This window comes from Uloborus diversus, chromosome 3 (genome assembly GCF_026930045.1).
Source record: "Uloborus diversus isolate 005 chromosome 3, Udiv.v.3.1, whole genome shotgun sequence".
Classification (NCBI taxonomy): Eukaryota; Metazoa; Arthropoda; class Arachnida; order Araneae; family Uloboridae; genus Uloborus; species Uloborus diversus.
Window position 1 is genome coordinate 44,908,365 of NC_072733.1, and position 144,179 is coordinate 45,052,543.

The window sequence follows — 144,179 nt, forward strand, 5'->3', positions numbered from 1 at the left end:
TTATATTTCTTGTGTGACGGAATTGAAACAAAAAAAGCGGGACTTTTTCGGCAAAGAGGGACACTTTGGCGGGACAGTAAGAGAAAAAGCGGGACTGTCCCGCCAAAAGCGGGACGTCTGGTCACATTAGGAAAGAGTGGAGTTAAAGAACTCATCTCTGAAAATTTCTGACATTGAAGTTCGAAAAACATATTTTTACACTATCTGTGATGATGTTCAGAGGCTGTCCCTCGAAAAATTTTAAGATTTCTTTTCTGTCTCCAAAAATGTGGTTTTCGAGTCTTAAATTTGAAGCTATTTTTGGTAAGACTTTCGCCTCCTCTCCCTCATCTAGCATAACAAAACATAGTTTTCTAATGTTTTTAGCAGGGACACGGCTCCCAAATACTTTATTCTTTCTCCGAACATCACCAAAGATGGCTTGAAATTGCATTTTTTGCCACGAGAACCACGGAACCCTTCTCTTCTTTTGAGGTCACGAAACATTAGTTTCAAAGTCCCTTGCCGATAAGAGGCCATGTCTACCTAGTCGGAAATTAGGGGTCTGACCAGTGGGCCCAGCTCGAAGTCAGACTGATATAAATTTTATCAGTTTTATGGGAGGAAAGGGGCCCAGAAAGCAAACCAACAACCAGCAAGGGACCCACCCGCCTTGGCTCTCGGTGGCCCTGCTTTCAAGCCTCCTATTTCGAACAATTCCCTCATCCCCTTTCATCTCCACACATAACCTAAAACTTCTGTTCTGAAACTTTAAAATCAAAGATTTTCTTGAGACATCCTCCAGGACTTATATTTTCCCAAACATCATCAAAATGAGCCGTTTTAGGATTTCAATTAAAAAAAAAATCCAGTTGAGAGTTCCCGAGCCACATGCTTTCCCAAACGTCAAAGATAGCCTGAAATTGCTCAAAATTTTGCCTAGCTAAATTCTGAAACACCCCCTCTCACCTAATGTCTGCAAAGATTGTCTAAAATTGCGGTTTGGTAACTTCCAAATCCGGAAATTTTCCTGGAGAAACTCGTCACCCTCTAATATCAGCAGAGATAATCCTAAAACTGACTTCAATTTTACAAGTATTCCGAGAGGTACTCCAAATCCTCTTTCCACATTACCAAATGTAGCCTAAAATTACAATTTTTACTTCAATTTCCCAAATAACCGCATTTTGCTCTTTTTACAAGCCCCCTAGCATTTATGGCAGCAACTGAAAGTACAATTTCGACATTTAATGAGTGAGGATCAATTTAAAGAACAGTATTGATGATTAAGAGCGTCAAAATGGTCTAACTCTGTCTGATGTCAGTACACAGTGAAATCAAAGTCTTATTTATAACTAACTTAAAAAAAGAAAGATGAGAGCTATTTAAACTTTTAATGTTTAAAAATATTTTCTGAGCATGCTTAAGTGAATTATTAACATTATTGTAGATGAAAACATTTCAGTATTTCTGTCTCCTAGTTAAGTTTTAATCATATTACTCATGCATAGATTTTGCGGCTTTTTATATCTTTTTTAAAATACCCAGATTCACAAATACCAGTGTATTGGAATTTTAAATTATTAATTAATAATTAAAGGCCACCAATTATTAGCATAATTTGTAATGAAGCCTATTTAGCGATTCAATGAAAAATAATCCTCATATAAATAATAGTCGATGATCGAGTAACCTGCGTGTTTCAGCAATAAAACTCGCGCCACGGCATGATAATTTGATATTATATATATTGGTAGTGTTTAACATGCAGGGAAAGGCTCATTCGTGACAAGGCTGAACTGGATCTGGTAACTTAACTGATTTACAGTCTGTTCAGGAGAATGAAGAAATGAAAAAGCGGTTAACTATGAACACAATCTACTGGAGTTTAGGGTTAATCCACTGGAGTTAGGGTTAAAATTTCAACTATCGAAATATCACCAAACAGGCAATTGCTTCGTTGAAATGTGAAAGAAGAGAAGCAATTTTCACTCGTTATACCTTGATGGGCGACTTTCTAGTTAATGTGGCCTAGTTAATCTGGGACCTCTCCGAAACAGAATATTGGCTACGCCACTGGGTTTAAAAAAGGGGGATCGTAATTTTCCCCCAGAAAATTTTCGAATCGTAGTTCTTAACATATGGTTTCAAACGTGAAACGATCATAAGTGATGTTAGGAAAAGATATATATCAGCTGATTTCTCTCGAAATGTTTTGAAAATTGAGGTCTTAATGAGATGGTAGGCCATCTTTGGTTAACGAGGTTCAAAATTCAGAGACTCTCCCCCGAACACTTTTTGAAAGTGAATACCAAAAATCGAAGTTTCAGACAACGTATTTTGCAGTGATAGCTTAGATAACTTTTGCCCTTAAAAATCAGGATTCCTGAATGCCTGTATCCATCGATAACTTTTATTTAACTTTACTTTTTTACCGTTAGAGCGACTGTGTGACTTTTCATTACTAAATTTTGAATATTTTTCTCTATTCGAAACATATTTTGGCAGTTTTCTCTTTTCTCCACTTTACTCTGATTTTCGTGATGATATCGTGGTTTATAAAAAATAGAAGTTTAGATATGAGGGTTGCCCCTCGGAAACTCTTTTTGTTTATTTATCCACTTTTTTAAACTGAAGCTTGTCATGCGTTTCAATACCGCACTCACTACTTTTTTTTCGACTTTATTGGTTAAAAAAGTGTTTGAACTAAAATAAATAACTAAAAAAAAGAACAGTAACGTATTTCAGCTGCCTTTAGTCTGGTAATTCTAATGATGTACATTTTTGAATGTTCCTAAATAATATTTTAAGACTGCATTTTCTTAAATTTTACAGCAAAAAAAAAAAAAAAAAAAAAAAAACAACAACATTCATTTGTTTTCTTTTTCTATCTTTCTTTAATTTTCTCTTTTCTTTTTTTTTAAACTTTCAACACTGCGAATCTGTAACAGGGGCCAATAGACATCCATTTTTCCATCCGGGCCAGGGGCCTTACAATGATTATATCTAGAAGGGAGTCGTTAACGAGAAACTGGTCAGAAAACCAGTTTTTCGTCGTGCGTGACGTCACTTTTCGTGACTCACCATTTCTCCCTACCATGAAGCTATCCTAAACGTCTTGCTGCCGACTTTAACTGCCGAGAAGGACCATTCTCGTTTTCACCCGGGTGGCAGGTGGTGAGTTCGCTTTCTCGGGAGGTGAGAAGTGCTTCCTAGTCAAGATGGCGATGGCGGTTTACACTTGCGTAGTGATGGAAATTTTGCAATTGTGGGATTTCTAATCAATGCTTGTAATTTTGCCAGAGGAGGAGTCTAGGAAATATTGCAGCCAAGTTACTTTTAATAATAATAACATTATTATAGGAACATGGTTTTCATTAAACACTGACGCATTGTTTAAATCGGTTAGTAATTTAAATTAAATATCTTCGGTTTCAAAATATTATGAACATGTTTTTCGTTATAAAGTGGTACGAACATATTTTTCTTAGGCTCATTCTCCGAATATGGATGTTTTTAAATGAACATTAATTATGATGAGGGAAATTGACACGCTTTTAACAATTTCAATCGCGAGAAATGTCTCATTTCTTGGTTTACATATTGGTGTTTCAGCCTTTAAATTACATATTTTGATAGTTTTGACTTGCATATTGCTGGATTCAATTTTGCGACGTTAAGCAATTTTGCTCTACAGATAGACGTTTTCTAATAACTGAGAATATTTTTACAGTCCCCCCCCCCTTTATTTTTTTGTAAATATGATTTTGTCTTAAAAAATAGTCAGGTATGACATTTGATCATTTTAATAGAACCTCAAGATCCTTAGAAATTTTTCACTAACCAAATATTTTTTAATTTACATTTCATAAAATATCAAACTTTATTTTTCGAATCAAATTGCATTCAGTTTTTTTTTTCCCGCAGTATGTTTACGCATTGTTTTGTTGTAACCTCAGTACCAAATCAACACGAAACACTTTCCATGTAATTAATTAAAAAAAAATAAAGTTAAAACCCCACAGCACTTTTCATGTTAAGTTATAAGTTATACACTATTCTAGCCAAATTGATTTGCTGGACCACTGTTTTTTCATTAGAAGTAATGAGAAAGGGCACTGTAGTCAATTCAAAGCGATCGTTTTTGAATTCCCCAGCTTTATTATTAATCCATTATTCTTCAAATTTGCATTAAATAAAAAAAGTTTTTTTTTCTTTTTTTTTTAAATATATTTCACCCTGTCCATTTGAAAATCCCTGATTGAGTAGATGGGAGTAAAGGCTATAACAGTAGCCTGACTAGCTCCCACCACTCAGAAAAGAACTTAATTTAGGGCCAGTTTATATTATAAGATAGAATAAACAATAAATAAATGCATAATCATACAAAGAACACATAAACACAACACAAGTAATGCAATAAAGTACGTCTATTTTTATAACGGAACCCAGGTATACTATTACAAATATGCTACTTCATCCTAAACTGACTGCAATAGAATTGAGTATAATTTTTTTTTTTTTGCCTTTTCTTAAACAAATTTAGATTATTAATGGTTTTTTAAAAAATTGGGTAAGGTGTCCACAATCTTGGTCGGTAAGAGTTAATGCCATTAAACAATAGATGTGTTTTTGCGTTAATAGGTATAATGTTTTCACGGTTTCTAGTGGGGTAATTATGAACCAAAAAAATTCTGTCAAATGGTTCTTAAAGGCCGTTTGTTTTGCTTTTGAAAGATGATAATCAAGAGCGAGTCCATCGTTTATTTATTCAAAAAGTATAACAATTGCTTACAGTTTTTTTTTTTTAAATTTATAAAGATTCCACCTTTCTCAAGGCTTTGTACAGAATCATGAAATCAAAACAAATACGTGGCGCATGAAAGTTTATTAAGGAAGAGAATTCTTTGGTGTAAACGAAGATTAACAGTCACTAGTTTCAAACTAAATCAACCGTGCTTCCCAAATCGGCATTTCTAATTATACGAAACATATAATCGCAAGGATGAGACTACATGGTCGACAATTTAGGGGGGGGGGGTAATCTTAAAACTATACCATTGTCAAATTTTATTCGCTTACTTACCGTGAAAAGGTGTTGAAAGCCGATGTATATTAAACAAAAGGCAAACAAAAAGATACTTTGCATTTTAAAGTATTCTTCCGAAAGAATATTTTTAAAAGAAAAAAAATAAGCCAAAAATAAAATTAATAAAATGCGTAAACACAAAAGGAAAAAAAAAGTTGGTTATGACATATCAAGAAATGTATCTGCCAATTTGTTTGGCCATGAGATAACTCCTCGGATCCCGAAACGCCGTGGAATTAGAAGTTGCGGATCCCCGTTGCTGTGGACGAAAAAACTCAATAAGTACGGGAAACCGCAAATGCCGTGGGAAACGGAGTTGCAAGCCTCTTTTGCCGTAGGAAAAAAGAACTCCAGTCCGACTGAAGAGATTACTTTCCCGCGTCACGAGTAGTTCTCGGAACGCTGGAAACAGAGACAAAATACTCATTCGATACAATGGTGGTAAGAGTAAATGGGAGGAACCGACTATTTTCTCGGTTGTTCTCGCTTCTCGTGAGGGAGAAAACGTCGTCACCAGAATAGGCCGTTACTTACGTTGTAGGGCCCCAGCAACCAATTTACAACTATTATTTTTAAATATTTTAATGGAAGATATATAAAAAAGATAAGCTCAAAATAAAGCTTTGAAAAATTACATTAAAATAATCATACCTCTTCTGCTGCATTTCAATAAGTTTTTTTTCCTCAAACTAAAATCAAATGCTTTCAGATTTTTGCAATAATCCTTGCCACAAGAATTATTGCTCGTTCACTTGCAAAGTGAAGATCAAAATTTCAACTAAACTTTTTTTGTGCAGTGCTGAATAAACAAAATAACTCTATGTAGGATAGTCATTCAAGTCGTCTGCTCTACTCCTTGATGCAGTGAGCAATGAAAATTAAACTCAATGCAACTTTTCAACAATGCATCAAGGGTCCACAGCGCCAATAACTATTTTCTTCTTTTGGCGGAAGAAAGGTCACACAGCATAGCTTCAGACCAGGGTTTAAGCTGAGTTCAAAACTTCTTTAGCAAAAATGCTAAAGTTAGAAAAAAAAGTTTAGCAAAATGCTAAAACATCGACATTTAATGAAGCCCAAAAATTCATTTATTAGGTGGTCAGATTGCAAATAAAGACTCAGTACTGGCTGTTGAACTTAAAAATAATTGAAATATTTTCTGAACTAAGAATTGTAATATAATTAAGTTGAGTATCGCTGTTCTTGTTTAATAATCTCTCGGATCATGCTTCATGCATAGTTTTGTTTTTTTAAATTCTTTATTTCTGTACTTTTTTATTTGAGCAAAAAAGCGAAAACACCTTGTTTTATTTTCGCAATTTAAATAGGTTTTTCGCATTTTGCGAAAAATTCGACCGTAGCGGAAACCCTGCTTCGGACAGACCGTTCAAAGCTAAACGCACAAAAGAGCAGTTGATGTAGGATTTCTCGAATTTTCCCTGAAGGTCCGACATTTGTTTCCAGTGTCAAACGTGTCTTTCTTATGTACCCCCCCCCCCCAAACCCAGCCGTAGGTGGGGTCTGGTCTTTAGGGGCCAGGCCCGTCCCTATGCCGGTCCCACGCCCGGGTAAATGGGGAGGGTTTTACGATGGTGTAGCATCCACGTATGTAAAACGACCACTCTTTACTTGCGTGTGAGCAGATTTGTATCTGCCCAACGGCTATCGAGTGGGACAGTGAGTAGGCAATGGGCACCACCGGAGTCAGGTCCGTACCTGGGTCCACGGTGTCTAGAGTCGTAAGTGGTTTAGATCTCGTTCCCTTACGGGTAAGGGGGCCCCGGCCGAAAGGTCAGTTCTCTGGAAGCCACAGATGGCATAGCAGAGCGGGGTTCCCTGTTTCGTACCCCCCCCCCAACACGACTGCCTCGTCTCAACGGCAACATTTCTGAGTACTACAATTGACGACCAAATGTCCTGACACTTGTGTGGTCGACAAATAGGTATACAGTCGAGTCCCGACTTACATGAGGGATGCGTTCCAAGACTCCTTGCTGAAGTTGAAATTTCGCGTTGTGGAAAAATGTATGCATACAATTTTTTTTAAAGCATACCAAATACTTTTTAGCACTCATAAACACCCCTCAAACTGCTTTAAAGCATTCCTTAGCCATTACAGTTTCTTCCATAAAGAACTGAACTTTTACTGTATTTAAAAAATAAAAAACTGTTATTCAACATGGAATACTTAAGATGCACAAAATGAATGACCAATGGGGATAAAAGATATAAAATAAAACAACACGGTACGCACTGCATGCCGTAAAATTAAAATGATGCACAAAATAGTGCTGTACAGTAGATAGAGGAGCAATATTTACGAGTTAAAAAATGAGGATACTAGTGATGATTTATGCTCCAAAATCAGATCGTTATTCTTATCTAATACATTTTTAAATACGCTTCACCTTTTATTTAAAACATTTCAATTTGTGGCTACATCTCCTGTACCTGATCTTTTTATTAATCCACAATGCAAGAGCGCTTAGCTTCCATTTTCATAATTTTTACTTTGCCAGACTGCTCTGCAAGCTTCAATATTGAAACTAAGTTCTAAACTTTTATGGACATCTTTTTGTTTTGACTTTTAATTGTACATATGGAATATTCCCTCATACTTATTGTCGCGCTACCTTCGAAGTTTAGTAATTGTTCAAGCATATTGAGAATCTTAGTCTTTTTTAATTTTTTTATCAGAAACTTTCTTTTTCTTCACATTTTCAAACTTTAGATGAAGGTAACACTAAGGTGCCATTATGGTTATTTGATGCACTAGACTAGTTTGGTGTGAGAACTTTGGCTGTCTGTGATGCTCAAAGGGACATAACATTCACGAAATCAATATTTAGTAGCTAATAACGAAGCTGATACTTCCCTCTAAAAAAATCATGTTGTGGGAGAAAAATTCGCGTTATAGCCTTTTCACGTAAGTTGGATCACGTTGTAGCGGGAGTCGACTGTAACCCCAGCTAGTAAAATACTACATATTTCGATTTTTACTTGTTAGGCGTAGAAAAAGTGGATATGGTGCTCAATGTGCGTTCAGAAGTTCATTTCAAAAACAAACACTTATGAGTAGTACAAATGTGACTATGTGACTTTGTATTGCAATATTTTCACTATCTCTATTTTAATTTGCTTTATTTTCGGCATCCCATGTATTTTTTCCACTTTGATATGGTTTTTATTGATGATACAATTTCATAAATGTGTCGACGGCCAGAAGGTTAGGTATTGTATTTTTAAACTGAGAATTTCCATGGATTTTTCAATGTAATGTTCTAAATAATTATTTAAAAAGAAAAATGTTTGAAATGTGCATCTTGACTGCTCATAGTTTGGTAATCTTAATGTGCAATACAGATTCCTGGGTAATTTCTAAATAATATATTGAGGTTTCTTTTTCTTTTTAGGTTTTACAGAGTAAACACTCGATTAGAATTTACGAATGTCGGACTTAACCTTCAAATCCAAAACGGCCATGACATTCATAATTAACTCTAAAAATAAAAATAGCAAATTGAGAACTTCTCCCAAATTGAGAATTTTCCAAAAATTTAAGTTTGGGGCGTCCCTGGATCAGTATCGGCAAAATCAAATTTTGTTCATATGAATGTCGGTGATTTGGGAATATGGTGCAGTTGGCGAGTTGATTATGTCTTTCAGAAGAACAGTCGTCAGTATGATCAGAGGATACACCCCTGAGGCAGAATTTTATTTTGCTTTCTGCAACAAATTTTCTGGACCTTATTTCTTTCTGCATGAATGTTCCGTGAAGTGAAAAATTAACTCATGGACAAACTTAAGTGCAGTTTATTTCAAAAGTGAAAAATGTATTTATTTATTAACAAATTTCGCACAACTTCTTGTTTAAGTAAATTCATTTGTACAAAAACGAAAAGAATTAAAGCTCAGTATCAGGGCTTCCAACAGGTTTCCGTTTTCGCTAGAGAAAAAAAAGGGGACCTTGAGCTAAATCTATATGGTTAAAAATATTAACACCATAGTAACAGCAGTTGGTAAGTGGAGAAAAAATATCAAATCTGACCAAAAGCAATGTAAATTATTATGTTATTGAAGGGGGTGATCGCTTAAACAGTGATACCACTCTCACATTGAAGTTTTCAGGCTTAATATCATGGTACTTATCAGTAGTTCTTAATACCAGAAAAATACAGACGCGACATCTATTTAATATTCCAAGTAATAAAATCGGAAGAAAAAATTTTTTAGTTAATATGTATTACAGTTTGGGAGGAAAAAACCCTTTCCTAAAGAAAAAAAAATAACATGTATGTGATTTGAAAAAAATAAATTATGATCACCCCTCCTCCTCCCATAAAAAAACTAAATTAAAATATGCATTGCACAATTATAACGCAGTTCCCCCCCAAATGAATTTAATTAAAATATGGATTACAGTTTGAAAAAAAAAAAAAATGCATGTGATTTGGGAGGAAAATGAACAAATAAAGATCACCCTCCCATAAAAAAAACTCAGTATATGCAATAAACAATATTACAAACAAAGTATCCCCCTCCCCCCAAAAGGAAAATAAATTTAACAAAAAACACATTTTAGTTAGAACAAATCGAAAATTCAACAACTGCCCAGGAAAAAAAGGATTCCATTAAAATACTCTATGCATGAAAAGCAAAAAAGAAATCCCACCCTGCCCCCTCCCTCATGTGAAAAAAAGATTTTAAATCAAGTACTGTCGAGCAAACAAAAGTACCCTTTCCACACGATGAAAAAATAATTTAATTAGAATATGAATTTCGAAAAAAAATCTATAACTCCTCCAAAGCGAAAGGATTTTCATTGGTAAACCCTATAATTGTAAGCACCCCTATCTGAATAACGATTGGTCAGCCCAAAATACCACGATTTATCAAGTATTCCATCTGCTTCTGCAACCTACGAACACCGCAAATAAGCCTTTTTTTAAGGGCTTAAATGAATCTTTCAACAGAGGTGAAAAAAAGCTTGAAAATAAGTCAGCACAAGACTTTCAAACAATCAAACATAAACATGTGTGTTGAGAAGCGAATGCGAAACCGCTGTTCTTTGATCAACACAAGGGTTGCGTTCGTTGATTGACCGGTAGATTACCGGTCAGTTGATCACATGACAAATAATTACATCAGCTCCAATGCTGATGTAAGCTACATCAGCTGACGTCATTAGCTGTCACATGACAGGGGTCTGGCCACAGGATATTTGGGTCTGTTAACAGACCCTGGACAAAAATCCCATCAACCAAAATGGACCATTCACAAAATCCCGATCAAACAAAACGGACCTTTCACAAAATCCCGATCAACCAAAACGGACCCTTCACAAAATTCTGATAAACAAGAACGGATCTTTCACGAGTAGTTTATTGAAAGAGTAAATCTGAAAGCAAAATAGCGCATATTTTTGTGGATAAAACCGATAATTTTCGAACCTTTTTTGAAGTCAAATTAGAAGGATCAGCTTATACAAAATCTGCTAATTTTGCAAAAAAAAAAGTCACTTTTGCAATGCTCCTCCTTTAAGTGATAAATAATTGCTACTGCCAATAAATATAATATTCAGTAAATTACCGCCCATTAGCCAGGGCTAAAGCAGAAATACGTGAAATACACCGCCAGCTCAGTCATTTCCAGCCGAGGACTGCAGTTTCGTGCTTATTAGCACTCATCAGCCCGGCATAGGAAAGTGACTGAGCTGGAGATGGAGAACCTCTTAAGGAAACCAAGAGTGCGAAACCGCCCATTAGCCAGGGCTACTGAATAATTTACTGAATATACCTTGCCTCGCATTCAATCTTCGAGTTGAACCAAACCATTGCTTCGGTCACTCGTCTGGTCTGCTAATTCTATATTAGCTACCAGTTTGTTTCGCACTGTTGGCTTCTTTAAGAGGTTCTCCATCTCCAGCTCAGTCACCAGGGTTCGTACGGGTCATGGAAATCCTGGAAAGTCATGGAAAAAAAATAACAGAATTTCAGACCTGGAAAAGTCATGGAAAATTGAAATTTTCATTGAAAGTCATGGAAATTTATTTCAAGTCATGGAAAAATGTTCTGGACTAAGAGTAAGGAACAGTAGCTAAAGAAGCATTAGAAATCTTGAGTAATTTAACAGTATAGCACATAAAAGCTATTGAAAGTGGAAAATTGCACGATCACAAAATCAAATCTGAATTTTGAAATCTCATTGCATCCACTTCTGTCGCAGCCGCTTGCCATGTTTTGCGATGTGATTTTACTGCCTGGACATCACTTATTTTGAATTTTCTGTTATTTTCAACACTTCTTACGTTTCATACTCTGTAGTAGCAAAATTTCATGTTCTTATTTTTGCCACGCCCACTCAAAAAAAAAAAAAGCAATTCAATTGCATGCGAGTTCGATTCCACCATTCGTAAGGACTTTATTGTTAAATTAATCAGAGTTTATCTTGATTTGTTGAATGTTTTAGAAAATCAAGATCTTATTCAGGCCATAGAATACAGAAAAAGAGGAATTCTAATGCTCTAAAACAGTAGTGCCCAACATACGGCACACAAAACTAATCCATGCGACCCACTGCTACTTTCAATGTCAGGAATTAAACGTGTTCTGGAATTTCTGAACCTATTAATTTATATGCATTTGAAAATATGCAAATTCGTAAACAAAACAAATATACTTTTGAATCAGAAGATTGATTCATAACTGAATGATTTTTTCAAAAAAGATCTGGTTTAGAAACATAAAGAACTAAATTATGTGGCTTTACTTTAAAGAACCAAAATACTGTCAAGTTACATGGAGGATTAAAGGCACTGTTGACACCAAAAAGTAACTTTTGTAGCAAATTTATTGAAACTTAGTGATGACTCATTCAACCTTTGTCCAATTCAATATCATTCTGCCTGCTTTTTTTTTAAAAATATCAGACATTTAAGCATCATCATATTCGCTTCACTGCATTTTTACTTTACTTAAATTAAAATGATGAAGAGAAATAAGAATAGTTTAGTTTTTTAAGTGTGCACTTATATTTTTTTCATTACAAATAAGTGCTTCAATGAGGCTGTGGCATTCATATAGACGTTTTGTTAATGTTCATTTCCAAATATTACCAAGTTTGAGATTGAATAGTGCTATTCTCTTCGTGTATCGAGGTCATGAAAAGTTTCATTGAAGTCATGAAAAAGTCTTGGAAAAGTCATGGAATTTTCTTATCCAAATAGAGTATGAACCCTGAGTCACTTTCCTATGCCGGGCTGATGAGTGCTAATAAGCACGAAACTGCAGTCCTCGGCTGGAAATGACTGGGCTGGCGGTGTATTTCACATATTTCTGCTTTAGCCCTGACTAATGAGCGGTAATTTACTGAATATACCTTGCCTCGCTTTCAATCTTCGAGTTGAACCGAACCATTGCTTCGGTCACTCGTTAGGTCTGCTAATTCTATACTAGCTACCTGTTTGTTTCGCACTCTTGGCTTCCTTAAGAGGTTCTCCATCTCCAGCTCAGTCACTTTCCTATGCCGGGCTCGGCTGGAAATGACTGAGCTGGCGGTGTATTTCAGGAATAAATATAATGCTTGTTTGTTTCTTGGAAAGAAATTAACAGCTGAAAATAAGGTTAGTCTTAAATAATTTTGTTTGTTTGTTTTATCACAGCTAATTAAAGCTTGACCGCGAAGAGAAGGCGGCTGACTTTGAAGCAAACACATCATTTGTATTGTTCGTGATAGGTTGACTGCTGTTATTTTGTGATGGATAGGATCAGTGAAAACGACTCTCACTTTTAGATGCTTTCCGGTTGATTCTACCTATTACAAATGATACAAAATGAGGTTTCGCTTCAAGGTCATCCGCCTTCTCTTCGCGGTCAAGCTATAGCAGCGGTATCGTAAACTTCTATGAAAATGCGTTGGTCAGCACTTTTCTCCCCCCCCCCGCTCATGATTTAATGAACAATAATAATAATAATATATATCTGCGAAATGAACTTAGAACTGCAAAGGGATAGTAAGGGTTGGGAAAAAATATGATCGCTTCAGATAGGGTTACCAACTTCCAGTGGCGGATTGGTTGAAAAAATCGGCCCTGACATTAGGTGTAGCGGCCCCATAGCTCTTATAGATATTAAATTTTACCTAACGATTGGGATGTCACTTAAATATAAGGAAATTATTCTTAACAACTAAATATGTTTTATTTAAACAAAATTTAACAGATAGGAACACTTCTGCGCTTTAATGGTGAACAAATTGATACAGTATTAGCTAAACCTTATTTTGGGAGAAAATTGTAATTGTAATTGTCAATTATTTTTATAATGCTCGGAACTTGATTGAATATTTCCGTAATGATAACACTGCTTGGCTAGTATGTCCATTTCTGCAGTCATAACAAGTAATTTAATTGCCCTGTTATATGAAACTGATTTAGCGATGTTCGTGGGTGAAAGACTAGGGCCATCTTAGAATGTGATGGGTCCCTCGACACAAACATACTTATAAGACCTGTAATAAACATTCCCTTTTTTTATGCATCTATATCCTGACGACCCCCAGACTCGATGCGAGGTCAACCCCTTAATATTTTTTCAAACGCATGTGTCAATACAAAGAGAGAGAGAGTGCGTGTGGACTTTGATTTCTGGCTTCTGGGAGTCATTAAAGTATTAGCAATATAAACTTAATGGAAAGATTAACATTGAGTCTGAAATAGGGGGGTCCAGGGGGCCTCCCCCCCCCGGAAAATTTTCGAAATTTTAGTTGTAAAAACTCAATTTTAGATTATATTTGGTAATGTTAGGGGAGTGTAGGTTCAGAGGGTTTCTCTTGCTGCAATTTTTCAGAAGTGGAAATCCAAAAACAGAATTTTAAAGTATCTTCGAGTATAGGGTATGAAGAGCGGTTCGGGGGGCTCTCCTCTGAAATTTTAAAAAATATATTAGCTCTGAAAATGCAGTTTTAGAAGATCTTTGGTGATTTTTAGTCGAGATAGATTCCAAGGCCATCCAGCAGAAAATTTTCAAATTAATGTCTTTAAAGCTTTTTTTGGTAGAGACTAGGACACTGGCATTTACTTGAAAATTAAGTTCCAAAAACGAAATTTTTGCTGACCTTCAGTGATGTTAGAAAAGGAGCTTTCAGGAGGCTCACCCAGGAAAATTTTCGAAATTGAAGCACTAAAAACGAGATTTAAAACGTTCTTCATTGATGATGCCGAGAGAGAGGAGGGGACAGGGCACTTTCCCAGAAAACTTTTGTTACTGTTAATTTAAAAACAGTTTTAGACCATCTTTGGAAATGTTAAAAAATGTGAGAGGTCCTCCAGCAAATTTTCGAAACTGGATACGTCGTAATGGTATTTTAAGATTGCATATTTTTAAATAATTTTACGGAAATATGTATTTTATCACTCTTATTCCAATTGTTATAAACAGGGGGGAGAACCAATTGTTATAAACGAGAGCAAAAGCAGATCCAGGAAAAAAATGACAAAGGTTATTTTTTCACAAGCCTCCTTCTACACCTTTCACGATTAGGTTATTTTATACTCTGCACGAGTTCAATTCCGAACTGGTCCCCTATTCTCCAACTAAGCTGACATGACCTCATGTCGGCCCTTGTTGTAAGTTGCATTTTAAAGCAATTGTGAATTGTCATCTGTAAATAAAAGTGTTAAAGAGACCAAAAGTATTTTAACATTTTACGACCGCTAAGGTTTCCCTGTTTTTTTTTTCTTTTCTTTTTTTAAATTTATTCATTTATGTTTTTTATTATACCACTAAAAATATATTGGCAGCTCCAGAGCCCGACTAACGAAAAGTGAGGCCCTAGGCCCACATTAATTTGGAGGCCCCCTGAAGACTATGCAGTGTTTGATTTACATTTTTAAAGCACGAACGCACTTTCGGAAGCCTCTTTGTCTAATCATACAACTATGTATAAATTACTTATGTGCATTTGTGAATCCCCTTTGGGCGCCCTCATAATCGTGACCAAGTAAATTTGTTACTAGCAGGATGTTTAAAAATACCTCTTTAAAAAAGTTTTTTTCCAATTAATAAGTCATAATTTTTTATTTTTTAAAAAATACATGTATTTTTTATATTGTTGCAATGCTATGAATAATTCTTTTAAAAATGCGGGGCCCCTTAGGAACATGGGGCCCCGGGCCTAGTCCTAGTCAGCCTATGTGGTAATCAGGCCCTGGGCAGCCCCATTTCAGAAATCCCCCCCTCTTGTGGTGAGGGTCCTACCTGCCTCCACCCGCAAACTTTAGCTCATGTGTAAAGAGGAGCTGAGGCTGTGTTTTGCGAATTTGCCTTATTCTAAACACATGCGCGCAACATTTACATTTTGCTGTTAGTAGACAGGTCCGAAAGACTTTGCTGTTGATCGGCCCTCCGGGCAAATGCCCGGTTGCCCGCTGGCTGTATCCGCCACTGCCAAATTCAAAATTATCGCCATTTAGCGTCTGGCGTTAAACCTTTATAATTACTTGATTAGAAAATATTCTCATCATTTTACCAGCTTGTCAATATTAGCGTTTTTATGTTGCTGTGCTATGTTTAACTGTTATTTTGGGAGAAAATTATATGGGTTTGATTTTTCGATGCTCACAAGGATGATTAACTTTAAATAAACTGTTTTACTTGCCGTTTTTTTTCTTTAAATGTCTACATTTTGAAAAATACGATCTTTTAACATCCGATATAAGAATCATATTTTGTTCTTTTTTCAAGCTAACTTCGCTTTATTAGGATGCAAATAAATGAAAAGTCTCTATTTTTGTTAGAACACGCATTTCAAGTTTTTAAAGCAAAATTCCATTTTCTTTATGAGTCAAAAATTAAAATGCTGACTCGATGGTTTAATTTTATTTTTGCTTCAACTGTGTCCACAGATATTAATGATATGTTTATCATAGGACTCTAAAATGCAATTTAAAAATAATTTTATCAAAAATACTTCTTTTACAAGCCGTTTTTATACCTTTAATGCCTTCACTTTGAGAATTGCGATCTCTTTGCATCCGCTATGGGAATCCGATTTTTTGAATTTTTGGTGTTTAATACGCTTTGTTAAGAAGTAAACAATTAAAACCTCTTTTTATTTTTGTTAAAATTACGGAATTTATAAGTTTTAAACGAAATTCTGTACTTTTTAAGAGTGTCTTGGGTCAAAAAGTTGCTGAACCCCCCCCCCTCGTCTGAATTTTATTTATTTATTTATTTTGTTACAATTATTTTAAATGCTGTACAGAAATATTATTAGTATAATCTGACATAATTTCTCCTACAGCGAAAGCCGTCTCCAGGTTACATCCATGTCCTACACACACGTGCATACATACACAACTAACTACACACACACACACAACCACATACACACACACATGGTATACATACCGGCACAAACTCTTCATGTTTTCTTTCACCCCGTAAATGCTTTGTATTAATTATAAATCTGTGTACATGTGTATTATACATAGTTTTAAAAACTAAACACTTCATGTCCTGAATGCTAAAACTAATGAGAAAACTAATGAGTCAAAAATGCCGACTCTGGTGAATTTGATGATTAGGCACTGGGCAGTGCTGTATTTATGCACTCGGTAAAAGAAGTGCCTTGAAGATACACCCTGAGGGAACAGTCTGCAAAAGAATGCTGATGCTGTACCTAGTGTGATGAAAATGAATATAAATAAAGATCCTATTCATTATTTTCTCTTATGCAAAGTACCAAAAAGTTTAGATTTGCAACTTAGAAATATGAAAATGCTAACTTTTTTTTAAAAAAATTCAATCAATAAAAGTTTTGAAAATCCGAAACATTGAAAATGCCGATTTAAACTGATTTTGCTGATTGGATGAAATCCCTGGGAGGGTGAGACACCCCCCTCACCCCCCTATGGCGACGGCCCTGGGTATTGTAGTGATTTTATTTTCAAAAATGTATGTTTCTTTTGTTTGTAACAGTTAGAAATATGGCTTGATATTGTGTGTTTTTTTTAAAATTCCATCTGATATATTTTTTTCATTTGTCTGCATTTTTATCAAAGGAAATCAATACTACTGTAAATCATTCGTGTTAAAAATGCAAAATATTTATTACTTTATGAATAAGAAATATACGCTTCCCGTTTATCTTAAATCATTTTACAATTTACAGTAAGCAAAATTTATTTTGAACTTTCTTTTGCATTAGAATTTAAAGTTGAAGTAGTGTTCACTCTAGAAAAAAAAAGGGCAGGGTGCTAGCCTTTGAAAGGGGCACTTTTAAAAAAAAGGGTACTGTTTTAACGCAGTGTCAGCCCCCCCCCCCCCCCAAGGCCAATGATGCACAACTCAAAAAGTACTGAGCACCCCTCCCCCCCCCAAAAAAAAAATTAAGAGGAGACATAACACTTAAAACACCTTGCAAAAATTCAAACAGTCTAGTCTGCACCATGACCCCCCCCCCCCCCGTTGATCGCCATCACCACTAACTTTAGTATTAAAAATGATTTCATCCAGAAAATGTACTTGTCTTCAGAATAGAGTTAACTCACCCCCTCCCCCCCCCCCCCCCCACCACACACACACACACAAATGCCAACTAAGCTAAGTACGTTTTCCACACTCCATAGGAACATTTAGTTAATGCTGAAACTTGGCTTTGTGTGTTTTTCAACACTTTTCAAGCCATAATTTTAACTACCCATAAGAGTAAAAAAAAAATTCTAGGCATTTCAAAACCCTTTGAATTTCAATTTAAGAACAATATCTAATTACTGATCTCCCCTTCCTACCAAAGAAACTGCTTAGTAATGTGCATTGTGTCATTAAGTATTTTAGTAGACATCAAAATTGTGATGCGTGTAAATTCTCCTTCTTTAAATATATTACACTTCAAATAGAATAATTAACTTAAATTGCTGTGTGCAGTGCTTCAAGAATGCAGTGGTGTTGCAAAACTAAAAATACTTTATTTGAGCTCTATTTCTTAGTCTTGGAGTTCAAATTCATAACACAAATGTGTTGGCAGATATATGCGCTCCTAAATGCAATGCATAAGCAGCTTGGGCCAAGCTAAGATTTTTATCTCAGACAATTTTTGTGAAAATTTAATATTTCGCCATTTTAATTTTGTGATTTTTTTAAAAATCAATTGTATAATATTTATAAAAGAAAAAGAAACAGTGCAAGATTATTTTAATTAGAAAAAAGCACAAGTATGTCAAAAGTATGCTTTTTATTATGTCAATAAGTGTTTTAAATAATCTGCTATATGAATCACACACATACACACACACATATACAAAGATAATAAAAATATTTAGCAAAAAGGAAAGAATTGATGAAAGCTCTTTCAATGCGATGTTTCCATTTCAGACGGTTTTTTTGGGGGAGGGGGGATTTAAAATCCAAGATATTAAAAAAATACTCTTGCATTTTAGCCTAGTAAGCTTTGTACTATGTTCTTCTTAGGAAACAATCAGAAAGTTAACTTTCCAGAAACAGATGTGAAAAGATTACTACACAATCACTAGCAATGCGCTAAAATGAGCTAAGCCTAATTTCCACGTGCAGATGAAAAACGGACACAAAAGGCTAAAATGTTAGGAAATGTACTATTCCCTCTCTCATTGTTGATTCTCAGAAGATCAAGGATGGGAAGGAATGAAACAAAGATCACTCCCTTCCCAGAAGACCCTACTCCTTCCCACAACCTTTCAAAAACCCACCCTCAGTAGAAGGGAAGAAAGAACATGCCTTTGTTTCCGACAGATAAACCTGTTTGAATTCTGAGAATCTCATCCTCTCTTAGCCTAGGTATTTGCTTCCCCTTTTGTTTATTGGGCCGTTTTCAGGGTGAAATTCTGGGAACTAGGATAAGACATTTGCGTTTTTGCAGACGATCGCTGGACAAATAAAATTGTCCGATATCGCGGCAGGTTGAAACGATGGTTGGGGCATCTTTTTAAAAACACAGGGTGCAATTTCCTATTTTTGAAAAGGGCGGGGCGCATTTCACGATCTAAAAGAAGGGCAGGGCGCATTCTGCTGATATGGAAAAGGGCAGGGCGCTGCGCCCTTCAAAAATGGCCTAGCGGGAACACTAGTTGAAGTGTATTTTCTTTTTACACATTGAAATAAATTTTCATTTTAATTCATTATCTATATTTATTGCGAATATATTTTTCAATGTGTCATGCATGAATTTTAATTTAGTTTACTATTTAAGAACTATTTGTGTTGATATTAAAACTCGAATGATAAAAATTTTTAATTGAGAGATGTATCGGAGTATTTCATGTAAAAACCAACTGCTTTTTTTAATGGATTATAAAAAAATCTAAATTTTTATTCACGGTAGAGCTATTATGAGATGTAAACAAACTGCCTTCACGGGCGGCCATGTTGAATGAGCGTGCAAGCCTTATGTTAAGATGGCTGTGATGCAGCCAACGCTGCAGCAGATGTCTCCAAATTGATGAAGCATACAATGAAACACCTGTAGCTGTTGACCACTGTGCTGCCAATTGTCTAGAAGAAGCTGTGCGGTCCATCAGCACCATACACACCAGGTATCTGTCATCGCGAGCTGACGTCACATTTCGGGGTCCACTCCCGGATTTCCGAGCTGTACGACCCTCATCCGTCCACTGCTTCCAAACACGCATGATTGTGCTGCTGTTACGCTTCACACCAGAGGCTACTGCACGATAAGACAATCCAGCTTCACAAAAACGACGATTCTGCCTCGTTCTAACTCTGAAATTCGCTCAAATTTCGCTTTCTTTCGTCGAAGAGGCATAGTAAAGATTCAGCTAACGTTTACTTTAGCATATAACCACCTATAATCATACACGCCTCGCTGCAGCCGTCAATTTATATTCGGTTCGATCCGCCGTTCAGAGGGCGCTGCTCAGCATACACATGTGCTACTGGTCTGCAATTCTTATCATCTACATATCATGCCCTACTTAACATTTCCTGCAATTTTCAGCTCACTCGCGTTATTGCAATTTTCACAAACAGGAGTATATTTTAATTTTATTATTATTTTTTTTTTATGTGTAGTCGTAGTGGACTTCCATGTTCTAGATTTTGCCACGCCCACTCAAAAAGTATAATTCAATTACGTCCGATTTCGTTTCAACCACTCATTAAAAAATTCTTCTTGAAATGATGAGACTTAATCTTAATTTGTTGAAGGATTTAGAAAATAAACGTTTAGTCAGGCAAGAAAACAAAGAAATAGGGAATTCTAACACTAAAACAGTGGTGCGTAACATATAGTTCGCTAAATCGATCAATGTCACGATCTGAAATATTTGGGTTGAAAAATGGATTTACTGAAAAACGTGGCCTTACTTCAATGAACGAAAATGCTGTCAAGTTATATAGGTTAGATGCACTGTTGACACAAACAAGCACGATTTTTTAGGGCTCGACCGATGGCATTTTTTGGCCGATGAGCCGATGCCTATAGTTGGCCGATTGTTCAAAGATGGCCGATGGCCGATTGTTTTCCTCCAAATGGCCGATGGCCGATGTTGTTGGCCGATGGCAAAAAAAAAAAAAAAAAAACAGAAATAAATTGATAAGATTGTCAGGTTTAAAGAATCATTGATTCATTTCATTTTACTTTCTTTCGACGAATAAGGAATTGTAATCACAAAATATATATATCAGATTTTGACCTAAATTTATATTTTACGATCACCCAATTTAAACTTCACAAGTTTTTTCGGCACATCTGTACATGCATATGTACCTAAGAACATATAGATGACCGAAATTTCCATTTTGAACTCATCCTTAGTTAATTATCGCAAACTCACTTGTGATGTGATGTCTTCATCCGCGTAAACTTGCGTCACTCAAAAACGTTATGAAATAGTAAGTTGAAAACTCATACGTACGTAGTATGATCTAAAAGTTTGAGGCAAGCTGTATAAAACCTTACCCTGAATAGTTCACATTACCGAAGCACATCTATCAACAAAATTGTCACTTTGAACGACTATGCACTTCTGCCAACGTTCGTATAGCTTTTAGAAGTACTGGCAGCCTGTTTCGCAACTTCCTGTAAGGCTTTAACTTCATCGTGAGGAAGAAGGCGACTTTCATGCTGAGGATGCACGGTTTGGTTTGTCAATACTCTGATATGACAAACAAATAACATAACGTTTCGTCGGACTTAGCTCCGTATGACTTTTACCTGTTCTGTAAGATTTGCATGGACGCCGCTTTCTTCCGTCAGGAGAAGATAAAGCTTCATCACAGAAGGTAGCGAGAAATGGCTTCCATGAGTGTTTCCAAAAGTTATATGAACGCTGGAAGAAGTATCATAGTCCCTCATGGCGACCTTTTGAAGGTGGATGTGCTTTGGTTTTGTGAATTATTCTTGGTAAGGTTTTATACAGCTTGTCCCCTGAACTTTTGGATCGTAGTACGTACAATCTGTATAGGGTGTAGTTATGTTTTTCCTTTTTTGACTGCTGTATGATGGAAGACAAAGAACAACCAAAAAAAAAAAAAAAGACAAGAATAAAATAAAGAAAGAAAGAAAAAAAAGGAAGAAAAACAAAGAGACTGTTTAATAACCAATTGATTTTTTTAAATTGAACATATAACTAAGATTTCAGTAATACTGTCAAAATGTATGGATTTAGGTACATTAAACATAGTTAAAAAACATTAAATTATGTTTTATCATTAAAATGAAAATTAAGAATAAAACTATAATACCGTCAACAAATAACGCAATTAAAGTGGAAAAATTGCACGTAGACATTTTTTAGTCATCAAATTAAACAAAAAAAGGTAACGGATAAATTTCAATATTAAATCATATTAGGAATATTTTTATATTTATTTAAAATTTATGAATAGAAAAGTTTGCATTTTTCATAAAAGCTATAAGAGTGACATAAATTTTGCTGAAAAAAGAAATAGCCATGAAAAGAGCAAGGTTCTTAAAACGCAACTACAATAAACAAACTCAATATTTTCACCAAGTTAATAACTGAATACATATACTACTTGATCTGATGTTTGCACATGTAATATTGAATAATTTGATTGTTTAATCTTTTATGAAGCACTACGAACAAGTTCAAATTAAATTTATCAATTTAACAATAATTTTCTGAAATTTAAAAAATTGCATAATAGAAAATCCTTTAAACTTTTCTATAACATATTGTAAAAAATATGATGAAAACGAAAATAACTTATTCATTGATTTTATATAAATACATAAAAATAGTTACTTATAACAGGAAAAAAAATCGATCGCTATTCATGATGCAAAAAAGAATTCGCATTACGAAATATAGGTGAAACAAATATAAGAAATACGCAAAATGACATTTCATGACCAAAATAAATAATCGGTAAATATGTAAGAAATGCTTGACACGACGAGGGTGGGTTAGGAGGGTCCACCCTTTGATTTTGGGGTAACTCACAACATTAAACTTTTTGGCCTCATTTTTTTAGTACAGAACCGCTACCACCAACGCCTCGGAAGAGTTTCTGAATCTACTTCAGCACTTACGAAGAAAAAATTCAAAAGTCCCTTTGATTTCCGAATTATGTCACTATTCAAAACGTCTTTAATCAATTTTGTTAGATTAATTCTCTAAATTTTTCCTAAACAAAAAATAAAGCTTGAAAAAAAAAAAAAACTCTAATTTTATGAACGGTGTTACTTTTAAACAACTCAAAAGTACAACTACAGTTTAATTTCAGAAATTGAGGGGGTGGGAGGAGGGGCACGCAAGTGTTCTCGGAAATACAAAAAATAGTCGTAAAAAAGAGTTCAAAGTAATCATAAACATTGAGCAGAAAAACTCTTTTAAAACTTGCACCCGAGTTTGTTTTGACGCACAGGCGCGATTTAAAATATAGCAAATATTGCAATTGCATGAGAGGCTCCATAACCGTAGGGGCCCGAGTTACAAAAATGCTTATGATAAATGTTTTACATTTTCTATGATACAGAAATAGGGCCCCAAAATGTATTTCGACGGGCCCCAAACTTGTAGCTCCGCAGAAGCGATACAAAAAAGACTGCATTACTGTGATTCATATTACAAATATCGAAAAATTAAAAATTACCGTCGGTTCAACGAGAATCTAACAAAATGAAACAAAACCGGTTTCGCCATCTCATATTTCTTTCCATAGTCTCCAATTCGGCAATATATCACCAAATGATCGCCAGTCTGAGGCGCTGTATTAGTTTTGCCTTGAAATAAGTAATTAATAGCCACAAAAAATGAGTAAATAGGCTTTTTAGAACATTCGATTGAAAACAAGAAGGGAATTGCACAACTGGAACGTATGCACATCCCACACGCGAAAATTTAGCCTTCTACAGCTTACCATTTTTGAGTTATGACTTATGAGAGGTACTTACGTACATCCAACCGCAAGAAACAACGCAATAATTAACTTGTTTGGTACCTGAATGCAGTATTAAAAACTCTCTCAGGGGTGATTAAAAGAAAAATTCATACTGAAATTTAAGTAAACAATTTTATGTGAAAACAATAACTCACTTTACTTTGTACTTTAAAAAGTAAAACAACAAAGGTCCTTTTTTTTTTACAAAAAACATCGGCCAATTCCATCGGCTTTTCGATGTTTTTTTAAGGCCGATGGGCCGATGTTTCCTGCAAGTTAGCATCGGATGCCGATGCCGATGGAATTGTTGAACGATTTGTGCGCCGATGGAATTGTTGAACCATCGGCGCCGATGCATCGGCCAGGCCGATGCATCGGTCGAGTCCTACTATTTTTATAAAGTAAATTTATTTTTGAAAACTTATTAATAACTCATTGAACTTTTGTCCCATTTATTACTATTTTGCCCTATTGATTACTGTTGTGCTCTATTTATTAAATATTTATTTATTTGAACGTCTATATATGTTACCAAGTTTTGCGGTTAATATTTTTAAGGTAGTGTGCGACCGATATTCACACTACAGTTGACTCTCTGTTCAACGACTTTCAAGGGACCACAAAAAATTGTCCTTGAATAGAGTGCATTTAAAACTATAGTAGGGCATCCGGGGACCGTGAAAAGCTGTCTTTAAACAGAAAATCGTTAATCAGAGCATCGTTAAACAGAGCCAACTATTCTTGAATATATGTACCACAACCCTCTGAAACAAAATTTTGATTCTCTATTTATTTATTTTATCATTATTTTTTATTTTTCAAATTCTTGAAAAGGACCTTCTTTTTAATGACCTTGATAGATATGTAATTCACGTTTTGGTGTTGTTTCTGTACGTGACAGGTAAGGTTTTGAGGCCTTTTAAATTTTCCAATCACTAAGAGCAGGAGTTTTTCAATATCAGACATTTTTGAGCATAAAAGAACTGTTTGTCTTTATTTGGCTATTTTCCTTACACTTGCAGTTTTGTTCAAAAATGAAAGAGTTCATCATTAAAAAACTCCAATCTTTTTTGCATTAAAAATATCTTCTGAGGCATAATTTTTGATAATCTCTTTCTGCCTCTTTCCATTTCTTGCTACTTTATTCACTGTACCACTTTTGCCACAAAGCTTCCAGAATGAAGGACCATGTCTGTCTGTAACCATTCCAAGTGTTGAATGCAGTTTGTCTATGTCCATTTTTTGAGCAAAGTTAAGAGGCTTTTGATTTGATTTTAACAAATTTCCATCTAATAGAACATTTTTTGATCTCATTAGTTTTAGCCATTCATATAAATGAATCTCAAGCTTCTGAAATTTCTTTTCACAAGATCAATTTCTAGATCATTTGTCCCCTATTTCTCTCCTTTTCCAAAATTAAATTCCAGCTGTTAATGATGCCAAATAGGACGTTTTTGGAAACTTCAAAAGCTCTCGCTATGTTACATTTTTTAAATCTTTAAGCATATTGCATTTTGTTTATTTGAAACTGCCATCTCGTTAAATTGCAATGATGTAATGTTTGCATTTCACTTAAAAAGCCTTATTCTTTTTTTGCTCTTTCTCCCAAAGGATAACTAAACCATTGCATGTATGACTTAGAATCTCTCAATGTTCAAGTTAAAGGGCAGGTTACTTTTCTTCAAATCTTTTTGTTCACATTTCTGGAAGCAGGACTTCTGAGCTGACATGCCATCTGGACAGTCATTTCAGAGAATTGACCTTGGAAACCATGTGATGTAACCAAAATACAAAAATATCTATCAACCCCTTTTCTTAACAAAACTAAAAGTTTCACATTTCGTCTCCCTCTATTCTTTCTGTACTGTGGTGAGTCAGGGTTTAAGCTGAGTTCAAAAATATTTTAGCAAAAAAACTAAAGTTAAGAAAAATGTTTCAGCAATATGTTTACATTTCGAAGGTTAATGATTACCATCTTTCAAACTGAAAACTTAACTCAACGTTTAGTTATGGTGTTTTTGAAGAAATAAATAGGTATACAGGTTAATATTTTTTCTTAATTTTTATTTGAACTGAATTGTACTCATGGGTGCAAGACCTTTCGCCTCGGGACGGATTTCCATCTTCGAGAAAATTTCCGAGACGGAGGTCGGGACGAAAAGCAATTCAATGACTTTTCTTTCAGTTTTTTTTCTTAAAAAAAAAAAAAAAATTGAGTGTTTGAAAAATATGCTTTAATTACAGGACTTTTCCATAACCACAAATTGAATTTACATCGAATTGAGTTTACATCTACATTCTCTCCATTTTCCTTTACATCGAATTTACATGGACATTCTCTCCATTTTCCTTTACATCGACATTCTCTCCATTTTCGGCCATGAACCAGTGAGTTTCTATAGCAAACAAAAACGCTTTTGTTCAAAATATGGTGTGTTTGTATTGTATTACATGCACTATTTATATAACTGTAAAAAAAATATGTTGTAGAGAAGTAAATTAAAAATAATAAATGAAATAGTTCAATTAATTTATCCTCTTAGGGCGGAGGAGGGGGGGGGGGGGGCGCCTAAAATCCACCACTGGGTTATCGCTTTCTACATCTTTTTTTTAAAATCTTAATTTGGGAAATCATTACTCAGCTGATTGGTCAATAAATTAGTATTGTCTTCCATCCAATCAAAAATGACTCAGCTGCTCTTAAGAAAATTTTTTCGGACTACCTAAAGCGGTTGCAATGCAACGAAAGATGCGACGCGAAACGACGACTCAAGATATTTTTCGCGCTGGTCAAAACCCTTCCCCACGGAAGAACAGGTCGAACTTCCTTGGTATCCACTCCACTGTTACTCGAGCACACCTCTGGTAGAGAAGAAAACCACTCCTTGAATATTGGTTGTCAGAAAAAATGGGGAATAATCACTTCTCTACTCCATTAGACAAGCACAGGGGAGATGGACTTGTTTAGCTTGCATCGTGCTTTTGTATGAGTGGCTTTCAGACTTGTGCCGTTTGACTTTTTTTTTTGGTTTCTGTCTTTTCCAACTCACTGCATTGCAGACGGAGGGAGGTGTTGCTCGGTGTTGCCCGCTAAATCTCCCTGATTTTTCGAAATAATCATCTCTATTGCTAGTCCTTTTTCTCTTTCTATTTTCAATCATCCTTTCATTTTTTTTTCATTTGCAGTTTTTTTTTCTTTTTTTGAAAACTTTACACACAGAAATGAAAATTATGTGCCCTCTTAAAATGTCTTCGAGTTGTATCTGAATCCCTGATTGAGAGTGATTGCTGACGAGAGGAAATAATTACGCCACAGCAAACAGCGTCCACATACCATGTAAAACGGGAACTATCAGGGGGTTTGATGATTTTATTGAAAATGGGAATTTTAGAAAGAATTGGGGGGGGGGGGGGGATTTTAAGCTGGTTTGAAACATCAATGGGCAACCGTTCCTGCATTTTTAAGAAAGACTTGAGGAACCATTAAATTCCAATGTCATTCTATATAACTCGCTAAAATAAATGGGGGGAGAGAGAGAGAAAGGAAAGGAGAAAAATGACAGCAGCACGAGTTTGTAAAAAAATGCTGCTCTTGCAGAGAGGGTAAGTCCAGAAATACTGAGGTCTTAAAACGTTTATATCTTGGACAATCTAAGGGGGGGGGACTACTCAACGGCTGCAGGATAAAATATTGAAAAACTGAATTGAAAGCAATTTTTGAAGCTAGGAGTGGTTCGGGATTTCTCCTCTGCAAACTCTTTAAAGTCAAAAATGTTTAGGCTGTCTTTAATTATGTAAAAGTGGGGGAGGGAGGTTTTAAAAAAATAGAAAACTGGAGTCTTAAAAACACTAATTTAGGCAATCTTTGGTGAATTTATGAGAGATGGTTTTAATGTTCTAACTTGAAAATGTTTTGTAGCTGACATATTAAAAACTGTTTGAGACTATACTTAAATCACCTAAGAGAAAGTAAATTTGGGATCCTCTCCCGAAAAGTGTTTTTAATTGAAGTCTTAAAACTTTTAGGCTGTCTTTAGCAATGTCAAGAGGGGGGGGGGAGGGGACTCTCTTTAGGTGAAATTCCGAAACTGAAGTCTGAAAAGCGCAACTTTAGACCGTCTTTGAGCCCCCCCCCCCTCCTCCCGGAAAAATATTCAAAGCTGAAGTATTCAGAACTCATCTTAAGGTCGTCTTTGGAGGACTTAGAAGAGGGAATTCAGAGACTTTCTCTCAATAAGTTTGGAACTTAAAACTTCGGTGATGAAAAGGGGGAACCCCAAATTTAAGTCAAATTTAGTGAACTTAGGGGAAGGAGTTCGGGTGCTCTCTTCCCCAAAATTTTCTCTGTGCTGAAGTATTAAAATGCTATTTTGGCTATTTTTGAGTGAGTTAAGAGATAGGGAATTCAGGGGGTGGGGGTGGGGGGGTCTTTCTCGAAACATTTTAGAAATTGAAGTTTTAAAACTTTGGGTTGTCTTTGGCGATGTGTGGAGGGGAGTTGCTCTTTCAATGGGAAAATAAATCTTAAACACAAACTTGCAGTCTTTTAGTAAACACAATGGGGCAGGGGGGGGGGGGGTATTCCGCCGCCCAGCCCAAAATATTTCCGTTTCTGAGCTTTGTTTTGGGCATCTTTGGATGACTTAAAAGTTAGGGTATAGGAAGCTTCTTTCAAAAAGTTTCAGAAATTAAAGTATTAAAACTTTTAGACGGTCATAAGTCATGTTAATAAATAAGGAGGGCACTATTCCTAGAAAAAAATTTCGAAACTGAAACCTTAAAAATTCAAATTTAGGACATTTATGGTGAACTCAGAGGAATGGGGTTCGGGAGTTCTCTTCCGAAAATTTTTTGATGCTGAAATATTTAAAACACCACTTTAGGCTATATTTGAGTGCCTTAAGAAAGATGTGATTCGGGGGCCCTGCCTGCGGTAAGGATTCAGTTTTATTTCTTTTTTTAATTAATGAATATTAGAAAGTGTACCTGGTTTAAAAATTATACCTACTTCAGCAGTTTTTTTTATTGCTAATTTCACCACGTGCTATCTTATAAAAGAATTCTTTTTCAAATGAAGACTGTAAGGTGCTAGTCCATTATCATTAGTCGCCCATACATTCCCCAACCTTTTCTTCTTTTCTGGTTTGTTGGCACTACCTTAGGTAGACTTTCCTATCAGAACTGATTTATGTTGCAAAAATGAAAATCTTATGTCCCAAGCGATTTTATTGCTGCAATAAAAATGTTTACGATCGGCAAAAAACTAATGGCGTGGAGCTGGGAACGCTTTTACCCCTAACAATATCCAACATCGAATGCTTTAACCCCTAACATTATCCAGCATCGTCTAAAACTGGAACTTCAATTTCGAAATATTGCCAAAGGAGGGTTCCTAAACTCCATCCCTTCGATAATGCAGTCAAAAAGCGTAAAAATGTGTGAAAGATGGAGTACAATTTCGTTTTTAAATCTTCAATTTCGGGGCGAGCCCAGAGTGCACCCCCCCCCCTCTTCTAATATTTTTGAAGGAAGGTCACAAAATATTGTGATTTTGGGATTATCAGTTTGAAATAATTGTAAGAGTCCCTGAACCCCTCCTTTCCCTGAACTTCACCAAAATGGCCTACCATTGCATTTTTCGGACTTCAATTAAAAAAAAAATCTGGGGGAGAGCACCCAGACACCCCCCCCTTCATTGGTGGTTTTTAGGTTTTTTTGGAATTAATATACCAAAATGCTTAAATATTAGTTTAAAGGCTTAAAATTCAAATAAAACACAGCTTCAAAAACTGGCATTGTTAAACACTACAACATTTATACACATAAATTTTTCCTTAAGCACGCATGTCGGAGGGGGGGGGGGGGGCTGAAAATCAGGGCTGTCGGATTTTAGCCGGGCCAAAAAAAGCCGGCCGGCTTTTTTTGGTTTAAACCACTTTAAAAAGGCCGGCTTTTATTAAAAAAGCCGGCTTTTTTAGAAAAAATACTTTTTGGTATTTTTAGTGTGATTTAATCAAAATGAAAATTATATATCATTAATGCAATTACTACTCTTTTAATAAAATGGTTAAAAATTAGACAGTTAGATAACAATGTGCAGTACAAAAAAAAAAAAAACATAACAAAACAAACTATTGCTCTATATTATGAAATTATTGAATGGAATTTAAATGATTAGAAATTATTTTCAGTTCAAGTATTCAAAAAATCACAAAACACTGCTGCTTTTAGTACCAGTCATTTGGTTCAGTTTTTAAATAACAGTATACTCTTACCTTTTTTTCTGCTTTTGTTTAATCACCCAAACAGTAAACCACCAACACATTAAAATTTTGCTACATCACAAAAATAGAGAAAAAAAACTTATTTATTAGGGACATGATCCTTTTTGATACAATTTAAATTATTATAAAGGAATGTTTCACTATGTATATAAAAGATCACATACGACTGCTGCTGTATTAAATAAATTACCAATCATTTGGTTGAGCCTTTAAATATCGGTACACTTTCACTAATTTTTCGGCTTTTTCTGCACCTAAGCTGTTTCTGACTTTGCTCCAAATAAAGCCATAATTTGAGAAAATCCTCTCAATGGATGCAGAAGATGGAGGACAACTATGTAATTTTATAAAAAAATCACAAAAATCATCAGATATTGAACTCTTGGTTTTTGAAGCCTTGATTTTTACTAAATTCCACCATTTTCTTGCTGGAAATTGTTCGATAACGTTTTCAGAAAAAAGTAATGGTGAATAGGTTTCGGAATCTTTTATCTTGAATTTTAGTACACCGGGTAGAAATTGAGGGTACTTTTCTGCAAGCCACATTTCCGCTTCATTTTCCTGTAGATTTGTCAATCGCTTGCCAAAGTATTTGGGATCTGTCATGTGAGCTAGCAGATGAAACGGCTCAATGTGTTGATTAAATCTTTTTCTAATTTTTGCTTCATGGCTTTCTAAAGATGAGTCTCCTATAACATTCAACCATGTCTCCACTGCTTTCGACAAAGTAGCGTTGTCGCTTTGAAGTTCATTGATTGCTTTTGAAATAATTTCAAGCTGCTTACGTAGGTAAACAACTTGAGTATAGATACCAACATTTGTCAGTATACTTCCAATCTGCTGATCAAACTCATCCAAGTGCTCTAATCTGATTTCATTATACTTGTGAAAATTAATGATGAAAGTTCTTAGACATTCATCTTGTGAATTCCATCTAGTGTCATTGGGTATCTGAGGCATTAAGCCATTTTTCTCCTTTAGCCACCCATGAGCATTGTGCTTATTCCTGAAATATTTTTGCACTTCTAAAACATGTTTAATTAAACTATTTGGTATGATGTCTTTAACACAAAGATTTAGCATGTGTGCTGAGCATCCATAAATCAAAAGTGACTGGTGAGTTTCCTGAATTTGATTTCCCATAGCAGTCATCTTATTTTCATTATCTGTACAAATAGCGAACACTTTCTTATTATACTTGATCTCGACTTCCTCTAGTGTTTCCTTGGCAAAATTAGCACAAAACTCTGCTGTTTTCTTTTCCGAACCACAGTCCATAGCCTTGAAAAGGTAAGATTTAACTCCGGTATGAATACTGCAGGCAAAAATTGGGTCATTTTTTACACTTGACCATCCATCAAGGATTAAAGTTAGAGCTGCTTCATCGACAAGTTCTTTCTTTAAGCAGTTTTCAATATCATCGCAAGCTTCATCAAGTAATTTCCCCGAAAGTTGATGCCTGTTAGGAGGAACGTAACCAGGTCTTAAATCTTCAACCATTTTTTTAAATTCTACATTGCTTGAAACATTGAAAGCTATGTTGTTTGCATAAAAAAATCTAGCAACAGATTTATCCAAATTTTGTTTCTGAGATGCTGTTGTAACTACACCGTAAGAAAATATGGATTTCTGCTTTTGTTCTTTGCTTGAAGAAGGAACTTCTGCACAGTCATTATTGCACTCTTCAACTCTGGGCACTTTAGTAGGAGGCTCAATCTCTGCAATATCAGTTTCTTCAATAGTCCTAGAGGCAATATTCCTTTTGCACTTTTTTAAATGTTCTTTTATTCTTACAGCTCTTTTGCTAACAACAGTTTCGCAATGTTTGCACTTCACTTTTGTGCCAAATTCAGTAAACTCATTCCATTCTGAAGCTTGTTTTCTCCCACATCCTGAAGCCATTATAACTTTGGGAAAATAATAGTGATCACTAAAAATTTGAACTGAGCTACTCAAAGGTTCAAAATGGTTTTAAAGCAGAAAAGAATTGTGATACCATTTTCAATCTGCAATTCCATTCTTTTAAGAGGTGCTATTTTATTGGTTATTGGAACTAGATCAGTAACCAATAGTTGTCAGATAAATTTTTTATTCCCCCAGACTTGGATGGGAGGGTGACCTGTCTGCCCTTCCATTCCTGAAAGGTACCCTTCTTCCCCTTTTATTTGTGAAATGGTTCTGTTCTTGCCTGTTTGATGAGAAACCAGAACCCTGTTGATTTTGAACACAAAAGTGAATAAAATGCAGCAGTACCTTCCTCACTCTATTTCTGCAATCTTTCTCTCCTCCCCTCCCCCCCTCCCACTCAACTAGGATTGTCATTGACTATTGCTCATTCACCAGCTCCCCAATTCTGGAACAAGGAAGGAACATTCTTTCAGGATAATAATACTCTGCCACCTGTTTTTATCTTTAGTTGCACCTTTAATACTTTTGTATGTCACTGCTCCTGTCACTCAAACTAGAGAATCATTCCCATTGATATCCACTCTTTCTTTCTGACTAGCCTCTGCTGAATTCTGAGTAATTGTAAGTTTCTAGAATTGCCTTGAAACCACTAAAGAATACTGGTCATGACCCTCCTTATCACCTTACAAATAGTGCAGAATGGGTTTCTTTGTCCAATTGACATACCTCTGAATGCAATTCCTATGTTTATCTTTTCAGCAGAGTTTAAGTAAAGGGAAGGTGTCTTTTTCCATTTTATAACATTTCATTCAAATTCAAAGCAAGTAATTCAGCAATGATGTATTTTATTTACTATTTATCTACTTGGAAATAAAATAATTAAATTCATTTGAAATAAATTATTTTTTAAACTTTAGAATATAAAAAAGTAAGAGTTCTGCATTTTAGCAGTGACCTGTTTTTAAGATCAGCTGACCTGTATCTGCTCCCTTCCCCCAGGCGCGCTTTTGATATGAAGTCCTGGAATTATTCAGCTAATATATGATAGCACTTAATTTTGAAGCTAATAAATTAGTAATATTTCAAGCATCAGTTCTTTTCTTCTACTAATCTTGGTTTTTTGCTAAATTCAGAAGGGTGCCATTTGATTATTTTGTAGTATATGTTTTTTTTAAAACATAGAATAGTCTTTAAAAAAATAAATACTGTACACACAAAAAATACTATGCAGATGTTGTTTTAAGCTGTAACACAATCATTCAAAAGAAACAATTTGACAAAAAATGAGAAATTTTTATCACATTTCAATGAAGCATTTTTTTTTTTTTTTTCACTGTCTTCCTAAGAAAACTGATTTTTTTTAAGTTTAAATTTTCCCAGTTTGTTCTGAGTCACTATACTACATACTTTCTTGTATTGTAATCAAAGATAAACATGTTTAAAGTCATATTGTCGTCTCTGAGCAACAGTAGGATATCATATTGTTATTTCTGGGATTAGATGTCTTACTGTTGCTCTGAGGCGACAATATGGAAGCACTTTTCCATGCTGAAGGTGGAAGAGTAAGCAACAAAAGCGTAAGGATTCTCTCAGACATTTGAAATCATTTGCAGTTTTTGTTTGTATATTCTTTTTATCACCATATTTTCAGCATAAGCATTGCTTTATTACTTGAATTAACATTGGTTATCCTATTAAAATGTAAGGAGGGCATTAGTATAAGTAGTAAAGTATGTAATGCAAAAAAGCCGGCTTTTTTACAGCCCTGCTGAAAATATTTTCTGTCTTGAATACATCACCAAACTTGCACTCATGATTGTACTTATCATTGAGAAAACACAAGTTTGATTTTAAAAACACTACAAGTCTCCCTCCCCAATAATGCATCAATTAAGGGGGTGGGGGTAACATAATGCATATTAAAACTAAGTAACACCATTGATAGTAATTTAAACATCTTTGCTGAGATTTATAATGAGATTAAATTAAATATTGCAATTCTAAGATCCTCTATCTCTATCTCTCTCCCTCCCTCTTTTTTTTTTGGAGCAAAAAAGCGAAAATGCATTTTTTCATTTTCGTAATATAGACAGCATTTTGTGAAAAATCCGTCCGTAGCCGAAACCCTGTGGCCGAGTGGTGAATCCCCTCCAAGTTGAACTGACCACTGAGATTCCATGCAGCTTGTCTGAAATATTAATGAAGGTCATTTCAAGTTGCAAATTGTTTCAATTAGGGAAATAATATGCAAGAAAAAGTGTTAATACTGTCTGCTGTATTTGGTCTCTCTTTATTGAATTAGAGAATTGCGAATGGTCGTTATACCGAAAGCAAATTACCATTGGGTTCATTGGAAGAAAGTTGGTTCTTTTACCATAGGTCGTTATAAATGGGATGATTTTATTATGTGCAGTTTTCATAATGAGCATGGACTTAACTAATGGGCAATACCATGTCAGATCAATCACTTTTTGACCTCACCATCTCCGATTTTAACAAAAATTGGTGTGAGGGACACATATGTGAAGATAAGTTATCCTACCAATTTTTAGAATTCTTCTTCAAAAATATTACGAAATACAGGACTGTTAAAAAACTGAAAAAGTAAGAAAATAACGAAAAGTTGTGACATTCAAAAGACTAACTTTTCTCCTAATTATAGTAGAATAAAAATTAAAAAACCATTGTAAAGCTAAAGAATAGAACTTTATATTGATATAAAACATGGCTTTCTTACGACAGGTTTAAGTTTCAAGGTCATTCACCGTGACTTTTGACTTTGAATATTTCAAAACATGCCTTGTTAGAATTCCTTCGAAAAAAAAAATATTTTATAGCTCTAACACTATTCTTTCACTACACCAAAACTTAGACTGAGATCGCAATGGCAAGGTACTGGGGAAAAAATCAAGAATGTTCACATGTTTTACATTGTATAATTCCATATGTCAGGTCAGTCACCTTCTTGACATCCTCTTTATTTCCGATTTTAATGAAATTTTGCGTGAAGGACACATACAACACGATAAATAATCCTGCCAAATTTCAGAATTCTACTTCAAAAATGTCACGAAATACAGGGCTGATAAAAACTTTAAAAGTGCAAAATAAACGTAAAGTTGTGACATGTAACTTGTGATTGTAACTTCTATCGTTCTATTCTAATTACAGTAGAATAAAAATTTGAAAACCATTCTAAAGTTAAAGGCTAGAGCTTTCTATTAGGATAAAACTCTCTTCCTTTTTTGGATAGCAAGTCAGCCAGAGTTTTAATTCTTGAGCAAGCATTAGTTTTACTTAATACATTTATTTCTTTTCCTTCTTTCAGTTTTAGGAGACCAGTCGAAGCAACCAACCTCTATGTATGGCCAGCTGGTGACGCAAGATCAATTAGCTGTGATTACCACTAGCACTCAGGGTTCTCAAAATGATATAGCGCTTCATTCACCTGCTCCATATAAGTGCCGTGATCCATGTCAGGCTCCTTTGCGAAAACTAAGCATAGATCTCATAAAAACATACAAGCACATAAATGAGGTATGTACTTTTAAGCTGTATAAAAATATTTTTGTTCTGGAATAAAATGTAACTTAACATATCTAGAATTCCATTATCTACATCACAAACTCTTAGGCAACTCCTAAATGATGACAAATTTAGCTGTTCTGCAAGGATCATTAAGTTCAGGGTTAAATAATAGTCAGGCTGGCAACTATTAATTTGTAATTTTTTTATGTGGCATGAAAATGGGCTGAGTAGTTGACTATCCTCACCATAGCAATAGGGTGGGTCGACTTTAACTTTTCTTTTAAATCAGAAATGCCTGTGGTGGAAAAGCTGTGTCCTGGCATCAAATATTCATGCAAAATTTTTTTTGGAAATCAAAATTTATTTAGATCTCCTGCCAGCCTTTTAAAGTTCCGCCAAATATATAAAAATTGACATTTTAAAAAATTAAAAAAAAATTCTTATGTGTGTTTTTTGAAATGGCCTGGTGGTGGGGAAAGTTGTGTATTGACATCTAATGCCCGTTAAAAAAATTTTTTTTGGTAATTAAAATACATTAAGACCCCCACCTGGTCCCTGAAATTTGGTCAAATATGTAAAAATTGACATTTTTTTAAAAAATTTTTAAATGTCTTACATATAATTTTTTAAAATCACCTGCAATTAAAAAAAAATGGAACTGTAATACCATTTGTTTGTGAACAAAATTATTATTATATCATATAATACTTAAAGCTTCCGCCAGGCCTTCAAAAGTTGGATAATTTGCTTTTTTCTTTGCTCTTTCTGTTAAGTTTTAACTATCGGTGACAGATGGTGCGATTGCACAGAATATATTTATTTTTCTTATTCTGTAATCTTAGAAGATTAGTCAGAATTCAGGAGCTATTTCAGAAATTTCTTGATATCGAAGTCTCAAAAACACAATTTTAAGCCATATACTCGAATGTTAGAATATTCGAGAAGGGGTTGGTGTCTATTCCCAGAAACCGTTTGGATTTCCGCCTGAAATTTTTTTAAAATTGAGGTTCCAGAAATGCAATTTAAAACTATCTTTGGTGATTTTAGGGTGGAAAGTGAAATTTGAAAATTCCACTCAAAGTAAGGACAGTTAACTCTCACTGTCCCATTTCCCTCTGGCTACGCTCATGCTCAGTAGAGGTTTCCGAACTTTTCCTTCAGTAGAAATTTCTATAGAACAGTTTTATAAATTAGCTATTTAATCTACACTGGTGTGCAAAAATTAAGGACTAGACGGTTTTTTCAATATAACTTTGTACAAAAGCTTTCCAAATCAACACATTTAATACCGTAAGATCCCCAATACGTAAGGACATGTGTAATGTAAGCAACTTACTAAAAGAGAAATTAGAGGGATAAAAAGAAGCTTCATTGAAAAAGTAGCATGGAGCACAATGCGACTGAAGGCCGAAACATCCCTGTGATGGGTGTCCAGCAAGAAACATCCGGTCTTTAGTAGGAGATATGATCTCCACCGACTGCTATGCAGGTTTCACAGCGTCTGCCCATGCTGAGAATGAGGGTGTCAATGAGTTGTTGAGACATTGCTGCCCATTCGTCTTGCAGCATCAATCGAAGCTCCCGAATCGTTACTGGTGGTAAGGCAGGGTTCGTACTTCCTTAAAAAACCCTTAAGAAACCCTTAATTTCATCAATCAAAATTAAGGTCCCTAAAAAACCCTTAAAAAGTCCTTAATTTTCTGAAAATTTCCTTAATTTTTTCAAAACTATATTAAGTTTGGTCCCCTTTTCTTAGTTTTTCTATTTTCTCCCTTCAAATCTTCATCCTCCGCGTTTTCTGCCGAAAACGTATGTTTGGGAAACATGCCAACGATGTCAAACACGTGTTTCGCCGAAAATTACATGTGTTGTTTAAGATTTCAATCTTTTTGCATCTTGCAAATATTTCAATCATTTTTAATGTTGGAAGGTTTTTCACTATAGGTTAATTTATATTTACATATTTTATTCATTATTTCAATAATAATTTTTTCTTAAATTTATTTTAGAAAAAATACAAAACTCAGTCAAAAAAAAAATGTGTGCTAACCCCCACAAGCTCAGATTATATTGAAACTTGGCATGGTTATTTAGTGATACAGCTAAGATTAAACTCTAGCTCCCTCAACCCTTTATTTCAGGACTTGGGGGGGGGGGGGGAGGCTAGAAATTGCTGCCTCTCTTTCAAAATTTAAGTTTATATTGAAATGTAATTCACTGAAAATGGGGCATCACAGTCAATTGCTCCTTTTCCTGCAGTTTGGGAACAATGTTATGCATTTGTGTATGTATCAAGTACTTTACCCCCCTGGGAAACTTTGAAATGGTATGCCTAAAATTATCTTATTATTTCCAATGAGTCCTTAAAAAGTCCTTAATTTTCACTTTTGAAACTAAGTATGAACCCTGTAAGGTACGAGCAGCCAAGCGTCTGCCTAGAAAATCCCATACATGCTCGATGGGATTGAGATCTGGAGATCGTGCCGGCCAATCCATACGTTCAATATCCTCACTCTCTAAGAGCTGTTCGGCAGCTACTGTGCGATGACATGGTGCATTGTCGTCCATGAGAAGGAACTGCGGACCCATAGCGCCTCTAAAAAGATGCACATATGGAAGAAGAATCTCGTTACAATAACGGGTCCCGTTGACTGAACCTGCGTCGAAGATGTGAAGGTCTACGACTAGCAAGCATGATGCCTCCCCAAACGAGAACACCACGACCTCCATACCTGTCCCTTTCAATGATGTTCGAGGGATGATTGCGGCTTCCCCGCTCTCTCCAGATGAGTATGTGATGAGAATCGCTACTCAGACTTACACCGACAACAGGCTTTATACTACTCAGACACTCCCCCATTACTTCTGCCTGCATATCTGCGCATGTGCTACCGTACATCACCTTACTTAATCTCCTGATTGGTCTTTCTGACCGCTCTGCCTCTTCGTTCAGCTGATATGCTAATTTTTCGACTTTGTCCTTAATTTTTGCACACCAGTGTATGCTGATTAATAAGTAACTTTTTTTGTTCTGTCCTTTTTAGGTCTATTATGCGAAGAAAAAACGCAGAGCTCAGCAAACTCAAGGGGAAGACACAAGTCACAAGAAGGAGAGAAAACTGTATAATGATGGTTATGATGATGATAATCATGACTACATTATTCGGACGGGGGAGAAATTTTTAGATAGATATGAAATCGATTCATTAATTGGAAAAGGATCATTTGGCCAGGTAGTATCTATTTTCTGTGTTGAATTTAGTTTGAAAAAATGTGTACTTATTCTGAATAATAACTTATTTTCTTGTAGACTTCATTGTTTGAATATATTTTCTGTTTCTCTGTTTGAATATATTAACAAGAAAAAATGTATTGAAAGAATATATTTTATGCTCCTATTTGTTTTGTGTTAATTATTAATAATAAGTGAATTTTTTTGTAGGTTGTTAAAGCGTATGACCATGAAGACAAATGCTATGTTGCAATTAAAATAATAAAAAATAAAAAGCCCTTTCTTAATCAAGCTCAAATTGAAGTGAGATTACTAGAAATAATGAATACAAGAGAAAGTGAAAATAGTTTTGAGCTTTTAGGTCAAGATAAAATAGGTAAGTAATACTTATTGGGTAATTCTTCAAAAAGTGTAACTTTTCTGTCAGATGCCTTTTACAGTAAGAACCTTAAGGAACAATTCATTTGACAATGATTCTTAATTTCATCAAAAATGTATTTATTTAAACCTGCCAACAATTTTTTAATAATAATTTTTATTTTAGTATATTTTTAGTTCACAACATGCGAATTTTCACCTCTGTGGCATGTCACACACCTTGTGTGGCTGTTTATGTTGCTTAATAACTTGTTTAATTAAAAGTATATGCTTATTTATTGATTATTCCTTTCACAAGTGTCTCAAATACTAATTGGTTAAGCATATTTTTAGTTTGTTTTAGCAGGACAAGAAGTCATGTCACACAATCAATTCTCACCTCCGTTACCTAAACTTAAAATGCCATTCCCTGTTAACACGTGGCAGTAATGACATCAAATTTTATTTTCCATGATACAAGGGAGCCCTCCTCTCCTTGTTTATTTTCAGCCATAGTTGAAGTTGTGAGATTTTTGTCGAAAAACAAAAAGATTTTGCTTTAAAAACTTAGTGTGGTTATTCTGACTTCTCACCTTCGTGAACTTGAGTTTCCGGGATGTAAATTAATGTAAAAAAAGAAGTGAACATGTTTTCATATGCTTAACCCGCCCACAAGAACAGGAAATTCCAAAAAATGCTTTTTTTAGCACAGGACTTCCCAGTCCACAATGTCATTCTGGTGGCCACGTACTTTCATCTGTGGAATCCCTTACCCCAAACTAAATGGAACAAGGTTGAGTCTGAAAGAAATAATCCCTTTTGTAGCATGTCAAGTGAAGTTTCAGTTCCGCCCACATTCCTTTCCCTTCTATGCTTCATTGGACCTATTTGGTGCTGTGGAGATTCATCTATAGCTGTATTTTCTTGCAATGAAGAAAAGGTCTTTTGGATTTCTTAAATTTTCTCCAAAATAAATTATTTTAGATCAGAAAAGATAGCCAATTTTGAAAAGTATTAACAATTATAGTTATAATTTTTTTGTTGAACCTTATTTTTGTAAATTACAGTATATTTTTCCGTTGAGAAACTATTAATTTTCACCGTCTATACGAATAAAGCTTTTCTGAATCAAATATTTCCCCATAGACGCAATGTTAAGGATCTCCACTTAATCGAATAATTTCCCCATATAATGAAATAATATATTGGTAAATTTTCGCAATTTTTTTTCTGTGAAAAATTTTGAATAGTTAAAACAAAATTAAAAGCAAGCACAATTATTTACTTTAAAATATAAAGTAATATATTTTTCGTCAACAACGGCCGAGAAAAACATCTTCAACATTTTCACATTCCATAAAATATTTCCACTATTCTGTCTAATTTGTTTTGTTATTACAATTACACACACACACAAAAAAGAAAGAGAGAGAGAAACTCTGTGGATAGCGCTGACGATATTAAATTAATGCAAAGAAATATAAACATTACAGATGATAATAAGTTGATAAATATTTGATGTAAAACATGGCAGATGGGGAGGAGTTGGGAGTTAAAAAAAATTCCCAAAAAAAAGACATTGAGCAGTTCTACTATTATGTATTTTTTCAAAAAAATAATTTTGTGAAATTGTTTTCTAAAATCAAGATTTTATAGTTAAAGTTGTAGGGGTTTTTTTTTTTCATAATTCTGATACTGACTTGTAATATATACTTAAGGACCGTAATCAGGCATTTATTTCGGGGAGAATTTTGCCTAACCGATTTCTCGTGAAATTTATATGGTCAATGAAGTTTGATTTTGTTTGTTTCTTTATTGATTTTTGCTATAATAGGTTATTTAAAGCAGAGATGCTGCCTTAAGGACATTAACATACTAATGTAAAAAATGACGTATCTCGTGAATAAAGGAAAGAGATCCTATTGGTTCACTGTACTTCTTTTCTGATAAACTATTCGATGTCTTTATAAAAATTCAAAAGAATAGATTAGATGCATGCACTTATATACGCGCATTCAAAGTGATGCTTCTTGAAGTCATATTTTTTGAGGAATAAGATACGTTAAATAATAGAAATGCACTTTCAAATGTAAAGAATTTCAATGTTTTTGTTAACGTGAGTCAGGTTTTTAAAATTTGAAGGAAAATTTGCTTCGCTGTACCGTTTCGTAAAAAAGAAGGTTTGCAATAATTACAATATCTTAATATATAAAAATCTTCTGTGCGGACGTTTGTCACCATAAGACTTTTAAACGGCTGGACCAATTTTGATCAAATTTTTTGTGTGTAATTAAGTTGTGGCAAGCATGGTTTTGAAGCGCGATGGATCGAATCGGAAACGTTTTTGGTCATTATTTAATTAATTTAAACATTGTATGGTTATATCTCCCAAATGATTAATATTTATTTTAACCTATTATTGAGCAAGAACTGAAATAAATATTTAACCCATTGCCAAAGGACAATAAGAAAGACAGCTCTGCTTTTGTAATGAAGTTAATTGAGAATAGATAAAACAGAGAGAGAGAGAGAGTGAAGACTTCATTTTTTGAAAGCAACGATTTTAGTTCCCGGGATATATTTTAAAAGTAAAGTACTGGAAGGTTCACGTCGTCGTAGTTGTACTATGTGAGCGGATGCTTTAGGTTTTCCTAACCAAATAATCAGAAAGTACTGTGCCTAGCAACATTTGTTTTGTGGCTGAAATCCAAAAGCTTTTTTTGAAGTGCCACATTTCACACTTGACTATGAAATTTATGAATTGTTGTGGTTTTCACCCTTAACTGATCTGGATCCTTAACTCTAAAGGATTAAAATCCTAAGCATGTAAGGTACAATAGAAAGGAAACAGATTGAAAATCTTAAGCTAAACATAGTACTCCTTTCCACAGGGAAACCAATCAATTGTACAAAACTTTTTCTGTTACCACTTCAATTACTTTCTCAACTTGTCTCTCTTAATCCTTTCTGATAAATCACATAGTGATGTAAAAACATCACAACAAGGGCTTGTTTTGTCACTCTTGACACCCCCTCCAGGAAAACCTCTATGACAAGAACCCTTCAAAACACTTGACGCTTTCGACTTGAATGACATTTGTAACTCAGGTTAGCGAGTCCACTCACCAACAATAAAATACAGCGAAAAAACCAACATTAGTCCTAAATAGTACAAGACAATTTTTGCCATTCGGATATTTCGCTCTTTCTCTCATGATGATTGATTGATCAGGGTGGATCAAGTATTGAATTATAATAGGTGCAGATAAGATAATAATGACAATGGATGTAGTCTTGGTTTTCTAAAGGAACAGTTGTATGCCAGGCAGGGCAAAACTATGACTTTCGAAAGCACTTAACACGATCTATATTTGGAGCCTCCCCCCCCCCTCCTTCACATCTTGTAATAAAATATTTTTTATTTTTCTAATTATTCTTGTTTTAGTGCCATATCAAATTATACTTATTTTTTTTAAATCTTCAGGTATAGGTTTGGTGCTTTCCCAATTTTGTGGCTTTCGGTTTGTGCCCCATGTGCCTATGCCTTAATCTGCCCCTGTAAGGATATTTTTCAAGACAACTTTCCTCTGACTAGGTAGAAAGAGGTTCCTATGCCGCATTGCTGCACTATTTGATTCCATTACTCGGTCGCTGGAATTTTATATAATTTTATTCATACTAATTTTATAATTTTCTATATGGTTCGGAAAAAGATATACAAAAATAGGGGTGGCTCTAGGTAATGCCGGACGGTGGGGAAGCTCCCCCTACAGGGGAGCAAAGACATAATTTTGAAATTTAGGCCCCCCCCCCCCTGCACACACAATTTTTTTTTATTAAGCATAAACAGCAGTCATTCCTACCTCAAACAAAACCAATCTAGATTTAGCATTTGCAGCCTATTTTCCTGTAAAAGTAAAAGACAAAAATTTAAACTACATAAAATGATAAAGTACCCACAAGAGATTTGTTTTCTCTAAGATTGTCAGACATACACAAGACAAAAATATTAAATAAGTCAAATGTAAAATTTGAAAAATAAACTTTTGTAATGAAGGTAGGAAATTCCAAGGTCATTAGACTGGGAGAAATAGATTGTGGAGGGGTGTATGAGTTTGTTAGAACCTATCATGGCATTTTTCAAAGAAAAAAAAAGAAGTGTTGCCAAAACAAAACAAAAAAATCAAGTTTTAGTTACTTGCATTAAAAAAACATTTCACACGTACTTTTTTTTAGTGTGGAAATTCAACTATCATATTATTAGAGCATCACTCCCCCATTGTATGAAAGGTGCAGACTGCTTCTTTATTTCTAGTAAATATTTTCTCGTAAAATCTAACGTGCTCAAATAAATATATTTATGAAAAAGGAGTGTTTAACAAATTGATCCCAAAAAAAAAAAAAAAAAAAACATGTTTCACAACAGGATAAACATTTTTTAAAGCATTTCGTTAAGATAGTTCTTTATTTGGTTATATTTTGATGACTGAGATTGATAAGAAATGTGGTAACCATAATAATTTCAATAACAATACCATAAATACCACAATGGTATATGCTGCAAATATAATCTTAAATTGGCCATAACAACTATATCTACACTACAGCAGCAATTACCATTATTTGTTATGGATGTACCTCATATTACCTAATATAGAAAATCTCCAATAATAATTTGACAGGTGCGAATTTCTCCTTTTTTTTCCTACGAAGTCGCATGGCTGTTTTTATGTGTCAAGTGCTAGTTAGATTGAGTAGTTAGCATGTGTTAGGTAATTAATTTGAAACTTATGGGTGCAAAATTAGGTATCTCAAAAAAAAAAAAAAAAAAAAAGAAAAGAAAAAGAACCAAAAACCCTAGAAAACATATCTGTAGCTACAAAAAGATTTGAGTTACATTAACGTTTTCTATTTTATTTAAACCACTGGTAACCAACCTTTTTTAACCCAAGGGCCGCATCTCTTACAAAGATAAATCTTTCTGGCCGGAACACATACAAAAGCTAAAAATTCTCAATTTTGTTTTCTAGATAGCATTGGAAAACCCTCAAAAGGAAAGAAATTGAATTGTTTCTATCAACTACTTCAGGCTTTTTTAGTTGATATGAAGTTTCCACCTACTTTTTAGAGTGCCAAATAAATAGAATATGTTGTTTTGGAAGCTAACAAAATATAATTTTATATTTGAGCAAAATTGATCAGCTTTGAGGGCCACATGTGGTTCGAGGGCAGTAAGTTTGGTGCTACTTTTTTAAAAAATTTAGAGGGCCACTTTGAAATTCTAATTATCTCATGACATTGTTGCAATGAGAAAAAAAAAGCTGCATTAACAAAAAAATTGGAAATGGAGATACGTATTTTTGCAGTTACACTTCATTTTTATTCAGTGATATCCCATTACAATGAATAGCAATGCAACAAAATATCCGTTTCAGAGAAGGAAATGTTTATTCCTGATTTAATTGCCATTACAAGCTTGAATTCCATTACAATGAAATTCCCGTTATAACGAAGGAATTCCTGGGTCCTTTGAAGTTCCTTATAACTTGATTTCACTGTAGTATAAATTGACTTTTTACAAAATGCTCAGCAAAATAAAACATGCGTCTTGTTTCGCCTAATGGCTTAAGCTGTAAACGGACAACCAAGTTACCTCTTCTGAATTTTTTACGAATTCACTTATTGGATTTTAAATAGTAAAACCTTGTCAAAATAGAGTAATGCATATATGATAATATATATAGAATATATATATAGGATGTATAGGTATAATGTATATAGGATAATGTATATATATATATATAAATTCAAATGATTACATATTCAAATATGATTTCGTCAACGCTCCAACAAATTAATAAAATAATCTAAAATAAGATGTTAGTTAGAATGTCTATATCGCGGTGTCTATTACAACTACAATAGTAAGGTGCAAATGAAAAGTTTTACAAGTGTCCTTTCGGAGGTAACAGTGTGTGTAGAGGGGAAAGATAAAGCAACGCCTCTCTCCCCGGGATATCAGAGGGAAAACAAAGAAGGAATTTCACGGCCTGGGACTTTTGGAGGTAGCTTTTTCTCTGACAGTTTTCTACGTGCAAGTCCGTCTTGCAGATGTTTTACCAAAACGTGATATTACGTGCAAATACGCGAGTCGGTTAACATGTCCAGATTGTAGCCATGAAGAAAAAAAAGTTTTCCATGAAAAATGTGTCTATTAGGCCTATATTAAGGGAAAGATCCTCATCACAGGCCTTATCAATGTCATTATTTCTGTGGTGGAAATAACAATGGGGGTTGGGGGAATGCATCAATAATAGGCATTCTACCAAAATTACAAATTGCCAGTATATCCTCAAATTTACTAAATACTACTTTTTAACATATATTTGAAACTACTAATTAAGCCATACTTTAATTAAGAGGGCTCAATATTATATTCCCACTAATCATTAAAATAGCTGATTGTTTGCACAATCAACAAAATTACTACTTTGATATTAAATTGGCCTCGATTTTTAAATATTTGAAGTTTATTGTTTTTTATTTTTGTGAACAAGGCATTTTTTATTTTTTAAATTTATGAGTAAAATAGTTGGAACCTAGCTGGGCCACTGTTTATGTTTACTTCTAGTAGGTACCACTTTCATCTAAGAATTTTAAAAAAAGAAAACAAAAGGTTTCAAAATTGAAAAATATTTGCGTTCAAAAGCTACGTTTTCTGGAGACACACACACAGCCTGAGTAAAAACTTTTAAGGTCAGTAAAATTTTTTTGAGAAAGCGGAAAAATGAAATTGAAAGGATTTTAATATTATTGAATTATTAATTATTAATGTTCATTTGTAAGAAATAACGAAATATACAGGTTTTGTGAAGCATGAAGCTACCAGAAAAACAGTGATACATTCAAAGTTAGTATTTCAGCCTGAGTAAAAACTTTAAGGACGCTAGTATTTTTTAAAAGCTACAAGTACATTTACTGTAATAAATATCACAGCAGTTAATAAGAATGTGGAAACCTTTCAACTTGTAAGTTTTTCATTAATTTCTTCGAAGTTTTGGTGCTCTTTGTGAAGATGTCGAATGGTAAGAAGTTATCTGGTCATGAATGAGGACAGACTGAAGCTTTTTCTTCAACGGAAATTAATCAAAGACTGCAGTCAATAATTTTTTAAGATTGAAAGACAATTATTGTACAAGGAACACTGGTGGAAGACCTAGAGCTTTGTCCTCAAGTTATGAAAGAAGAGTTTGCAAACTTTCATCAACTGGAAAGTACTCAACCGGGAAACTTATTCAGACGACAGGCTTAAATGTTTATCAAAAGACAATACATAACACAAATAGAAGGTGTGAAAGTTTTATTCATGCAGTAAAATTGGCTAAGCCTCAGTTATTGAAGCAGCACAAAATAGAGCGTTTGAACTTTAGCCAGAAAGTCATGACCTAGGATAATCAATGGATAAAAATAATTTTTTGTAATGAAAAGAAGTGTAATTTGAAAGTACCTGAAGGTTTTGCCTTTCAGGCATTCAATCAGATTCTAATGAGAAAATGCATATCATGGAAACTCTTGAGTTGAGGGATACTGTATGACCAAAGCTGTTAGCACAACAAACTCTAACGGAAATAGATAATCTTATCTTGCACTCAGATTGCACTAACGATGAGGATCTTAGTAATTTATTTTTACAGCTGAAAGCTAAACTATAAACTAAACTTGTTTCAGGAAAAAAGAATCTAAAGCAGACAAATCTCTTCACATATTTTAAAGCTAATATAGTGAAGCACCGTTTATATACGTTTTTAAAGGGACCGTATGAAAGAAGCGTATAAATGAAGAAACGTAAAATAGGTCTACGTTAATGTGCATTAGACTGCAGGGACCAATTTAAAAAACTTGTAATTGATAAAAACATATAAAAGAGAAACATATAAACAGTGCTTCACTGTAAATAATTTTTAATGGAAAAATCATGTAAAAAGTATATTTTATATTAAAAATTAAAAAAAATTCTTTATTTAAATACATTCTTATCATACTGTTCTTGATTAATACACTGCTGGAAGAACATAAATAATGGGTATGGATGCTATATTTGATTTTTGCACATTCGAAATGACCACTAAGAGCGACCAACCTTCATTAACAACCACTATTTTCAGGAATGGTAAGTAGTCGCTTCAGAGAAGTTTCACTGCAATAACAAATTGCAGTTTTTTAAAAGTTCTTATTGTTAAAGTAGTTGTTTTAATTGTTTGTAACTTTTAATAACCTGTATTTCTGTTGCAATAAATCCTCCTTATTTTCTTGCAGTGAAACTAAAAGGTCATTTTATGTGGAGAAATCATTTGTGCTTGGTTTTTGAACTCTTGTCATACAACTTATATGATCTTCTTAGGAACACTAGTTTTCGAGGAGTGTCTTTGAACTTGACTCGAAAATTTGCCCAGCAAATGTGTACAGCATTAATGTTTTTAAATAGTCCTGATCTCAACATCATACATTGTGACTTAAAGCCTGAAAATATACTTCTTTGTAATCCCAAAAGAAGTGCAATTAAAATAGTTGATTTTGGTAGTTCCTGTCAACTTGGGCAAAGAGTAAGTGTTATACTTTTTCCAATGATACCATATTGGTGTCAATAACCTTTCATTTTCACATATGCCTATCAAAGTGAATTTGTTCAAAAATTGAAGCATTGTTCCTGGCTAAAATTTAGGAGCTCTTTCATGAAAAATTATACAGTACGTATACCCATTTAACCTGCTAGACCTCTATTTTAGCAACCATTAGTTCCAGATGCATACTTCCAATAGCAAAATGGTAAAAAAAAGTGCAGAGTTACGATATTAAGAAATCTAACTTTTTAAATGGACCCTTGGTCCCTTAATTTATAGATAGGGAAACAATCTCCATTAAAAAATAATTCCAACTCGAAAAATTTGAAAACATTTGCGACCAAAACTCAAGAAGATATTGGAGTTCAAAATTTTAAGGGACTGTACAGAACATGAGATTAGAACTTATTACTCTTTTAGGAGAACGACAGGTTGTGGAAGTTTTCAAAAAAATAACTAAATATTTATATTTTTCATTGCTATTTTAAAACAAATGCAAACTTTATGCTGTGATGTATAAAAGCACACTACAAAGCCTCGAACAATTTGAAAAAACACACTAGGCTCACATATAATTTTTAACTCTTGTTAACCACTACATTGCCCCCCCCCCAAAAAAAAAAGATGTTATTGACTGCAAGGGTAAAGTGGTGTAAATCACAAAATGCTGAGTTTTTATCTCTGTGAATATTGTACTAATATAAAACTTTTTGTGTTGGAATTATTTTTCAATTTTGATTATTTCCCTAAATATAATTTAAGAGACCTAGGATCCATGTAAAAAGTTTGATTTCATATTTGTTCTCTGATTTTCATTTTCTCATAAAATTTTAAATAAGTTAACTCTGCTTTTTTCCATTTTTACATTAGAAGTATGTATTTAGGACTAATGATTGAGAAACTGGAGATCCTGCAGGTTAAACAAGGACATGCTGTATATTTTTCAATGAACATACATTTGGTTCTCTGTTTAAGGATGCTCTATTTAATGATTTTCTCTGTTTAAAGATGACTATTCACGGCCCGGGATGCTCCATTTTAGTGTTAGAAGCATTCTATTTGAAGATGCATTCTACTTAAAGACAATTTTTTTTGTGATCCTTTGAAAGTCATTTAACCAAGAGCCAACTTATATCTTTTCTCAATGTTCAAGTTGTTGGACTTTCTTTTTAAAATATTCCCTATTGCATGCAATGTATTTATCCCACTATTTTTTTAGTCTTTCTTTTGATAATTTCTGTTTTTTAAAGGAACTACTGGCTTTACTGCTTTTAGCACTGCATCTAATTCTGAAAAATATTTTCTACTTAATCCACTAAGAAGTTGTTTTCCCATTGAAAAAAATTAACAAGTTCATGGTAGGGGAATGTGGGATAAATTGAAAGAGTGGGGCAAAGTGAAATGGTGAAATTTTTACTCTACTTTTAGCGCCATCTACAAAGTAGTAGTTTAAGTATGTAGTAACACATGAATAGATTATTTCAGAAAGGACATAGGTCCAAGGAAAATAGAAACTTTTCAGGATTCAATAAAAAGTTTATTTCATTCATAAATGAACTAAATTCTACAAGAACTTTTATGACTAATCAAACCATATGTAGGAACATTATTGTCCGTTTTTCACAAGAAGGAACTTGACTCCTCCCTCGTCACGTGGTATCCAATGATTCTATTTTGCTGTTTTCGGCAGGTGTATTTGGATCATAGCATTTTGTTGTAAAAGCAGCAGTTTTTAAAATGTAAGAATAACTAAAATGACAACAGAAAAATGAAGCAAGTGATGTAATGGACACTTAGACTTTTTTGCACATTAAAACGCATGCCCAAGTTAAAGGTTGTCTGGTTGTCTCCTTTAGATGGACATGGATTGGATTGTGTTCCATACCCCCTCGTAAAATGGAATTCTGCATTCAAGGGCGCCTATGGACCTTCTCCTGTAAAACGAACAATACCTCATCTTGAATTATGCTTCATTTCATCACTGAAATTAATTAAATTTTTTTTGAAAATTTGGACTTAGCCCTTTAGCAATCAACAACCTGAAAGTCTAGTCTAGAGTGATGAAAATGTAAATGAAGTGAAACAGATTTAGTTTAAAAATTTTTAAAATAATTAAAAATAATATGAAAAAGTGACAAAAATAATTCGTGAAGTTCCTATGCATAGAATCATTATCTTAAGAAAATATATCTTGTATTTTCCACCTTCTCTCGTCTTGTTTTTGTGAAATAGTCTAGTGTAAAAAACTTAATAAAGATTAAAAACTATCAAATTGAGAAAAAAGTAAAAGACTTTGCAGTATGCTCTTGAAAACAGTCTATAAAATAGCTTGCCTGAAACCGTTTCTTTGGTGTTCTACCTTATATTTCAACATCATGAATATTGAGAATTGAAAATACAGTCGACTCTTGCTAACTCGAAATTGAAGGGAAGATATAAAAAATTCGAGTTACCGAAAATTCGAGTTATCAAAAATCTTACAAAAAATTATTTTATTTAAGGTATAAGTATTCTTATATGCCTCATTAACAAAAGCGAACACAAAATAAGAACATACCTTACTTTATTTAAAATATCTGTCCAGAAGAGTTTGACGGGTACTCTTTTTTCTCTCCACGTCAATTATATTTTCCAAATGGGAAATAGCATTGAATGTCTTTAAGTCCATATCAGGTCTCGATTCAATAAACAACCGCATCACATGCATGGCACTTTTTGCTTCATTAAAGGTTATCTTTTTTGGATGGATAAGTTCTTCACTCTCATCATCTTTCTCTTCTGAGAGTGGTCGAAATTCGTCAACTATGTCTTTGTCCGATAAATTTCCACACACTTGAACATCATCATCTATGTTGACAAAGTCTCGAAATGTTGTTACAGGATCTAGCTGCAGAGCTTTTGACACTAAACTCCATTCCTCATCAACTACTCCCTCGATTTCCTTTTCTTTTTCTTCCTCTTCTAGATGGATATCCTCAGCAGATGCTTTATGGAAACCTGCCTTTCTAAAGCAGTTTGCTATTGTCTTTTGTTCAACGCAATTCCAGGCTTTATCAACCATTCTCATTGCTTGCAACACATTTACAGAAGGGTTGCTTCCTTCATCAATTTCAGCAATGCATTTTTTTACGACTTGATGACGATATTTTAGTTTGAAATTTTTGATGATTTCGTGATCTAACGACTGTAGTTTTGAAGTGGTATTGGGAGGGAGGAACTCCAGTTTTACAGATTTTTAATTTTGTTGTAATTGAGCTTGGATGGGCTGTACAGTTGTCAACAAATAAGACAATCTTGCGGTTTTGACTAGACATTTTACGGTCTAAATTTTTCAGCCATTTTTCAAACAATTCGGCTGTCATCCATGATTTTGTGTTAGCTTCATAATCCACAGGAAATGATTTAACTCCAGCGAAACATCTTGGCTTTTTTGATTTTCCTATCATTACTGGCTTCATTTTTTCTGATCCATCCATGTTGGTGCACAGTAACAAAGTTACTCGTTCCTTGCTTCTCTTTCCACCCTGGCAAGCTTCCCCTTTCACAGCCATTGTTTCGTCAGGAAGACATTTAAAAAATAGACCTGTTTCATCGGCATTGAATACATCTTTGTCGTCATACTCTTTTAGAATTGAAGGCAGTGATCCCTTCCATTCTTCGCAGACTTCTTGACTTACACTTCCACTTTCTCCACAAATTTTGTAAAAAGTGATGTTTTTTCTTTTCTTGAAATTTTCAAACCAACCACTGCTTGCTTTGAAATATGTAAAGCCGAGTTGCTTCCCAAAATTCTCCGTTTTTTCTCTCAATATGTTTCCACCGAGTGGAATGTTCTGGGTACGGCACTGGGTAATCCATTTTATCAAACACTTTTCTACTTCCGGGTATTCCGCTATCTTCATTTTTTTCCGATCCCCTTGATTGTCATCAAAGTTTTTCAGAATAGTCTCTTTATTTTTGAGAATGGTTGAGAGTGTGCTGTTAGGAATGCCAAATTCCTTCGCAATATCTATCTTTTTCTTTCCCCCTTTTTCAACCGCATCAATCACCTTTTTTTTCTCTGCAATATAAAGTGTAGTGCATTTTCGTTTTGTAGCCATATTTCGATGACAAATAAACCTGAGCTTTTTCACAGCACTAATAAGTAAAGTAAGAAGACGATGGATGACTAGAACGAGAAAGGGTTTGTGTTCCGAGGAACTGGTCATTCAAGTTCAGAGAACACTTATTCTAGAAACTCGACCATTGTCCACAGAAAACAGCAGCCAAAACATGTCTCCCCTCCCACATACCTGTGGTGAACACGACTGTGAAAATCACTAACAAAAGAGCCCGAGGACACGTTTTTCTTCTCTAGAGCGCGTAAGTGGGGGAGAAAAGGGATAGCTGTTTGAAAATTCAAGTTTTAAGGGATTGAAAATTGTTTAAGTGAATGGGAAAAAAATTCGAGTTACCGAAAAGAAAGGGAATTTAATTCGAGTTAAAGAGATAAAATTTCATTAAAACGCAATAAAATAAAAATAGGTGCAGGGAAATACTTTTTTTTTCGAGATATCGAAAATTTCGAGTTATCGAAGTTTGAGTTATCGCGAGTCGACTGTATTTGTCATCCCGTAGAATTATTTTTCCAAAATCTCAATTTGGAGAGACATAAGTCTTCTTAAAAAATAAAAGGCACTCTTTTAGCTACAGATTTCACATGGGAATAATCTCTCATACATGCTTAACATTCATTTTACTACCCCAATTCCCAGTCGCAAACGAATGTCCTCTCAGAGGAAAGTTATGAGCAATCTTGTTAAATTTCTTTGGTGATTTTTTTAGGAAAAGCCTTCTACAGTGTTGTTCTTATTTTCACCAGCATATACATCACTGAGTGAGTGATCACTTTTTTTGCAGTTCCTAGAGTGATGTTGATAAAATTTCTGAAAAATCAGCAAATTTTGATACTTTTTTACCTTATCTCTACTCAGGCTCATAATTTTGAATTTTTTACAGGGGGGGGGGGGATTGTTTAAGAGTGTATACTCAAAGCAAAAATTTTATAATGAAAAACATGCCCACTTAATGAAAAAAAATTAGCTTTTAATAAGTGTGAGGAAAGGGCAACCCCTTGACCAGACTTAGATAAAATGAAAAACTTTCTGCGAACACAAATCCTAAATGGGAAAATTTTCTGCAAATAATTATTTTGCCTAAATCACTCTTGAATAAAAAATTAAATTTATATTCAAATATGAAAGAGGCAAAAAAAAAAGTGCTTTAAATCATTTAATTTTTTTTTTACAATAACATATATTGTTTGCTTATTTTTCACCAACTGAAGAAAACTGCCAAAAACCATTATTTTTTTTACACATGTGCTTTAAAAGGCTTTTGGAGTAGGGCTTTAACAGAAATAAACTGTGGGATTTTCTTAATTCCCTTAAAAAATTTTTTTTTTAAAATTAACGTTAGCGGTTTGAAAAAAATTTCTGCAGAGCCAAAAATTTTCTGCGAACGCCGTTTGCGCGTTCGTCTATATTATGCAAGACTGCCCTTGACCCCCTCAATAATGGGCCTACTGCTACCATAATAATGTTAGAATAAAGTTATTATTTGTGTTTACTTCATTACGTGAAAAAAATCTAGCTCTTCTATGATTGTGCCACATTTACATTGCGTCTTACTTGCACATTTAGAACAGAAATGGCATAAGCCGGGACTTATGTCCTTTTCAGCACAAAATGATAACTGTGGCCCTTAAATAAAGTGCTTTGTTGTTCCAGGATTCACTTTAACTGTACACTGCACTACTTATGCAGTCAATTTCTCTTCATAAAAATATGGTAAATCCACAGCTAACTCAATTTTGCAAAAAATGGGGCTTATGCCCTTTCTGCAATAATCAATTCACATTTGGTCGATTCCAGTCAAGAAAAAATTACCTCTGAAAATCAAAGAATATGACAATACAAGCAATTTTTTAAAAATAGTACTCATATTGTAATATTTTGTTGTAAGTCAAAAGTTATTTTTGTCAATATTAGGACCTAATAATATTTGGTGCAGTATTAATTTGTTTATTATTAAGCTTATTTGTATTTTAAATGCTTTGTACAGTTAGTCAAGTGTATGCAGGTCAAACCGGATGAGGCATTTCATTCAGGCAGTTCATGTCACAGGGTTTGTACAGGTCATGGAAATCTTGGAAAGTCATGGAAAAAAAGTAAGTGAATTTCAGACCTGGAAAAGTCATGGAAAATTGAAATTTCCAAAGTCATGGAAATTTATTTTCAATCATTGAAAAAGGTCTTGGGCAACAAGAAAGCAACAGTAGCTAAAAGAGTATTAGAAATCTAGAGTGATTTTACAGTATTTCTCATTTAAAAGCCATTAAAACTAGGAATTTGAACGATCCCAAAAACAAATCTGAATTTTGAAATCTCATTGCATCCACTTCTGTGGCAGCCGCTCGTCTTTTTCTGCAATGCGATTTTACTGCTTGGACATCATTCATTTTCAATTTACTATTATTTTCAACACTTCTTTTATTTTATATTCAGTAGTAACGAACTTGTACGTTCTAGATTTTTCCACGCCCTCTCAAAAAAATGCAAATCAATTGCTTCCGGGTTCGTTTCCATCACTTGTAAAAAATTTTTTGTTGAAGATTTTAGAAAATAAAGATATCTTTAGTCAGGCAATAGAATACAGAAGTAGGGGAATTCTAATACTCTAAAACAGTAGTGCCCAACATGCAGCCCACAAAACTAATCCATGCGACCCATTGCTCTGCTCAATGTCAGGAATCAAACACTATGTTCTGGAATTTCTGAATCCCTTAAGGATTTGAAAATGTGCAAATAAGTAAACAAGTACATTTGAATCCGAAGATTTATTCGCTACTGAATGCTTTTTTTAAATAAATATCTGTTTTAGAAACATGAATAAACGAAAGAATTTGGCTTTTTACTTTAAACAACAAAAATACTGTCAAGTTACATGGATGATTAAATGTGCTGTTGATAATAAAAAAACAACCTTTGAAGGAAATTTATTGAAACTTAATGACTCATTCAACCTGTGTCCCATTCATTATCATTCTGCCGGTTTATAAAAAAATTATTAGACAATTAGCATCATTTATATTCCATTCACTGTGTTTTTACTTTTTAAAAATTTATTTGATGAAGACAAAGAGGAATAGTTTAGTTTTTTTTGGTATACACAGCTGTCAAGTGCTCCTTTTTCCTGGAGTATCTTCGATTTTTATTGCATACTCCAAAAATCCGATTTATTCCAAAAAACTCCGATTTTTTGACTCGCTTGTTCACTTTTCTATTTAAGAAGAAAATTTCCCTATCCTCGAAGGCAGGAATTATGCACAAACTCATTAAAAGGTGAGACAATTTGATGCTTTGCAAGCATTAGCGTCAGGATAAACACTCCTCCTCAGCACCCCCCCCCCCCGGATTGGAGAACATCGGTTTTTGTTTGAGCATTTCAAACATAGCCACCATGTTTGGTCATTCACACGATGCTTTAATGCCTAGATTTTCAGAGACAAAGCAGAATTGAGTGTTTTTTTTAAACTGGAAACTAATGGAAAAAAAGCAAAATGTGCTGTTTTTCTTTAATGAATTATTTTAAATAATTTTCTTGCGAAACAAAAAAGGAAAATTATACATTTTTTTAAATATTGTCCTCATTGTTTTGGACACTAATGTGCTAAAAAGACTTTCAATTTAATAGTATTTTCATCAGGATTTTTTATTTTGTAATTATTTTCGTGCAACATATTCAAAAATTTATAAAAATGGAATTAGATATTCATTACAATGCAAACTATTGAAAATAATGCAAAATGGACTTCTTTTTTTTCTTAAAATTCTGAACTATTTTCTTGAAAAATGCAAAATTTTTTCTTCAGAATATTATTTTATCCACATTAGTTTGGATGTTAATGTGCTAAAATTTTAGTTTTTTAAGGATTATTAATTATTTATAATTACTATTATGCAACAAACTCAAAAATCTAGTATCTTAATTTTTTCACTTAGTCGCCATGTTTGGTCGTCTGCAAGATGTAAGTAGACGAGACTATTAATTGCCTAAGTTTCCGAAAACAGAATTGGATGTTTATCTTCATGCAAACTATTGAAAATAACTTAAAATATAAAAAAAAAATATTATTTTTTCTCTTGAAAAGGGAAATTTTATCTGTATTTGATCCTCATTGCCATGTAGGCTTTGCTATAAACTAAAACTATTTCATCTGAAATGCAGTTTCCTGCCAACTTGTCATTTATTTCTTTATTCTTTTCTTTTTTTGAAAAAAAAAATCATAAACCTATTTTATCTTAAACATTCTATGTGTAAAAAAAAAATTGTCTCTTTTAGAATGTGCAAAATCTTATTAATTTTTTTTATAAAAGTTGTAAAAAGTCCCCTCCCCCCCTCTGAAGTTTGTATTTCAAAACTTGCCGACCGCGGTGGCCACTAAGTTTTTGAGGGCTTGTGGCCACTTAGAAAATTTCTGAGTCTTGACCTTTACTATGAAGTTGCATAAGTTTTACTTCCGAGCATAAGAAGTGATCATGTTTTTTATTCTTCAATATGTTCTTATGCAGTGCATTTATAATATATGTAGTATTAAAATTATTTTAAAGTAGTTGCAGTTTTATTAAATCAAACAGTAATCACATTTTTTTTAACTTTTCAATATGTACCTACATAATGATGCTTTTTTAATGTAAAATGATTTCATTTTTAACTTGTTTGTATTTTTGTTGAAAATCAAACATGAAGATTCAGAAAAGCATTGTAATGGTGCTTAGAACTTATAGAAGTTTACGGTACAGAAGGAATGTTTAGCACAGGCCACAATTTTGTGCCCCTATTTTTTCCCTTAAGTACTCCTATTTTTTTATCTTAAGGTTGGCAGCTATGTGTACACTGATATTTTTTCAATCACAAATAAGTGCTTTGATGAGATAGTAACATTCCGTAGAAGTTTTGCTAATGCTCATTTCCAAAAATAGACAAGTCTGAAATTAAATAGTGCTATTCTCAAAATGCAACACGGTCATGAAATTTTTTTATGGGGTCATGAAAAAGTCTGGGAAAAGTCATGGAATTGTTTTCATCTGAATGGAGTATGAACCTTGATGTCATTTACTTATTCAATCCTTTATCAATTCAGTCACATAATCATTTATTAATTTCATTTACATTCCTTCATTTAAGAATTCCCTTATTTATTTGTTCCTTTGCTTATTTTCTTATTAATTCACCATTTCATTCATTCACTTTTTTTTTCACATATTAACTTATTTATTTAATTTTTATTCTTTTCTTGTTTCATTTCCTTTTCATTCATTCATTTGTTCTTTTGTTTACTCTTTTATTTGATCAAAAATATCTTTAACAATCAAATAGAAAATATTTCATTTTGAAAAAAGTTTTATTTTTCCCTTTGCCCCAATGAAAGAATAAGTGAAAAATTTTCATCTTTTTTTAAAGTTATAAATTTACTGCAAAAAATAAAAAAATAATGTTTCAATGTAAGTTTTATTATAAGATATATTTTTCTTTCTTTATGTACTTTAATTTTCAGAGCAAATTTCCAACTTGTTCATTTTGAAAAAAGTCATCTTAACTATTTCACTTTGCCCCGCATTCCCCTTCTTGGGCCATATGGGGATTGAAAAAACATGACATTCCAATTTTTGCAAGATTGACAAGACTCAGTTTTATACTACCACACAATGTTTCATATTTTTCTATCATCAAAACATGAACCCAATTAAATGTTTGAACATTCTGAAATCAAGCGTCTCTATAGCTTTGCCTTCACATTCTCAATGTTTTTTTTTTTTTTTGTTAAAAGAAAAAAAAAATAGCTTAATCATTCCTTGACTTTTCCTAATAAGTGTGCTGTTTAATAATACAAAGTTTTCAAGAATATTGAATTTTTTTTCAAAGCCTAAAGGGTGTGATTTTGACCCTTTTAAGAAAAAAATTCAAATACATTTACAAACTGAAGCAGATCAGAACCTAAAAAAATGCCTCTTAAAATATAGCATTGCAAGTACGAAGTATTTATTACTGGTTATTTTAAGGGTTTAGTTAAAAAAAAATTTTTTTAAATTTTTCATTATACACCCTTAAAATCTTTTAAAACAAACCATAAGTATTCTAAATATGTTTATTTTGACTAATTTTTACAAATATACTACGTTATGTTGGGAACTATGTAAATTTCTTCTTGGGGGTCATTTTGACCCCCGCTGTATTTCTTAAAGAATGAAGACCGTCGTAGTTCTAATGATAAACAACTTTATACCATACAAAAACAGAAAATTTTCTTTTTTTCATCCTCACACTCATAAGTAAATTACTCTATTATCTTCCTACTGTAAAATGTATGGAGAAACAACTTCAAATTTACCTCTTTACTTCAAGCTTCCTTTAAACTTAATATTTTAATGAAATTATCTATTTTAAATGACATATAGGATGTTTTTATCATTGTTTACTTTTGACTTATATCACTTTCATAGATTGTTGTCTCAGAGCAACAGTAAGATATCTTGGTGTTATTTCTCAGATTAGATATCTTACTGTTCTCTGAGGTGACGATGTATTAAGGTGCTCATTTACAACAGCATAAATCTAAATTATGATTTTTAATGAATGCAGAATTTGGTTCATTTTTACCCAAATAACTCCAAGATTGATAAAAACAGCAATAATAAGTTATAGAAAATTGCACATTATTGCATACACATGTTTTAGGGTTACAAGGAAACCTTTTTCAATGCTAAAGATGTCAGCTTAGGTTTATGATCACCTAACTAAAACATCAGGATTTTGTCGATGTCAGAAACGATTTGTAGTTTTTGTGTATACAGTGAAGCATCATTTATACGTTTCTCTTTTATACCTTTTTATCAATTATACGTTTTTTGAATTGGTCTCTGCAGAGTCTAATACACATTAACGTTAACCTATTAAATGTTTCTTCATTTATACACTTTTTCATGCAGTCCCTTCAAAGACGTATAAACGGTGCTTCACTGTATATTCCTTTTACCATTTTATTTTCTACAAGGATATTGTTTTTTTACTTCAATTGATTTTGGTTACCTCATTAAAATGTATAGAGGGCATATTAAGGAATAGCAATGCAAATAATTAAAAAGGCTAGAAAGACTGGCTTTTACTAACAAAACCAGTTACACCCCTGCTGTGAGTTGAGTTTCATTTTTCATTTTAATAGTTAATAGTAAGAAATAATACTAGCTTTACTGCACACAATTGTTCACTTGGTTTCAAGTCCACTAAAATAGAATTGAATCTTAACTTGTTGATAAAAACCAACTTTTTTTGACTTTGAAGTTAAATAACTAAATTGTTATGAGTATTTTAGCAGAAGTGTTATTAGGACCTCTCTTTAACTACATGAGTTATAATAAAAATTATTTGCTACTTTTTTGTTTTGCATATTGAAGAAAGTTTTGTCTAATACTGAAAATAGTCAAGCTAATGATTAAACTCTTTTTGAACATCACTTCCACAACTAATCCATCAATGGAGTACAAAATTCTTTTTGCTCTTTTGCTACTTTACTACAGGCACTTTTGCCTTCCTAAATTTAGGTTAATTCTTAACTTTCTTCTATGTACCTGAGTTGTCAGCATTGCATGCCATCCAAAGAAGAGAAAACTTTCGTCCTTGAAACTGAAATTGTTGTGTCTTGCATTCTTCCCCCTTTTAATCCATCATTATTTTTGTATTTCTGAACATTGCAAAGAGATGGCACACAAATGGATTGTTTTTCGCCATTTATGTTGTGGTTTCCTGCTTTGAGTGGAAATAGAAATCATTTTGTATGTTCTATTATTTTGTTTTTTCTAAAACCTTTTTCACCAATTTTATTATTATTTTTTAGACATTTATTTTAAACACCTCAGAGCAATTGAGTTAATAAATATCGTATCACATTGTATTTTTAACTTTAAAGTTTAATGCATTGCATGAAAAATTGCTGATCAGTGGAAGGCAAGATATCACATACTTACCACCTTTAATCCAAAAAAAAAAAAAAAAAAAAAAAAAAATGCTTAATATAAAATGTTTTCAATTTTAAAATTTGAATTAAGGATCTGAAATTAGAATTAAAATCTGACACAGAACAGGTTAAGACATGCTATTAGTCGAAGCATTGACATAAAATTTGTTACTTTAGTTTAACTTTTGTTCAAAAGATGTTGAATTTGAGAAATATGTTTTTATTTTAAAAAAGTTTTTTTTTAAATACACATGCAACACATTTAGTACTTATGATGCCAATTAGTTCAGATTTTTGACGTTCCACTGTATATAGCAGGAAGATATTCTAACCAGTCTTGCACCATTGTTGAACTGAGCTGTGTTTTGGTTATACAGTAAAAGACCATTATAACGCCGACCTATGTAACGCAATTCTCTATAAACCGCACAACTTTTCAGAAGTAAACAATAGGTTTTGGAAGTTTAAAAATCCTTCTATTTTGCTTTGAAAACATAAAAATTGTTAGGCAAATTAAATTTTGAAAGTGTTTCATCTTTCCATCTTAATTCAAAGCTTTTAAATTTTCAAAATTTGTGAAATGATCTATATAACGCAAAAACCTGTATAATGCAAAAGCTTTGGTCCCAAGGTATGCGTTATAATGGTCTTCTACTGTAGTGAGCTTAAAATACCTCATTCACAACAGTGAGTGACTGGCTTTTTAGCTGTTACGTAAAAGCTACTATTAAGTTAACATATTTGGATCCTTTTGAACCTTTTTCAAATCAAGAAATCTATTCTTGAACACTTGTTGGAGGAAAACTCTTCACATCCTTTTAATATCTTCAAGTGTGTCCTTAGCTAACCAAGCTGTTCTCGCCTCTACCTATCCTATTGTATGAAGCTATTATGTGAAAATTTTCTTTTTTCTTTTTTTGTGTGTGTATACATATTTTGTCCTTATGCATGTATTACTCCCCCCCCTCCCACCCACTGATTGAGAACAGTGAAAATCGGTTAGTCTAACTATAATTTAACATGTTTAAAAATACTTAAGTAGATGTAATATATTAATTGATCATGTAAAATAGAATTGATTCGGAAATAGCAATTTTGACGTGGTTGAAGTAGTCCATCAATTTCATTTTTCTCTTGCAAAACTCCTTCATTTTTATTACTAAAATTGAGTATGAACACTAACCTTATAATTTTTTTTTGGTGCTATGTGCCATTAATGGTATAAATTTTGTTCAATTTTTATGATTCCATTGTGCTGTTGCAATGATTTTAGACATCAATTTGTTATTTCAGTTTTATGTGTTAGTTTAACTGAATAAGGAATGGTTTTTATGCAAAATATTAAATTCTGAATTATTTTTTTTACTGAATTTCATTTTAAAGCATATATTATATTTTGGTGTTTTATTTACAGATTTATCAATACATCCAAAGTAGATTTTACCGATCTCCAGAAGTTCTTTTGGGCATAGGGTATGACATGGCTATTGATATGTGGAGTTTAGGTTGCATATTAATGGAGATGCATGCTGGTGAGCCATTGTTCAGTGGTGCGAATGAGGTAAATAGCTGAGATTTCTTTTGCCTTCCGCACTGTTTCAGACGAACGAAGTCAGCAATTTGTTTTTTGTTTCTAAAAAAAATATATATATATTTTTTTATGCAACTTTTATAACATATTCTTAGAGTAGCAACTAGATTAGGTTAAAATTGTTCTAAAGCTAATGAATATAGGAGATTAAATACCTGCCTCCAGCAGGTTGGTGTACACCTCCATTCCCCCCCCCCCCCAAATATACTGTATTCTATGGCAGTAGTATTTAGGGGCAGAAGATTTTAGGATCTTGGAAGGCCGTGACAAAATGATGTTTTGTCTGGGACATTTTTCCACAGGTTTTTACAACTGTTTGTTTTCTGGGGTGGTAAAAGCTGGGTAACCCTGTGCATAACTGATTCTTTAAAATGTCTTTAGCATCTCTTTTAGTTGATTTTGGTCAAAGTTTTACTTGACCTCTATTTTTAATCTTTTATTTAACAGTGATTACAAGTACAGTAAAATTCTGTTACAACACACTTCAAGGAACTACAAATTTTTTGCATTGTTATAGCAGGACTGCCACGGGTGACTAAAAAGGTAACTAAAGCTACTATTTTGAAGCAATGACCACTATGGTGACTATTTAAGCTATAATATGGGGGGAAATGACTGTTTTACAATCAGTTGTAAAAAGCAGCACCTATTTTAGTGAGAAAATGACTAAAATGCGTAAAAGCTCCAGTTTGTATTATTTTTTTTTTGTTCAAAAAAGAAAATTGTTTAAAACAAAATTGAAAATTTAGTTTAAAAATATTTAGAATGTTTTATTGCATTTTTTTCTTTTTGTTTTAAAAATAAGCATTTGGAAAAATAAGAAAATAAATTGCAATAATCATACTCACGATCACAATTGTGTGGTGCTCATATTTTGTACAAAAAGTTTTGTATTTGCAATCAAGATTTTTGTAAAGTTAGTTTTTGTTCTCACAATTTTTGCAAAAAGTTCATTTCCACACCACCACTTTTTTTGTTAATTGTTGTTAGGATTCTAAATTAATGTCAGTAAAGTTTGTTTTTTCATTTTTGGGGTACTTATTGCATTTAAAAACTAGCTGTTTTCTATATGATCGAAAATATTGAAGATGTGGCGTTTCTGGCTTATTTTTTTATGCAGTCAGCCTTTTTTTTTGTCTTTTATTAACAGTCAAAAAATAGGAAATTATACCAGAATATTTCAGTACTTGTTTCTTTAGTGTTCATTTAAAAGGGTTGAAATAAAGTGTGGAAAGTTTTTTTTTTAGTTTATTCAAAGGTTGTTCAGGGATAATTTTCTAAAAATTTGATTGTCGTATAGGTCTAGCCCCCTGTTTTGAATGGTCCAGCTTATACAGCTAAGACTAGAAGAAGCCTAGATACTAAATTTATCTTTAGTATGCCAGTTTATCGAAGTATCATTGCATTATTATGGCACAAATGCAAGACTATTTAGACACTATTTTGTGCTCCTGGTGACTATTTCGAGACTTTTTTTGTAGCACAGGCTGCTAAAGCAACTTTTTAGTAGCGGAACTCAGTGGCAAGCTTGCAATGAAATTGGGGCTATATAATCACAGTTAAAATGGAACTAAACATTTATTTTGTGGAATTGGTGTTCACTGAAATGAGATTTTATGGTGTTATAATTTTACAATTGTATTTTTGTTCTGTTTCTAATTGAATAAACTGACTGGAGGAGAGTAGTCCCAATGCAGTCCATGCCTGTCGTAAAATGTGACTAAAATCAACATCCAATATAAGGTGTGAGGCTTTGTGCCGATGAATGGATGGCATCTGGGTTGTATGATGTCCCAAGTGGTCCCCTTGAGAAATCGGGCGAAAAATCTCATAGTAATTTGCCTTGCACTCGTACAGGGTGGTTGTACGGGTATCTTTTACTACCTACCAGTTCCTAGCTCCTACAGAACTGGATACTGGCATGAAGAAGAAAATGGTCTTCACCCATTTTGCATGAATGAACTCTCCCCTCTTTATTTTTTCCTGTTGAAGCCACAACCCCCTTTGTATTTTGTCATTGTAAAAACTTTTGTTGTTCAAGGTAAAGAGCAGGTGCTTTTATCAAAACAAGCATTCCCCAAGCATGACATTCCATTCGCTTAGAAGTAAGTTCTGGAAAATCAGGGCTGCCAATCCTCCCTAAGGAGGATACGCATCTCTGAATTTCTATAGAGTACGGAAGAGATTCCCTAAAATGAGATCAGAGATTGCTTTAAAATTATCCCCCCCCCCTAAAAATGTCAGTAGCTCTGTCTATCAATCAGCGCTATGCGCCCCTCTCCCGTGAGGGCACCCTGAAATAAATACAATAAAAGAATCTGGTCTTCATCACTTGGACTCTGCAATCTAATACACGATGTTTGTGTAGTCGGAAGACTTCACTCTTTTCCCCTCACAATGAGATTCTGTTAGAAGTTAGTTTTACAGAGTTAGTCGATTTAATAATAGGAAAACAGTTATTACCGGTGATATTCTTTTTTCCGGCAACTGATATTAATAGTGCAAAAGTTTTTTAAAGCTTTTAACTTCGGATTAAATTGGTCATCATAGAAATATTTATTTAAAATGATTATTGTTTTATTTTAAGTGTTGATTGCAAATAAAGCTATTCCTTCTTTTTAAAAGTTTAAAGTCATTTATTATACTCTGCTGATTTACAAAATTATTAGAAATGGGTTTCATCCCATCATCAGGCTTTCAGTAAAGGAGGTTGGATTTCAATAGAGAAATTTTAATAGAAAATTTTACTGTTTTTTGCATTTTTGACTTGGCCACAAGCACAAACAAAATGGAAATAATATATTTTAGCAAATTACAAGAAGATGACTGTAGTATCGCTTGTTTTTGAATCGCCAGATTCTGTTCGGATAGTTGAGAAGAAAAGAAATTAATCGAAATTGCTTAGATCACAAATAATGCGATAACTCTCAATTTGCATTTTTAAAATTTATTGCAATTTGTCGGATAAAATCGTTGAAGCTAGAACCATTGCTAATTCCTCAACTTGAAGCATGCAGTCCATTCATCTCTGAAACCATTATGATGATGTAAATCATTTCATCAAACATGTTGTGAAGCAACTGAAACGTAGACTGAAAAAACTCTCGCTTATTATGAAACAAATACACAGTTAGGCAGCCCAAACAAACCTTAATTCCGTTTTATTGTGAGTCTAGTGCTTTGGGTCATTGTCATTTACCGTTGCTCGATCCTCAACATGGTTACTTGAAGAGACCTACTACTCTTCTTGTATATGGAAAGCTTGAGGCTTTTCGCTGAAAAATATTAAATTGTGTAAGAAAAGTTCCATTTTTTGTACATAAATGTATAAGGAAAAGGAATGAAAACCAGGCACAAATCAGCGTGCCCGCAGAGCTGGCGGGGGGGGGGGGGGGGAGGTTACGTTCCTACAGGTCCCAATGGCTCAAGAATTTGAAAAAAAGAAAATGACTAGCACGAACTCTTATTGGCGTTGCAAATATACACTGCTGGCTTCCACATATTTTGTTACAAAGGGGCCCAAAATTTATAGATCCGAGCCTCATTAAAACATACAAGTTCTATATTTTAAAGCTTGAATATGTTGAATATGTACTTAAAGTACCAATAACTAACTTTATTAATTACATAAAGATGATTTTAGGGTTTTCTAACTGGATTTAGTCAGATATTATTCAAGTTTCAAAATAGTGGCAAGGATATGTATGTTATCGTTATCCCCATTAAAGGCCAAGTTTCCCATTTTGGGACCATATCATATGTCCAAACCTAATAAATATTTTTGCAAAATTTCAGTTACATATGATTAGAGATGTGTATTGAACATCAAAACGTATGAAAACTTAAGTATTTTCAATGTGGTTCATGTATCGGCATTTAATGGGATAAGACCACTGTTTGGGTACTAGTACAATAGACCTCTGGTTGCAGTTCTTGGTTCAGTTGAGCCCCCTTTCTTTCATTTCATTTCATTTTTCAATTTAATAAATACTAATGTGATTCAAAATATTAATAATTCACAAATTTTATTTTTATGCTAGGCTTTTTAAATTCTGATATTAATTTATATTTGTGAATTTGCATAGTTAACAATAAATTCGTTTTTTTTTTTTTGTCTTAAGGTATGCAATTAAAAATAAGGTAAGGGTCATTCTTCAAAAATTGCTACTTTTCTGCCGCACGCCTTTTACAGTAAAAACTTTAAGGAACAATTAATTTGACAATGATTCTTAATTTCATCAAATGTATCTATTTAAAACTGCAAACAATTTTTTAATATTTTTTTTAGTATATTTTTGGTTTACAACATCTGAATTCTCACCTCTGTGGCATGTCACACACCTTGTGTGGCTGTTTATATTGCTTAATAACTTGTTTAATTAAAAGGATAGATATACTTATTTATTGATTATTGCTTTCACAAGTGTCTCAAATACTAATTGTTTAAGTATATTAAATTTTTTAATATTGTGTTTCAGTTCGTTTTAGTAGGAGAAGAAGTCATGTCACACAATAAATTTTCACCTCCGTTACCTAAACTTAAAATGCCATTTCTCGTTAACACGTGGCAGTAATGACGTCAAATTTTATTTTCCATGATACAAGGGAGCCCCCTTGTTTATTTTCAGCTATAGTTGAAGTTGTGAGATTTTTGTCGAAAAAGAAAAAGATTTTGCTTCAAAAACTTAGTATGGTTATCTGACTTCTCACCTCCGTGAACTTCAATTTCAGGGATGTTTTCATTTGCTTAACATGTGCAGATTGTAGCAACGAAGGAAAAAAAAATTTCCCTTAAATGTGTATCTATTAGGCCTATATTAATCGAAAATTCCTCACCTCCATTAATCTCATCTCCATGACAGACCTTATCAATGTCATTATTTCTGAGGTAAAAATAAATGATGGAGGAGAAATACATCAATAATAGGCATTCAACCAAAATTATAAATTGCCGGTATATCCTCAAATTTACTAAATACTATTTTTAACATACATTTGAAACTACTAATTAAGCCATACTTTAATTAAGAGAGCTTAATATTATATTCCCACTAATCATTAAAATAGCTGATTGTTTGCACAATTAACGAAATTACTACTTTGACATTAAATTGGTCCTAATTTTTAAATATTAAAAGTTTTTTCTTTTTTTTAAATTTCTGTGAACAAAGCATTTTTAATTTTTTTTTATTTATGAGTAAAATAATTAAAACTTCATTACTTCTAGTAGATAATACTTTCATGTAAGAACGGAAAAAAAATTAAAACAAAAGTTTTCGTAATGAAAAAATATTTGCGTTCAAAAGTTACGTTTTCTGGAGAATGACCCATAAACAAGTCGAACCACACCATGTTGCCGACACTCGCTGGTGAGATAAATTTATTTTATCTGCCACTTTGTTGACACTCTGAACTTCAATGACATGACATCTGCCTCCAGCTCAGTTATTCATTAATTCAGACTGATAAGCTCTAATAAGAATGAAGCTGCAGTGTCTGGATGTGATAACTAGGCTACCTGGTGTGTTGCCTGCAATTGGGAGGGTGATTTTACATTTGTTACATCAGATTAGCTTGTTTTATTTTTCATTTAAGTAACTAAAAAAATAACTTTCGTTTTGTTTAATTAAAAACTTATTTAATTTTACAAACTTAATTTTACTTATTAGCTTATTTTTGGTTATTACTGTTTTTTTTTGGGGGGGGGGGATATTTAATTGAAACAATTGAGGACATAACATTTTAATGTAGCATTTGTATTTGAAACATAAAGTTGAATTATGTAATTTTATAATGCTGAATTTATGTATATCATTTCATTGTTATGATGCTTGCTAAAGGGGGTATTTTACTTTTTCCCTCAAAGAAGTTTAAAACACTCTTTTCCCTGCAGTCATGGAGTTTGTATTAAATCTAAGCTAGTTGATTCTTGATAATACAGTTAGCTCTCTGCTTAACGGCGCTCTATTTAACGTTTTGTTTTTAGAAAAGCTTTGAGTACAGTAGTTCTTTAATCAAAATATCTCTTGTAGAAAATGGCATTTGTTTTCCTGTTCTTTTTATATTACTGCCTATTATTTAGATGTTTGCATTAAATGAAATCTGCAGGCGATATTTATAGTATGAATTTAGGGTAGTTCCTTGAAAAATGTTTTGATTCTTGAAAAGTGCTTGAATTTTTTTTCTTTGTCGAGGGTATTAATCCTGGGCTCAACAGGCTCTTTACCCTTACTCTTGTAATATGACCCCTTGCTACTTCTTATTTTCTTGTGAGGCAGCAGAAAAGAGCAATATTTCAGACAAGAGAGAGTACTATTGCTACAATGACAACCCAGCTAAACTGCATTCTGAAAAAAGCCTTCCCTGAATGCGTTCAAATATGGCAGCACTGCTGGGAAAAGTGGGATCACAAAGAAACTATTTTGAGGTCGATTAGGTTTCAAATCTGCCTGATATGCGAGTGTTTTTCTTAGACAAATGGTCTGATACTTTTCTAACAGACCTTGAATGTCTGTATTATTAGTATGAAATTCAATTTCTCTGTTTTCACAACATTTCTAACATTTTTTCTATGATGTTTATTGAAAGTTTTTGTTTTGTCAATGGTTGTGATGTTATGTTTTTGTATACATATCTATACATGTATAATTTGAATGTTTTTTAATTGCCATTATAGGTTGATCAAATGAATAAAATAGTTGAAATGCTGGGAATGCCTCCTAAATGCCTTCTTGATCATGCTCAAAAGGCAAGAAAATATTTTGATAGATTGCCTGATGGTACTTACGTTTTGAAAAAAACCAAAGATGGGAAAAAGGTATTTCAATATTGCTTTTAGATCTTAAATATTCAAACATAAATTAATTTTGCATCATAAAAATAATTCTAGTTTTAAAAATTTTGTAGACTAGAAAGTTTTTTGAAGACTTACAATATAGTGTATGCAATTAAATTTTGTACATTTACAAAAAATTACATACATACATTTTAAATATAATTTAATTTTCATTATTATTGCTCAAGTTTGAAGACTTTTTTTAGGGGGGGAGGGGAGTATTTTACAATTAACTTTTTTCAATGTTTTTAATGATTGAAAGATTATTGTTTATTATATTACAGTTTTTGGAGGGGAAAAAAAATTATTTGCATGTAATTTTTTACTGATATACAAAGTAGGTTCCAAAAGTAATGAGCCTCACCTTATACTCACACATGCACACCATGCAGCTTGCTCCGCTTGACAGTGATGGTGGAGGGGGTTGTTGGCTTTACAGCACAACGCAGGTCAGTTATATCCTGGTTTTTGGAGTGGTACCATTGGTTTTAAGCTGCTAGAAACGCTGACATGGAAAGTTCATCAGAACAACACAAAATGATCAAATTTTGCTTCTGGTTTCCTTCCCAAACATTTGCAGTGCTTCAACAGGCATTTGTGACGGAGTATCTGTCCTATTCGCAAGTGGAAATGTGGCAGGAGGCCTTTAATAAGACCGGGAAGTGGCAACTGACGAATCCCAGGACGCATGTCGTTGGCCTGTACTTACGTGAGCAGCAACGAGTGACTTTTTGAACAGGGACTGCCGTTTCAGTCTCTACCAAGTAGCAGAAGCCCGGGACATCAGAGACAACAGTGTATTGTTATGGAGGGGTTGCACATATGCGGAAAGTTTGCACGAAACTTGTAACATTAGTTCTGACTGAAGAAGGTCTGAGTCAACATTCCTGTGGTGCCCCAGCCTCCTTACAGTCTGGGCTTGTCACCTCCTCTGACTTCTTGTTTCTACTATTAAAGTCAGTGCTAAAAAGATAATGTTTCAACGCCAACAAGAACATCCAAGCACAAGTGAAGACAGGCCTTTGCAGATATAGTGGAACAGGACTTCAGGGATGTCTTTGATTCCTGGAAAAGCCGCTTATGGAAGTGCATTGTTGCAGGAAGAGCCTATTTTCAAAACTATAAGTCAGTTTTACAGATCAACTCAATAAATCTGTTTTTTTAAATGAAGGTTTACTTTTGAATCCTACCATGTATGTATGATGATTTGCCGGAGGCTATAAAAATAAATTGAAAATTTTAGATTTGTAATTGTATGCCATTTGTAGCAAAATGTTAAGTTTAAAACTTGGTAATTTTTTATTTTGTATAACTGGTCATTGTTGCATTAATTGTTTTTAGCTATAATAGTAGCTCAGCTGGTTATATTTCACTTAAATTTGTAATTTTAGGAACATATATGCAAAGCATAGATCATATGTTTGCAATTTTATTTTCATAAAATGCTAGTTTAGATGATCTTGTGAAAAATACAAGCTTTTTTCTGTGAAATTTGTATCCCGTAAGTCATGGAAAGTTACCAGCAGAAGTCATGGAAAGTCATGGGCTTCGAAACTCTAAATGTAGCAGATACCTTGTATATTGTTTTTCCCCCCTTTTTACATTGGAATACCATTTGGAACATTAAAAAAATGTTATAATTAAAATGTACAGAATTTTTAAGATGTTATCAATTTGAAAATATGATGGAAATGCTTGGTTATAGCACTAAGTTTACTTTTAATATGGATTAAAATTTAGGAGCTCTACTCTGTCCTTCAGCTTAGCTTAGATAAGCATGTTCAAGCATGAATTTTCTTCCTAGCAGTCTATTTCATGTTGACTTGTGATACTTAATCGTATCTATAAAACTCGCATTTTGCAAATTTAATCTGAAAGTTTTTTTTTTTTTTGTTAAATTTATCATTGTTAAGACATAAAAACAAAATTTTTGCAGTACAAGCCACCTGGATCAAGAAAACTGCATGATGTTCTCGGTGTTGAAACTGGTGGCCCTGGTGGTCGAAGATTAGGTGAACCAGGACATTCAGTGTCCGACTACCTCAAATTTAAAGACCTCATTATTCGAATGCTAGAATATGATCCTAAAACAAGAATTAGTCCGTATCATGCCTTACAGCACAGTTTTTTTAAACGGACAACAGATGAAAGCACTAATACATCTCACAGTGCTAGCACAAGTCCAGCCATGGAACAGGGTTCTATGTCAAATACTGGAGGTGGATCAGGTACAAGCTCAGGCAGCTCTTGTAAGTATGGTGCTTTGAACTGTTTTCAATTTCATAAGTCTCTTCTAATAATGTGTGCAAAAGAGCATGACATTATAAGATAACAATTAATGTAGGCCTAATATTTTGAGTGGAGTGCATTATTTGCATCAAAATATTTTAATGTTTTTATGAATGTTTAAGTTTACTTCTCTAAGACCCCACAATTTTATATGTGATTGGCCTTGTGAAAACCAGATATTATAATGTATAAGGGACAGTGTTGGTTTTGAAAGCTTGTTAATCTGTTAATGCATGCAATATTTGTTCAGCTCATCTGAAGACCGACTTTCTTTGCCATTTCACCTGATGTCATATGATTACTGAGCCACTGCATAGTGTTTGAAAGTGGTTAGTGTTTTCCACATTTGGAATTTAGTCAGGTTTTAGGAAGATTTCTACTTATTAGAGAGAGTGGGACATTCTGTATTTTTTAAAGACCTACTGTAAAGATTTCATGATTGTAGTACATAAAATATATCCTATAAAACAATACAAACAATCCATCTAATAATAATTAATACAAAAATATAGTTGAAATTAATTTAGGTATTATGAAAAAAACTTTACATTTCCTTAGTGGGTACTCTTAGCGAAACTGCGGTATATCTTTGCATACGTTAAAGAAGCTTGTTATTCTTTAGTTGTTTTCTGATTGAAATATTCAATGTTAGTATTCTAGTTAGTGGCAGTTTTAAAAACTTGCATTTTTATTTAGTCAGTAATTAGTGAACCACTTTCATGTTTATTTTGTTAAGAATTTGTTAATCATCTGCTGTAAGTTAAATCTTTTTTTCACAATACTGAGAATTTTTGTTCCTGTTATCGGCTAGACTTTACAAGAGTTTGAGAGAAATTTCGATGCTATTTTTAAATATCATTTGATTATTATTATTATTTTCTGTATAGGGTGCATTACTTTCATTTTTATTTTTGTGACGTTTAACATTTCATCTGGCATTTTCTTGCTGGCAGTACTACAATATACTTATTTTTCCATTTTAAGATCTGCTCTACCTAATGTTTGCTTTCACAGTGAATTTCTTTGTATTTCTAATTATCCTTTTGCTTTGTTTGTCTCTGCTGCCTGTTACATGACAAACATAGGCTTTTCACTTCATGCTGAATATTTTAGTGAGTAGGATGTTTTGAGGTATTTCTAATAATCACTTTCTGATCAATGATTACTTCAAATCATTGATAATTTCTTTGGACCTTATGTCGGCATTTTTGTCCAAAAAAAAAAAAAAATATTTTCATTGATTTATGTTTAAATTAAAAGGTGATAGTTGTTTCACATTTTAGTCTTACATTGGTTCATTGTTTCTTTAAAACAAAATTTTCAAAATTCTGTGACAATCATTGATTATAATTGCAAGAAAGGCAAAATGAAAGAACGGAACTAGCCTTTGATCTAGTGAAGTTAGGTCCTTAATTTAGTTCAATTGGAATCATTAGTGTAATTGTGTACAAAAATTTTCAAAAATATTTTTACCAGTTATAAAATTGCTTAAAATTGTGATACATTTTCATTATTTTATTTCTGGCATTTTTGAACAAAATAGCAGTAATAAACTCAAACAATTATGTCGTGCATTTTCTCCCTAATTTTGATGCAACTTCCTCCTGTAAAAGTTTTCCTATCCAGTTCTGCTTACAGCTCAGAAATTGATGACTTTATATAAACATATCAAGTAGAAGCAGACAATTATAGTAGTAGTTAAATAGGAAACAAGAACATTTTAATTTTAATACACTTCATCCTTTGATGTCTTTTTTTCTTAAAATAAAAAAAAGTAAATGATATATACTGACTATAAATTTTTATAAGTTCCCAAAATACCTTGAAGAGTTGAAAGGCTTGATGACAATTTTGTTTTCGTTGTGTAAACTGTGTTTTGAAATTCCTGAAGATTAATTTCTTTAAACTATAATTAATTGCATTAACTCCTCTGTCGAACCATTTTCATTTTAGTGTTTCTTAATATAATTTTGATAGTGAGATGTTGGTTTTTTCTCTGTTTATGATGCAGAAGAAAACATTTTATCCATTCCTCATGTGTACTTAAAAAATCATTTGTCCCATTTTTGTTTTCTTTTCTATACAAATTGAATAATGTGATGCAGTTTAGATTAGGTGACACTCTCCCTTTTTATTTAGGACTCCCGAACTCCATTAATCCCATCATTTGTGGATTGCAAAGTGTTGAAGAAATCAATGATGATCAGGTATAAAATACGTCAGATTCCAATATGAAAATTGAGAAAAATTTGTTCTATCAATTAATTAATGCTATGTTAGATGTAGTGAAAATTTACATAACATTTGATTTGATTGATCAATTAATGTGGTGCTAATTTAAAGATTTCTTTTTTAGACATTATTCTTAAAAAAAAAGCTTGACATTCATAAGCAGAAGACTTAATATAAGTTATAAGAACATGGTTCATAGAAATAAGAAATGTGTTGAACACTGATTTATGTACATCAATGTAATTTAATAAAACTAAATAATACCGATTTTTTGGTTAATTATTAGCATCTTGACACTGTTCTGATATTGACAATAGTTTAATGTTAGTACTTTAAAAGTTTGTGAAACACTAACCTTGACTGGCATGTGCACTTATTTACACGAGTAACATAATTTTTTTAAAACCTTTTTCATTTTGTCTTTCTTTCTTCGTTATGTTAATTATCCAGTTTATTTTGTTTTTATTAATCGATGTTCAGGTTTTGCTTATACAAGCATTTCAATTGGTTTGCTGATTAAGTACTTGGTTTATCACTTCACACATTTAATCGTTTCCTTACTAGATAATGTTTTCTGTTTCTGTATGGTGCAATTGGATATCTGAAGAAAAAAGTTACTCTTTTTAAATATTTTTGATGGGTTGATAATTTGAAGTTAGGTTCTTAATATAGCAATAAAAAAACTGATGAATGACAAAAAAAAAAGTGTTCTTAGCCATAAAAGAAATGCAGGATACTTTGCAAGGGTTTGATATTGAATTTACATCTCCAGTACTTATTTAGTGCATATTTTTTTTTTTCCTTTTTAATTTTATAAAAGAGCTTACCTCACTTAAATTTATTCAGTTATTGGTCTGTGTGTAAAAATGTTAGAAAGGGCAATCTGTATAGAAGAATCTAAAAAAGTAATAAAAGCCAAAATAAAAATTGAAAATTCATTAATAGTTGATCATGTAGAATAGGAGTTCAAACATTATATTTTATACAGTGAATTCTCCATTATTCGCAATGCAGATTATCTGTGGCCTTCAAAAAAAAAAAAAAAACAGCAATGATTATCTGAATGAAAAAATAAATGCATACATTCCAACTCAACAAGTGCAAAATCTATGTTTAAGCATTCCTATTTCATTCTTCTCCATCCCTAACAATGATATCAAACTTTCCAAGATTGCTTAAGTCTGACTTGTTGAATCCTGATTTTTAAATCTGTACGACTTACTGATTTAGACTTACACTACTTACTGGTCTTTAGATCTACCCCCACTTACTGAATCATAGATCAGCACTATTTATGTGCATAAACGAGGGACTAGACCAGTCTTGGGAAAAACTCTTCTGCTTGTGTATAATCGGTTGTCAAAATTGAGCAATCCTATAAAACTTTTTCATGCTTTTTTTACATATACGGTTATTTTTAGCTATATTTTGAATATATTCAAGTGTTAGTGATATCTTTAAGCTATTGCATACACTGGCATAATTTGCTTATCCGTAGTTCCACCCTATTCAGCAGATAATTGGGAGTGTACTGTAAATGTTTTGAATTTATTATTATAAAGCATAGTGTAAAAAATATTATGTAATAAAATTCACAAAAGAATTCATGTTGCTTTTAAACTAAATTTCACCATATTGAATTCAAAAAATGCTTTATTGCCTCTTATGATAAAATCAATTGATTTATTTTTATAAGTCTTTTTATAAGTCTTTTTTTCTTGCAATGCAAATAGATTTTTTACTGCAATAGATCTTCCTTGTGGTCAAACAAATTGCTTTATGCATGTAACACTTTAAATTACTTATCATTTACGGTGCTTGTTTTGCTTTTGAAAGGAATCTTAGCAATGCGAATGAAGAACAGGATATTATTTTTTTGTACGGTAGAGTCTCAAAAGTCTGAGGTGCTTTGGGGACATTTTAAGGAAAATATTTAATAGTATTTAATAGCTAAAAATATGATTTGTATAAAATTCTCGAACTTTTTTTCGCTATTTTAGAACTTTTTTTAATTGCATGCAATAAAATAAAAAAAAAAGGTGTTGAGAGGTTGATATCAGCAACAGTTGCTAGGTGGTGTGAAATTATTCATATCCTAGAGATGAATTCAGATACACTTTGGAGATAATAATTTGATATGAGGATGACTTGAAATTAAAATTGTTTTACCACAAAGAAAAAGTAAACAGCCGTTTTGGAACATTAATTGAAAAGGGGGATGCTCAACTTCATGGGGTTCTAGTGGTACCGTAAAATCCTGAAAGTAACCCCCCTATCGATTATAGCCCCCCCCCCCCCTTTTTGCGAAAAGTGAAATCACTTTAAAATCCTGAATATACTCTCCCCCCCCCCCCTTCACCTGAAAATTTTCCGATAATCTTCATTTGCCACTCCCTCCAAAAAAATGATAACATTTTCTGCTTTACTTGGAAAGCATTTACAAAGGTTTAGTTTCCCCCTCCATGCAGTTTTGCTTTTCTAAAAAAAAAAAAAGAAAGAAAGAAAACAATGATTTAAACAAAAAAGAAAAAAAAAATGGTCTCGATGGTTTATTCCTCCCAAAATGTCTAGACTCCTTTTGATGTAAGGGTGCCTTTTTTTGTTCATAAGTATTACAAAAGAAGTTAATACGATTGTACTGCTTTTTATTCATTTTGGAAGGAGCATTTTTGTTCTGATTTGTGAAACTGAACGATCTTCAACACAGCACCATTTTGAAAACATGACGCCATTTTGGAAACGTGTTGCTTAAAAAGTAGCGCGAAACTTAAAAATAACCTTTTTTAAAGGAGAAATAATGTAATTGAACGAATTTAGGATCATCAGAAATGTAAATTTTACTAAATTGAGTAAGAGTTCGCGAACTTTGTAAAGCTCAGTTTTTGGAATTACGATCTTCGTAACGAATTTGCCGCCGTGATTGCAATTTTTGCTTCTTTTACTGTAACCTTATTACATTCAGTGCATAATGAATTTTCAAGCGATAAATTATAGGAGTTTTGCCAACTGAAGGTGCAAAATCCTTTCTTTCGAAAAAAAAATGGCGCCCTCATGCAATTTATTACTGCTAGAAAATTATGACAGGTTGTTATTAATTAATTTTTCTTTCTTCATTAATATTAACTCTTATTTACTTATTATTTCTTTTCTGTACTCTAAAATTAATACTACTAAAAACAATTATTTTGGCCAATTTTTCAGAAAAATCTCTCTTATAACCCCCCTTTCAGAAATCAACAAGTTTTGTTTTGAAAATAGGGGGGATTACTTTGGGATTTCATGCTATATATAAAAATTAAACCTTCTACAGCTAACCCTTTTTATTATCTGCAAGATACATACATATTAGAGATAAGACAAACTCAGCCAAGGCCCGAGAACCCGAAACAGGCTCGGGCTTAAGAACCCTAAACAGGTTTCGGGCTTGGGCTCATCGTAAAATATTTAATTGTCAATTTCCATAAAATCATGTCATGAACGTCATCAACTCTTATTTCTAACAGGTTTTTTTCGGAGAGGGGGAGGGAGAAGCTAAAAACCTAAGAGGTACGAAAAATACCAATGTATTTCAGCTCAAGATTCTTTGTACAGTTCAAGAAGTTATCAGAAAATGGCACTTCAAAACAGATGCTAGAAGATTGCAATGACATTGAGTAAGTGCACTTTGGTGGCTAAAATGGCTAAAAATGAGATACTCCAAAAAAAAAGTGGTTATTAAGCGATTGTTCATATAAACCAGCTAGCATTTTATGAGTAAATTTTGTATTCAACAGAAAAACCATTTTTCTATTTTAAAATTCGAACCTTTGTGAAACTTCTAATTTTTTAATGCTATTATGACTGCCAATTTTCAAAATTAGTTTTGTGATGCTACTAATTTTATTACTTGATTTTTGTAAAGGTATCGATTTTAAAATGCAATTTTTGTGAAGGTATCGAGGAATGGCACAAAATCGGCATTTGGTGCTGACGATGCTTCCTTTTCTTTCGACAAAGATAGGAAAAGGGCATTTTCTTATGTCGTCCAAAAAGTGAAAATTTTCAATTGCTAAGAACTTTCTGAATGATCAGAGTTTTCAGTAATTCAAGGTAGCATAAACCCCAATTGCCTCGGATTTTCAGGAATCTACTGTATTTCAAGACTTTTTATTCTTGAGTTCTGTTACTTAGATGTAGGTAAAATATGTTTGCTAAGACAGGTATATTCCCATAAAACTAAAAAAAAATTTGTCAGCCGAATTATCAAAAAAAAATTCTGATTATAAATAATAGGCAAAAGTGGCCAATTATAGCAAATTAATCTGTTAGTCCCTACTTTCTATTAGTAAAACAGATGTTATCCAACTAAAGTGTTATTTTTACTTTAAAAAGCCCCAATAATTTGTGACTTTACTCAGGACTTGCTCCAGGCTCCTCACATTTCAATGTTACCTAACATTAAAAATGAACCAGTCTACCCGTTCACTTAGGCGGCTGGTGCACCAAAAAGGTGTGGGTGTGGGAGGGGTAAGAAGTGTAGGGGTTAAGGGGCGTACCACTGAAGCTGACTTTTAAAAATAAAATTAGTCTTTATTACTTGCTTTTAATATTACTGATTTAATAACTTCTTAAAATGTGGCATGGCAGACTGTGCCACCAAGAGTTTTCGAATAGAAGACTTTGATCAGACATTAATGTAACTTTCCTTGGACTAACATTGACGTCAGCCCCATCAAGACTGTTATGTTAATTCTTTTCAAAAAAGGAATGTTTTAATTTTTGGAAATACCTATTATTATTGTTCATTGTTGCTGTAGCTCTTACTAACTGCAATATACAAATGTGACAGCAAGTTTTGTGCTTCAAATATTGATCTGTTTTAAAATTTAATATAAATTCAGAGATTGTTAGGGAAAAACTTTTAATCTTCTGTGTTTATTTGACATGGAACTTCAGTAGCTCCTATGGGCTCTTTCATTCTTCATGTCATTTCAATGTAAGTTATCTCATGCAATCATAAAATATTTCATGTATTTTATACAAATACAAAAGTGACGACCAGCAACAGGCTCTGGGCCCAGCTAGACTGGTCCTAGACAATTTACAATCGCCAGTGAAGATCAATGGCCCTCTTAAAACTATCTATTCCCTTGCTCATTACCACCTCTTCCGGTGAACTGTTCCAAGGTTCCACTACCCTGCTAAAATAATAATTTTTCCTAACATCCATATTAGCCTGAGATTTAAATAGCTTAAAACAATGACCCCTTGTCCTGTTTTCAGTGCTAAACTTCAGCCCCGTAACATCTTTCATTTTATATAATACAAATACAAATGTGACGACTAGCAACAGGCTCTGGGCCCAGCTAGGCTGGTCCTAGTCAATTAATTAGTCCCCAATGAAGATCAATGGCCCTCTTAAAGCTATCCACTCCTTTGCTCATTACCGCCTCTTCCGGTAAGCTATTCCAAGTGCCCAGGACCCTGCTAAAGTAGTAGTTTTTCCTGATTTCCAAGTTAGCCTGAGATTTAAATAGCTTAAAACAATGACCCCTTGTCCTGCTTTCCCCGCAAAAATTTAATCCATTTACATCTTTCATTTTGATAAATTTAAATAACTGAATCATGTCCCCTCTGACTCTCCTTTGCTCCAGGCTATACATGTTAAGCCTATTAAGTCTGGTATCATAATCTAAATCTGAGAGTCCCCTTACTAATTTAGTTACCCTTCTTTGAACCCTTTCCAATATAAAAATATCTTTCTTCAGATAAGGCGACCAAAACTGAACAGCATACTCCAAATGAGGTCTTACTAAACTCCTATATAAAGGCAGAAGAACTTTCTTAGATTTGTTTGAAATAGATCTATTGATGAACCCAAGCATTTTGTTGGCTTTGTTACTAGCAATACTGCACTGTTGACTAAACTTGAAGTCCTGATTTATAAAGATACCCAGATCCATAACATTTTCTGCCTGATTTATGACTGAACCCTGTAAACGATATCTCATACACTTATTTCCATGACCTAAGTGTAGCACTTGACATTTCCCTACATTAACTGCCATACCCCATTTATCTGCCCACTTAGTAATATGATCTAAATCCTCTTGCAGCTGTTTTACTTGTTCTTCATTTTCGACAATCCCCATAACTTTTACATCGTCAGCAAAACAATTCATGCTTCCCGAAATATTTTCATTGATGTCATTCATAAATATAATAAACAAAAGAGGCCCTAAAACTGATCCCTGAGGAACCCCACTTAAAACATCACTCCAATTAGAATGATTTCCTCTCACAACTACTCTTTGCTTCCTACCAGTAAGCCAATTTCTAACCCAAAGTAAAGTTTTTCCTCCTATTCCAATGTCAGCTAACTTGCTGAGAAGAGCAACATGCGGTACCTTGTCAAAAGCTTTTTGAAAATCAATATAAACAACATCCACACATTTTTTGTTATCTAAAACTGAGGTAACCTTGTCGTAGAAATGCAATAAATTAGTAGTACAGGATTTACCTTTCCAGAAACCATGCTGCAAACTAGTCAACAGACCGTTAGTCTCTAAGAATTTCATGATCTTAATTTTGATCAAAGTTTCGAAAATCTTACAAATCACCGAAGTCAAACTCACAGGTCTATAATTCCCAGCAATACCTTTAGACCCCTTCTTGAAGAGTGGCGTTATGTTAGCCAGCTTCCAGTCCTCTGGCACCGTCCCCGAGTTATAAGAAGCATTGAAAATGTTCAAAATAACATCCACTAATTCCTCTGCACATTCAACTAAAATTTTTGGATAAATATTATCTGGTCCCGGAGCTTTAGTTGCTTTAATCTTTTTCAAATGAAATAAAACCTCCTCTCTGGAAAATACAAAATCCTCAAGCTGTATAATAGCTTGTGTCTTGTTAGTGTCAACTGTTGAGATACAGTTATTGTTAAACACACTGGAAAAAAAGTTATTTAGAACATTTGCAATATCCCTATCGTTTTGGATTAAATTTCCATACTCATCAACCAAAGGCCCAATTTGACTGTTTCGAGCTTTCCCAGAATTAGCGTAAGCAAAAAACCTCTTAGGGTTCCCATCAATGTCATCTGCCAGCCTTTGCTCCAATTCCCTTTTCTGAATCCGTACCAAATACTTAAAATTTCGCCTTGCCTTACCATACTGGAGCCTCTCCGCACTCTGACCAGTTTCTTTAAACTTACGAAAAGTGGCTTGCTTATAATTAAGAGCTTCTTTAGTCTCCCTGGAGAACCACATGCGCCAAATTTTGGTACTAACACCTTTTCTCCGAAATGGAACATAGTCCCCAACCGTTTTAGCAAGTTTATCCTTAAATTCCGTCCACTGCTGATCTACGTCGCTATTTTCCAATCCTGACGAAAAAACCTCTTTCAAGCTCTGCCTAAGTGCAACAAAATCAGTGTTTCTGAAATTGGGCACAAACCTAAAATTATCATCTTTGCACACTTCAAATTTAACACGGAACCTAATGCTGTTATGATCACTATCTCCAATATGCGCCCCTACACACAACCCCTGAACAAAACTACCTATGTCACAAAAAACTAGATCCAAAATCGCCTCCTCTCGAGTTCCCTGAATTACAACTTGATCTAAGAAACAGTCACCAATTACTTTTAAAAATTCCTCTTCTTTGCCATTACCAGGATAAAAATTATTCCAATCAATACCCGGAAAATTGAAATCCCCCATTATGATAACGGATCCCTTACTGGACATTTCACTAATAATACGGTACATCTGTTCATCTTGTCCCTGGTTTGAATTAGGTGGCCTATAAATGTTTCCAAAGCGTAGCTTTTTGCCCTTACTACTCATCAACTCCAGCCAAACCATATCAATATCAGTAGGCTTATCAGTTATGACCAATTCATTGCAAATAAAATTGTCTCTAACATAAAATAAAACCCCACCACCTCTTTTACCTACTCTATCCTGTCTGAACAAATTATACCCAGCAATATGTAATAACTCTACATCAGATTCGGTAGCCCATGTCTCTGTAATTCCAATAACATCCAACTTCTCATCCATAACTATGCTTTTCAATTCATCCATCTTGTTCCTAATACTGCGAGCATTGGTATAGAAAACTTTAAGCATGCCTAAGTTGCTTTTATTTAACACCCTGAAATTTCCTAAACTACAATTGTTAACATTACTACTCTTGTTCGTCACTTTATTTCCATTTCTAGCAATACCCAAAAAAATTTCATTCTCTCGATATCTGATGCTTGAACCATGCCCCCCATTCCAACTTAGTTTTTTGACTCCGAAGCCCTTAAAATTAATCCACTAACCATTTTGACCCCTGTAGAGCTCAGATGCAGGCCATCCCTAGCAATCCAATCCCGTTTACAATGACTCCATACATCAATGAACCTGATACTGTGCTTTTCGCAAATTGACTTCAGTAGCAAGTTCATACACCTTGCACGTTGATTTAGCCAGCTCCTATGCACCCCATACCTGGGAAGCAAACCAACCACTTGGACATTCGTCGAAAAGCTGGTTGCTTTATCCAACAGGGATTCCCATTCCCTAGAAAACTCCTCATTTTTACTGTGGCCTACATCATTTGTTCCCACCCACAAAGTAACCATGTCCTCCTTATTCAATACTCCCTTCTTTTCAGCAACCATATTAACGTCTTTTACCCGAGCCCCTGGTAAACAACACCTAGCCACCTTACGCTTTACTCTCCCAACTGTGTTACCCACCTCCCTTACCATAGAGTCCCCCAAAATTACACCCTTAGTTTCCCAATCTAAATCCTCATTTGAAACTTCCCCCTTAATCTCTGGAACATTTATACCCTCTACAACTGGCCTACACCCTAATGCTAACTGGGCTTCCAAAACTAGCATCTTAAGTCTTAAGTCTGAGAGTTCAGCACATTTAGTGCAAATATAATCCTCCTCAAAAACAGACTCATTTTCCCCCTTATACAGGCAGAACATATGACATAAATCACAAGAGGTCCACCTGTCCCCCTTCCCACTCTTTACCTCTTTCATAATGCATATAACACCCATTTCTACTCAGTGAATATGTTCCAAAAGGCAAAACAGAAAGATAAAAATGCAAAAAAAACACAGAATAAATACTAAAAACAGCAGTAAATAAACAGTTGTTACACCCAATAAAGCAAATTTGCTAAGTAGAGCAACATGCGGTACCTTATCGAAAGCTTTTTTAAAATCAATGTAAACAACATCTACAGGCTTCTTATTGTCCAAAGCCATGGTAACTTTGTCATGGAAATGTAATAAATTAGTTGCGCAAGATTTTTACCTTTCCTGAAACCGTACTGAAAACTAGTCAATAGATTATTAGCCTTTAGAAAATTTACTATCTTAATTTTTATCAATGTTTCAAAAATTTTGCAAACCACCGAAGTTAGACTCACAGGTCTATAATTTCCCGCACTCCCTTTAGACCCTTTCTTGAAGAGCGGTGTAATGTTAGCCAGCTTCCAGTCCTCTGGCACTGTCCCCGAGTTATAAGAAGCATTGAAAATATTTACGATTACATCTGCTAATTCCTCCGCACATTCAACTGAAATTTTTGGATAAATATTATCAGGTCCTGGAGCCTTAGTCTCTTTGATTTTTTTCAAATGAAGTAAAACGTCATCCCTGGAAAATACTAAGTCCTCAAGCTGTACTATAGCTTGTGTCTTGTTGGTGTCAACTGTTGAGATACAGTTATCGTTAAAAACACTCAAAAAAAAGTTATTAAGAACATTAGCAATATCACTATCGTCCTAAATTAAAATTCGGTGCTCATCAACCAGTGACCCAATATGACTATTTCAAACTTTCCCCGAATTAGCGTATGCAAAAAACTTCTTGGGATTCCTGTTTATGTTATCTGCTAGTCTTTGCTCCAACTCTCTTATCTGAATCCGTACCAAATACTTAAATTTACGCCTTGCCTTACAATATTGGAGCCTATCTGCACTGTGACCAATTTCTCTAAACCTATGAAAAGCAGCTTGCTTATAATTTAGAGCATCTTTAGTTTCCCTGGAGAACCACATTGGCCAAATTTTAGTGTTGACACCCTTTCTCCTAAAAGAAACATGATCCCCAACCGTTTTCGCTAGCTTTTCCTTAAACTCTGCCCACTGAAGATTCACATCGCTATTGTCCAATCCAGAAGAAAAAACTGCTTTCAAACTCTGCCTAAGTGCCACGAAATCAGTATTTCTGAAATTGGGCACAGACCTAAAATTCTCTACTTTGTGTGTATCAAATTTAACCCCAAACCTAATACTGTTGTGGTCACTGTCTCCACTGTGTTTCCCTACACATAACCCCTGAACAGAACCTTCCATATCACTGAAAACTAGATCCAAAATCACGTCCTGTCGAGTACCCTGAGTTACAATTTGATCTAAAAAAGAGTCACCAATTACTTTCAAAAATTCCTCTTCTCTGCTATTACTATGGTAAAAATTATTCCAATCAATTCCTGGAAAATTAAAATCTCCCATTATAATGACTGACCCCTTGCTTGAAATGTCACTAATAATACTAAACATCTGTTCATCTTGACCCTGGCTTAAATTGGGTGGCCTATGAATGTTCCCTAAACGTAGTTTATTGCCCTTATTGCTCATCAACTCCAGCCAAATCAGATCAATCTCATTAGGTTTATCATCAATTACCAATTCATTGCAAGTTAAAGTGTCTCTGATATAAAATAAAACCCCACCACCTCTTTTACCTACTCTATCTTGTCTAAACAAATTATACCCAGCAATCTATACATATAATAAAATAAGATGTTTGTGTGTGTGTGTGTGTGGCGCGCATCCCGGGAAAACGGTAAGGCCTAGACAGATGAAATTTGGTATACAGGTGTAGTTTTTGCTGAAGTTGTGCACCTCGGGCTTCGATTTTTGATATTTTAATTAGAAAAAAGTTATTTAATGTTTTATGTAATTTTTAGCACTTTTTATCACTTTTAACCTCACAGACCCCGAACCAATCACGCCAGACGAATATTTTTTGCACTATAGTGTAGGAAATTTAATTTCAAATATGATAAATGAAAAAATTTTGAAGATAGAGCAATTTTTGTATTTTTTATAGATTTTTGAAAAAACCTTTATTTTGCATTTTTTTCTGGGTTTTATATTTTTCTAATATCATCCTGCGAGAAGTATCAAAGCCTCATTTCTAAAATTTAAGTTGGTAATAGTAAAAACATTTCGCCCTCTTCAGAAGAAAAAAGTTCTTAAAAATATGCAATAGTTTTTTTTTTTTTTTACAATTTTTTTAATGCTGAACACATCATGTCTTTCCACGCATCAGTCGAAAAAAGCGTTCTTCAATCTTCTATGGCTCTGACGTCACTACTTGGATTTCGATTCGATATTTACGACGGAATCTTAATTGCAAACAATGTTAATTTTTTTTTTTACTATATAGCTTACTTCTAATTTTATGACATGATGACCACGTGTTTTTCCAGCAGCGGATGCTTCTTTTCTTTCCTTTTTTTGTTTTATTTAGGGATTGCATTTATTTCTTTTTTCATTCTCCCCCCCCCCCCCAAGCTGGACCGTTTTGTTGTATCTATATTACGTTACATTTCATAGTTGTTCGCATTTAAGTCACTAAAAACAGCAAGATTTTTTTTTTGTCACTTACTTTACTTTGTTACTTTTGGCACACTACGGGGAATTTTGGAGATAACTTTTTTTTTTTTGCTCTACTTAAATTAAAAAGCTGTTTTTTGAGTGATCTTTGTTTTTATTAGGAAATGAACTGGGAGGTTAAAATAAATAGAGATGGGTAAGAAATTTTAAAGATAGTCGTAAAGGTAGATAGCCGCCGAAGGCGTCAATCTTGGCGTAAAAATGTGAACGGCACCAAAAAAAAGATAGAGATGGATTGATTAATATTGCTGCCAAATTTATTTAAACAGCCGCCAAAGGCGGCAAACTTGAATTAAAATGGTAAATGACAAGTTAGCCAAACAGCCGCCGTATGTGGCTGCTTGCATAGAAAGGTGAATGGCGTAAGAAGGCGAACCAGCTGGTCGCCGCAGGCGGCTAGTAGATAATAAATCATCATCACTTTCGGTAGCCCATGTCTCGGTAACTCCAATAATATCCAACCTCTCGTCTATTGTTATGCTTTTCAATTCTTCCATCTTGTTCCTAATACTACGAGCATTTGTATAAAAAACCTTCCATCTTACCTTTATTTAATGCTGCGTGATTATTTGAATCCCAACTGTTAAAATCTTTTCTCTTACTAGCCACCCTATTTCCATTTCTACTAAAATCCCAATAGTTAGTACCAATTCGAATTCTGCTCCTTAAACTATGCCACCCATTCCAACTTAGTTTTTTGATTCTGAATCCTCTAAAACCAAACCACTAACCATTTTGACCCCTGTAGAGCTCAGATGCAGGCCATCCCTAGCAATCCAATCGCGTTTACATTTACTCCACACATCAATAAACCTGATACTACGCTTAACGCAAATTTCCTTGAGTACCAGGTTCATACACGTAGCCCGTTGGTTGAACCAACTCCTATGCACTCCATATCTGGGAAGCAAACCAACCACTTGGACATTTGCCGAACAGTTGGTTGCTTTGTCCAACAGGGAATCCCATTCCTTAGTAAACTCATTGTTGTTACTATGGCCAACATCGTTAGTTCCCACCCACAAAGTAACTACATCCTCTTTATTAAATACCCCCTTCTTTTCAGCAACCCTATTTACATCTCTTACCCAAGCCCCTGACAAACAACATCTATCCACCTTACATCTAACTCTGCCTATTGAGTTTCCCACCTCACGCACCATTGAATCTCCCAAAATTATATCCTTTGTTTCCCTGTCTGTTGCCTCAGCAACAACTTTCCCTTTTCCCTCTGGAATATTCCCACTATCTAACACACAGCTGATGCCCACCTCCTTTTTACTAACTTCCCCCTTTCCCTCTGGAGTGTTTACCCCATCTATACTCCTACAGCCTAATGCTAACTCACCCTCCAAAGTAAGCATCCTAACTCTGATTTCTGAGAGTTCAACACAGTTAGTGCAAATGAAATCCTTCTCAGACTCATCCTTCCCCTTAAACAAGCAGAACATCTGACATAGGTCACAAGAAATCCACTTGTCCCCTTTACCACTTTTAACCTCCTTCATTGTGCATATAACCCCCATTCTAGCTCAAAATGATACACTTAAAAGTGAACACAAAAATGCAAAATTGAAGAAATAAAACTAATTATTAGAATTAGAAAGCATTGGAAGTAAAAGGTACAAAAATTACAAAATCCTAAGACAAGCAGTAAATTAAAATAAACAAGTTACACACTTAACAGAGCACTCAGGCTTAACAACAAGAAATCAGCACATTTTAGGCTTAGCTACAAAGAATAGAAAAACACTTTAAGAAAGCAAGTAAATCAAAAATAAGACTTAAAAGCACAAAAATACTTAATTATATAATAAAATACAATAAAAATACTGAAATTAAAGCAGTAAAATAAACAATTACAGTAAAAAATCACTTATCTCAGGAGCAGCAAAATATCCCCCCAGCAACACTAGCGCCCTCTATCGGCGAAATGATTGGCTACACTAGTTTCAATAAAGTCACCTCATTGCAAGTTACGTAATACTCAACTAAATAAGGTAATTAGTAAAAGTTAAATATTAGGAAGACAATTACAAAAATGATACTTTGCATACCATTATTTTTTAATGCAATTATTGGTATACATTTAATGTGAATTAATAAACTGAAAGAAAAAAGTTATTCATAAAATTTGTCTTTTGTTATTTTTAGCTGGCCTCACTTTTCACACTTCAACTTCAAAACTTCACACTTCAAAAATCAATCACCCTATTGATTTTTGATGGTTTTCTACAGTTTAAACCAGCTTTTAACTTCAACGAGCCAACCCTGAATAAAATGTTGCTGTTAAATATAGCTTGATACAAACTCAATTACTCTAAAGATTTTAAATATAGAAAGTATGTTTAGAAACTAGTAGTTATTGAATAATAAACCAGTTAGTGTATGCGTTAAGAATCTTGAGTCTGTATTTTTTTAAAGGTATTCAATAAATCCGTTTTTATTCCTGATATATTACTCGAACATAGTGTATTTGCAACACATTGTGAAGAAATTTACAAAAAACATGTGCAGCAGTTACAACCAAAGTTAAAGCAATGCTTAGGATATTTGGGGTTAGTTTTTAAAATTTCATTTGTGATGCATTCTGTTTTTTCTATGACCTCTTTGGTCAGAGATTGAGAAACTATTTTGTGGATTAATAGTTTCAGAAATTTACTCATGTTTTATTTTTTAATTATTTTTTCCATAACATTAGCATCTCTTAGGTCCAGGGTATGAATAGTTTAAAAAGACTTATCTCCTCCTTGTAGAAAAATATAAGGGGTGGCATTCCCCTAAAATTCCGAAATTTCCTAAAAAATGTTTCATTTACTGAAATTGTACTAGAATTTTGTTGGCGTTCCTAAAAAATTGTAAAATTTTACATTGGCCTCCTTAGAAGAGAAGGAGACCCTTAAAAAAGTATTTTATCGCAAAACAAACTTTTCACTACATCTTTAAGGAGGAAACCAATTTAGAAGGCTGAAATATTAGTGTTTTCATGAATATTTTTAACAGGAAGAAAATAATCATTTCTTTAAACTTGGAGAATATTTTATTCATCTTTTGAAGTACACCTTGTAATTATTTTAAGTCACTTCCACAAGAATAAGTGGAGTTAGAAGCTGCTGTTCATTGGTGGTTGCCATCAGAGCTTGTTGCTGGTGGACATTGCTGAAGCTACAATTTTTGTCTGTAATCATTAAAATTTTTCTTTCTCATATACAACATGTTTTCTAAGAATATGAGCCTATTAGTGATCAAAAATGTTGAAAATTACACTCTTTTGAGGTGTTTGATTACAATGTTATGTTTTTCTACCGATTTTTTCACATTTCTTACATTAAAAAAATCTTTTTATTAATAATATCATCAAAGAGTTAGGTTCATATAGAGTATAATTAAACAAAAAATTATTCACACAAATTTTCAGAAGGATTGGTTTATAACTCTTTGAGCTAGAATGCCCACCAGTTGAAACAAGTTGTTTCGAGGAAAACACATTTGAAAGAAAATGCTGTGAAAGTTTTCCACAGTCACTGTAAGTGCTCATAGCATTGGAAGTAATCGGAGTTTTTCACCCAAATTCTGGTAACATATTCTTTAATAGTTTTACTAACGTTCTATGACATTAAAAAGTGCATTTTTTTACCCTTCTAAACTGGTCCCTCCTCCCCCCCCTCCCCGAACTTTTCACAAAATATTTCGTTAAAAATCAGACCCTTCGCAATATTTTTCATTTTAGAGCAGACCTTTCACAAAATTTTTCCTCTGAAAAAATGAATCGTTTAATGTTTGAAATAGATGTTTTTCAACTCTACCTGAAATAAACATCTAATGCAAGTGAAATTTTATGCATTTTAACTTTTTTACTTGCCTATCCTGAATATTTATGAATTTCAAAATGCATTTGCATCTTCTTCTGTAAAAATTGCTCATTTTAATTTGTTCTGTAATTTCACCATTTGGACATTGATTATTTTATTCTTACCACTAGTTGCTGCCTTGTTTGTCAGGGCTAAAATCAGGGAAAGATTATCATAAATCAAACGAGAAATACATTTATTCTATAGCGCTGAATTTTCTTTTTATCTGAGGCCTACATCTTATATTAAGGCGAATCTCACTGACCTGACCATATATATAATTTTTAATTTTCTAAATAACTAGAAGCAATGAAAAGGAAGAAAAATACTAACTAAAAATTGTTGGTGCTGCTAAGATAATTATTTTTATTTGTAACATTGAACACAAGACACACAGGTCAACTTTTGAAACCATAATTTGTGCACCACTGTATTAATTAATAAATGAAAATATCAATGACAAAGAATAAATTTGAAATTGAATCATCCAGAGAAAGAAAAATTTTTCTAGATTTGCAGAATTATTGAAATAGCAAAAATATAAATGAGTTTTAAAAGAATGGAAGGTTTGTTCTAGGGCAATTAAAAGAGGGTACAAAAAACTGTAGAAGGCCGCTGTACACAAGCAGGGTTGGCAAGTTTCTGCCATGGTGGTTAAAACCACTGGTAGAAACCGGTTAAAACCGGCATGGCAAAAACCACTTTCTGCCATATTTGCGGCAGAAACTGACAAAAACTCACAAAATGAAAAATTGATTACTGATACACAACAGAAAATACAGTGGTGGACAAAATTATAGACTCAATTTTTTTTTCTTTTGTTTTAATTACAACATGACTCAGTTTAAATTATTTTCATTGAAGTAAAGATGAATAGTTGAAGAAATAGTTCTAAAATTAGTACATCTTATCAATTAAAATAAAAAATTCATAAAATTAGAAAATTTGCGACTTTAATATTTTATCATTACGTGAAACCTGGACAAAAGTATAAACTCAAGGGTAAAAAATCCAGGATTACGAGAAAGTTTCATTCCAAAATGTTAATTTAACGCCATAGAATGAATAAATGTTGCCATCAGTGATTGCTAAAAATTTTGTTTTTGGAAATTAATGAGAAACATATAAATGCACCGCTGGACAAAATTATAAACTCATTTTTTTTTCTTTTTTTTCAATCATAATTTAACTCAGTTAAAAAACTTTTTGTTCCAGTAAAGATAAATAACTGACTAAATAGTCCTAAATTCAGTATAACTCATAAACTTTATAAAATAAATAATTTAATTAAAACAATCTCAACTTTAATATCTTTATAATACATGAAACCTGGACAAAAGTATCAACTCAAAAGTAAGAAACTCTAAAGTTAGGTAGATTTTCATTCATGTACGTAATTATTTAATATCCAAAAATGAACCAATGCTGAATTACAAAATTACAAACTTACAATACTACATAAACACAATTATAAGCTGACAAAATTTAATTTTTTTTTTTTGAGTTTAATTAAGTTACATTTGCAATTACTTCAGTAAAACAAAAGCATAGATTTAGGAAAATGTAATTTTGCTATTAACATGGATAAAGTGGAAAAAAAAAATCCATATTTGAAATGTTTTAAAAATTAACACTGCATTAAATCTGGCCATTAGTGTAAACTACAAACTTTTAAAAACGAGTTGCCCCCCCCCCCCCTTTTCTGAATTACCTCGAATATGCGGCTGGGCATGTAGGTTCCACAAGAGTTTCTAACAGCTGCAGTGACATAAGGTTCCATGCTGAAAGTATTGCCGTTTTTAATTCCTCTGTGGTTTGGTACTGATGCCGATCATGATAAACTTTGCGAACCGTGGTCCCCCAAAGATTTTCAATCGGATTAAGATCCGGACTACGAGCTGGCCATTTGATAACTTTGATACCCCAGCGCTTGAACCATTCTTTTGTACTTTTTGCTGTGTGTACACTCGCGTTATCTTGCTGAAATAACCAGTTACCTCCAGGAATTAGATAAGCAAAAGGTAAGAGATGATCTTCCAGTATTAATTGGTAATCTTCAGCGTTCTATCTTCCATTTAGAAATGCCAATCCTGCTTTATCATGCTGAGAGAGTTATTTATCTTTACTGGAACAAAAATTTTTTAACTGAGTTAAATTATGATTGAAAAAATGAAAAAAAAAATGAGTTTATAATTTTGTCCAGCGGTGCATTTATATGTTTCTCATAAATTTCCAAAAACAAAACTTTTAGCAATCACTGGTGACAGCATTTATTCATTCTATGGCGTAAAATTAACATTTTTGATGGAAACTTTCTCGTAATCCTGGATTTTTTACCTTTAAGTTTATACTTTTGTCCAGATTTCATGTAGTGATAAAATATTAAATTTGCAAATTTTCTAATTTTATGAATTTTTTAATTTAATTGATAAGATGTACTGATTTTAGAACTATTTCTTCAACTATTCATCTTTACTTCAATGAAAATAATTTAAACTGAGTCATGTTGTAATTAAAACAAAATAAAAAGAATTTGAGTCTATAATTTTGTCCACCACTGTACATGGAAAAAATAATTAATTGTTAACCAAAGCACTGTAATTTTATTACAAAATTATCATAATTCAAAATCAAATATTACATTGTTGGGACTCTGCAATTGCCTCTTCGAAAAGGTGGTTTCAAAAATCTAAACAGGTTCTCAATTTAATATGCACAAATGAGAAACTGAAATAGAAGAGCTGGCAGACAATGCATCAAGGAGCAAGCAATGCTCGTGAAATTTTCATCTATTATATAACTGGTCCCCCATGTAGTAACTGGAGTTGTGGTTAAAATTTGACTAGAAAAATAAATTTTGAGAAATGGGGCCAATTTGTTTTGCAAAGCTGTGACATTAGGTACGAAATTCTAGGCAAGTAAAATTCTGGGCCTTTCTTCTTGAAGCACGTAACACGATAATTTCAATCACAATCAATTTAGAGGAAGCATAGAAGTGAGCAAATTACAATCAGTAATCCCCGTTTAATTCTGTATGTCACTCCACTTTCCTAAACATCCCTGTTTGATTTTTTATCCTTTGTTAAATCAATCCATAGTACGAGCCTCTGCAATTGAAAAGTTCTCTTTCTGAACTAAATCAAGGGCACTAGCATTGGATTTTATTTTTCAAAATGATGAAATGATGTTTAATTTTTTAGTTTACTTAAACAAATATCATTTACTTATTACTTGATTTATTAAAGACACTTTTAAGTTCTTGCCAGTTTCTGCCGGTTTTTACCGGTTATAACCACTTTCTGCCACTGGCACGGCAAAAACTAGTTTCTGCCGGCAGAAAGCCAACCCTGTATACAAGACATTATAAAAATGACTTAGCACAGAATTTAATATCTGTAAGGTAAGATATAAGGGAAGAAACTTGCAGAATGGGCAATATTCGTGTCGTTATTTCTGATAGGGGAATTGTCAAAGAAATTTTTGTTTTTGTCTTGGAGGATACATGTAACATGAGAGAATGCCAGGCCGATGTCAACAAAGGCACTTCCAGCAGATAGACGATTTTACTAGGGGTATGGTGATCGGACTGAGAAGGGGAGTTTGATCCGTACGTCAAATCACAGCTGATATCCACATGGATGCGAGCATGGTGCATCGGCTGTGCCGAAGATGGTTGGAACAACGAAATGTGGTAAGATTGAGGAGTGCAGGGGCAGCCAGAGTGACGTCGGAACGCGTAGATCGACGCATCACCGACAAGCTGTAGCAGACCCACAAGTCACTTGTTCCTCGATTCTGCAGCAGGTGTAAGATACCCTGAATGTTCCTGTGTCAACCAGAACAATTTCCCGTCGTTTGGTCGCACGTGGTCTGAAATCACGGCGTCTGCTAAGAAGACTGCCATTGACCCCACAACATAGACAGCAACGATTAGTATGGTGCCGGACTAGAGCAACGTGGATGACAGAGTGGCAAAATGTCGTGTTCTCAGATGAATCCTGCTTCTGTTTATCCAGTAATAGTCCGCATACGTGTGTGACGTCGACGTGGAGACATATCTAATCCGGCAGTAACTGTGAAGCTTCCCACCGCAGGACAGGGTGGCATAATGGTTTGGGGCGCAATTGCGTACAATTCCATATCACCTCTAGTTTGTATTCAGGGCACTATGACAGCCCAACAATACTTGGATAATGTGCTGCAGCCGGTGGCAATCCCTTACCTTCAAGGGCTACCTAATGCAATTTTTCAGCAGGATAACGACCTTCCCTGGTCACCATACTCTTCTGACCTGTCACCAATCGAACATGTGTGGGATGTGATTGGACGCAGTTTGCAGACTCTGTTCCTGCCACGTTCAGAAGATGAACTGTGGCAAATGGTTGAAAGGGAATGGTGAGCCATCCCTCTGGACACCATCCGCACCCTTATTGACTCTATGCCTAGACGTGTTTCTTCGTGTATCGCTGTCCGCGGTGGTCCTACATCCTACTAAGCCGACGCCGTTCTCGCTTTGTATTCTGCCTATCAATTTGAAATTAAGATCATTTGTTATTCCTTGCTCTCTCTGTGTTTTTTCCAAGTATCTTCACTTTCGGACCACTCCTTCTTGGTGTTGCATTTTCAATGTTGAGCAGTGTGTGTGTGTGTATATATATATACAGTAAAACCCCTCCTAACTGACACCCCTCAAAGGGGGACATCCCTCTAATGCGGACAATTTTTAATTCCCCAGTTCCAATGCAAATAACATTTAACTTCTGTCCTGCGGACACCTCTTTATTGCGGACAAAAAAATTTGTCCCATTAGTGTCCGCATTAGAGGGATTTTACTGTATATATATCTATATGTCATATATAGTTATATAATATTTGTGTGTGTACTTTTGTTCAATGTTTTTAAAGTCTTCAAATTTGGACTGGATTTGTGGGAGGACAGTTAAATTTTTATCAAACATGCGTTATTTTTCCCTCAATGACTAGCAGGTCTTAGCAAATAAATTAATTAATTAAATAAAGTAAAAACAAAATGACTCATCATAAAGTTTTCTGTACATATTGGTGCTGCTTGGCTGTTTGTTTCTGAGCTTTTTATTATGTTGCTTTCTGATTATCATTAATGTAAAGCTTCTATTTTTGTTATATCGAGTTAAGTTAAAACTTTCATAGTTATTTATTTCATCCTTATTTTATTATGGGAAGAAAATATTGAAAATTCGTTTTTATACAATATTTTTGAAGTGTCTTAAAAATCTTTTATGATGATATTTCTGAAGGAAAGTTTAGATTATACATGAAAAAAACACACATTAAGAAGTGCATAAATATATGGGTTCATAGACCACAGTGAAAGATCAAAATTGAGCTGTATGTGAAATATTACATTGTTCATAAGTGCATTTAGTTTTGTGTTATAAATTAGGCTTTCTTTCTTCAGCAAAACTTTAAAAAAAGAGAAAAAAAAATCTTCTAAAAATGACTACATTGCTAACATTCAACTGCATTGTAAAATTCTTGCAGAACTTTCATTTTGTAATATAGGATTTATGACATTAAATATAGAATCTTGCATGTAAAAATCTTTATCTTAAATGCATTTCTTTTTTTCAGCTTCTTCAGCCCCTACACAGTCCACTGGGCGGGCAAGATCTGATCCTACTCATCAACATCCATATGGACAATTGCAACACAGTTATACTCAAACTGGAACTTATAGTGTGCAATTTGGTGCTTATCCAGTATCAACTGTAGCCTTGTCAGCTATGGAATGTGAAAGTCCAATTACAAGTATTGCTGGTGCTGGTATATTTCGATCCTCTCAGAAGGTACATGCTTGGAGTTCATTAGGAGTTGTATCTGCTTCCACAACTATTTCACCTAGCATACCAAATGCTGCCGGAACTATTACTGTTGGACAGCATAATCATTCTAGTGCTCCAGCCAGCCGTGCTGGGTATTCTCATCTTCATAGCCACAATCATTCCTATCGAAGGCACCTTCATCCAACGCAGTCAACTGCTCCCAGTCATGCAAATGTACCTTCATCTCATGTTTTAGGGGCTGTTGGTTTTGATCCCCTCCAGTCTTTCCAGCCATCTTTAACATTTAGTGTTGTACCTAGCAGTCGAAGCCAAGCATGTTCTTCCTTGTCAGTTGCGTCTTCCCAGCTAATGCCAATGGACATAAATTCAAGCAATAACCTTTTCGCATCTATAGATTGTACGCAAACGTCAATTAATATGCAGCTTGGTGGCTATCAGCCCGTACTTTATACTGGAACAGTTTATAGTGGACAGACTACAGTTCCCTCATATCTTGGCACAAACTTTTCACAACTTGACCTGCATTCGTCAGCAACTCCCACCTCGCAGCCTTCCACTGTCATATTGCCCGATATGGTGTCACAAAAGCAGTCAGCCGATAGAGACGAATCCCCTATGGTGGGTGTATGTGTAGAGTAGAGTCCTGTTGCCAGCCATTGATTAAAACAAAAAAAATCACTTGTAGTATGTTAGGTTTGTGACAAATTGCTGCTCTGTTGCCATTTATATCTTTCATGCCTTAACATGCATGGTATGCAGAAACACTTAAACTTCTTCAGACACGTATTTATTAAAAAATCTCTAATTACGATTTGCTAAGTATATTTTTAAAATTTACTTCGGGAAAAGTCTTGTGTGACTTGGCAACGGGGCAGTAAGTTTAATTTGCATGAGTGAAGGAACTTTGAGGTTGAGTAGTAACTCGCTGGGCCATTTTTGTACATAACATTGCAATATAATTTATTGCCTGGACCGGTGGGAACATTAATACAGTGAAAATTTTACTGTGCTGTATTCTTGCAATTGTCATGAAATAGGCATGACAAGCATTTTTGGTGATAATTTTCTTCCAATTAACTTCTGTTAAAGATTAAGAAGTTAATTTAATCATGCTAATTTGTGATGTATCATGCATATATGTGTGTGCACAGTAAATTATTATTTTAGGGCAAACAGTTGTCTTTTAAGTTTCTCGCAATGCAATATTGTAAAATTTTCTGACCATTCCCCACAGATATAGAACATACAGTAGTTTTGTCATCAAAGCCTATTTTTGCGACTTCTCTCATTACTTTAGAGTTGTACATGAAAAAGACAAAATTCAGTATTTTTAACTTGTTGACTACCAACTGCAAAATATTAATAATTAAAGGGTTTGCAGCAACAAAGAGTTAACTCCATTTTTTGATTGTTGGGAAATCTGGAGTTAACTGCATGTTGCCTCAAGCAAATGAAGCAGCTAACTCATTCTAGCGAATAACTTGAGCACTATCAGCTGGAGATAACTCCTTGTTGAACCAAACGACCAAAAAATGGAGTTAACTCTTTGTTGCTGCAAACCCTTCAATTGATATATTGGCTGATAGGGCTCGTAGTTGCTGAACTTCCATTTGCATATAGATTTGTATATATTAGTTTTTGTTTATTGTTGTTATATATTAGTTTTAGATATAGAGATATTTGACTTCTGGGAAAGTCACAAGAAATCAAAGCTGGCTTATAGACACAAGTTCATTTTTTTAAAGCTTTTATTGTTTTTTTTAAAAATTATTTTCCATTATTTAGTAATAATTTTTATGCAAGTTTTTCATTTAGGCAATAAGATTTTTTAAACAGTATTATGGGATTAAATTATGAACCAAATTCTAGGATCCAAAAACTAAGTAGCATTGACAGTCAATGTGTTGAGAGAAACCTTTTTCTTTTTTTTTTGCTATTGTGTATTAACACACATACACATAACAAACAAACACAGACACACATAAACAAGTATAACAACAGTGCAAAAAGTATAATATGCATGTAGGCCATCTTATTAATGAGCAAGTGTAGATGTTTGTAGTGCATAAGCCTCTTTGGAAAATTTAGATTTTTTTTTTTAAAGTGTGGTTGTGTACAAAAGAAGTTTGAAAGATATTAGAGTAAATGTGTTGAGCAACATATTAACCAGTTTGTTTTTCCTCCTATCTGATGCAAATAAATTACATGTGCGTAATATCTTGACATCAGACTGCAGTATGTGTTAGGAATGAAAATGCAATTTTACTCTCACCCAAGTATAACGAGGTGGAGAAAAAAAGGATTGAAGTTTCCAGAAGTAATTTGAAATTTCAAGTAAGCTCCCCTACCCCCAAATTAATATATATATACAGTTGTACCTCCATATATCAAAGTAGCAAATTCCTGGAAAAAATTCGATATATAGAACTTTCGATATATAGAAACAATTTTATTTTATCTTAGTCCTAAAACACTAAAATTAAAGCTAATTTTTGAGTATAAAACCCAATTTCTAATTTATACGAGCATCAGATTAAATGAAAGTTGAAAATTAAAAAACTAACAGAAATTACATTTTTTTGCCGTCATACATCTTTATACTTGATTCGCAACATTAGGGGTGTTTCGTTTTGACAGTGTAATTGAAAGAAAAGTAAAAAATCAATCTACTTAACTTGAATGATTTTTACTGAAGCTAAAAAGACTAGGAATGATAATCAACAGACAAAAAGGATAACTTGAAACTGATTTTAGTGTTACTGGTTACAACTTAGATTTGAAATAAACTTGAGGGAATTTAACAACTCCAGAACAGAACAACGACCTACCTACACAGCCCTCAACACCAGATTCCTTATGAGTTTCGTAGCAAACTTTAGTAAACATAATTTTCTCCCCTAATTTTCATTTTTCGTGAGACAAACAGTCTGAAGTGGGAAAAAATCTAAGAATGTCTCCAAAAAAATTTCGATATATAGAAGCAATTTTTCTATGTAATGAACATAGAAATTGCTTGGATTTGGAAAATTTGCCATTTATCCATAGGGTTGTTACTTTGTACTTAGTCTAACCTGCTGATATTGATCCCCCCTCCTCACCTTATTATTAGTGATAGATAGGCTAGGAAAAATTGATAATTTTAAATTAATAGGTATTTTTATATAATTTATAGATGTTTTCCTATTTTTCAGAATCCAAGTAATCTTATTATTTAAGGTTTTTATGTTTCAGATTAATTGTTAAATGAATATTTCAACTCCCGATAGATAAGGTACAAGAGCCAAAACGAAGCTTGGTCAATACAAAAAGTTAGAACTATAGTTCCTATTTATATATACATAGGGATTTTAGTGAAGATAACTATAACAGGTAGCAGCAGGTGCTGTTCTCTGCCTTTTATCATGAAGCCTTAGAATTACCCTGAATCACGACACTATGCAGGAGAAGCAGGCAAGTACTTCCCATTAGGGAATTAAGGTCAGCTTGCCTAGTGAAATGCAGGGATTCTAACTTTGGATCACATGGAAACAAGCTAATACTACACCAGTTGTAGACCTTTGACCACTCACTATGTCAGTTTTTACTTGTACAAGGTATGTGCATAAATCTCTTTGCTCCTTATGTGCATTCATCTTTCACATATTTTGCTTCAAATTCTGAATTTCTGATGTATGATATTTATTTTTATATTTATTTACGCATCCTAAAAAAAATATCCCGGTGCTTTTATGCAACTACCTGAAACCTGAATAGGTGGCAACTCTACTTACAGCTACATTTGTATGGTTGTAGACTTGTTCTTTGTAAATATTGTTTCAATGAAGATTTTAATGAGTTAGTAAATCAAAAATTGATTTTTAAAACATCAGTTATTAAATGTTATTACTCTTACAAATTTCTTTTTATCTACAAAGCTTGAAGCAAAACTTACAAAAAAGTGTTTTTCAAAAGCAAGATCTCTAATTTTGTAGAACATATTTATATCTTTTATCATAAGTTGAGAAGGTGGGTATTTTAAAATTACTATAATTTATTAATGCTTAAGGTACACTTAATAAGGTACATCTTAGCATAAATTCAAATAATTATGTAATGAGAACTCAAACTAACTGATAAAATAATATTTAAATTGACCAAAATTGATCTGAAATATGCAAAAAAAAAAAAAAAAAGTTTCAAATAAGCAAATTTTCTGCATTGTTAAGTGTTTTAAAATGCAAGTTCATAACAAAAAAAAAGTTATTAGTAATCAAGCTACAAAAAATACAAAAAGAAAACTATTTATATAAGAATAGATACAACAATTTTTTAAAAAATGTCATTGCAGAAATGACCCTTTATGATAATCACTATTAAAAAGATGAACCAATCTCATTAGAAAATTATACTTTTCTGATCTAATGTTCATTCATTACTTGTTGTTTTGCTTTTTCAAAATGTCCATTTGCAATTTCCCTGCCTGATATTGAAAAAGATTATGCAGAATATCAAGGTTGTACTTCATGACATATTGATTTGCTCAACTCAAGCATCTCTGATAATGGATCAGCTCCTAAAAGCAAGAATACATTTTCCCATCATTGTTCTTCATCCTATCATTATTATACATTTTCCCATCATGATAACATTTGTTTTTTCTTTCTAGAATATATTTTTTTAGCAGAAAAACATGAATACCATGAGCAAGTAGATGCAAAAGATGACAAAAATGTTCTTGTGCATGTTTGTTAAGTTTATAAAGAAAAATATTCTCCATACTTGCTTTTCAGTAGTCTATAACAAAAATTTTGTAATGATTTCTGCAATTATTACTTTGAAACAATTGCAGGAGTCTTGATAACGGTCTCTTTCTAAGTCGATAAAAGGTTTCCGGTTCTTTCTATCTATCCATTTTTATCAACTTAGTGTGCTTCAACATATATAGACAAACACACACACTCGATCATACTTAAGCATAGCTTTTTCTTTTTCCATGTGGTGTTTTGAAATCATGGGTGTATTGTAAAATTTTGTGTACAAATGCTTTAAATGCTGTAAATATATATATGCACACACATATATGTATATATGGATGCAAACTGCAATCTTCACTTCTTAATCTTTTCTTACCTCCCTGAAGATTCAAAATGATTTTTATTCGGTCATGAAGAGTTGGAATGTGTTCATCAACATTGAATTTAGGGACGTTATTTATCTTTGAAGATTTCATGTCATAACTTCATTTGCTGTTGTCCAGTATTTGAAATTTCAGGGAGGTAGATATGTTGGTTTTGTCCATCATGATGTTTTTCTGAGGAATGAATGGTTAGATAATGGTCACAATGATGTTCCTAGAATTTCTTCCTTACCCCTTTACACAGAGAATTATTTTTCAGCACTTATTTAATGTTTATTTATTCATCAAAGTAAATGTTTCTTGAAGTAACTTAAATGTCATCTGCTTTAGGTAACTCTTTCTTACCTATTTGCAATGATTTTACCGTTTTAGAAATTTATTTGTATGTCTGTTTGTAAAAAACAGCTGATTTGCATTTTAATTCATTTTTTTTTCTTTGCTTTAAAGAATACAAATCTAGCCGTATTAACATTTTATCTGTATGATTATAATTTATGTGCAAGTGGAATGAATGAGATTTGACATATAAGTAAGTTGGGATTTTCAAAGCATGTTACTCTTGCTGTTTTAATCGTTCATAATACTGTGAAGGTTGCCCCAGGTACTTATGACATTTTGCTCAAGCTAAACTCTCTTCAACATGTTATATCAACTATTTATTACATTTCATTGCTATACAATTTTTACACTTATTTAAAAATTCTTATTCTAAGGGAAGAATTCTGTTTGTATAGAAAACGTTGATAGAATTTTAGTTCTGTAAATTTCCATTTTGCATTTAATAATGCAATTAAGAAATTTTTTTATTATGCTGTTTGTGTAAATTATTGTTGAACATCATTCTTTATACAGACCATCTTTTCAAGATTGTTTTTTATGCTTTTATCATGATTATTTTTAACTGAAGTCAGACTTCTGAGTCATTTATTTTTTAATTTGAATCAAAAACTCAATATTAATGGAATTTTTTGTTTCATTAATGTTAACAATATTGCATATGCTTTTTTAAAACTATTCTTTTATGTTAACATTATTTGATATTAGAAAGAATCATTATGAGTCAAATACTAATATTGAGACATTTCTATTCCACTGTTGGTATTAATTCATAATATTATCTTGCAGTCAAGAGTTATATTTAGTTTTACTGAAAATTTGTTTTTTTTTTTTTTTTTTTTTTTTTGAAATTGTGTGGAAGTATTAAGTTATATTCAGTGACACCACTCACTCATGATGATGATGAGCAACTCACTCATCAGAGAATTTTTTTGTTTTAGATTGGTAGATTGGAACATGATTCTTTCACTTACTTTTGCTGTTAATTGATGAAAGAGGGATGAAAAAAAAAATCATTGTGTCATTTGGCAGAGATTTGGTGCAATGTATTCCTTCCTATCCATAATGGTTAAAAAGACTTTCTAAAGTTATAAATTAACATACACACACCCACACACACAAGATTAAAAAATAAAAAACCCTTTATAACCAGCTTTTTATTTATTTATTTACTTATTTTTTATGTTGAAAATTTTATAATTTTGTTTTGCATTTTTCTTGGAACTTTTTTGCCTCATCATTCCTTTATTATTTTTAAATAATTAGCAAACTCTACTCATATAAACAAGTTGTGTGTTTTTATTTTTTAAGCATTAAATATATTGAAATAGTTCAAGATGTCAACAATCCTAAAAGATTATTTAACATTGCAGATATAAAGTGAAAAGCATATTCCCTCCTAAAAAGATATTAAGAGTTGAAGTTTTAGAGACTTCATTATATATTGCTCTGTAATGCAATTACTGATCTCTCCTTCCTGAAAAAATCATGTGCACTCTTTAATTTCTGTATATTATGTATAGATATATAATATATTGAATTATATATATATATATATATATATATATATATATGTATACATACATACATACAGTCGATTCGCGATAACTCAAATTTAAAGGGACAGATGAAAAACTTCGACTTATCAGAAGTTAGACTAATCGCAAGTTTTGGTTTTCGACATTTCAGTATTAAAAACCGTCGAATATTTTAATTAATATGTACATATAACAGACAAAATTACAGAAAATGAAAGTTTTTAAGCAAAATATGCACAGTTTAATCAAAAATACTGAAAGAAAAAATCAATTGATTTCGATACTGCTGGAACCACTTGAATAGAGCTGATTCTACTTCAGAAAAGGTGCACATCTTCATTCGTTTCAAATTCGGATTCATGAATTCTACCTCTTTAGAAGTCTCTATTTTTCTTTTAATAGCATTGATAGAGTACTTGCTTAAACATTTTTAATAGTAAAGAAAACTGACTCCGTCTCTCAGGAACCTATCAGTAAATGATCGAACTAAAGAATGAAGGGGAGCGCATCTTAACTTAGGTCAGCCTTTGAATAAAGGTACAATCAGTTGACTTGACAATTTGGCAGCTTAAAATCAAATTTGTAGTCGAGCAACTCGTTTAAGTGTAAACATTACAGTACAGCTAAAGAAAACAAGCTAACTCATTTCCACACATGTAACTCCTTTATCACACATTGGCTCAACAGGTGCTCTTCGCTCATAAAAACTTGTTTTTCTTTTTCTTTTTTTTCTTTTTTTTTTGTTCCTTCGAAATAAATTTCGAGTCATCTTGGAAAAACCTTCGAGTTAAAGTAAGTTAACTTCGAGATATTGCGAATTGACTGTATATATATATATATATATATATATATATATATATATATATATATATATATATATATATATATATATATATATATATATATATATGTATATAAAATTAAGCAAACAGAATTTCAAATATTAAACAAATTATAAATAATTAATGATGATAAAAAGGAAAATTGCAAACAGCTATTAAATAGGAAAAGATAAAGTATGAATCCAGAGCTCATCAGCCGTGGAGGATTCATTAATTATGGTCAAAAGGCCAAAAATTTAACTATGAACTAAAAGAAAATGTTTAAGCTCCAGTACATGCAATATAGAGTAACATTGGGCAAAAGCACCACTTGCTAAACTAAAAACAATAAACTAGAGCTCAAACCTAAAACTAAAAGCAGGGGGTTTCGCCTCGACTAATTAGGAAAACAAGTTCCGATAATTAGCCATCCACGGGACAGTACCTGCCTATAACAAAGTTATCTTACTTAGAAATCCATGTAAACAGAGCCAATTCCATTGTTCAACCTGATAAAAATCCTTTCCAGTTGTCAACGTAAAAATAAAATAAAAATAAAATCATATCCAGAAGATCATTCCATAGACATACCAGTCGCCTGTTTCCCACGTGTAAAAATTCATCCACCCCGGTGATTCATAAAGAATGGTTTGTCACGGTTGTATCATACATTTACGCAGTTAAACAGATTCAAAAGAAGCGAAATGCTCATCGAAGGCTATACTTAAGCAAATGTTTTCAACTAGATTTTTAGGGAAGTTATTATTAAAAAGTAAGTTTTTGAGTACTGAAATTTCTTGATTAAAAGCAGAAATGGTATTACAAATTCTTTTTATTCTGATAGCATTTGAACTTGAATATTTTTTAAGAAAAATCTCCTATAGTTTTAATGTTCCACTGAATGCATTTCTTGAATATAGACACCACTTTTTAATTGAATTGAAATCACGTTTACATGATATTCAGGGTTCGTACGGGTCATTTAAATCCTGGAAAGTCATGGAAAAAAAATAACAAAATTTCAGACCTGGAAAAGTCATGGAAAATTGAAATTTTCATTGAAAGTCATGGAAATTTATTTCAAGTCATGGAAAAATTTCCTGGACAAAGAGAAAGGAACAGTAGCTAAAGGAACATTATAAATTTTGAGTGATTTAACAGTATAGCACAAAAAAGCTATTAAAAGTGGAAAATTGAACGATCCAAAAATCAAATCTGAATTTTGAAATCTCATTGCATCTACTTCTGTCGCAGCCCCTTGCCATTTTTTGCAATGTGATTTTCCTGCCTGGACATCACTTATTTTGAATTTTCTGTTATTTTCAACACTTCTTATGTTTCATATTCTGTAGTAGCAAAATTTCATGTTCTTAGTTTTGCCACGCCCACTCAAAAAAAAGCAGTTCAATTGTATGCAAGTTCGATTCCATCACTCGTAAGGACTTCATTATTATATTTATTAGAGTTTAACTTAATTTGTTAAATGTTTTAGAAAATAAAGATCTTACGTCAGGCGATAGAATACAGAAAAAGAGGAATTCTAATGTTCTAAACCAGTAGTGCTCAATGTACGGCACGCAAAACTAATCCATGTGACCCACTGCTATGTTCAATGTCGAGAATTAAACGTGTTCCTGAATTTCTGAACCTATTAATTTATATGGATTTGAAAGTATGCAAATTTGAAAACAAAACAAATATACTTTTGAATCAGAAGATTGATTCGTTACTGAATGGTTTTTTCAAAAAATATCTGGTTTAGAAACATAAAGAACTAAACTATGTGGCTTTACTTCAAAGAACCAAAATACTGTCAAGTTACATGGATGATTAAAGGCACTGTTGATACCAAAAGGTAACTTTTGAAGGAAATTTATTGAAACTTAGTGATGACTCAGTCAACCTTGTCCCATTCAATATCATTCTGTCTGTTTAAAAAAAATATCAGACATTTTAGCATCATCATATTCGCTTCACTGCATTTTTGATTTACTTAAATTTATATGATGAAGATAAATAAGAATAGTTTAGTTTTTTAAGTGTGCACTTATATTTTTTAAATTATGAGTAAGTGCTTCAATGAGGCTGTGGCATTCATATAGATGTTTTGCTAATGCTCATTTCATATTATTGCCAAGTTTGAGATTAAATAGTGCTATTCTCTTCGTGTAACAAGGTCATGAAAAAGTCTTGGAAAAGTCATGGAATTTTTTCATCCAAATAGAGTATGAACCCTGGATATTGTCAACACAGAATCTTCATACTTCCATCTCTCTGCTGATGAAAATAATGCCATTAATGAATTTAAAAAAGCCTTTGTCTTTACAGTTGTTGATAAAGCCAGTTCTAATTACTCTATCTGCTGCAAAAAATTATATGCTAATATTTTGAAAAATGAACTAGAAAAAACCACCACTTATAATTCCTCCAAACTTAATGAATCCTCCATCATCAAAAAATTTGCTGCTGTTTACAAACTTTTTAAATTGCCACGTCCTGATTCTGTTAACTTACCTTACTTTTATGCAATTCCGAAATTTCATAAAACACCTGTTGGATTTCGTTTTATATGCTCTGCCACCAACACCATCGGAAAAAATCTGAGTGTAAAGCTTGAACAATTTCTCAAAAAAATTCTAGAACAACTTAAACTTCAACAGAAGAATTGGTTTTGGATTGTTAATAATAGTGTAGAAGTGATCAATTTACTTAATATGATTGATATAAATAACTTAGAAACTTCTGATTTTGAAAACCTCTTCACCAATATCCCACTCATTGAACTTTTTTCCTCTGTATCAGAACTTTTTAATTCGGTCAAGGATTCCCTTGATTTTAATGAATTGTTTTTTCTTGGTCTTTTTAAATTTTGTATTTTCAATAATTTTTCAAAAATGGTAATTCATGTTTTCTACAAATTAATGGCATTGTAATGGGAGCTAATTTTAGCTCTACATTAGCCAACCTTTTCCTTTTAAGGTATAAATTTTCCAAATTTTTCTGAACTTAGCAAAACTATTTATCATAGTTCATTAACGCTCAAAAAGACTAGTTCTAATCAAAATACCTTTAATTTCCTGGATATCAACATACAAATTGACTCAAATTGTTCCACTACAATCTATGATAAAAGGCGCGAAATTAATTTCACAGTTAACAGCTTACAAGATTTTTCCTCCTGCTTAAGTAAAAAGGTTTTTATTGGCATCATTGTTTTGCAAGCTATCAGAATAAAAAGAATTTGTAATACCATTTCTGCCTTTAATCAAGAAATTTCAGTACTCAAAAACTTACTTTTTAATAATAACTTCCCTAAAAATCTAGCTGAAAACATTTGCTTAAGTATAGCCTTCGATGAGCATTTCGCTTCTTTTGAAACTGTTTAACTTTGTAAATGTATGATACAACCGTGACAAACCATTTTTTATGAACCACCGTGGTGGATGAATTTTTACACGTGGGAAACAGGCGACTGGTATGTCTATGGAATGATCTTCTGGATATGATTTTATTTTTATTTTATTTTTACGTTGACAACTGGAAAAGATTTTTATCAGGTTGAACAATGGAATTGGCTCTGTTTACATGGATTTCTAAGTAAGATAATTTTGTTATAGGCAGGTACTGTCCCGTGGATGGCTAATTATCGGAACTCGTTTTCCTAATTAGTCGAGGCGAAACCCCCTGCTTTTAGTTTTAGGTTTGAGCTCTAGTTTATTGTTTTTAGTTTAGCAAGTGGTGCTTTTGCCCAATGTTACTCTATATTGCATGTACTGGAGCTTAAACATTCTCTTTTAGTTCATAGTTAAATTTTTGGTCTTTTGACCATAATTAATAAATCCTCCACGGCTGATGAGCTCTGGATTCATACTTTATCTTTTCCTATTTAATAGCTGTTTGCAATTTTCCTTTTTATCATCATTAATTATTTATAATTTGTTTAATATTTGAAATTCTGTTTGCTTAATTTTATATTTACTTGGCTTTTTAGTTTTGCTCCGTTGTGCATCTATGGGCTTTTGGTGTGGTCTTTTCAATATTTTTCAATTTTATTATTATTATTATTATATATATATATATATATATATATATATATATATATATATATATATATCAATATATATATATGTATGTATATATATATATGTATGTATATATATATATATATGTATGTATATATATATATATGTATGTATATATATATATGTATATATATATATATATGTATATATATATATATATATATGTATGTATATATATATATATGTATATGTATATATATATGTATATATATGTATATGTATATATATATGTATATATATATATATGTATATATATATATATATATATGTATATATATATATATATGTATATATATATGTATATATATATATATATATATATGTATATATATATATATATGTATATATATATATATGTATATATATATATATGTATATATATATGTATATGTATGTATATGTATGTATATATGTATATATATATGTATATGTATGTATATGTATGTATATATGTATATATATATGTATATATGTATATGTATATATATATATATATATATATATGTATATATATATATATATATATATATATATATATACACACACAATTTTCTCATGTGTGAAAATTGCAACAACATGAAAGACTCATTGCAAATGAATAGAATTTATTGCACATATTACTCGCAGTACTACTAATAAATGATCAAAATTAAAAGTGAATGAAATGTAAATAACAGGCGTAAATTAATATCAAATGTAGCTACCCCGCACAGCTTTGAGAGCCTGTACACGTTTTGGCATCGAATCATAGAGGTGCTGAATATCACAATTGGGAAAAGCATCCCATATGGCTTCTATCTGAAGCCAAAGTTCATTCGTACCCACTGCCCGACGAGGCACTTAGGCGAGTCTCCGACCAAAGCAATCTGAGACATGCTTGAGAGAACGGGCAGGCCAGGGATATAGCGCAACTTGTTGTGCTTTGTCCTGCTGAAATACTGCACCAGGAATGCTCTGAAGAAAGGGTAGTACCTCCGCCATCCCAACCTCCCTGAAGTAGCGCACGCTATTGAGGTTACCCATAGTTTGGAGTAGATTGGACATGATTCTACCCCCACCCTTGATATTTAATAGCACTCCAGACCATGACGATTGGCATTATGCTGGTATGATGCCAGATTACACACTCTAGGAGGTGAGGTTCCTATGAGTAATGTCTGGGGCATATATGTCCATTGTTATAGTGCAGATTAAATCTGCACTCATCCGAGAAGATGACCTGTTGCTAGTCCCCACACCTTTAGCTGTGTTGATGAACATTGAAGCCGGATGCAACGATGGTTGAGGGTGAAGGAAATCCTGTATAGGGGAATACTTGCATGCAAGTCCTGGTGCAGAGGATGACAAACAGTGGATGCAGCAAGTGTGACACCTGTAGCCATATTCCAACGTTGTGCTTGCATACAAGAGGACACTAAACGATCCATCACAATTAGCCAGGTGAGGTGGCAATAATCCAGTGGCATCATTGTTTTGCGTGGGCTGGTGTGAGCCCTTTGGCTAATTTCATCGTCCTCAGTCCATCTTTTACAAATACGTATCATAGTTGAGGCATTACGCCTTGTGCGGGTACTGATTTGTCTGTACGTAATTTCCCCCTCACTCATGCCGATCATGCAGCTCCATTTAAACTCTGTTACTCGTTTGTAGGACACTCTGTGTTTTGGACGAGGCATATTGAGTACTCGAGAAGCGACTACCATCGCAGATAATCATACACTGATTTATAAAAACCTTTACATCCCTTTATATACCGAGTCAACTCTGCTGTTCAGAAGGCGTTTCTCGGACCACGCATGTGCGACATTTCTGCTATTCTATTCATTTGCGTAATTCCTTCTTGGTGTTGCAATTTTCATAAACATGAATATATATATATATATATATATATATATATATATATATATATATATATATATATATATATATATATATGAAACTTACAGAACTCAGTTATTGTATTCCATGAGAAGTATTATGTTTTTAATTAAAAAATTATTTTTAAGGAACATAATTTTTTCCTATCATGATATACTTTCCAAGTTTTAATATATTTTTTCAAATGCTAAGAACTTCATAGCAGTGTGTCTAATGTGTATGCTGGACATATATGTATTATTATTTTGCATTGTGATTTCTCTCAGTAATATCTTACAAGAATTAGAAGCAAACATGCAATGTTAAAAAAAAGTGCAAGGTTAAAAGAATTGGTTTGTTGATTTTGAAGTTGCCTGACCCAATACTAGAATGAAGTGAATTGGTTTTCATTCATTTGGTAAATTGTTTTGCCTTTTTTTTAAAAAAAAATTATCATTGGTTATGTATCAAACCTACATATCATAACTTGGCACACTTGTAATTTCTAGTTTTATTCTTTACATATATATTTTAGTTTTATACAAACGATTACATTTTTTTTAAAGGAAATAAGTCATATTAGTGTTAAGGTGTGTTTCAAAATGTCTTTTTTCTAGCAGTTATTAACTCTTCCTTACAGTGCTATTTCTACTTTTACAGTTCAGGCATTGTTTGCTTATTTGTAACTCCCTAAGCAGAATGTAAAAATGTGGCTTCTGACAGAAAATAAAATTTCATATCAAAATCATTTCATTATAATTCAAAAGAACACATTGATATCAGGACTGAAGAATTCTACTGTGATTTAATTTGCATATAAATAACATTCTGCTTTTGGGTGATAACCTTATTTCAGTTAGAATACTGTAATGGATAAGTAATTTGTCTAATTTAAGTGGTTTGCTGACCATAATCTCTATTTTTTAAAAAGGTACAGGAGCTTTTGTTACAGGAAAGCAAGATCAAGTTTATATTACTAATTTTCTTTATAATTTTTTGAGAATTTAAAGGAAGAAAAATTATATATTGAATAGGTTTTGTATTCAAAAGTTAATCTTTTCATAAATTGCAGCTCAGTATAAAATTTAAACTAAGACATTGTTAATGTAATTTAAGTTATGTGTAAAATGTGAAAACTTATACATGACTACTTCAGTGTTTGTTATTTATAATATTTTATACCATTAAGAGTATTTAAATACTGTACATTACAACTTTAATTGTGAATTAGAATGAAAGTGAAAAGATATCTGAAATTATACGTACAAGTGTATTATTTTTAACTGTATGAAATAATGTCAAAACCATGCTTGTACTATGAAGTCAATGACTGTTAGATAGTAATTATTTTGTCTTGCAGGTTGTACATTTGCTTATAGTAAGGTGATTTTTTCCAGTTCAATTAGTTTTTTTTCTTTTAATGATTTTTGGCCATAACAATAACATTTATTTTTTATGCTGATGGTGATAAAATATTTTTAATGCATAATATTTCATGAGTGAAATATTAAAAAAGAAAGTATTTTGTGTACAGTAAAAGGTCTAAATAATGGTCAAAAGACTTAATTATGCTATTTATGTGTCCATTATTTGAAATGTGTAAAAACAGCAAGCAATATGTCTTTAAAAAATTCTTATACCTTTCATATCTTTGGCATTTTGCCTATTTTAATTGTATTTTCGTTTGCAATTATTAGATCATTCTTTGCTTTTTCTTGAAAGTAACCAGTGCAATTTTTACTTAGAACTCAAAAGAAAAAAAATTGAAATAGGTGAAAACGAGTTTTGATTTTTATATATTTTACTGCGCTATAACATTTTTTGCTTTTAATAGCTTAAAAGAAAACTTGCTTAGAAAATAAAGAAAAAAAAAAGTTTTCTGTGCTTTAAATAAAAATTGTAGTAAAAAAAAGTATGCTTTTGAATCTAAGCTATATTTTTATTGGCAAGCATTTTCACTTTTTATTATGAAGAAAAATCAAGTTTTTAGAAAAAGAATTTTTTTTTAAGGATAAAAAGAGTAGATAATTTATGGTATTAAGTAATAAATATAGCATATACAGTAAACTCCCGATTATCCGCGGAATAGGGTGGCGCGGCAGCTGCGGATAAGCGAAAACCGCGGATAATCCGAATAATAGGCAAAAAGCCATACTAGTGTATATAATAGCTATAAAAATATGAATAACACTCACATATACATGCAAATTATAGCTAAAAACGATAACATTGAATGTAAAAAATATATGCAAAAGCTAAAAACGAACAGTAACACACATTTCTCAGTTTAAAAAACATTTAATAACTATAGGTATACATTTACCTTAAATTTTTACAAAATAGTCGGTTAGTTGTTTCTGTTTTTTTCATTTTAAAACTATTCTTTTTAATTTGTGATTGAAGTTTTTTCAGTAGCATCTTATCACAAAGTGATGTGTCATCCTGCTCCTCTAAATATTTAATCAGTCCGTCGGCGTGAGTGAGAGCTGCTTCGTGGCTGACTTTGTTCTGCTGCTCTGCTCCTCCGTCTTCTTCATCCTCATCGTTCACTGCACTAATTTCTCCAGCCAGGATCTCGTCATCAGTGAGATGTTCGAAGCCGGGATCGCTAGAATCACAATTCATCCATTCGATAATGTTTTCTTCATCAATATCCCTTCCTCCGGGAACAGATTTCGCCAATTCTGCCAAATCAGCTGCAGTAACTTTTTTCTGTGAAATTTCTGTGGGCATTTCAACTTCTGGTAAAAGTGTTCTCCACGATTTTACGAAAGTCGTTTTTTTGACAGCTTCCCAAGCACTGTTAATGTCATAAATGCTGTCAAGAATCGTGTAATCTTTCCAGAAACTCTGAAGATCATTTCCCTCTTCAATCCTCTTTAACAAAAGGTTGGTACGATAGTTTTTTTTCATAGCAGCAATTACACCTTGGTCCATGGGCTGGATAAGTGCCGTAACGTTAGATGGCAAAAACTTTACGAAAAATTTTCCGTCTGCTGAGTTTAAAACACTTCCCCCTGGATGAGACGGGGCGTTGTCAATCAACAATACGGCTTTTTCCGGCAAGTTTTGGGACTTGAGATGCTCTCTCACTTGAGGAATAAAATGTTCTTTGAACCATTTCTGGAATATATCTTGGTTCATCCATGCTTTTTGTTGATTGAAATAGTGAACGGGCAGATTTTCAGCTCTTGTGCCTTTAAATGATCTTGGTTTTTTTGCTTTCCCAACCACTAAGAGTTTCAGTTTTTGGTTTCCAGTTGCATTGCTGCAAGTCATAATTGTGTATCGTTCTTTACTAGATTTATGACCTGGCGCTTGACGTTCTTTTTCAAAAGCCAAAGTTCGAGTTGGTAGGCACTTCCAATTAAGACCAGACTCGTCTGCGTTGTACACCTGTTCATAAGAAAGATTTTCTTTCATTAAAAACTGTTTAAATTCCTTCTTGAAGTTTTCTGCAGCTTCTTTGTCAGAACTTAGTTTTTCTCCGTAAACTCCGATTTCTCTAATACCGTGACGATTTTTAAATCTTGACAGCCATCCTGAAGACGCATCAAATGTCCCTTCAATTTGAAGCTTTCCAAAAAATTGCTTAGCTTTAGCAGCAATTATTGGTCCGGATATGGGAGTACCTTCGCTTCTTAATTGATTCACCCATTTGAGTAACGCCGCATCCAATTCTTCATAAGTGCTGGTTTTCATAGTCTTTCTTTTTTTCATGAATGTTGAAATGTTCGTTGCAGAGGCAAATTGTGCCAGTTTATCTTTTTGTTGCAGGATTCCTCTTACGGTCGATTCTCCAATTCCATACTGTAAACTCATTTGTTTTTGTGTGGAACCATTTGCGACGTTCTGAATTATTTCCAACTTATCTTGGATAGATAAGACAACTTTCTTTCTTTTTTCGCTCATTTCTGCAAACCGTTTTCAACTGAAGGCAAGCAAGTCAGACTAACAGTTTAACTGACACTGATTAGGACTCCAGCAAACAGAGATAAGAGATTCGTTATGACGTCAATCCAAAACAGAATGCAACTGATTGGTTGCCTGGAATAGGGCTGGAATTCTGGGGGGAGTTTCTTGGAATGAGTGAGGTCAGAACAAAAAAAAATCGTGAAGGGGAGAGAAGGGGTTTTTATTGAACAATGAGTGTAAACTGCTTAAGGACTGCAGGTGTATAAATCAGGTTCCAACTAGTCTGGTTTCGCTAACTTTGGAATTTGGATATGATGGAAAGGAGAAAAAAGAAATAAGAATCTCGAAAAGTAAATTCTGCACTTGCAAAGTAAAAATAGGTGCATTTTGCAACATTCAGTAAATCATCACCGTTAAGAAAAAAAATCGAAGAGACCCGCGGATAATCCGACCGCCGATAATCGGGAGTTTACTGTATTTTAAAACAAAAATTCCAGTATTCTGTACAAAATGGCTATTTTAAAACACATATTTATTCATAAGTTCATACTTGGAAAATAATATTATAAAAGCATATTTGTGAAAGAATTGTATCACTATTTAAGTATTTCTGTTTAAAAGCTGAAAAGTTAATTTTTCCTGAGAAGGGAAAAAGAACAAATTTGTTATTAATTGCAATTTATATAAAGGACTTCTTTTATTTTGCACTTCTATTTTCTTTATTTAGTTAAAAAATGTGTTTAATATTATTCTATAGATTTGCAAAAAAAAAAAAATCAAGAAATAATATGATTTGAAAATGTGTAAGGTGTTTTTTCCTGCAGTGTAAAATTTTAGTGTCACTAAAATTTCACGAAGATTTTGCTATGTCAAGTTTATATGAATATTAACTGTTTTACTTTTAAAAAAATGCATCAAAATTTTTTAGAAGGAGAACTTTTTATTGCATTGATATTATTAATTTTTGTTCGCTATAGGAGTAAGGAAAAAAATTGCTTATACTAGATGAAAGAGTTATGTTTTTAAAATATTTATTATTCAAATTGGCATGTAAAATCATGCTGATATTGTTGCCAACACTTCGTTCTTGTAAAACCAAGAAAGTGAATTGCGTTGCATTTGCACAAAATACCAAAGTTTTTTGTTCCCAACCAAGGCTGATTTTCATTAATAAGTATCAATTTTGAATTTCAGAACTTGATTTTTTTTTTTTTGAAAAAAAATATATATATATAAATATTTATTTGTTAGTTTTTGTGAAATTATAGGTCTTATTACTATTTTTTTTTCATTTCTGTGCTGTTATACTGCAAATGTATATCCATATGATATTTTTAAAAATTCAGTATGCAATGTTTGTGTAATTTTTGTACAGAAATTGTTTTAGACTAAAATCTCATAATATATACAATTCATAAGTATGACTGCAAATTATTATCTTGTTGAAGCTTTATTTGTTTTTGGAGCTCACTAGTCAGTCAATGAGCTCCTCTAAAGCTATATATTAAGGTGAAGTTTGAGCACAGTATTGATTATACTGGTTTGCATGCTTTCAATATATACATATTTTTTTTTGACTTTAAGTTTCCCTAATTCTCAAAATGTAATTTATTTCTTTATGACAAAAGGATTTTTGACAATATATTATCAATAAAAAAAAGCATAATCCTGTAAAGAGTTGTTTCTTTTGATTTATAAATAAAAAAGACTATACTGTTTAGAGTTCGCCTTTACTTTCAGGGTTTATGGAATAATGACACAGATCTTTTGAACACATACCAATTTCATTTACAAATTTTGTACATTCCCTAATATATGCAGCAGTAAAGCAAAAATCGTATAAGACTAAACACAACAGTTAACGTAATCGAAGATCGTTTACAATTGTTTTTAGAGTTCTTAAGCTCTATCCCTACCTCAAACATAACAAAAGGTGATATGAGATCCGATTGAGACTTCAATGTCAAAAGTAAAAGAAAAAAATCTATGGGAAAGACCTCACCTCCTCTTTGACAATAAAATTCCTTTAAAATTGCATTTTTAGGAACTTAAAATTTAAAAAAGTACCAGGAAACATGTCATAGAACCCCTTTCCACCCAGGACCTGACTACCAAGTAGTCCGGTAGCACAAACTTTTTAGACTACGGAACCCTTAGTAATTGTTTTTTACATCAATCAACCCCCTTTTTGTTAACGACTAAAAAACAAAATGTTAACGATTTAGGAGTCAAATGATAAAGCTGAAAAATGGTTATTATTCGATTACTTTCTTCTGCATAGAAGAAACTCTTAATTACGTAAGAATTTTTGCATTTTGACATATTAGCACGTTTTAAGGTGCATTGAACATATCTTAACCATTTTTGGAAGCTATCTGTCTGTCTGTGTTTAGCATGTATTTGTCCGATTTCTTGTGGGCGATCTAACTCGAAACGTAATGCATGGAATTGAAAGAAACTTGGTATGCATGTGCATCACGATGCAAGCTGTTGTTTATTAGTTTTGACACTAATCTCTTCCGAGTGACACAGTCGAACAATTTCCTCTTGTAGTTTGACTTCTGTCTGTCAAACAACAACACAAGGATTCGCTTAAAAATTGGTACACTTATGTACCTAAATGGGAGAGGTGCATATAAATTTTTTTTCACCAATCATTTCAAAGGAGTGACAAAACAGAATGATTTTCTTGTCAATCATTACTACTCATATCTCGGAAAATAATACAAAAATTCAAACAAAAACTGAAATAAAGGGGACCTCAACTGACTCATTTGTAGATTCATCATTGTTTTCGCGCCTATTTTTCAAGAGAAGGATTTTGAATGATTGTCGTTCAAAATGACTGATATTCTCTTTCACTGTTCAGTGCCAGTACATTATTACTAGGGCTCGACCGATGGCATTTTTTGGCCGATGCCGATTGTTCAAAGATGGCCGATGGCCGATGGCAAAAAAATAATATATATATATATATATATATATATATATATATATATATATTTAGAAAAAATTAATTTGAATTTTGACATATTGTATTCAAATTATGTTTTTCGCAATCACGAGTGTGTGTGTGTAGGAGTGTGTGTAGGATATGGACGCAACCTGGAGAAAATTTTCGCTAAAGGGGCAGCCTCGAGAGGCTGATCGACGGTGGTGCTGCAGATGGAGGTAGGGGGAAAATAAAACCATAGGACGCCAAAAACCATCAAATAAGAACAATAAGCAATGTGATTGCTCAAAAAAAAAAAAAAAAGATCTAACGGAAATAAATTGCTAAGATTGTCATGGATTTAAAGGATCATTTATTCATTTCACTTTACTTCCTTTGTACGAATAGGGAATTGTAATCACAAAAAAAAAAAAACAGATTTTTTTTACGATCACGCAGTTTAAACTTCACAATTTTTTTCGGCACATCTGTACATGTATATGTACCTAAGAACATATCGACGACCGAAATATCCATTTGAACACCTCCTCAATTAATTATCGCACGTTCTCTTGTGATGTCTTCATGCGCGTAAACTTGCGTCACTTGCGTAAAAGTTCGAGGACAAGCTGTATAAAACCTTACCCTGAATAGTTCACATTACCGAAGCACATCTATCTACAAAATAGTCACCTTGATTGACTATGCACATCTGCCAACGTTCGTATAGCTTTTAGAAGCACTCCTGGCAGCCATTTTTCCCAACCTCCTGTAAGATCTCTTGAGCTTCTGCTTTAACTTCATCGTGGGGATGAAGGCGACTTTCATGTTGAGGATGCACGGTTCGATAGGTCAATACTCTGATATGACAAACAAATAACATAACGTTTCGTCGGACTTAGCTCCGTGTGACTTTTACCTGTTCCCAGCAAAAAAAAAAAACAGTTGCATGGACGCCACTTTCTTTCGTCAAGAGAAGATAAAGTTGCATCACAGAAGGTTGCAAAAAATGGCTTCCAGAAGTGTTTCCAAAAGTTATATGAATATTGGCAAAAGTACATAGTCCCTCAAGGTGACCCTTTGAAAGTGGATGTGCTTCGGTAATGTGAACTATTCTGGGTAAGGTTTTATACAGCTTGTACCCGAATTTTTGGATCGTACTACGTACAATCTATTTATGCTTCTCCTTTTTTGACTGCTGTATGATGAAAGAAAAAGAACAACAGTCAAAAAAATTTAAAAAAAAAAGAAAAAAAAAACTAAGACACTGTTTAATAACCAATTGATTTATTTTTTAAAATTGAACACATAACTAAGATTTCGGTAATAATGTAATGATGTGTGGATTTAGGTACACTATACATAGTTAAAAATTTTTAAATTATGTTGTTTAATTATTCAAAAAAAAATTAAGAATAAAAATATGAAACCATCAACAAATTACGCAATTAAAGTTAAAAGATTGCACGTAGACATTTTTTAGTCATCAAATTAAACATAAAGGGTAACAGATAAATTAAAATATTAAATCATAATAGGAATATTTTTATACTTATTTAAAATTTATGAATAGAATAGTTTGCATTTTTCATTAAAGCTATAACAGTGACATAAATTTTTTGCTGAAAAAAGAAACAGTCATGAAAAGAGCAAGGTTCTTAATACGCAGCTACAATAAACAAATTCGATATTTATACCAAGTTAATAATAACTGAATACATGTACTATTTGATCTGATGTTTGCATACATAATATTGACCAATTTGATTGTTTAATCTTTTATGAAGCACTGTAAATAAGTTCAAATCACATTTTTCATTTTAACAATAATTTTCTGAAATTTAAAAAATTGCATAGTAGAAAATCCTTGAAACTTTTCTATAACATATTATTAAAAATATGATGAAAACAAAAATAACTTATTCATTGATTTTATAAAAATAGATAAAAATAGTTACACTTACAATCAAGGACGTAGCTAAGGGGGGGGGGGGTTCATGGGGTCCGGACCCCCCCCCCCCCTTCCCGAAAGATCACTGTCTGCTTTTTCTCGGTTGTTGCACCTCACGACAACAAAAATTTTCCAAAGAGAGAAATTTTATGAAACCCGGTATTTTCCCCTTAAATATTCCCATTTATCGACAATTTTCCCGCGTCCGAGTCAATTCAGAACACGAGAACCTCGTGAAATAACTGCGGGTTCCCAGTTGCCGCCGGTCTCTTCCTGTGTCGCGAAGAATCCGTCCGAAAACGACGAATTTCCAATTCAACCCAACTGGGTTGTGACCTTGAAATTCGGCCCCTCTCCCTCAGCCCACCACATTGCCATCGGCAAAGTAATTGAAAACAAACATTCCCCAGTCTCATTGGGGTGGTTTTCTTTCTTTCTTCTTTTCGTTTTGACTCTTTTCCCGTTTGGACTTGATTTCCTAGACACATGCTGCACGAAGGACAGCCAGAGTGAGGTGCATCCTATTATTTTCTGTTTTAACACACAGTTTTTTTCTACCACGCGCTTATAGGAAACATATCTTGAACAAAATTGTAATCAGAAGAAAATTAAGTGTACATTAACTAGGTAAGTTGTAGTGTTTCCTTTTAAAGTTTTCTTAACAATACGAGCAATTTATGTGTTAATATGTTTTCCCATTTAAAAACTAAGTTCCGACAGCAACGAAAAAAAAATTCTACACATTTCGTGTGATTGAGGATGAGAAAAAATAAATATTAATTATTAATTTATTTTTGAACTTTATATTTTTGGTATGATTTATTTCAGATTCATTTTATATTTTGATTAATAATCTTATTTAAACTTTTAGTTTATTTTTAACAATAATAGATTGCTTATCTCCCCGGAAGCTTACAACTTTTAAACTGTAATCCTGAAAAGTTCGTTTTTTTTTTTTTTTTTTTGAACATAAGTGAATAAATAAATTTGAAGTTGATGCAACGAAATTACTTTTCGCTGTATCAAAATTTTATGAAGCGAAGAATGAAATTGAAAATTACTTGAATATTTTACTGTAATCAGTTTATGAAATTGCAAGTTCGGCCATATTAACACATTTAATTTAAAAGTAATTATTAGAAATTCGTACTTTTAAATCTTACTGAAATGTGAGTCTATGGTCCCAAGAGAAGAGCAGCTAGTCATTTTTAACTGAAGAAAAAAAATCTTTCTTCGATGTTGTTCCGTTTTTCAAGAAAAGCATATTTGTATTTGTTTCATTGGAATAAATTTTCTGATTAGTATTTACCGCCTTTTTACTGAGGAATTATTTAATAATCGTCTATGCATCCATCATTAGTAAATTGCGAAGGTAGTATTAAACGTAACAAAAAACGGACATGTGCATTTAACTATAAAATTACTAGGTGAAAGTTTCTGCTATTTACTGCGCATATAATTAAAAAAAGGTCAATGCGAGGTACATTTTCTTGTGTTTTTCACGTCTGTATTAGATTTTTTTTTTAAACTCTTAATTTCTTCAAGTTAAAATTATTTGCTATTTCTTGCAATAGAATATCTTTTACTAACATCACATAAAAGAAAGAAAAAAAAAAAGTCAATACCTACGTTATAAAATATGATATGCTTTCGAGAATACATGATGATTACAAAATCGCTCCTAGAATGGAAGTTATACCAATTTGAAAATGAAAGAATCAGAAGTGTTATTATTGTTAGATGAATTTTGGAAGGTAGATTTAAATCATTACTGGATTTTTAACCACAATCATTCTAAGATTTTTTTACAAAAGATTGTCTTTAGGCTTTTGAACATCAGATGACTGTTGAGCAAAAAATTTACAAACTGAGGCTATAAGAAACCTTTAAGTTTTGATTTCAAAAATTGGCTAGCTTTATGCATATTACATATTGTTGAAAATGTATCTAATTTAATGCTACTGTATTATCGCAATCGCAAACGGGACGAAGATTACCTTAATGATCAAAATTTGACGTTTGACTCCAAATCATGAAATTTTCGAGTCGAACACTTGCTTACTGCTAATAAAGACAGTAAAGTAACCAGGTTATAATCAAATATTGACACGATAATTCGTAATAGAGTATATTGCCATTTACCCTGTAGTTGTTTACAATTATACTTTTAATTTGAAAAAGACTGATTTGTACAGAAGTTTTTTTTTGTATTGGCAGAATAAACTGAACTCGTGTTTGGTGGTGAGATAGGTGGGTGCGATGCCTCCTCTTGATCTTTTAAATGAAACATCAAATTGAAAACATCAGAGGAAAATCGCCAATAATGATTAAATCATTCATGACCTTATAAAAAACATTTATAAAAAGCAATCATTTGCATTTTTTCCAAAATGTTGTTAAAATAAAAATACATAGATGCTTAATTTCATTCACCATACATTCCATTACTCGACAGGTAAAAGATCTCTCAGGTATTCGTTTGGCTTGACAAAATTAAACCCCTAGTGCAGTTTTGCTCCGAAGAGAGCTCATGTGTCTCCATCTGGTGGAAACTCGGCATCGAAATTTCCTGTGCAGTCACATCCGCGCCTTAATGGTAGCATTTGAAAGACTAGATGCCATATCGGTGGTTCGCACTAGATCCGAAAAGGCTAAAGCCTCTAACGAAGCCCCATTCGAAAGAAAAAAAAATACCATAACGGATCCTAAGATAGCTTATTTTACCAATTCGTTTTGCAAAAAAATAATAATAACGATTTTAAAAAAAAAAACGGCAATACGCATTTTTTTTTTTTTTTTTTTTTTTTTTAATGATTGCAGCAAAGGAAGTCTCCATCCATCAAAGAGTTAATAGTTTGTTGAAGTTTTTAAATGATGGTTAGAAATGATAATTAGAAAACGGATAAAATTAGAAACTTCATTCAATTTCGTATAATCAAAAGAATGTTATAAAGTAGATAAATAAAGAACTAGTTCAAGCTTTTTAAATGAAACCTTGCTAATATTTTCGTCGAGAGGGTGGTTGAATTTTGCCAGAAATCTTGTTCAAATCGGACAGGGTGGCGGAATTACGTTATATTGCATTCATAGTTATACATTCGACTCGATAGATATAGATTTCTTTATTTTTTTCAAATAAAATGACTTGTACATATTTTGTTTAAATATATTACAAAGCTTTAATATTTTATTAAACTATTACCTGCGTTTTCCAAGTAATCCATAGAACAGTTTTCGTTTTCCGATATTCTTTTATTGTGAACTTTTTATTAATAGGAATTATATCACTCATTTTCAAAGCATCAGAACAGAGGAAGCTTATGTGATGGAATTTTTCTATCCATGTATGAAAACTTAGTATGGGAAAACTTTTAGTTTAATGTTAATTTTATAAACTGACAATAATTTTTTTGCCACTTAATGTGAAATTTTTGTTAAATAATTTTTTAATAAATGCTCTATCAATTTCAATTATTTAATTAATTTTAGTTAATTATCATATTTTAATAATTAGTTTTAATTGGATTTATTTTTTAACGTAAATATGAGCTACTAATTTTGCTTTAGCATGCCTCCTCTTTTGAAGTTCGTGAAACCTTGGACCCCCCCCCCCCCCTTAACAAAGTTCTAGCTACGTGCCTGTTACAATAGAAAAAATCGATCGCTATAAATGATGCAAAAAAGATGGCGCATTACGAAATAAGGGAGGTGAAACAAGTATGAGAAATACAACGCAAAATGACATTTCTTGAGCAAAATAAATAACCGCTAAATATTTAAGAAATGCTTGGAACGACGAGGAAGGGGTGGGGGGGGGGGGGGGGGGGTCACCTTCTGATTTTGGAGTAACCCACAACATTCAACTTCGGCCTCATTTTTTTAGTACAGAACCGCTACCACCAACGGTTCGGAAACGTTTCTAAATCAACCTCAGCACTTCCGAAGAAAAAATTCATAAGTCTCTTTGATTTCCGAATTATGTCACCATTCATAAGTCTTTAATCAATTTCTTTTATTAATGCCCTAAATTCTTCCTAAACAATAGATAAAGTTTGAAAAAGCAATTCTAATTTTATGAATGGTGTTAGTTTTAAACAATTCGGAAGTACAACTAGAGTTTAATTTCAGAAATAGGGGAGGGGAGGGGGGGGCACTAAAGTGTTCTCGGAAATCCGAAAAATAGTCGTAAAAAAATTGAGTTCAAAATAATCATAAACATTGAGCAGAAAAACCCTTTTAAAACTTGTACCCGAGTTTGTTTTGACATGCAGTGGCGGGTTTAAAATATAGCAAATGTTGCAATTGCGCGGGAGGTCCCATAAACATAGGGGCACCGTAGGAGTTACAAAAATGCTTATGATAAATGTTTTACGACAACTTTCGTGATAGAGAAGAAGGCGCCAAAATATATTTCGACCGGTCATAAAATAGTAACTCTACCGAAGCGATGCAGAAAAGACTGCATTACTATGATTCATATTACAAATATCGAAAAATTACTAAAAAACTACCGTCGGTTCAACGGGAATCTAACAAAATGACACAAAAAACCGGTTTCGCCATCTTATATTTGTTTCCAAGTTAGTCTCCAATTCAGCAATAAACCACCAAATAATCGCCAGTCTGAAACGCTGTATTAGTTTTGCATTGAAACAAGTAATTAATAGCCACAAAAAATGAGTAAACAGGCTTTTCAGAACACCCGATCGAAAACAAAAAGGGAAGGGCACAACTGGAACGTACACATACCCCAAATGCGAAAATAAATCCTTCTACAGCTTAGCATTTTTGAGTTATGACTTATGAGAGATACATATACGTACATCCATCCGCGAAAAACAACGCAATAATTAACTTGTTTGGTATCTGAATGCAGTATCAAAAACTCTTTCAGGGGTGATTAAAATAGAAATTCATACTGAAATTTAAGTAAACAATTTTATATAAAAACAATAACTCCCTTTCATTTTGTATTAAAACGTAAAACAGCAAAGGGTCTTTTTTTTCGAAAACATCGGCCAATTCCATCGGCTTTTCGATGTTTTTTAAGGCCGATGGGCCGATGTTTCCTGCAAGTTAGCATCGGCCGCCGATGCCGATGCCGATGGCTAAATTGTTGAACCATCGGCGCCGATGCATCGGCCTGGCCGATGCATCGTCCGAGTCCTAATTATTACAACTGTGGTCAAGGCTCTTTATCTATGCAACTTTGTTGCAATGATTCATAAATTTGATTTTTTCTCAAAACAGCAAACTCCGCCAACCTGGCTGATATAAATCGTTAAGTTTAAATGTCGCCCTAAAACCGAATTTCGCTAAATGCGTTAGTACGTAAATATCGATTGTTCATAAGAAATATAGAAAGCAATGTTTCGTTATGTCCACATTTACTGCACAGTCCAAGGTCCTCTGCAATGACGGATTTATCATGTCGCAAATTGGCAAAGGTTCCCCATGACCATAAAGGCCTTAAAGGGAGTACAAAAATGCAAATGATAAATGTTGTATATACAGTTCTGTGATAGACAAAGGGGCCCCCAAGCCATTGAGAAGGAATACTAATGGAGGGAGCCATAGCAAATGTCTCAGTGAAATAAGCTTGGGACCCAATGTTTCCCAGGTCAGGTGACTTGTTTGGTTGGGAAGTTGTTGCGTTTTGGTACGCAATCACTCTTTAGGCATTAAATTTTTTCAGACGGTGCTTATTATGAAGTCGGGGCTACAAATCAGAGCAACTCTGGCTCCAACTCCTTTACCGCATATCGATAAATAAATAAAAAATGGATACAAATACAGGCCTATCATTCAAACCCCCTCTCCCCACTTCTTTCCAGATTTTAAAATATAATGTAATTGCATTTTTCATGTATTTTGATGTTTATTCCCTGAAATGATTGGCATGTACAAATAGTTTAAAGTGTTCTGTTATTGACTGAAAATTTATGGATTCATATGCATTGTAATCAATGTTTTGAAATGATTTCATACGCAGGCATACTAATATTTAAATTGAAGCTTAAAAATAGCAAATCTTTATTTTTGCGCATCTGCTGTTCACAGGAGCTTGGCGAGAAAATACTCGCCAACAAAGCAAATGTACACAAAATGCTTGAGCCGTTAAAGTAATTACTAGTTAAGTAAAAAGTGTTTTTATGGAACTAAAATGTTATTTGCACTCAAGATATACAATGTTTTATAACTTTTATAGGTAAAATAAGTAAAAAAAATAAAAATTATTGGCAACTGTGGAATATGTACTCCTTGAATGCATATAAATGTTATTTCTTCTTTATTTAGAAGTAAAAATCATTTGTACATACCTAAGAAAAGTTACTGTACCTCCTGGTGTGGCTTTTTCCTCACAGTTTACAATGCTAGAATAGTGCACTATTACTATAAATCTTATTTTTCCCTTCTACAGTTAAAGGTTGTTATCATGCATGGCTTCAGCTAATGAAAACTTCTTCAACGGTTACTGTCAACTCGAAATTGCTCCCCAGGTCACATGGTACTGTTACCGTATCGGGATAGTAGGGTTGCACTCTCTCCTTCTATTCCTTCTCAATGCCCCAAGCCTATAAATCTGACCCTGGTCTTCAGGTACCTAACACAGAGGTAGTTTTACCAGTTTTTAAGGGGCCCTAAAGACTTTTATTTTCATCCTGACCAAGGGCTAAGCAACACGACCCCACTATATGCTGTGGTATTGATTTGGGATGGAACCTTGGAAGCCTTCGACCACAACTGATTGAATGAACTGGGTGCTTTACTGATTGGGCTCCCAGCTAGCACACGAACATTCGGCCAACGTTAGCTTATTACGTTAGACTTATGTCGGCCTCTTACGTTAGAACATACGTTAAAGTGCACCGTCGGAAAACGGTTATCCAACGATTGGTTTCCAACGTTATCTCAACATTTTTCCAGCGCTGTTCCTACGTAAAATGCAACGGTGAACCAACCAATTCCAAACGTTATTCCAATGTAAATTACAACAGTTAAACAACACTTCTTAACATTATCCCAATATAAATTTCGACGCTTATCCAACAATTTTCCAACGTTAGCTGCAACGTTAGACTGATTATTTTCCGACGCTATTCTGATAAAAAATCAACATTTAAGTAACTATTTCCCAATGTTATTGAAATTTAATATGCGCAACCTTAATAGTGTGCTACCTCAGATTGCTTTCCAGCCTATTTCATTTGAATTTTTTATTATTTTCCCTCATCAAATCAATATACTTTACCAAATATATATCAAATCATTATTATTTTACAAGCGTAGAAATAGAAATACTAAAAATTAAAAAAATATGCTGAAGCATGGAAATTCTTATATGCTAAAATAAATTAAAATATAGTAGAGAAATAGTTGCATCATGTATAGTATCTATAATTTATGTGACTTTTTGCCCTTTGTGACATCATAACCTTTATTGCTACCTCTGATTGCTCTCAAACCTGTTTCATTTAAAGTTTTTACTATTTTCACTCATTACATCAATATATTGTTTCAAAGAGTAAAAATGCTAAAAAAAAAAAAAAAAAAATGCAATTTATCATTTCCCTATCATTTACAAACGTTTCAATAAAATATGAACAAAAATTAAGATATTTATAATTCTTACCTTTTATTTTTCTGAATAATTACTCGAAAATTATCTTCATAAGCATACATTAGTTTCTTTTTTCTTTTTCAGGAAATATTAATTACCAGCAAGGTTATTCTTAAGACAGAATAAAATCTTTGACTTTAAAATTCTGCCATGAAAAATAACCTAGCTTGTTTGAAGGTTCAATTTTGCTTTGACCTGAAATAAGAATTAAAAAAAATAAATAAATAAAAATAAAAAATAAAAAAAACATACGCATACACATTCAGTTAGAATCTTCATAACAATTAAAATGACGTGGATTAAACATGAATATCATGAAAACTACTTATTTTATTGTTTTGTCGAACTATTATACTCTCCCATTTCATTAAAAAATTCGTGTTCATTGACTTTTTTTTCTTTTTTCATTTTAGTATTAGGGAAGGAATTTTAATGTATTTTATCCATCAACGAGAAAAGTTCATGCAAAGTCACAATTTTATTTCTATGGTAAATTGCACATGTATTGTGCGTTTAAAATTACCAAAGCTAAACAAAGGAACAACATGAAATTCTAAAACGAATTCAAAGCATTCACAAAATTCTCTAAAAAAAAACTAGTTAAAGCATCTATCAAAAAAAGGAAATCAGTTCGATTGAGCAAAAATTTCAAGAATTTCGATTCATCGGAGACCCCTCCCCCCCCAAAAAAAGGATAAAATTCCCCTAGAAACAACCTCTTCCTAAAACCTCCTGCCAAAATGAATTTGTAGGAAAAATTCTAGCAGTTTGAAACAAGAAAAATCTGGGCCTGCACAGCCACAGTCATTTGTCGTGCTTGGAAAACAAATAAAAGTAGAATGCATTTAATAATCAAACACACACATACCAAAAAAAAAAAAAAAAAAACAATGTTTTATCTTAGTTTTAAATTTATTGAAAGAAAGAAAAATAGTTGGAAAAATGAATTGAATTACTTTGGAAGACTTTAGTACTTGTGAGATTGAACGACACTCGCCGTGAGCAAGTACGACACGTGTGAATGTGTATGTGACCCTGGAATGAAAAAGAAAATGGCTATGCCCCTGGCGCACTCACTCCTCCCTCACCCCTTTTCCAGTCATGGGTCTCAACAAGACTGCAGAGGCGGGGGGGGGGGGGGCTTATGGGACGCATTACGCACGCTTCGCAGAACGCGCAAATCAGCAACCAGCTTACAATAAATGGGCGTAAATGTGAAACAGGTTTGAAGGTTAGAAATAAGTTGGGAATACGTTTAGTCGGATATAGGTTGGTTTTAAACCATCCTCCGATGCTTCAAATGATCGGATGAGCGTATGAAAAAACCAATATCTAACCAAAACATATTTCCAACCATTACGATGCATTTTCAACCTTTCTCCAACGTAAATCCGATGGTTTGTGCTACCTGGGCTGCCTCGGCCTGTGTCCGCAGCATACTATTTAACTGTGTACTGAAAGCAACCTTTTAAAAATATATAAGGCAGTATGAATAAAAAATAACTTCAGCAAAAATATCTTCAATTTGAAATATGATCTATTTATGAAAACATTGCTTTCCCATGAAAATTTTTTTGGGGGTACGCTTAGGCTTCAAAGCTTGTTTTGCATTGATAAGTTGTTTCGAGTGAAGAAGTTTCAAGATAGAACTTTGTTATACAATAATGGGTATTCCTCTTCATCACGGAAACAAATTTTATTGAGTGAAACTGAATCAGAAAACTGGTTTCTAGTAGATGAGCTCTGAAGTGTTATTATAATTCATACTCGGACGTGGATAGTGTCGAAGGTTTCTCAAATGAACAGTAATAATTTTTAATATCACGAAATAGTTGCTCTGCTTTCAAGAGAGCAAAACGATCAATGTTGCTCTTTTTAGGTAGGGAACAAAAAAAATCATCTTTCTTTTTAACGTTGTTATATTGTTTTCTCACAATAAATGTAGTTGCTGTTCCTTTTGAGTGAAAATAGCCACTTCGTTTAGTTCACCGAAAATGTCAACAAAATATTGATTAGCTGTCGTTCCTCATGTAAAACAGCTAAAAATATTGATGCTTTTTGCTCCAGTTGAAAAACCCTCATTTCAGCTGGGAAGTTCTTACGACCTTTTAAAAGCTTTTGTTTTGGATATCCAGCATGTTTCATATGGAAAAGTAGAGATTTGTGTGTTCATAAATTCTGCTAAATAATCTCGACTGGAGGAAAACGAGATCTAAAAAAAAAAAAACTATTTTCTGAAGCTTCATCAAGAACTTTAAGAAGTCAGATGGTAGTTACTTGATTGTGCCGGCATGGGATAAAAACCACTGAAGATGCACAGAGGGGTATTTGAGCCACCCAAAAAGCTGGTCAAAAGTCGAAATGTCAACTTTACCGATTGGTCAACCTCGACCTTAAGGCCCTTCTTTACCGCTCCGCAAATTCTGATCCAGAAAAACACTAAATTGGTGACAACACAGAGGGTGTATCTGGGCGGGTCTAACATGATTTCTTTTACACTGCTAATTGGTCTGATTTCATGATGGACAGCGTTAATCACTGCGTAGTTGAATGGACAGTTATAAATCTAAAGTGTCTTTTTCGGGGTTTTGGGGCTTATTACCAGCTCTTCGGAAGGAAGTGAGATCGGGGAAAAAAAGGTGATTTCCTGACGAGGGCACTTTTGGCTTATTACGATCTGTATGGAATCGGGGGGGGGGGGGGGGGGGGAGAACCCGTTTTCGGGGATTTTTTTACTCATCCGCTTCAGAGGAACTTTTTCAATATGGCGGACATGTTAGTGTTAGCACGATTTTTGTATTTGTCCATTGCAATCAATTAAAACGTTTTGCATCAAACTAAGAGTCTTATGTATCGAACCCTTTAAAAAAGGAACTTTTTTATGCACATAAAATGGAACACAGCTCTCTGACAATAGTTTATAGAACTTACATTATTAACGTAACTAAACCAATTGACTCCCCAGGTCGAACTACATACATTTTTGCTTTTTATGTTACCTTACTTCTCCGTAAAAGTAACTGAAAGATAGAAGAAAGAAAGAAAAAGATTTAAAACATTAGAACCCTTGAACTAAAACAACTGATTCCTGTAGACAAAAATCAACAACGTTATTCAAATATATATGCTCTCAGTTTTAAGCTTCAAGAAGACACAAAAACGTAACAATAAAAATGAAAATAACTTTCTACATTTACTTAATATCAACTGACGTGCAAATTGAATGATTTAGTAAACTTAAACAGCTCATTTAATGCGTACGCAACTTGGGTAGCTGGAGCAGCGTATGGATTCAAAGAGTTTAGACTGTATTAGGACGACAGATTTGTGCTCCCTTGGGCGTAGTTGCATAAGTACGTGCCTTGAACTAGTAAGATCGTCGGTTCGAATCCCACCATTAGCATATTTTTCAAAAACTCGAATTTTGATTTTTTTTTAGTATTAATGTTGTTACAGTTTTTTTTTCTTTTTATCAACAATCAGAGCATAAAATATTTTTTTTCTGAAATGAGAATTTTTTTTTAATGCGATTTGTTCACAAATAGATAATCTTTATTAATTTTGCACTAAATTTCTTTTTAAACATAATGATTTTTAACTAGATGAGTCAAGATTGTTGGTGCAATTCGGTTCTGTGACTTTCTTTTTTATACAATATTAAAAACAAATGTGCTTGAATTACATAACGCCTAACAGGGAGCACAAACATGATATCGAACTAAACATGTTTCTTTTCCCTTCTTTTCGTTTCTTTCTTTTTTTTCCATTTTTTTTTTTTTTTTCAAAAATAGATTTTGTTTTAAGAAAACTACTTCAACTAGAAGGATGCTTCTCTCTTTACCGAATGGAAAACAAAGGAATAAATAAATGACTTGAATTAGTGTTGATTTAGAGACAGTCAAATTATATTTGTCGTAATCAAATTTGACATAGGATAGGAATACAAAAATAAAAATAAAAACCTTTCGAGGCATGATAAAAAAAAGCACAAATGTTTTTATACAAATACAAATGTGGCGACCAGCAACAGGCTCTGGGCCGAGCTAGGCTGGTCCTAGTCAATTAATTAGTCCCCAATAAAGATCAATGACCCTCTTAAAGCTATCCACCCCCTTGCTCATTACCGCCTCTTCCGGTAAGCTATTCCAAGTGCCCACGACCCTGCTAAAGTAGTAGTTTTTCCTAAGTTCCAAGTTAGCGTGAGATTTAAATAGCTTAAAACAATGACCCCTTGTCCTACTTTCCCCGCAAAAATTTAATCCATTTACATCTTTCATTTTGATAAATTTAAATAAATGAATCATGTCCCCTCTGACTCTCCTTTGCTCCAGGCTATACATGTTAAGCCTATTAAGTCTGGTATCATAATCTAAATCTGAGAGTCCCCTTACTAATTTAGTTACCCTTCTTTGAACCCTTTCCAATGCAAAAATATCTTTCTTCAGATAATGCGACCAAAACTGAACAGCGTACTCCAAATGAGGTCTTACTAAACTCTTATATAAAGGCAGAAGAAGCTTCTTAGATTTGTTTGAAATAGATCTATTGATAAATGCATAAAAACCAAGCATTTTTGTCTATAAAATAAAAGTAATTAATAACGCATAACATTTCCAAAATAAATAAAATAACTTTCATTAAAATAAGGACAACAACCATCGAGAAACAAATTAGAAAATGACGTTTTCAAATGACAAAAATAATAGAAGTCACTTACACTCACAATACATGAGAAATACTTACAAATGATTTGATTTAAACTATTTAAACTGCGTACATTAACAAAATGCTCGTAAATAATGTTGGCAGAAAAAAATAAAACAAAAAGATTTATCGTGGCAAAAAATTTAATAAATAAAACGAAGAAAAGAATTTATAAGCTGCGAAAAGATTTATCGCCAGCAAAAAAAAAAAGGGGGGGGGGGGGGTTATTTAATGAATGGGGTCTCGAAATTCGCTATTTACGTTCAGCAACACAACGGAACGATGGTTGATTTTCGCAATGACATTAAATCACCGTGACTAGATATCTGCTAATCACGAAGACAATAAATTGAAAAATTAAGCCACAGCAAAGAGAAATCAGCAAGCAATCTTGATTTTTTAACAAAAAAAAAAAAATCAGACAGTGTATGCAAGAGGAGAGAGAAAATTCATCAAAATTACTGGCCATTCCATCAAGCAGAAACAGATTAAGGAAATCTACTGCAAAAGATATTACATTTTAGTGTAGATATCAATGTGGTTTCGACATTTTTAAAAAAAATTATTGTACGCTAAATTTAAAATGAAATGAATTTAAAGTCTTGTTCATTGAATTACAAAACAAAGCCGTTACTTTCACATGAAGTAAATTAAATCATGAGAGATATTTTACTAAATAAATCCCCATACATTAATGCTACTTTGTAAGCATATCCTAAGTTCATTTTTTATCATACTTATATCTGGGAATGCAAGTTGAATAATACAGGAAGGTTATTTACTGAAGATCTAAGATGCGACTCTATGAAAAATGCGATACTTCCATTTTTTTTCTTTTTGTTTAATTTTTTTGCTTCGTAAAAAATATTTCGGACATGGAGCTCACAGGAGTAAGCTCTACACTCTAGTTTTAGGTCGCAAAATAAGCGAAAAAATTGTACAACAAACCTCCTAGACAAAATATATGAGTTTTGATTATTTTTGAAATATTTTAGGGCGAATACCACGGTGAGTCTCCCGACTTAGTCTAAATGTTCATACTTTGGAACCTTTCTCCTCTCTAGACCTTCAGAAGAGTGTCAATAGCTAATTTTATGCTTCCTTTCCCTCCAAATAAAAATAATGGCTATTAAACTGTCGAAAACGGAGGAAAAAATTTGGGGGCCACCTTTTCAAAAAAAAAAAAAAAAAAAGGGACATGTAGGAAGAAAACGGTGGTCATATTTGAATTCCTGGGTTCATTTTACATAAGAATCAGCAAGAGTTATGTCAGAAGCATTTTGAAGGTTCCTTTCTTTTTTTGCTACACTGTGTAATTTGTGTAATTTGAATAATCTCGGGTAAGAACAAAGAGAGCTAGTGGCAAATTTAATTTAATAGCAAAAGTTTTATGTATATATATATATATATATATATATATATATATATATATATATATATATATATATATATGTTTGAAAGAAGAAAATACCATGGATTGCATTCACCTTCAAATATTGAAAATTTTAAATGCTTTCTGATAAAATGTAACAATATTAATACATTTTTAATTTAAAAAAAAATCAATTTTTCCATTTTAATTCAAAAGTTTGTTTTTTCTCCCACTGCCGCAAACATGTGGAGGGAAAAAAAAGCCAGTATTGAAATTCACAAAATCCACATGATACAAGAACGCATAGAAACAACAACATTTCAAATTTTTACGCTGCAATCTCTTATTGGTTCATCTTACACCACGCCTACAAAACGACGTCATATTTTTTTTCTGAACGGCATGTCGTTCCCACCGTGAGTATGCTTCTCACTTGCAGTTCGTAATACGCCTAACGACTTTGTTTCAGACACACTTTTTGTATTGTTGAACTTCCAAAAGAGTCGAAATATCGAGCAATTTTAGGCTTTGACCTCATGTCCCGCCATAATGTGTGTATGCACATACGGTGGCTCCTAAAAGTGTTCGTACACCTACGACTTTCAATGAAATAGGCCCCTATCCATTGGTTAGAATTAATATTTCTTAATAGGTATTTAATTATAAGATCTATGATCGATTTTAAACAAAACTACCTGAAATTTTTTTGAAAAATATCAAAACTGAATTTTTTAAAAATCAAAAACCAAAAAGTGCCGGAAATTTTATCTCACAAAAGTCTTCGTACACTTTGAAAAATGTCTATATATTATTGAATAATCTAACTTTTTATTAAGTTATGAATAAGTAGAATATCATGCAGTATCAACAACACCTTTTAAACGTCTGGGAAGAGATTTCATTCCTTTTTTTTCTTTTTTTTTTGCGCAATGGACAGTATTCACCTGACGTCACTGCGGGTAAAAACCCTCACTGCAGTGCATTGTGGGAACTGTAGCAGACGAAAATCCGGCACTACAGCGTATAACAACACTTGCTTTTGTGTGGCTTATAAACTCTTCTTTCTATTTAAAAATGGGAGATTTTTTACGTTTTTAACTAAGAAACGCTGTAAAAGAATGATGAACGATTCATTTGATACGAAATACTCTCTTTATTATCGTATTTTCATGGGTTTAAGCCTCCTTGGTTCCATATCACAAACATGGTGAAAACTCGAATTCTCCTTTTATTTTTCCCGTTTTCTTGGTATTTTCCATACATTCGTAAGTCTTTTTAAGCCCTAATCATGTTCATTATGCGCATGGAGTCCAATAATCCTTAAATAAAACGAGTTTTTTTAGCACTACTGACACTACGTGATTGGTCAAAATACCCGCAGACGGACAGCTGATGGAACCGTTGCCAAACCGTGAATAAGGTCCATTTCTAAGTAGTGTTCAACCACTTTTCGTGTTTCTAGCTCTATTTTCGTTCCAAAGTCACATTTTCGTAATCTAGCCTCCAGATGTCTCTAAATATGTTACATTAAGTTCAAATCTGGAGATGGAGGGGGTATTTTCTAAACTTTAGGACAATTTTGGAGGATCTAGATGCAAACGTTGAACACCGTGTGCTTCTTATCGTTATCTTGATAAAAAACAAAATTGTTTCCGATAACCAAGTTTTTGGCTAAGAGTTTAAAATTGGTTTTTAAAATAATTAAAGGAACAGCATGATTCATTATTTCATCAAAAAAATCCAAACTACCAAGTCCTGATTCTGATATGCACTCTCACACAAGAACACCTTCACCGTCCTGATTAAATTGATCCAACTAAGTTTTTAAGATTAAGTTCCTAATTTTTTCTTCTATTTACAATTATACAACAATTTAACCAAAAATATTAAATTCACATTTATCTCTAAGTAAGACGTAATGGGATACTTTCACGCCGAGAAGAAGAACACCGCGGATACAGCTCCTTATGCAAAACAAACGCACATGGTAATGTTAATGGTATTGGGAGCGTGGCGTTAGCTGTCGAAATTAGGTTTTTTCGTAAAGAAAAATGCTAACAAGCTGTTGTGCGTGTAGATGACTGAATAATGATGATAAAGAAGAATGCAAGGAGCAGGAAATATCCCTCAAAATCCTTCCACATTCAACTACAGAGCTAAAAAAATAAATCGGTTGTCAATGTCAAATCACGATACTCAAGGTTGTCACGACGGCCATGTATGACCACAAGGATTTTATCGGACTAAAAAAGAGTACTGAAAACTGATGTTGTGTCAACTTTTCCTTTCTTTTTGTGCAAGCCATCTTGTAAAAAGGAGGAATACAAATTTTATGCCTCGAGCTGCTGAAGCATAGTAAGTTATTTCGTCATTAATCTACACTTTATAGTCGTTATGTTTACATCAGTTTTGCCCATGTAAAGTTGAATGATATGTATAATACTTCTTGAATTTTCATTTATTCCCGTTAAAAAAATCAAATAATGGAATTTTTATAAACAAACCATTCATTTTTTTTTCAGTTTTTTTTAGCTTTGAGTATTAAAAAATAATGTTATAAACTTGTCTCACTATTAGTACAAAAAAAAAAAAAAAAAACTATACCACCAAGTGCAAAAAAACTATAAATTATTTTCTCTTGTTGAATACAAAGGTTTATTCCACTAGTCCTGCAATTACCTGAATTCATTCTTATTTCCTTCATCCCCAAACATTAGTTCTCAGGTTAAATCAATTTTCAACATTCATATACAGCTCGTGCATTCCATTGATTCAGGTATATTAATTGTAAATTCATGTGATATTTGTCAAGTAATATAAATACTGTACAAAATTTTAATGATTAAAACTAGTCTTTGGAGCTGTGCCATATTTATATCTTTTAAATCTTAGTAATTTCCTGCTGAAGAGATGAGGAACACTTCTCATTCTATATTTATCATTGGATGGTTAAACATATTTTCTATACTGTATACATATTTTGTGATTCGCCAAATCTCGTACCATAAATTGAATGCCAAGCAGTGCACCTTCAATGCAAAATTACTTTTCTGAGTACCTACAGGTCTGCTTTACTGTTAGGCTATGTTCGGTGTGAGGCCCACGGAGAATACAAACATTTTTGACAAAGCTGTTGAAGTGAAATTAAGAAGTGTTTCAAACCAATGTACAGTACAGTAGTCTCGTTAATCAAATTTAAAAATTTCTTTTAAAATCCTGTTTTTTCATAGATATAATTTTAAGTTATGAAAGTAAGCAGGAAAGATTCCATTTATATTTTGATCTATTAATGAAGCATTTTCATGACCGTGCTTCATTGAAATGTCACTTGTGTTTGAAACAGAAGATAAGTAGACTAATTCTTTGTTAGGAAATACAGTCAACTCTCGATGACTCGAAGTCCCATGGGCTAAAATGTTCGAGTTGTTGGTAGTTCGAGTTATGGGGAATTTTCACAACAGTCTCAAAAGTTTGGCATCTGATGAAAACTTTGAGATAAAGGAATATTCGAGTTATTGAGATTTGACTGTAATGTGGAAAATTATTCATATATTTTTAAATGTCTTGTAAACAATTCTAATTTTTGTAACAAAAAATAGTTTTTTTTTTCATCCCGAAACAAAATTGTTATGCCTCTTTAAGGATCTCTTTCGCTTTTTATCCGTAGTATCCTGATTTTTGATTCTCCTGCGTTACGAACAGGACATTTTTCCCGAAAATCGCTCATTTGTTGTTCATTAATATTCTTGCATTTTCATCAATTGCTTATTTGTGTTTTTTTTTTTTTTTGTTAAATGTTGAATTTTGATAACTTTTCTACAATTTTATTCATTTCTTTTATTTAAAATATTAGGCGAAGGACAAAATGTGCTAACTTAATGAAGGCTTGCATCCATGAATATTTTTGAGAACCAGTCATTTTAAGTAAATATTTTTTTTTTTTGGACATTAAAGTGCCACACTAGAGGTATTACTTTTAATATCTTTTCTGTTTATAAATGATTTTTTATTTTTCAAAGTAAATAAAATATTTGTGTAATGTCCTTACATAAAATTATTGATTTTCCAAACACAATTTTGTATTTTTTAGTTTCCTGCTGCATTTTCAGATGGATGAACATTTATAAATGGAGAAATGTTCCAATTCTTACACCTTTATTGGATACTTACCTGGTATAAAATTTTCCCATTAGTTAGAACTATCTAACAACTCTTGTAAATGATTATTACACCATCAATTCTTAATGACATTTTAAAAATAGTAGCAAATAGCTTTTCTTTTCTGTGATGGAAATATACCTCCTGGGGAACCCGCCTTGCTTCTGCAAAAAGGGGTAATGCGCTTATTGCATCATACCTCCAAAGTGGCATCCCCACTAGAGTGCTTTTGATCTTAGGTCATGTTCAGAAGCTGTTTTATGATGCTCCAGTCTGGATGCCACTTTAAGGTAGTGTGGAAATTGATGCAGAACTTTATCTTTTTTAAAAAACCTTTCATACTCAAACGAGAAGGATTTGCATGCAACATATATTTCTAGGTTATCACAGTTGACGTGGCTAACATCCCATCAGATTCATTGGCATAGCGAAAAATTTTGCACACAAGAAGGCTGATTTTCATAAAAGCAAAGAATTTTTTTTTTTTTTTGAAAATAAAATTACATTTTATTTGAATGTGTCAGTTATTTTTTATACAAACTGTTGAACATTCAAAATTGTTTTTAAGACTAATGAGTAATATGTATTTTAAGCATCAAAAAGTTTTCCTCCCAAACAATAGGCAGTCTGATTACTAGTAAGTAGTGAATAGTATGGATAGGAGGGTAATTTTTATCAATTTACTAGTAAAGAAGCAAAGTTTACCAGGATAAAGTAAAATAAAAAATTACAACACACACACACAATAATCTATATATACTCAACAATGGCTTGATGTGTCCATATGGTAAAACTATACTTTGTATAATCCATTATTTGCTGTAGTGAGAGATTTCATACTTAGAACATGCCACTATGTTGTTCTCCATGGCGGGGTGAAATATTGAAAGTCCATATATACTTTTCAGTAACTTACCGCCCTATAGCCAGGGTTTAGGCGGAAATACGTGAAATACACCGCCAGCTCAGTCAATTCCAGCCGAGGACTGCAGTTTCGTGCTTATTAGCACTCATCAGCCTGGCATAGGAAGAGAGTGAGCTGGAGGTGGAAAACCTCTTAAGGAAGCCTAGAGTGCCAAACAAACTTGTAGCTAATGTAGAATTAGCACTGACCGGACGAGTGACCGAACCATTGCTTCGGTCACTCGTCTGCTAGCTAGTTTCACAGCTAGTGAAACAAAATGTAAACAATATTATACAGTGAATTTCCATATATCACATCTTTTTAAACTTTTGGTCAACTTATCAAAAAATTCACGTCTTACAACTGAAAACAATCAATATAAACTGATAAAATTCTCTATTAGAATCCTATAATATGCTATGAATCAAGTCCTTAAATAGTATCTTGAGAAGTTTTTTCAAAGAAATGTCGGGTTCAAAGCTATGCGGAATACCACCGAAAGGCAAGGTTGTCAGATTTTGTCCACCCTGGGAAAAACCGCTCTATCCCCCTTTTTTCAGTACATTAAAATTTTCAAATCGAAAACGACGAGCTTAATAATAATATATAAATGTGCAATCTGTGTAAATGATGAATCTGTAATGTAGCAGTTAAATTGTCAATTAATGCAATTAAAAATTAAATCATGATACAAAAAATCATAAATTTTGGGTCCAGTATCAAAAGTTATAAAATGAATTAAAAAGTTGGTGTTGAGAAAGAAAATATTATAGCGTGGCTCTGATAAATGCAAGCTTGACCTTGACTACTTCTTTTTGGGAACTTCAATGAAAAAGGGACGTGTAATTGCTGCACGGATTTGGGTTGGAATACTTTTGAGAAACTTCTACAAAAGCAACCCAACTCAATTTGGTGCCCATTACACTCTCAGAAATGGACTTTCAAATTTGACGAAATTTTCTTCGTTTTTGACGAAACCACTTCCAGGGATATGCTCCGAGCGAACATTTCGTCAAATTGAAGAAACTGCTTTTGTTAGTGGTTTGAGGATGCGAATTTCGTCAAATGTAACGAAATATTTCTTCATTCTAGTTTCGTCAAATTAACAATCATTTTCGTAGTTTTGAGAGCATTAGTTTCGTCAAATTAATTTCGTCGTATATGAGGACGTTAATTTCGTAAATTTTTAAGAAAATTTATTTCCTTTTTTTTTTTCTTTGAGCACATTATTTTTTTTTTTTTTTTTTTGAGAATACAGTCAAACCTCGTTAATTCGAACACGCTTAAAACAAATAACTGCTGAAATGAACTTTTTTGCAATCCTTGTCTTATTGTTTATTGTTTTTTGGATAAAGCGAACCACGTTTTATAATAATCGATTTTAATGGTCCCTTTAAGTTCGTTATAACGAGGTTCGACTGTATTTTATAAGATTTGTGTGCGTGTGATCAAATCCTAACTTCAGAACCTTACCACCGTAGTTTCCCACTTTATTGCGTATAGTCACTTTCACAGGCCCGTCATTTACGGGGTCAGGGGGTCAATTGACCCCCCCCCCCTCCCGTCTTGATTTTTGAACATTTACACATGATTGGCCGTTGTTTTATTTCGTTTTCTGTAAAATTTTTATTGAGTACAGACTCTTTGTCATATTTGGGAAAAAATTGAAACAAAGGGCCTGCAGCCCCCCCCCATAAAAAAGACAAGTAATTGTTAAAAAAAGAGGACATAAAATATGTCAAGCAAATTTTTATTTATGTAAAAATGCAAACAAACAACTTCTTAAAAAAGGTAAAACAAATCATTGCAGATTGAACTCCCCATGGTATCTAATTACCCCCCCCCCATAATGGGGTTTTCCTTCAAAAAATCTAATTTTTGTCGGATATTTTCCAAATTTGGCACAGAGGTTCGTTATTTGAGGCTCGGGAATTCACACAAGGTCGTTTATGTCCCTCTATGTGGGGGATGTGGTGGGGGACAGACGACCCCGCATTGGGGGTTCTCCGTATTAAAAAAAGTTTTTGTCCGATCTTTTTTAAATTTGCCACAGAGGTTCTTAGATGCTCAAGAATCACGCAGGGTAGTTTTCATCACCTTATAAGGAGAGGGGGGGGGGGGGGGTCCTTGAAAAAATCCAATTTTTGTCGGATCTTTCCAAAATTTGACACATAGGCTCTTTGATGCTCAGGGATTCACGCAGGGTGATTTTCGGCCTTCTATGGGGGGGGGGGGCAACCCCTATAGTAGTTTTCCTACAAAAAATTCAGTTTTTGTTGGATCTTTCCGAGTTTGGCCGAGTTTCGTTATTTGATGCTCAGGAATTCTCATATGGTGGTTTTCTTTCCGCTATGGGGGCACCCCCCATACGGGAGGGGTTCTTATAAAAAAAAGTTTTTGTCATATCTTTTCCAAATTTGGAACAGAGGTCCTCTGATGCTCAACCCTCCATGATGGGGAGGGGAGAGCAACCGCAACCCCGCATTGGGGGTTCTCCTTATATAAAAAACGTTTTTGTCCGATCTTTTCTAAATTTGCCATAGAGGTTCTTTGATGCTCAGGAATTCACGGAGGTTAGCTTTCGTCAATGTATGGGTGGGGGGGGGGGGCAACCCCGATGGGGGTTTTCCTTGAAAAAAAAAATCAGTTTTTTGTCGAATCTTTCCAAAATTTGGCATAGAGGTTCGTTCATTGATGCTCAGGAATTCTCATAGGGTAGTTGTCGCCCCGCTATGGTGGTCAACCACCAAATGAGGGGTTTTCTTCCAAAAAACAGTTTTATCATGTCTTTTCCAAAATTGTCACAGATGTACTTTGACGCTCGGGAATTCCCGTTTTCGTCCCGCTATGGAGTGGGAAACCACGTGTGTGTATGTGGGGGGGGGGGGGTGTCTGATCTGTTCCAAATTTGGTACATTTGTCTTTTAATGTTTCGGAATTCTCAAGTGTAGTTTTCATCCCGCTATGTGTGGCAAACGCCATAGGAGTTTTCCTTATAAAAATCCAGTTTTCGTCGGATCTTTTCCAGATTCGGCCCAGATGTCCTTTGATGCTGGAAATCCACATAGGATAGTTTCCCATGGGGTAGTATTCATATGGGGTACTACCTCATGTGATTAAAGAACCTATGTGCCAAATTAGAAAAAGATCTGACAAAAGCCTGGATTTTTGTAAGGAAAAACTTCCCTAATTGGGGAGGGGGTGCCCCTAAAGGGGAAAGAATATTTCAAACTGTTTGAACTACATCGCTACACCGCGATGCAAGGATGGCGATGCATCACGATGTAGAAATTCCTACATCGCCCTGCCCCTACTGGGAATATAAAAGTGCTACTTCCTCAGCAGACATTGGGTTCTGGAAAAATAAATCATGTGCTACTTTTATGCACAGTTAGATCGGTACATGCTCGAAAGAAAATTGCTGAGAAGTTTCTTCTTCATTGCATCGCATGAAAAAATTCCAGAAAAAAAAAAGATTTTTATCCAACTTATACCACAAATTTCAAAGAAAAAGTACAATAAAATGGACAACTTTGAGTTAGTACATATTTGTTCTAAAATTAGATACAGAAAATAAAATTAGATAAACTTAAGAAAAAGCTTACCTTTTTCTTTTTCCACTTAATTATTTGTTTTATTAATTTTGCTTGTATGTAGAATGTTTATTTGGCCAAATTTATGTTTAATACAGGAACTTTATTATTGCATGCATTTCATACTTCATACTTTGAAAACAATTCTCTGTCAAAATTGCAAAAGGTTTTTGAAAATATAAATCTTAAAAAAATGCAGATGTGAAATAAATCTTTTGGTAAAATTAATTTAGTGTAATGTTTGTTAAATAATTATAAAAATATATCTTTGCTTTTTACCCCTAAGTTTTTATTTTTATTTCCAAGCATGTGTAACATGAAATCAATGTATAATATACGAACATTTAGAATATTGTTATAATTATGAAAAAGTCTTCGTCTGTCCTTGTTCCGATTATCTCCGTGATGTTGGATGCATCCTAAAAAAGTTTTAAAAAGAGAATATATACATAATAAATAAAGGTTTAAGTCCATGGGTGTATGCCCGCATGCACATGGATCTTTTTTCTATTTCGAGGAAAGTTTTACGATTAAATTCAGCAGTTTATTTCTGAAATAAAACATGTTTTCACGATTTCTTTCAAAATCTGAGGTTTTTTTTTTTCTTAAGTTAAAATGCTACGATTCGCTTGTGACTTTGAAAAGCATCTGATTTAATTTTCATATTTTTCAAAATATATGATTATTTCAATGCTGACAGCTTTTTTTCAAGCAGATTGCAAGAATGAGTTATTTTTACAGCGGATGAACAAAATTTTTATTTAGGCAGCTAGACTCTCAGTTAGTTTCTAAAATTAATTTCTGAATAATATTCTAGAATTAGAGTTTCTCCAATTTATCGAGAATCAGCATTATTTAGCCATTAAACGAGTTAATTCTTTTGCCCATCAAGTCGTGAATTTTCATTTTTTTGAGTTATAAAAAAATGAAAAGTGCGAAAAGTGTTGATCTGTGATTTTTTTAAATTAATTTTTTATTTTAACCGATAGCCAAAATACACCGTTTTTTTTTTTTCGATTTTCGTGTTCCGTTTTCTTCACGAATGTTTTCTGAAGTACTCTCCCCCCCCCCCTACCTAAATTAGTTCCAATAAAGTACTTATGAATTAAGTAGTACTGAAACTGGTGATTATGATTTTATTTGCACATTTTTCAGAGATTTTATTGTGCTATGTTATCAATAAACAACATTTACTTACCGAGCTTTACCTTCTTAAACCACTATCAAATTAGAGTCAAAAACCCAGGGCTCCAACACTCGAAGCCACGCTCCATTTCATAAGATAACTAGTAATTACATAAAGCTACCTTCTAGCTGATGGATAGGGATTTAGTAGAAAAAAAAACTGATTTTTCTGCTATACTGGGGATAGAGTACTTACAAATTGGGGCGTAGCTTAAGGGCGTGTGTAATTCGGATTTTTTTAACTCAGCTGGTAATGATTTTAAGAGGGAATGCTTGCCAAGTAAAGTTGTTAATTGATAGTATGGTACCTTGAAATCTTTAAAAAATATTCGAACAAAATCATAAAATCATCAGAATCAATCACTAGTACAAAAATATTCAAACGTAGCTCTACTTACTAGTTTGGGACGGAGACGAAGGGAGTATCACTTTTTAACTAAGCATATTTGATTTTTAAAATATGCAATTTTCACGCAGTAAATAAAAAAACGCCAAGGAAGAAGAGCTGCCAAAGATAGGGGAAACCCAATAACCAAGTGCACTTTCTTGTTTGTTTGTGTCTTGAGAACTAATTGACTGATATCAATGGATTTTTTTTCAAAGGTATATAATGAAAAGAGGGACTAATGTGGTGAGCTAAGCTTGTTACATATATAAAGCTTATCATATATTTTCATTATCCTTTTAATTTTTCATATATTTTCATTATCCTTTCAATTTTTCAATTGAAGTTCGGTTAAATTTTCAGACATTTTACTTTATATCCAGCAAAATCACAACTCCAACTAAAAGATTTGGATTTATTGGAAGTTCATCTATAAAATGCTTCTTAGTCTGATTTAATGTAGACCGGGATTTCTCACTTTTTGTTGACAATACCTTGAGGCGGCAAATATGGCAATAAAATTAATGCTGCATTTATTTTAGCTGTAGAAACTAGGTATAATGGAAAAATTCATAATTATGACAAGTCATGTAACACAAATTGACATAGAAAAACTTATAAATTTAGTGCATGAAGTGGGAAAATAAACAACAAAAAATGCTTATTATTGTTATTACAATTTTCAAACTTGCTATAGGATCTTTTCTTTTTTTCTTTTTAAATCGAGGTTAAACATTAAAACTTCACTTCAATAATTTATTTTAATTTGCGGAAAAATTGAAAAAATATTGAAAATATTCTGCCTAGATATCAAGCACAAAGATAAAGTTCTTTATGGAAATTAATATTTTCTCTATCTTAAAATGATTTCATCAAATTGATATTTACTTTACTTCATGTTTTATGCAAGTAAAAAAAAAAAGGCTGCACAAATAACAAACATAAGCACCTATTGCTAGAAACATCTGCCGCAGGGAAAGAGATTATATAAACAACGTGGGGTAAGCTGGTAAGCATATTGGGGGATTGGTATATAGTATTTGTTTAATAAAATAAAAATGCAGAATGAAACAAATTTGAATTATTAAACTAAAAAATACACTTCGTTTAACAGAATTATTTTTGTAAAATTCATTGAGGAGAATGAAAACACATAACCATGTAATATATTCCATGTTGAAATTAAAAGCTTCAAAGTTCTATGCCTTTTATAAAAGCGCTGTATTTATCATCTGTGTTAGTTAAGCTACGGTGGAGGGTTTTTTTTTTTTTTTTGTAAGTTTAAATTCGTACAAATTCTTTAGTCATGTTTGTAATTTTTTGTAATGAAATAAAGGAAGTACGCTTTTGGAAACAAATGTCAACGAACCAACATTTTCTTTTACAAATAAAAAAAAACAACGCAAGCTAAGCCTAACGTGGAAGTGACTCAAAGTTAACACACACAGAATTCTAAACCTAATCGAACCGTTCGTTTTCAATTTTAATGTGTTTTAAATACAACTATAAACACAACACTAAACAAAAATGTAACAATACACAAAAGAAGGCACATTGCACATACAAATTTCAATAAATACTAACCTTTTTTATGAATCCTTTAGAATAAATTGAGGTAAGGTAATTTAACGAGCAAGTACAAGATTGAAACGAAAACTCCCAGAATGCACTGCAATGTGACGAAATCGGGACGAAATAATTTCGTGAAAAATTTGAGATTTCTGGTTTCGTCAAATATCACGTGATTCGGTGACGAAAGGATCGTCGAAAATAACGAAATAGTGCTCGAGGATTGCCGAATCGTCAAAATTGAGCGTTTCATTTTTGACAGTGTACCCTTCCTTGATATCCCAAAAGAATATAAATATTATCAAGGTCAAGCTTAAACGTATCAGAGTCACAATATACATTGAAATGAAACCAGTACTTAGTATGACATTAATGTAAAATTAAAGTTAAGCTCTATTGTTCCGGTTCAAATTTAATGCATTTTATATGTTTTCACTTCTGGTTCAATAACTGAAGCAAACCTAATGAATCATAACTTCTTGTGGTATCAGCCTAGGCTGTTTTAAAGTGAATATGGATTTAAATGGAAAAAATAAATTCATTAAATACAAACAAATATTTTTATTAAACAATACAATGATACAGACATGTACTATTTTTACATTTGATTGCCTTATGATTCATAAAAACTAATGCAATACTAGTTTTCAATAAACAGATTTCAATGAATATTTATTTTCCAATACCCATGCTATGAGAAAAACATCCTTTCTTTTTCTTGTAATAAGCAATAATATATGAGTTTTAAAATTAAGGTTAATGGTATTATCATAAGATTTAAGAAAAATATAAAAGCAACAAAATGTAACCCTGCATCATACAGAAAAATCTATTATGCCGTAGACATTTTGGAAGGTTAAGTCAATATTGGATGGTGAAATTGTAGAATATAAGTACGCTTGCTAGACGTCCTGGTTTGACCATGACAGTCCCAGTTTTCAAACAAAATCTCGGTGTCCTGGCTGGCTTCACGTCGCGGAAAAAGATAAATTTGATTACAGATGACCGAAAAAGTCCAAAAACTCATTTCTGTACCTCAGAGCCAGACTGACACGAGTCTATAAATGGCGATTTTCTGCATTGTATGTATAATCCTAGTCCATATCGAGTCATGCAAATGTAATTCTAAATATAAAAAAAAATCCACTGTAATTATTTACCAGTGTTAAAAGAGCGCACCCCTTATCCTTTGCATGATCCAGAGACAAATGTTCCTTCTTTTTCCTATAAAGTAGCGATTGTGGACTTAAGTTAGTCTTGCTCTGAGGTAAAGTTGACTTGTAAAATTAATATTGGATTAGCTTGTGAGGAATTTTCACAGTGAGATTTAAAACAAAAAAGACTTTCTAAAACAGTCCTGGCCAATGCAAAGAATGCGTAAATACTGTTCAAATTTTTATTCCTCAATCAAAGTTTTCCTTCCTACTAAAGTAACTTAAAAATATTAACGTGTAGGAACTAAAATATTTAAATGTATCTGATTGTGTCATGTATTATTTATTATCCCTGATTTATCCTTAGAATTAGTAACCATTTATTCATAGCATTGAGAATGAACCACCCTCTAAAACTCTAAAAATCAACCAGGGGTGGGCAATGTCATTCTTTTTAATGATCTGTTCACACACATATCAGAGGATCGTTCATTCAACTCGTTCATTTGAACTAATTCGTACATTTGAAAAAGTTGCAGAGAATCTCTCTGCACAACATATTCACTTAGACTCGAAATGTTTCATTAGATCAGTAATATTCTTTGAAGAGAAAATAACTAAAATTATTTTAAAGTAATAAAAAATGCCTATGAAAAATTGATCAAAAATTTTTATTCAGGTTTAGATGTATAAAGCAATTATAAATTTTTTTTAGAGACGTACTGAGTACTCGGTACTCGGCCAATACCGAGTAGTTGCAAAAAATTGAATATTGTCCAAGACAGATACTAAAATTTATAAAAAAAGAGCAAGCACTATATTCTGCAATCATTTACAATTAAAATTTATAAGTCAAATTTAAATTTTGAGAATAATGAAGTTTGTAATGCTTCAATGGAATAAATCTTTATTTTAATGTCCCCAAAGTTAATAAAACTTATTTATTAAAAATTATGCAAAAAAAGGTAAGTATAGAAAATATGGAATTTTTATATTAAAAATGGATTTTTGCTACAAACAAAAAATAGTTATAAAAGATATAAAAATACCTTTGTTTAAAAAATAAAAGGAAATAAAAACGTTAAAAGCACAGTGCAGAAACACTGCAGAGACGTGTTTTGGCGTTACAAGGAATTCCTTTTTCAATGCACTAAATGGGAGCTCATGAATTTAAAGGCATCCGACAAAAGTCGGATTTTTGTTATGATGATTTTTGTTATGATTTGTTGGATT

General features: G+C 33.0%; 1 protein-coding gene across 1 annotated transcript; it reads left to right on the forward strand.

Moving 5' to 3' along the window:
* The first annotated feature begins 34,995 nt into the window (after positions 1–34,995).
* On the forward strand, positions 34,996–94,413 carry LOC129218723 (dual specificity tyrosine-phosphorylation-regulated kinase 1B-like). Its single transcript, XM_054853046.1, is given in 8 exon segments — positions 34,996–35,198; positions 38,234–38,422; positions 38,632–38,797; positions 47,095–47,381; positions 60,869–61,015; positions 67,722–67,862; positions 69,817–70,129; positions 93,542–94,413. Coding segments are annotated over 8 exon segments (2,292 nt in total). The 5' UTR covers positions 34,996–35,021.
* The last annotated feature ends 49,766 nt before the right edge of the window (positions 94,414–144,179 follow it).